Source organism: Delphinapterus leucas, chromosome 8 (genome assembly GCF_059928025.1).
Source record: "Delphinapterus leucas isolate spDelLeu-1000000601 "Yukka" chromosome 8, BTC_Dleu_Yukka2, whole genome shotgun sequence".
NCBI lineage: Eukaryota > Metazoa > Chordata > Mammalia > Artiodactyla > Monodontidae > Delphinapterus > Delphinapterus leucas.
The window spans coordinates 14,767,294-14,911,472 of record NC_143136.1 but is presented as its reverse complement, the minus strand read 5'-3'; the positions used below and the strand labels follow the sequence as shown (position 1 = coordinate 14,911,472).

The following is a 144,179-nucleotide window of genomic DNA, read 5'->3' as shown; positions in this document are numbered from 1 at the left end:
TGACTGGGAAATTCTACCTTGTATATTTAGCAATTACTTTGGTCTGGACACTGCAAAGCCACTTCGCACACATTGCTGATAAATCCTCACAATAACCTTGTAAGGTAAGTATTATCCCTTCCTCAGATCCAGCTAGATTAAGTGCCTGATCAAATAAATCACAAGGCCAGAATTTTACTCAGCTTTGTTTTGTTTTGTTTTGTTTCATTTATTAGATCCAAAGCCTCTTCTCCAAGTAAATGTTCCAATCTATCAGGTCAGAGGGACTTTCTGGAACTGAAGTCTGAATGCTCTTTGAGGTGTGATACAGGAATTGATATGCCAGCCAACATTAGAAAGGCTACTATTATGTGGTCCAAACTCACCCTGTAAAACGTGTGTGAAAACTTAATTGTTTAAAATAGCAAACTTGTGTTTCTAGACCTCAGGATTAGAAAACTGCCAGTTAAAAAGGGATACCAGTGTGGGGAGCTACAGTCGGGTTCAAACTCAAACTAAGGTAAATATTAAATTTGATACTGTTTGAAGCATAAACCATGGTACTATTCTGGGATTTCAGATGTTCTGAAAACACCAAGGCTAAAGAGCCCTTCAGATGACCATGTGGGATGCACAGTAGGCACATTTTTCTTTTCTATTAAATTGAGCTGAGGTTACAGAGGTCCATGCACAGACTCCAAAAAACACAAGACAGCAAAGAGGAAGGTATGCTAGATAACATCTTCTCATTCATTCAACACATGTATACTGAGCAGCTCACATGAAAGAGCCATGGGTTGGGCATCGTAGAGGATATAGAGAGGGGATTCAGAGCAAGCCTCTGACTTCAGAGAGCTTGTAATTTAACAGGTGAAACAGAGAGGTCAACATGACTAGCCATCGCTATGTAGCAAGACCAAGAGAAAAAGAAATATTGCAACAAAGGTAAAAGAAAATCACCGTGAGAGCTAAGAAAAAGGAGCAGTCAGTGCACTCTTAATGGAGGTGGCAGCATGTACACTAAGTCTTGAAAAATGACTAAAATGTTGGAAGACTCCAGCAGGCTGAGGAAGCAAAAGCATCAAGATATAAATATGTGCTGGAGCAATAGGAAGTACCAATGTGGCTCTTACATAATTTTGTCTTAGCATGAACCTTATAGCCCATCTTCACCAAGACCTTCTACCCTACCACCCACTGTTCCCCGATGACATTTAGAAGTCACAACAATGATAACGATTTAATAAAAGGTCATCAAGAAAAAAAAGGGAATCTGATAAAATAACAAACCTCAAGGCATAAACAATACATTTTTTTAACATCTTTATTGGAGTATAATTGCTTTACAATAGTGTGTCAGTTTCTGCTTTATAACAAAGTGAATCAGCTATACACATACATATATCCCCATTTCTCTTCCCTCTTGTGTCTCCCTCCCACCCTCCCTATCTCATCCCTCTAGGTGGTCACAAAGCACTGAGCTGATCTCCCTGTGCTATGTGGCTGCTTCTCACTAGCTATACATTTCTCCAAAGAAGATATACAGATTGCCAGCAAACATATGAAAGGATGCTCAACATCACTAATCATTAGAGAAATGCAAATCAAAACTACAATGAGGTATCACCTCACACCGGTCAGAATGGCCATCATCAAAAACTCTACAAACAGTAAATTCTGGATAGGGTGTGGAGAAAAGGGAACCCTCTTGCACTGTTGGTGGGAATGTAAAGTGATACAGCCACTATGGAGAACAGTATGAAGGTTCCTTAAAAAACTAAAACTAGTATTACCATACGACCCAGCAATCCCACTATTGGGCATATACCCTGAGAAAACCATAATTCAAAGAGTCATGTACCACAAGGTTCGTTGCATCTCTGTTTACAACAGCCAGGACATGGAAACAACCTAACTGTCCATCGACAGAGGAATGGGTAAAGAAGATGTGGCACATATATACAATAGAATATTACTCAGTCGTAAAAAGAAACAAATTGAGTTATTTGTAGTGAGTGGATGGGCCTAGAGACTGTCATACAGAGTGAAGTAAGTCAGAAAGAGAAAAACAAATACCGTGTGCTAACACATATATATGGAATCTAAAACAAAAAAAGAAATGGTTTTGAAGAACCTAGGGGCAGGACAGGAATAAAGACACAGACATAGAGAATGGACTTGAGGACACAGGGAGGGGGAAGGGTAAGCTGGGACAAAGTGAGAGAGTGGCATGGACATATATACACTGCCAAAACAATACATTCTTACTTGAAAAAGTCTTGAGAATGGAAAGTGGAGTGGATGTAGCCATATGTAAATGATATGGAAATTAACTATAAATACACATGTGGCTTTGGCCCTCCAGAAAAAGAAACTTGCTAATGATTGCTGTAATAAACCCCTTAGAAGGTAGACACTGTCTGAACACTTGCAGACAAATTGTCATCTTTGCTCCAAATCAAAAGGCTTAAATCTGCCGGGAAAACTCCACTGGCTTTTCAGTCCCTGGTTCTTTTCACCCTTCAGAAGTTCCCTCATCAAAGCCCATGGGGCTTCCTAGCCGTCCAACCGTCAGGAAGAATAGTTGCAGCATAAATATCACTAGCAGTAATAGCTACGTATTTGGGCTAGCATAACTTATATCAGCATGTGACCAATTTCCATAGCATTTATAACAGCAGTGATTTTTTTTCTTGTATGGGGTAAAATAACTATAATTCTCACCTATATTGATAAAAATACCAAAATAACTATAATTTTGTAATGGTAGAGAACTATGGCATTTTAGAGGATTGCCTCATCATGGCATCAGCCCTTCTGATAATGCATAAGTTAAACTGAAAAAGATATCTGGGGCCGGTTGTCACAAGCTGACAGCTCTTACCTATCCCCTTTCTGTGAATGCTAAGGTACAGAGGTAATTGAGTTCCAAAGCTGCTGCTACGTTTCCTTTAGGCAAAGGTAAAAGACTTGGCAAAGAAAGATATTGAAATCTGGATCAAAAAGTTTTATTTCATTAATTATATTCTGTAAAAATTTAATTACTTTACTGATGTTATTAATTTTCATTAATTTCACTCTGAAAAATTTAAAATGAGTCTAATCAAATTTGTATTGATATAATAAATTTGATATTTATTTTTTCAACAAAGATTTACCTTGTTTCACTGTTCTAAATTTTTTTAAAATTTTTTTTTATTCAAAGAGAAAGTCACAAAAATTATAATCATCCTCATCAGTTCACTCAGTCCCACGTAATTAATTTTTTTTCATCTTGATCTTTTGTTGGCACTTTAACGAATTCATCAGTCTTCCATTAGAGCTCTGAAAATGCTTATTCATTCAGTTCAGCAGTATAGTCAGTTACCAGAAACCTGTACTTGTCAGTCTTTTCCATGAATTCCTTGAGGATGAAACCCTTTTACAGGAACATTTTTGCAAAAGCATCAGAGTATACCCAAAATTGTCTGTAAATGACAAAAGACTTAAAAATGACCACAGCTAAAGATTTGATGAAAGTTCATAATAATGCAATTGACAAGGAAATTTAGTTATTTCTGAGATATACATTTTAAAATAATAACTAGAATTATGACTTTAACATTATACCAGAACATATAAGATTTTTAGGAATTTCATGTAATGTCTGAAATGATTATATTAACGTATTTCCATACAAATAACCCAAAGAAAGTTTAGTATTAGTTTTTTGTTCTTTTTAATTTTTATTTTATTTTATTTACTTTTTTATACAGTAGGTTCTTATTAGTCATCAATTTTATACACATCAGTGTATACATGTCAATCCCAATCTCCCAATTCATCACACAACCATCCCCAACCCGCCGCTTTCCCCCCTTGGTGTCTATACGTTTCTTCTCTACATCTGTGTCTCAAATTCTGCCCTGCAAACCGGTTCATCTGTACTATTTTTCTAGGTTCCACATACATGCATCAATATACGTTATTTGTTTTTCACTTTCTGACTTATGTCACTCTGTATGACAGTCTCTAGATCCATCCATGTCTCAACAAATGACCCAATTTCCTTCCTTTTACGGCTGAGTAATATTCCATTGTATATATGTACCACATCTTCTTTAACCATTCGTCTGCCGATGGGCATTTAGGTTGCTTCCATGACCTGGCTATTGTAAATAGTGCTGCAATGAAAATTGGGGTGCATGTGTCTTTTTGAATTATGGTTTTCTATGGATATATGCCCAGTAGTGTGATTGCTGGATCATATGGTAATTCTATTTTTAGTTTTCTAAGGAACCTCCATACTGTTCTCCATAGTGGCTGTATCAATTTACATTCCCACCAACAGTGCAAGAGGGTTCCCTTTTCTCCACAGCCTCTCCAGCATTTGTTGTTTGTAGATATTCTGATAATGCCCATTCTAGCTGCTGTGAGGTGATACCTCATTGTAGTTTTGATTTGCATTACTCTAATAATTAGTTATGTTAAGCACCTTTTCATGTGTTTCTTGGCCAACTGTATGTCTTCTTTGGAGAAATGTCTATTTAGGTCTTCTGTCCATTTTTGGACGGGGTTGTTTGTTTCTTTAATATTGAGCTGCATGAGCTGTTTATATATTTTGGAGATTAATCTCCTTTGTCCATTGATTCATTTGCAAATATTTTCTCCCATTCTAAGGGTTGTCTTTTCGTCTTGTTTATGGTTTCCTTTGCTGAGCAAAAGGTTTTAAGTTTCATTAGGTCCCATTTGTTATTTTTGTTTTTATTTCCATTACTCTAGGAAGTGGATCAAAAAAGATCTTGCTGTGACTTATGTCAAAGAGTGTTCTTCCTGTTTTCCTCTAAGTGTTTTATAGTGTCCAGGCTTACATTTAGGTCTTGAATCCATTTTGAGTTTATTTTTGTGTATGGTGTTAGGAAGTGTTCTAATTTCATTCTTTTACATGTAGCTGTCCAGTTTTCACAGCACCACTTATTGAAGAGACTCTCCTTTCTCCATTGTATATCCTTGCCTCCTTTGTTGTAGATTAGTTGACCATAGGTGCATGGGTTTATCTCTGGGTTTTCTATCTTGTTCCATTGATCTATAATTCTGTTTTTGTGCCACTACCATATTGTATTGATGACTGTAGCTTTGTAGTATAGTCTGAAGTCAGGGAGTCTGATTCCTCCAGCTCCACTTTTCTCCCTCAGTACTGCTTTGGCTATTCGGGGTCTCTTGTGTCTCCATACAAATTTTAAGATATTTTGTTCTAGTTCTGTAAAAAATCCCATTAGTAATTTGATAGGGATTGCATTGAATCTGTAGGTTGATTTGGGTAGTATAGTCATTTTCACAATATTGATTCTTGCAATCCAGGAACATGGTATATCTCTCAATCTGTTGGTATCATCTTTAATTTCTTTCATCAGTGTCTTATAGTTTTCTGCATACAGGTCTTTTGTCTCTCTAGGTAGGTTTATTCCTAGGTGTTTGATTGTTATTGTTACAATGGTAAATGGGAGTGTTTCCTTAATTTCTCTTTCAGATTTTTCATCATTAGTGTATAGAAATGCAAGAGATTTCTATACATTAATTTTGTATCCTGCCACTTTACCAAATTCATTGATTAGCTCTAGAAGTTTTCTGGTGGCATCTTAAGGGTTATCTATGTATAGTATCACGTCATCTGCAGACAGTGACAGTTTTACTTCTTCTTTTCCAATTTGTATTCCTTTTATTTCTTTTTCTTCTCTGATTGCCATGGCTAGGACTTCCAAAACTATGTTGAAAAATAGTGGTGAGAGTGGACATCCTTGTCTCATTCCTGATCTTAGAGAAATGCTTTCACTTTTTCACCATTGAGAATGATGTTTGCTGTGGGTTTGTCATATATGGTCTTTATTATGTTGAGGTAGGTTCCCTCTATGCCCACTTTCTGGAGAGTTTTTATCATAAATGGGTGTTGAATTTTGTCAAAAGCTTTTTCTGCATCTATTGAGATGATCATATGGTTTTTCTTCTTCAATTTGTTAATATGGTGTATCACATTAACTGATTTGCGTATATTGAAGAATCCTTGCATCCCTGGGATAAATCCCACTTGATCATGGTGTATGATTCCTTTAATGTGTTGCTGGATTCTGTTTGCTAGTATTTTGTTGAAGATTTTTACATCTATATTCATCAGTGATGTTGGTCTGTATGGTTTTTTTGTAGTATCTTTGTCTGGTTTTGGTATCAGGGTGATGGTGGACTCATAGAATGAGTTTGGGAAAGTCCCTTCCTCCACAATTTTTTAGAAGAGTTTGAGAAGGATGGGTGCTAGCTCTTTTCTAAATGTTTGATAGAATTCACCTGTGAAGCCATCTGGTCCTGGACTTCTGTTTGTTGGAAGATTTTTTAATCACAGTTTCAATTTCATTACTTGTGATTGTTCTGTTCATATTTTCTATTTCTTCCTGGTTCAGTCTTGGAAGGTTATACCTTTCTAAGAATTTGTCCATTTCTTCCAGGTTGTCCATTTTATTCGCATAAAGTTGCTTATAGTAGTCTCTTAGGATGTTTTGTATTTCTGCAGTGTCTGTTGTAACTTCTCCTTTTTCATTCCTAATTTATTGATTTGAGTCCTCTCCCTCTTTTTCTTGATGAGTCTGGCTAATCAATTTTGTTTATCTTCTCAAAGAACCAGCTTTTAGTTTTATTGATCTTTGCTATTGTTTTCTTTGTTTGTATTTCATTTATTTCTGCTCTGATTTTTATGATTTCTTTCCTTCTGCTAACTTTGGATTTTGTTTGTTCTTCTTTCTCTAGTTCCTTTAAGTGTAAGGTTAGATTTTTTATTTGAGATTTTTCTTGTTTCTTGAGGTAGGCTTGTATAGCTATAATCTTCCCTCTTAGAACTGCCTTTGCTGCATCCCATAGGTTTTTGATCATCGTGTTTTCATTGTCATTTGTATCCAGGTATATTTTGATTTCCTCTTTGATTTCTTCAGTGATCTCTTAGTTATTTAGTAACATATTGTTTAGCTTCCATGTGTTTGTGTTTTTTATGTTTTCTTCCCTATACTTCATTTCTTATTTTTTTTTTTTTTTTTGTGGTATGCGGGTCTCTCACTGTTGTGGCCTCTCCCGTTGCAGAGCACAGGCTCCGGATGCAGAGGCTCAGTGGCCATGGCTCACGGGCCCAGCCACTCCGTGGCATGTGGGATCTTCCTGGACCTGGGCACAAACCCGTGTCCCCTGCATCGACAGGCAGACTCTCAACCACTGTGCCACCAGGGAAGCCCTGGGTCTTGTTTTTGTATCCATTCAGCAAGCCTATGTCTTTTACTTGGAGCATTTAATCCATTCACATTTAAGGTAATTATCGATATGTATGTTCCTATGACCATTTTCTTAATTGTTTTGGGTGTGTTTCTGTAGGTCCTTTTCTTCTCTTGTGTTTCCCACTTAGAGAAGTTCCTTTAACATTTGTTATAGAGCTAATTTGTTGGTGCTGAATTCTCTTAGCTTTTACTTGTCTGTAAAGATTTTGATTTCTCCATCAAATCTGAATGAGATCCTTGCTGGGTAGAGTAATCTTGGTTGTAGTTTCTTCCCTTTCATCACTTTAAGTATATCATGCCACTCTCTTCTGGCTTGTAGCTTTTTTGCTGAGAAATCAGCTGTTAACTTATGGGAGTTCTCTTGCATGTTATTTGTCATTTTTTTCCTTGCTGCTTTCAATAATCTTTCTTTGTCTTTAATTTTTGCCAATTTGATTACTATGTGTCTCATTGTGTTTCTCCTTGGGTTTATCCTGTATGTGACTAACTGCACTTCCTGGACTTGGGTGGTGATTTCTTTTCCCATGCTAGGGAAATTTTCGAGTATAACCTCTTCAAATATTTTCTCTCGTCCTTTCTCTCCCTCTTCTCCTTCTGGGACCCCTACAATGTGAATGTTGTTCTGTTTCATGTTGTCCCAGAGGTCTCTTAGGCTGTCTTCATTTCTTTTCATTCTTTTTTCTTTATTCTGTTCTGCAGCAGTGAATTCCACCATTCTGTTTTCCAGGTCACTTATCTGTTATTCTGCCTCAGTTATTCTGCTATTGATTCCTTCTAGTGTAGTTTTCATTTCAGTTATTGTATTGCTCATCTCTGTTTGTTTGTTCTTTAATTCTTCTAGGTCTTTGTTAAACATTTCTTGCATCTTCTCAATCTTTGCCTCCATTCTTTTTCTGAGGTCCTGGATCATCTTCACTATCATTATTCTGAATTCTTTTTCTGGAAGGTTGCCTATCTCCACTTCATTTAGTTGTTTTTCTGGGGTTTTATCTTGTTCCTTCATCTGGTACATAGCCCTCTGCCTTTTCATCTTGTCTACCTTTCTGTGAATGTGTTTTTGTTCCACGGGCTGCAGGATTGTAGTTCTTCTTGCTTCTGTTGTCTGCCTTCTGGTGGATGAGGCTCTCTAAGAGGCTTGTGTAAGTTTCCTAATGGGAGGGACTGGTGGTGGGTAGAGCTGACTGTTGCTCTGTTGGGTTGTGCTCAGTAAAACTTTAATCCACTTGACTGCTGATGTGTGGGGCTGGGTTCCTTCCCTGTTGGTTGTTTGGCCTGAGGCAACCCAACACTGGAGTCTACTTGGGCTCTTTGTTGGGTCTAATGACAGACTCTGGGAGGGCTCATGCCAAGGAGTATTTCCCAGAACTTCTGCTGCCAGTGTCCTTGTCCCCACAATGAGTCACAGCCACCCCCCACCTCTGCAGGAGACCCTCCAACACTAGCAGGTAGGTCTGGTTCAGTCTCCCCTGTGGTCACTGCTCCTTCCGCTGGATCCCAATGTGCATACTACTATGTGTGTGCCCTCCAAGAGTGGAGTCTCTGTTTTCCCCAGTCCTGTTGAAGTCCTGCAATCAAATCCCACCAGGCTTCAAAGTCTGATTCTCTAGAAATTCTTCCTCCTGTTGCCAGACCTCCAGGTTGGGAAGCCTGTTGTGGGGCTCAGCACCTTCATTCCAGTGGGTGGACTTCTGTGGTATAAGTGTTCTCCCATCTGTGAGTCACCCACCCAGCAGTTATGAGGTTTGATTTTACTGTGATTGCGCCAATCCTACCGTCTCATTGTGGCTTCTCCTTTGTTTTTGGATGTGGGGTATCTTTTTTGGTGAGTTCCGGTGTCTTCCTGTCAATGATTGTCCAACAGCTAGTTGTGATTCTGGTGTTCTCACAAGATGGAGTGAGAGCAAGTCCTTCTACTCTGCCATCTTGGTTCCTAGTCCCACTATTCTAAATTTAAAGTCAAGTTCCATTCTTCCTTCTCCCCTATCTTTTCTCCCTTATTTCTTCATTCTCAATTCATTCATTTGGTCAATATCTATTTTCTGTACATTTTTTTATATTCCAGTAACTGTTCTAGGAAGCTAGAGATACCACAATGAATAAAACAAACAATACCTACCCTCAGGGAGATTACATGCTAGTGGTTGAGGAGTAGACAATAAAAAAAATAAAAGTGAAAATTAAGAATGTTAGATAAAAGTGCTAAGGATAAAAAATCAGGCAATGAATGGAGACAGGAAAAGTGTGTAGGAGTTGAAATTTTAGAAAGAGTGGCATCAAGAAGTCAATATTTGTACAGAAAACTTGAAGGAAGTAAGAGGGAAAACCATGTAGATATTTGGGGAAATAGCACTTCTGAAGGAGGAAACAGCAATTGCAAAACTCTTGGGGCATATTCAAGGAACAGTGAGAAAGACAGTGCAGGCAGAAAAGAGAGTAATGAAGAGAGTACTAGGAAACTCAGAGCCAGATCATGCAGTTGTAGGAGAGAAGGTAAGAGTGGGTGGAGAATTGGACTTTACTAGAATTCTTGTTTAGCAAAGAAGCTACAATGAAACACAAGAGACAGAAGGGAGTTAATGTTTACAAAGGGATGACTATAATGATGAACCATGAAATTTAAACTTGGCAACGTGGGTGGTGAAGAATAAAGGGGATAAGAGAGAGTGGAAAGATGGTAGGATCCATAGGTTACATTTTTGGTGGGTGTGGGGGATTACTGGTATTAAGGTACTAGAGGCAGTACCATGGAAATATAGAAGGTGGTTGTTAGAGTAAAATGTTTGGAACTCAGTTTTAGGATATGTTGCAGTTATTAGTAAGGAAAAGAGCAAGGGCATAACCATGCAAGTGAATAGCTGATGGAGGATGGAGCCTGGAAAATATTGGAAAGATCATCTTTATGAATATTGAAAACAACAAGTATGAACACAGTAGCAGTGCTAGAAAAAGTGACAGTGATCAGGACCTATATTTAATGCGTGAGGGTAAGTGACCTGGGGCAGTAGATGTCTGCAACAGTGGGGGGTAAAGGGTGGGTAGTAAGTGATGGCATGAGATTCAAAGTCAGATGTTTTTATGGAAGAGAGAAGATGTACTGTAAGCAGCAAAGAGGAGAAAGAGAGTTTCAGGGGAAACAGGAACCTCAGAGGAGAGGTAGGTTTTCCCCAGAGAAAGAAGGTTAAAAAAAACATTCACAGAAGAGTTTGAGGATGCAGGGGATTTTGCTGATGACTGACCTTGAGTATCAAAGACAAATGAAAAAAGATATAGGATATGGGACAGAGTGGGAATTGGGGTCCAAAGAAGTGATATACAAAGTTTGGAGGTGTCAGTATGGGAAATGGGGGATGACTTGGAAGTCTTGTTATAAAGGACACCATCAGCTTAGTCCTAACTGTCCCCAAAATAGGTAGGGTCAAGAGGCTGGGAGTGTTGAAGGAAGGGAAGGGTTGGTAGGTGGTGGTCTTGCCGAAAGCATACAGAGTGCTAGGCCATCTGACTCCTGTCAAGGCATGGACTCCTACAAAGGGGTACAGTCGTAGTGCACCCTTCCAATGGTGGCCTGTAGGGGGCATTTGTGAGGAGGGCTCAAGCTACTTCCTGACTTCTGCTGAAGGAGGCTTCTTGCCAGGGAAAAGGGCAGTGTTGCCCTAATCCCAACTAGTTTGTCATCCACATCCTTGAATGATACTTAGAGCTTAATTTCTTATGCTAGTAAGCAATGTACTAAAACACTTATGAAAAAATACCTTTAGATCAGAAATAAATAAATCTGATGACTCAATAACTGGGTATATGGTGATGCTGCAAAAAGGCAAAGATGCTCGCTGACTAGTGTCTGAGAGAAGTCAGGTAGAGAATATATATCCCAAATTAATATATTTCCCCAACTGCCAATCCTGATGCCAGAAATGTCACTGTTAGAGAATCAGGGAATTTCAACTGTAACTGAGACTCTGAGAAAAAGCAGCACGGTGTAGCAGAATGAGTGCAGGGTTTGCCAGCCCACTAATTGTGTAAATCCTCGCCTGGGGCCTCATCTGCTGTGTTGTGTCAATTAACTTGCTCTCATTTTCTAACCTCCCCGTAGAACATTCACACGTCACAGTGAAGGCAAGTGTCTGTTGGGTGGACATGTGCCAAGGTCTCATTTTGCTTAGGGCAAGCGTGGAGAGAGTCACGTGACTGATTTAGGGTACTAGGAGTGGCTGGCTGCATGAAACAGAAAATCAAAGAGAAAATGTAATGGGCAGGTGGTGTATGTGAACATCTGCAAAGCATGGCATATAAATATGTACTTAGACTTTAAGCTGCACAAATATCCTGGATCTCTCCATAATCTTGAATTCATAGTACTGCCCCATGAGGTATTTGAATAAAAACCACTTATTAGAAACACTGTAGAGACAATTCCCCTCTAAGGTCTTAGATTATAGATTCTAGAATTCCATGAAAGTGTATGATACTTGGACAGAAAAGAGTCTGGGCAAAATTACAAAATAGGAAACCCTACATTCAGTGTTTTCCCCAAGGTGTGCAGGGCCTTCTCATTGCCTTTTAATCATTCCAGGATTGTCCCTCCCGCCCACCTATGACACACACACACACACATACACACACACACAACTGGCCTCCCTTGGAAGTGACCCATACTGAGACTACATAAGCCTCCCACCACCCCACATCCAATGCCCCATCCCTCAGCTGAAACGGCCCTCCCCAGAGAGGCAGTGTTGTGAAGTGGTTAAGAACACAGGCTTTGGCAATTTATAATACTGGGTGACTTGGGAGAAGTTATTTAAACTTTCTGAGTTTTGCTTTTTCTGATGTAAAAGGGTGATAATAAGTGATGCTTGACAGTGATACAGTACAAACTGAATGAGATAAAGTGTTTAGTATCATGCCTGGTGCAAAATAAATATTCAGTAAATAGTAACTCTGATTTATTTCCTTGGCTTTTTACGACCACTGTTGCTTTGTTGCTCTGTATATTTTCTTGCTGCTGTTGTTGTCGATTCCCTGTTGATGTGTCAGGATGCTGACAGCATCTACCCCTGAAGCGACGCACATCATAACAATTATGTACCGCTTAACCCACTCAGGATTCTCTCTAACACGTGGACAAGAGAGAGGGCAGCTGAGGTATTCCCACTGTGCCTAAGCCATTCACTTACCTGACAGTCAGTTTGGGGATCCTTTGGCCCCTCTCAAACCATACAAAATAGTAGCAGCCTTGTCTTCTGGGGACCAGGGTGACGTGAGAATAGGTAGATTGCTTCCAATATAGTAGATTGCTATAACTGTTTCTGACTGCCCCGTACATATCTCTTCTTTTTCAGTGCTGGTTATGGAAGACTTAAATGTTTGCATTTATATAAATCAAGGGTAAAAGGTATAAATATGATACCAAAAGTCTTATTCCATAATCATAAATATGAGAAAAACTACAGGCAAGCATTAGGTAGTGGGCTGCTAGAGGATGTTGCGTTCTACAAATGTGTAGTATGGTCATATGTTTAAATTCCTTATTTCTTACCTGGATAGACTGTGGAAGGTGATGATTTTCTCTTTTAGCTCCATACTGCTTGCTCCATAGTCACCGTCTCTGGTTTTCCAGAATGAATAACCCACAGTTGTCCAGAAATAACATTTATTAATCAACAAGAAAACACACAATAGAAAAGGCCTTATAAATAAAACTATATATTTATAATGCTTTATTTTTTTTTGCTCCAATACTCCACAAAACACTACAGACAGTAACAAAATAATTCAGTAAGTATTAAAAACTTTCAAGAGAATTATAGGACACTCTTTGTCATATGTGAGCATCAACAATGCCGCAGCCATTAGATACACTATTAAACGCTATCCTAGATATCTTTCTTGAATAAGGGATATGATTAGTATTTTTACTCAGAAGTCATAACATTTACACATATCCATACACAAGAGAACAGCTCAGAGCTAGTGAAGTGGACACCCCAGTGAAATGGAATCACCCGCCTGTACATCATTTAAAGGTATGACAGTGTTAACAAGATAGAAGTCAACACGCTAAAGAGAAACGTTGGTGTTTGCTTGGGGTGGGAGGGATGAAAGTAGGGCAATTAATGAAAGCTGCTTACATATTTTCCATTGCTCTCTTAGCAATATGCTCCCTTCCCTTTTCTGCCTTTTCTTGGTTGAGGTATTCCAGCACTTTCATTAACAGATCTTCATCCAAGTACTGTCTGTTGGGGGTATCGTCACTCTTCGGGGACCCCACAGGGAGCCTTTTGCTTACCAAGGCCAGTTTGTCAGTCTCCTGAGAGCTGTGTTGATTCAAACGCTCTTTGAGGGCCTGCTCAATTTGGTTCTCTTCCTGTAGATCATCTTCAGATGAGCCTTGACTAGGAACTCGCTTCACTTGGTTTGAATTCATGATCTCAGGATATTTAACTAGCATCTTGGCCAAGTACTCTCCTAATTCTTGATCCTTGTCATTCAGCTTTTCATATGCCATTTGTCTATTTTCAACATCTGGCATCCAGACAGCTTTGGGAAGTTGGTTTGCTTTAGACCTTCCAGGACCATAGGGGAGTCTTGACAGAACCTTCTCTCGGTTATACTGATTGGGAAAATATGGAGGCTTTTGATTTGCTGTATTTTCCATCCCTAAAAGATTTAAAATGTCCTCAACACTGAGCCCATCTGGTAGAGCCTCTGCCACAGCACGACCAGGTGTTTTAGGGTAGCCATTCTTGGAGAGCATCTTATTTTGGAACAGATCTGGATGGTCTAAGTCAACCTCTGAGATGTCTTCAGGGTCAAGGGGAATTTCAAGCTCCTGCTCTGGTTCCACTGATACATTTGGCTTCTCTCCAGTTTTGAGCATGTCAATTAAGTCTTCAGGGGGAATTTGTAAATTCCTTGAGATTTCAATCAGCTGATAAATAGATTGAGAATCAAGTGGTTTCTCAAAAAGCCTGGTTGCTCTTTCCCCATTTTCCCCATTCTGTGACCTCCCACTTCCCGCAACATTCACTAACCTTTTCAGATAGGCAATTACTTTGGAGACATCATCTGAGAGTTGGTCTTTATTCTCTTTCTGTAAATCTTCATCCTGGAGGCCCAGCTGCCCTGAACGCTTCATTTCATCATTGATTTGTTCATTTTTTTCTATATTCTCTTTGCTGTCTCTTACCTCTTCCTGGGTTTGACTCTCTATTTTTTCCTCTACTGGGTTCCAATCTTCTCCCCCAACCACGTCTTCATAGGCAATGTTATTAGCCTTGTAGATATCATCTTCATCATCTGTGTAAAGTTTTTGCTCCTCATCAACCCTCTCACGCTTCTGGTTGTTTGGTCCTGTCAGTTTCCCCAGCTCTTGGAAGACAGATTCCAACGTAGCAAGGCTTTGAGGAGTATATTGTTCCTCTACTATTTCATTTGTGCGTTTAAAGGGGTTGTCCCTGGAATTCTCTTCATATGTAGGAGGGAATCTCATGTGCTTGAGCTTTCTCTCCGGCCACTGTTGAGTCTCATAATCAGGCATGTCCATTGGAAAGTTCTTTTCTGAATTCAAGGTATAGGGCTTGTTTTCTTTTGGTGCAGACTGGGGCTCATTTTCAGCCTGTCTCAAAGCTTCAAGTATTATCTTCATCCACTCATCTTCACTCAGGGAATCCCTTGAACTTTCTGGCAAGTCACCATTTTCTTTTTGCTGAAGGGGAACAGAGACACCTTGGTAGGGATTGTAGTCTAGGCTGCTTTCTTCTTTGTGAGCTTGTTGTCGGAGCTTTTCTATGTACTCCAAAGCCCTGATCATTTCAGGACTGGGAAACCTTTGGACATTTTCCAATCTGATATCTGGTTCCTTCTGAAGCAGCTTGTTCCTCTGAAATGAAGCTGCTTCAGCCTCAGAGAGGAGGAAAATTAAAGAGATGAGAGACAGGGCTGCTCCAAGCCAGTGAGTCTTAGCTTCTGCCATGTTTGAAAGATTTCCTTAAAGCACAGAAAACATGAGTTAACACAAATGAAACAGACTAATAGACGCTATAGCAAAAGAGGTTATTGACCATTGAGGGGAAAAAGAAACCATAGTAGAGATTATTCCACATTAATTTAGGATGATTCTTTTTAAAATCTATAAATATTTCCTACACAATCCTCGCAAGCTAACCACAGGAATCTTTAGCAAAATTGTTAGCCATTTGCATCAAATTTGTATGGCATTCTCTTGGTTAAAATAATAGCAAAAACACTGATAGGAAGTTTCTCAAATTTTATTTTTTAATTTATAAAACATGTTGTTTGTTTTGTAGTATGCATTGTTTCTGTTAAATAAAGACTTTCCAAGATGAGTCTTAGTTATCTTATACAGCATTCCTTCTGAAATCACTGGCAAAAAAATTAGCTGGCTTAATTTAAAACATGCATGTACACACACACACACACACACACACACACACAGAGTTATCTCCTTATCAAAAACCATGTGATTTAGTTCCTGAATTGTCCATCTAATTTGTTGTAGAAACACAGAAAGCAGCAGTGACATTACTATATATGATGAAGTGATACACCATGTTAATGTTAATCATACTGAATTATCTTGTGGATGAGTCCCATTCACATACATTTTCAGAAATAACTTGTTCTCACTCTGCCACTGAATCATACTATTAATTTTGGAAGGTCTATACCTTAATGACCTCCAGAATATGGGTCTTCTCAAGTCCCAGCTAGTAGGTAAACCTAATGAAGTTTTTCTTTAAATATCCCCAAAGCAGTATTTATTTACCCATTGAATTCCAAAATATTTAATTTAGAAGTCTGGTATTTTATAATTACTCATCTTGATTGACATGTAATAACACACAGGGTATTGTCAGGACACACAAGCACAATAGCCAGAGTTACAAAAAGTAATAAATCCATGATATCCAGTGAAGTTTATTTCAGTGTAAATGTACTAAAATATAAACTGTTTTAAAATATCTGCACTCCATATTTCTTCTAATAATTTTATCGTGACTGTCTTGTAAAATGCAATCATGGTTATATTTTTCCTCAGCCCTCAAGAGTGTATAGTAAATAATAACAGATGCTACAGAGAGAACATAAGCTTTCTTAACCAGTCTATTTCTGAACTTGTGAGTGTTCAGATTCAGCTTGACTTATGTCTGTGTCTATTTGGGTGTGGACCTATGAAATCTTAAATGACTCATACTGTTAGAAAATCTTAAAATAACCACTATGAAACTCCCAATTTAGATAAATACAGACAATGTGTTGAATTCTTCCTACTTAAAATTTTTCATTCATTTTTTTTCTCCAAGCCCTGATAGTCTCACGTATGAATTAGCAAAAGGATTAGTTTTTACATGTATTACATTTGGCATTGATAGCATTTCAACCTATTTTAATAGGTTTAGGTTGCAATTTTTGTTACAAATAAAGTAAATGTAAAAGAATTTTATGTTTGTTCATGATATTTTACCTGAATTATGGTTTTGTGATATATAAGCTAAGTTATGTAGGTACAATTATCTAATAGCTTAGACATCAATTGTAGAAAATATCATTGTTCACTAGATTATATTGGTATTTCAATAATGTTCTCAGTTTTTAGAACCTAAAAAAAGTTGTAATTACAGAAATTTCTTTAGCACATATTTATTTATTAAAATGATTATTAAAATTAGTTAGTAAATATATACATTTATTTAAAAGATACCCATTAACTTGACTACTTAATTTACTGAAAGGAAAATCTTTAAAGGCATGTCAGAGAAAACTTCTAAAATATTTGCTATGAATCAATGTTTACTAAGGGAAATTGTATTCATAAATTCTTAGGTTTGAGTAGAAGTACATTATGCATTCTTCTTTGTACTATTTCAGGATTAATTTAGATTTGGAAATCAATTTTCAACATTGGCATTTGGACTAGTAGTTTTAAGAATCTTAGTGAACTTATTTTCTTTGAGACCATTATCCTGAAGTATTTTTAACGGATGGGTTATGTGCTGGTCTTTAAAATCATTATCTTGTAGGTGGGCTTCGCTGTGGAGTTGGGGCAAAATACCCAATGCAGCTATTTAAACCACAGCCTAACAAGAGCTACTGTTTGGTCATTCATTCAGATTCAGTTTGGATGACATAGTTATTGCCTTTGAGTAAGACTCAAGGGATTTCTTTCCCAGGTAGCAGCTCATCTAAGTAGTGAAGGTGGTTTCAACAGCTCTAATATTTTATATAGAGTTTGAACTAAAGCCTTGTAAGTTAAACTGTCTTTTCTATTGAAATTAGACTAGAGCATTAACAAATGCAGTTGGATATATCAAATTTGAGCAATTCAACTAGTTAGGATGCAGAAAAATGAAACGCTTGTCCCATTCAGAATATTTAGCAAAATATTGCACAAACTCTTTCAACCAAAGCATAATAATAATAGTTTTTACAGTTATCAATTGTTTCCTCATACATTCCAAATTATGATCTCTCTGTAATCCATGGTCATATCCAACCTGTAACCCAAGATAATATTTCACCCTGAATAAACAAGGAAGCCCATTCTAATCTTACCTTCCTAGGACTAAAACTAGGAAATAATAATGTAAGCCTTTTCAGAGTATACCAATTGGGAAAATAATTTTATATAGTTAGTTAACTTTGAGCTCTTGCAAGGTAAATGTCAAAGGGAAAAAAAAACCTAATTCCAAAATTGGTTACTTCTATCACTAACGTGTTTAACAGCCTTTGAATCACTGGAAACCTACTGTTAAGAATATTAAGCATATAAATTATATCCTTGGCCTTGTATCTGGTTCTTAGGGGAAGAAACAATAAATTAAGGAAAGAAATAAAATATCAGGCTTGGTTAACTTTACATTAATAATGTGTATTGACACAAATATCCTAAACTTTTTCATGCTTCTTATATATGATTATGTAAATAGCACTATGGTTAGTAAATACCTAACAGCAAGTGGTATAAATCACAGATTCAATCATATATATGTACACATATATAGTGTCCTTACATTGCCTGATGAGCAGCAGGTTGCTGTTCAGCTATTCTATAGATACAAGCTTGCCAAATGGTCTTTTTCTTCTTAGCTAAGAATTAAGGAGAGAACACGCAATTTAGAACTTTCAAGTAAATCAAAGGGAAAAGCAGTCTTACCTCTTTTTTATATGGCAGAGAACGTCCACAGCACGTTCCTCCTGGCCCGCTGCGTGAGCTGCTCGGACCGTTTCAGCACCCGGACAGCTCCTCGGCTTATAGGGAGCCGCCGCGCCTGACACCGCACTGCCACACTGACGTCACCGGCTCAGCCACAAACCCGAGCATAGGCGAGCTTCTTCCGAGAGAAAATAAGCACTTTATATATCTTAAAAAAAAAAAAAAAAAAAATGTTGCATGCTTACGCCACCTGTCTTTTTGTGGCAAAAACTGCAGTTTCCTTTTTTTTCTTTTATCAAAATCTTTGAGGCTTGAAATAAAATGCTTTGCACAATTTCCCTTAGAAAGAAAAATCCATCAGGTAGACATGGCTAATTGCAATATAATCTCATCTATGTTCTAATAGCTTGTGATTCCTATTGCTGTTGCTGTTGTAATCGTCGTTATAAGAAAGTTTTACAGACAAGGACTATTTTGTTTTTTTCCTTCAGTGGTCACAAAGAAATTACATTACCATTCCTCAGTATGCTCCAAGAGGAACAGAAGACACATTATGAATATGAAACCATATTTTATATCATAACCACAAGGAGCATTGTTTTTAAAACCATATTTATTTGAATAAAAAAGTTTTCTCTTTTTTATGTGAGTTACCTTTAAGGCTCTAATGAGTTGGAATTTTGCTTTAGAGCTTCAATATAATTTTGAAGTGAGTATTTCTAAGGTCTCAGGTTTGGTAATTAATAATTTTATATGAATCTGTTGGCATCTTTTACAACATTTGATCTCAAAAAGGGGAGTTCAGAAGTTGAAAATACTTCCAATAAGAAAAAAAAACATATTCACTGTTTGAGGAAAGTGTGACACATATGTAACAGTAATTCATTTGTAACTAAAGTTATACTATGAATATTTTCCTTCTCCAGTTGAATCAGATGAATTGAATACCTTCCATAAATGGGACCAGTTTAGGGAATAATATAACTCCAACCTCTCAGACTTGCAGTTCATAATCATTCCTGTGCTTTACCAGGTAACCTGATTATATATTTTAATAATTTATATAAGTCTAAATTTTTAACTTCATTTCATTAAAGATATGATTCTCCTAATAACAGTATATTTTGAAATATACTTTAAGTATACAAAAGAATCTTGCTGTATAAGAGATCCCTTTTGTCTCTGTTAAATGAATAATCAGTCACTGATTTATCCATTCAGTAAGTTGTAATGCCTACTAACTGCCAGATATAAAGATGACGACATACATATTTGTATGTATATATATACGCTCTTTTCTTCTTTTGAGGATCCTTTGGCCTGGTGGGGATGAGAGACAAACAGATTATTTTGACTTTTATAAATTGGAAAGTACTAAGAAAGATGTCAGCCAGAACAGACAGCAGGGAGCATGGTTCAATCTAGAAATTCGGTGGGCGTCCTGGGAAAAGAAGCCTGTGCTGAGATTTCTCATTACCAGGTTTTACTTAATGATTTCTAACGATGCTAGGTAAACCACAATACTCTTGAACTCCTCAAGGAAATAGAGATAGTTTAAAACCTTAGGAAAAAAAATAATCTTGGGAAAAGTAGCCCTTCATTCTCTCTCTTTGATCTCCTGGTAAAGCTATTTGATTCCTAATGAGTGGTAGACCATCATTTGTGGATTGACATGGAACTCATACAGGCTTAAACTGGAGTCCTGTGGCCAATTTGTCTAATCTATTTATGCCTCATAATGGGATTTTCGAGCAAGGTTAAGCGCTAGGTTGAAGAGACCTGAGTTAACAAATCTCATTTCTCACCTCAATGAAATCAGCTCATTTGCAGACATCTTTGTTAGTTTACACACATGATAATATTTTTTTAAATCTTGACAAAGATAAGCCACTCTGAGTTTCACCTGATTTACTTTCCAGTAGTTCTGTGTGGCCAGTGGAACCAACCAGTATCAACACAGCCTCAGAAAATTCCACAAGGTTACTCTTAGAGGGTTGAGTATGTTCAGCAGAGGTCTCAACAACACTCAAGGAAGTCACTCTTTTTTTTTTTTTTTTTTTAACAAGATGAATAGATTCTGGGGATGTAATGCACAGTGTAATGACCAAAATTAACAATATTGTATACTTGAAAGTTGCTAAGAGAGTAGGTTTTTTTTTCAATTTTATTTTATTTATTTTTTTATACAGCAGGTTCTTATTAGTTCTCCATTTTATACACATCAATATATATATGTCAATCCCAATCGCCCAGTTCATCACACCCCCACCACCCAGCTTTCTCCCCTTGGTGTCCATACGTTTTTTCTCTACCTCTGTGTCTCAATTTCTGCCCTGCAAACTGGTTCATCTGCACCATTTTTCTAGATTCCACATATATGCGTTAATATACGATATTTGTTTTCTCTTTCTGACTTACTTCATGCTGTACGATGGTCTCTAGATCCATCCACGTCTCCACAAATGACCCAGATTCGTTCCTTTTTATGGCTGAGTAATATATCATTATATATATGTACCATATCTTCTTTATCCATTCGTCTGTCGATGTGCATTTAGGTTGCTTCCAAGACCTGGCTATTGTAAATAGTGCTACAATAAACATTGGGGTGCATGTGTCTTTTTGAATTATGGTTTTCTCTGGGTATATGCCAAGTAGTGGGATTGCTGGATCATATGGTAATTCTATTTTTAGTTTTTGAAGGAACCTCCATACTGTTCTCCACAGTGTCTATATCAATTTACATTGCCACCAACAGTACAAGAGGGTTCCCATTTCTCCACACACTCTCCAGGGGTTGTTTGTAGATTTGTTTGTTTGTAGATTTTTGTTGTTTGTAGATTTTCTGATGATGCCCATTCTAACTGGTGTGAGGTGATACCTCATTGTAGTCTTGATTTGCATTTCTCTAATAATTAGTGATTTTGAGCAGCTTTTCATGTGCCTCTTGGCCATCTGTCTGTCTTCTTTGGAGAAATGTCTATTTAGGTCTTCTGCCCATTTTTGGATTGGGTTTTTCTTTTTTATTAATATTGAGCTGCATGAGCTGTTAATATATTTTGGAGATTAATCCTTTATCTGTTGATTCATTTGCAAATATTTTCTCCCATTCTGATGGTTGTCTTTTTGTCTTGTTTATGATTTCCTTTGCTGTGCAAAAGCTTTTAAGTTTCATTAGGTCACATGTGTTTATTTTAGTTTTTATTTCTATTACTCTAGGAGGTGGATCAAAAAAGATCTTGCTGTGATTTATATCAAAGAGTGTTCTTCCTATGTTTTCCTCTAAGAGTTTTATAGTGTCCGGTCTTAACATTTAGGTCTCGAATCCATTTTGCATTTATTTTTGTGTATGGTTTTAGGGAGTGTTCTAATTTCATTCTTTTACATGTAGCTGTCCAGTTTTCCCAGCACCACTTATTGAAGAGATTGTCTTTTCTCCACTGTATATCCTTGCCTCCTTTGTTGTAGATTAGTTGACCATAGGTGCGTGGGTTTCTCTCTGGGCTTTCTATCTTGTTCCATTGATCTATAATTCTGTTTTTGTGCCAGAACCATATTGTCTTGATTAATGTAGCTTTGTAGTATAGTCTGAAGACAGGGAGTCTGATTCCTCCAGCTCCACTTTTTTCCCTCAATACTGCTTTGGCTATTCAGGGTCCTTTGTGTCTCTGTACAAATTTTAAGATTTTTTGTTCTGGTTCTGTAAAAAATGCCATTAGTAATTTGATAGGGGTTGCATTAAATCTGTAGATTGCTTTGGGTAGTATAGTCATTTTCACAATATTGATTCTTCCAATCCAAGAACATGGTATATCTCTCCATCGGTTGGTATCATCTTTAATTTCTTTCATCAGTGTCTTATAGTTTTCTGCATACAGGTCTTTTGTCTCTCTAGGTAAGTTTATTTCTAGGTATTTTATTCTTTTTGTTGCAGTGGTAAATGGGAGTGTTTCCTTAATTTATCTTTCAGATTATTCATCATTAGTATTTATGAATTCCAGAGATTTCTGTGCATTAATTTTGTATCCTGCCACTTTACCAAATTCATTGATTAGCTCTAGTACTTTTCTGGTGGCATCTTTAGGATTATCTATGTATAGTATCATGTCATCTGCCAACAGTGACAGTTTTACTTCTTCTTTGCCAATTTGTATTCCTTTTATTTCTTTTTCTTCTCTGATTGCCATGGCTAGGACTTCCAAAACTATGTTGAAAAATAGTGGTGAGAGTGGACATCCTTGTCTCGTTCCTGATCTTAGAGGAAATGCTTTCAGTTTTTCACCATTGAGAATGATGTTTGCTGTGGGTTTGTCATATATGGCCTTTATTATGTTGAGGTATGTTCCCTCTATGCCTACTCTCTGGAGAGTTTTTATCATAAATGGGTGTTGAATTTTGTCAAAAGCTTTTTCTGCATCTCTTGAGATGATCACATGGTTTTTATTCTTCAATTTGGTAATATGGTGTATCACATTGATTGATTTCAGCATATTGAAGAATCCCTGCATCCCTGGAATAAATCACACTTGATCATGGTGTATGATCCTTTTAATGTGTTGTTGGATTCTTTTTGCTAGTATTCTGTTGAGGATTTTTGCATCTATAGTCATCAGTGATATTGGTCTGTAATTTTCTTTTTTTGTAGTATCTTTGTCTGGTTTTGGTATCAGGGTGATGGTGGCCTCATAGAATGAGTTTGGGAATTTTCCTTCCTCTGCAATTTTTTGAAAGAGTTTGAGAAGGATAGGTGTTAGCTCTTCTCTAAATGTTTGATAGAATTCACCTGTGAAGCCATCTGGTCCTGGACTTTTGTTTGTGGGAAGATTTTTAATCACAGTTTCAATTTCATTACTTGTGATTGTTCTGTCCATATTTTCTATTTCTTCCTGGTTCAGTCTTGGAAGGTTATATCTTTCTAAGAATTTGTCCATTTCTTCCAGGTTGTCCATTTTATTGGCATAGAGTTGCTTGTAGTAGTCTCTTAGGATGCTTTGTATTTCTGTGGAGTGTGTGGTAACTTCTTCTTTTTCATTTCTAATTTTATTGATATGAGTCCTCTCCCTCTTTTTCTTGATGAGTCTGGCTAATGGTTTATCAATTTTGTTTAACTTCTCAAAGAACCAGCTTTTAGTTTTATTGATCTTTGCTATTGTTTTCTTTGTTTCTATTTCATTTATTTCTGCTCTGATCTTTATGATTTCTTTCCTTCTGCTAACTTTGGGTTTTGTTTGCTCTTTCTCTAATTGCTTTAGGTGTAACGTTAGATTGTTTGTTTGAAATTTTTCTTGTTTCTTGAGATAAGCTTGTATAGCTATAAACTTCCCTCTTAGAACTGCTTTTGCTGCATGCCATAGGCTTTGGATTGACGTGTTTTCATTGTCATTTGTTTCTAGGTATTTTTTGATTTCCTCTTTGATTTCTTCAATGATCTCTTGGTTATATAGTAACGTATTTTTTAGCCTCCATGTGTTTGTGGTTTTTTACATTTTATCCCCTGTAATTCATTTCTAATCTCATAGCGTTGTGGTCAGAAAAAATGCTTGATAGGATTTCAATTTTCTTAAATTTACTGAGGCTTGATTTGTGACCCAGGGTATGACCTATCCTGGAGAATGTTCCATGTGCACTTGAGAAGAAAGTGTAATAGGCTGTTTTTGGTTGGAAAGTCCTATAAATATCCATTAAATCTATCTGGTCTATTGTGTCATTTAAAGCTTCTCTTTCCTTATTTATTTTCATTTTGGATGATCTGTCCATTGGTGTAAGTGAGGTGTTAAAGTCCCCTACTATTATTGTGTTACTGTCGATTTCCTCTTTTATTGCTGTTTGCAGTTGCCTTATGTATTGAGGTGCTCCTATGGAGGGTGCATATATATTTGTAATTGTTTTATCTTCTTCTTGGATTGATCCCTTGATCATTCCATAGTGTCCTTCCTTGTTTCTTGTAACATTCTTTATTTTAAAGTCTATTTTATCTGATACGAGTATTGCTACTCTAGCTTTCTTTTCATTTCCATTTGCATGGAATATCTTTTTCCATCCCCTCACTTTCAGCCTGTATGTGTTCCTAGGGCGGAAGTGGGTCTCTTGGAAACAGCGTATACATGGGTCTTGTTTTTGTATCCATTCAGCAAGCCTGTGTCTTTTGGTTGGAACATTTAATCCATTCACGCTTAAGGTAATTATCGATATGTATGTTCCTATGACCATTTTCTGAATTGTTTTGGGTGTGTTTTTGTAGGTCCTTTTCTTGTCTCTGTTTCCCACTTAGAGAAGTTCCTTTAGCATTTGTTATAGAGCTAATTTGTTGGTGCTGAATTCTCTTAGCTTTTACTCGTCTGTAAAGCTTTTGATTTCTCCATTGAATCTGAATGAGATCCTTGCTGGGTAGAGTAATCTTGGTTGTACATTCTTCCCTTTCATCACTTTAAGTATATCATGCCACTCTCTTCTGGCTTGTAGAGTTTCTGTTGAGAAATCAGCTGTTAACGTTACGGGAGTTCCCTTGTATGTTATTTGTCGTTTTTCCCATGCTGCCCTCAATAATTTTTCTTTGTCTTAATTTTTTGCCAATTTGAATATTATATGTCTTGGCGCATTTCTCCTTGGGTTTTTCCTGTATGGGACTCTGCACTTCCTGGACTTGGATGGCTATTTCTTTTCCCATGCTAGGGAAGTTTTCGAGTATAACCTCTTCAAATATTTTCTCTCATCCTTTCTCTCCCTCTTCTCCTTCTGGGACCCCTACAATGCAAATGTTGTTCTGTTTAATGTTGTCCCAGAGGTCTCTTAGGCTGTCTTTATTTCTTTCAATTCTTTTTCCTTTATTCTGTTCAGCAACAGTGAATTCCACCCTTCTGTCTTCCAGGTCACTTATCCGTTCTTCTGCCTCAGTTATTCTGCTATTGATTCCTTCTAGTGTAGTTTTCATTTCAGTTATTGTATTGTTCATCTCTGTTTGTTTGTTCTTTAATTCTTCTAGGTCTTTGTTAAACATTTCTTGCATCTTCTCAATCTTTGCCTCCATTCTTTTTCTGAGGTCCTGGATCATCTTCACTATCATTATTCTGAATTCTTTTTCTGGAAGGATGCCTATCTCCACTTCATTTAGTTGTTTTTCTGGGGTTTTATCTTGTTCCTTCATCTGGTACATAGCCCTCTGCCTTTTCATCTTGTCTACCTTTCTGTGAATGTGCTTTTTGTTCCACTGGCTGCAGGATTGTAGTTCTTCTTGCTGTTGTCTGCCCTCTGGTGGATGAGGCTATCTAAGATGGCTTTGCAAGTTTCCTGATGGAGGGACTGGTGGTGGATAGAGCTGGCTCTAGTGGGCAGAGCTCAGTAAAACTTTAATCTGCTTGACTGCTGACGGATGGGGCTGGGTTCCCTCCCTGTTGGTTGTTTGGCTTGAGGCAACCGAACACTGGAGTCTACCGGGGCTCTTTGGTGGGGCAAATGGCAGACTCTGGGAGGGCTCATGCCAAGGAGCATTTCCCAGAACTTCTGCTGCCAGTGTCCTTGTCCTCATGGTGAGACACAGCTATCCCCCACCTCTGCAGGAGACCCTCCAACACTAGAAGGCAGGTCTGGTTCAGTCTCCTAGGGGGTCACTGCTCCTTCCCCTTGGTCCCAATGTGCACAGTGCTTTGTGTGTGCCCTCCAAGAGTGGAGTCTATGTTTCCTCCAGTCCTGTCAGAGTCCTGCATTGAAATCCCACTAGCCTTCAAAGTGATTCTCTAGGAATTCCTCCTCCTTTTGCCAGACCACCAGGTTCAGAAGCCTGATGTTTGGCTCAGAACCTTCACTCCAATGTGTGGACTTCTGTGGTATAAATGTTCTCCAGTTTGTGAGACACCCACCCAGCAGTTATGCAATTTGATTTTACTGTGATTGCGCCCCTCTTACCATCTCATTGAGGCTTCTTTGTCTTTGGATGTGGGGTATCTTTTTTGGTGAGTTCCAGTGTCTTCCTGTCAATGATTGTTCGGCAGTTAGTTGTGATTCTGGTGTTCTTGCAAGAGGGAGTGAGAGCACGTCCTTCTACTCTGCCATCTTTGTTCTGTAAGGAAGTCACTCTTGATCAGGCTAGTGCATATATGTGGAACTAAGCTTTTTGGCAAGGACTAGAAGCTATAGTTCTTCCAAGGTCCCATAGTCAACCTCTTTCCTGAGAATGTCTTTAATCACCCAAAATCCATATAAAACCTCATTCAAAAGCTCCAAGTAGAAGTGAGATGTCAGGAGGTAGCCACTGGGATGCACTGGCTCCATCAGCTAAAGGAGTTGGAGAGCTGTGAGCCATATGTGAGTAACTGAATTCTTGCCTACTATAGACTATGATAAACACCTATAATTTACTGAGTTCCATTACGTTCCAGGCACTGTACTTGGAGCTTCAGCAGCCTAATTTAGCCCTCATGTCAACTCTAATAGATAGTTATTTTTGTCTCCATTCTGCAGTTGAAGAAACTGAAACTCAGAAATAACTAAATTGGCTACTGTTTCCTCACTCATAATTGATAGAGGTAAGATTTGAACCTAGTTCTTTCCAAAGGTGTTTCCATAATAAAGACTATGATTTAGGCACTCTGCTAGGTGATAGGAATACAGAAATGACCACGGCATGGATCCAATAATTAAAGATCCAAGTCTAGAATATAGTCACTTTGACAAAATTCCTCAGGGGTTGTCCCAATTGTTTCTCCTGGTCACTGCTCAGATGGCACAGGCCCAGACTCCTATCTGCGGCAGCAAAAATGGAAAACAAGAGTCAACATCAGATCACTTCCTTGATGCTATGGGGCATATTATAACGTGTTCCAAATAAGAGAGTAGTTCTTGAATTTGGAAATTCTATTCAGTGGCCTGTGTTTTACAGATTTTTCAGTGAGTTATATTTAGCATATCTCTAGAAGTCATTAATTTTTTGCCAGTACTTATTTGTTCTAAAGGGAACTATTTTCTCTAATAGAAATTTATTTGGAGAAGAAGTTAAAGTGCAATATGCATAGAGAAAGCAAACTTCATGTTGATGTGAAATCTTTTAGAGTATGTATATTAAAGATAACATAAATCTTTTTATCACTAAGCTTGAGGTAAGATCTTTTTAAACGTTCTTCACAAAATTTTAATTTTCTGGTAGGTCTAAACTGGCAATTATCATTGCCTCCAAGAAGCAAAGCTCTATATCTTGGACATTTTCAAAGTAATTATGTCCTCTGTTATGATAATGGTTTTTACTAAATTAGCTTGCATCCTCACCATGGTGCTAAGATCAAGCTAATCATTCACAACTTAAATCTAAATAATTAGAATGGACTAAATTTCATTTTATGATCAGATTTTCTTAAATCTTAATCATTTTGTCCTTTGTTATTCAATTTCATATTTCATTTAGACCGGATTCTGATGTTCCTATCATTTGTACATGCAGTCTTCTGCCTTAGTAATCCTTCAGTTTGAAAATATCTCTCTTCCACTCCATTACACTTCTCATTTTGTTTCAATTTATATGAAAGCTATTAAGATCCAGAAGGCCAATACATCTGCCTTCTCCTCTTTCTCTCCCCTCTTCTCTGACTCTAACCTCCTCCCTCATCTTTCTCTCCCTTGGAAGACAAGACTTTCATGGAGGATCATGTCTGCAGCATATGTGACCTAAGGTCCTCCAGCACTTGCCAGGGGATAGGGGTGGTCTGCACTGGGATACTTTTCATTGCTCATTCCTCACCTGTTTTCCTCTCTTCCCTTATTTTTATTTTTCTTCGTTATACTCCTTGTTGACTCTTTACCACCCTCATGCGTTGCTTCCAAAATTAAACTCCTTTCTTTTAGAGTACAATTTTTTACTAATAAATGTTCTTTCCTAACATAGATGATTTTTTAAAAAAACTCACTATCAGGGCTTCCCTGGTGGCACAGTGGTTGAGAGTCTGCCTGCCAATGCAGGGGACACAGGTTCGTGCTCCGATCCGGGAAGATCCCACATGCCGCAGAGCGGCTGGACCCGTGAGCCATAGCCGCTGAGCCTGCGCGTCCGGAGCCTGTGCTCCACAACAGGAGAAGTCACAACAGTGAGAGGCCCGCGTACCGCAAAAAAACTCACTATCAAAGAAGAGTAAAATGTTTTTTCACTTCTCTTGCAAAAGCAGAGCCTGTCAGAGAACGTATAAATCAGTAACTGGTATACTTAATACTGTAACTACCTAGTTTTCCAGACAAAATCATTAGTTTCTAAGAGGCCTTGGACAATGGCTGACCGAAAACGTATTGTGTTCAATTGAGTTAACCTTTTATTATTTCTACTGTCAAAGCTTCACACACTCCATTTTGGAATTTTTTAATGCTTTCAAAGTGTCCTTATGCAAATGAACTGCCTTTATTTGTTTGAGCTTCAGGCACTGCCAGCAAATTATGTTTAAAATTTGTTTAAGAAAAATTTTCTTTCATTATAGGGGCACTCTATGTTTTTCTACTCTTTCTCTTATTTTGTGAAACATTTTCTAGTATTTGAATTAAAATTTTAAATTATACATAAAGAAAAGTAAGCTACTTATAATTCTAGTATTTGTTTATTCTTTGTAATTTTTTTGCTCTTCTTATCAAGATACCACATTACTGGTGGCCCTATATGGACTAGATAACATTTAAGGCCCTTCTAACCCTTGGACCCTGCGCCTCTTTTCTTTGTGAAATGAGGATCAGCTGTGAAATTATTTTTGCATTTGTCTGCTAGGTACTAAAGTATGATCTTTCTCATAAACTCTCAGTGAGAACCACTTAAACCAAATAAATTTAGGCTTTCTTCTCCATTGCCTTTGGATTCTGGAACCAGCTGGTGCTTGGAGGAAGAGAAAGTACCATTCTCTTAATCTAATACCACGCATGTTTGAGCATCTGCTCCTTTAGTGGGCTTTGGGAGAATGAAGTTTGTGCACTAGAAGTTAATTACTTTACCTAAAACAACATTGAATGTCTCAATCTTTCAAGTTCTCCTGGCATAATTGTTTTGTGAATCAACACTTTAAGGATTTACGTGCAAATGTTTTAATAGGGATATTTTCTGTTTGGAAACAACCCAACTACATACTCCTACCCTTCCTTTTAATAAGAAGCCCAGCAAGATGTAGGAGAGTCTTTAAGATCAAAGTTTAGCATTATTACAGTTAAGTTTAGCATTTTGTGTCCGGGGCTCCCACTGCCTTACCAGATGACTTTCACAGTTCATTTAGCCTTTGCATAGATTTTAGAGTGTTGTTTTGATAAAATGAATATATCAGTTCTAGAGATAGGGCACTTGCATATGTAATATAAGGTACAGAGCTGAAAATAATCTCCTAAAACCTAAAACCTTCTCCCCCAAATCCAGCCATTGTGTCTGTATTCCACATCACAGTCAATATTTTTCTAGGATTTTTTGGTCCAGAATTTAGTGCACAAGTCAAATCATCTAGCTACTTTGACACTGAAGCTGTTTGAACTATAAGTGGAGTGATGTAAAGTACATGTTAGAGCAGAGATCCTCAAAGTGTGGTCCCAGATCAGAATATCAGCATCATCTGGGAACCTCTTAGCAAAATATTCTCTCATGGACCACATATCTCTCCTGGTTAGTACTTATTACAGTTGAAATGCAACATTTGTTTGGGAAATTCTTAGATTACTCTCTTCCCAGCTGACAATAATCTCTTTGAGGACATGAAGCCAAGGATCCTTTTTTCTCTTACCCTATACCCAAAAGCCATCCAAACCAACCTTAAAAATAATAACATCTACAAATAAACATATCAAGCCAACCAAATTCTCTCCGATCTCTTGTCTCCTTCTCAATGGTATCACCTGATTAATTATCATCTCTGCCCCTTGGTTTCAACCATGGAATCATTATCTCCTCAGCTCATTCCTGCACTTTCTCCCTCTCCACTCCCTTGCCCCTCTCCTTTCCCCAACCATTGATAAGTCTTCCCAGTTGCTCCTTTCTTATTCATCCATCCATTTTCACATCCTCTTATATCTGGTATTTCTAAGAATCTCTCCCCAGCAGGAGATTAGGTTTATCACTAATCTCCTTCCACACATGTCCTTTTCCTCCAGGAACTTAGGTGTTTGCATCTTAAGAAAAATAATCTCTATTTCTAATCTGAGCCAGCGCTCAAGAAATACTGTTGACTGAATGACAGGTGTGTTTGATTTAAAACAAAATCAAACAGCCAGTTTATATTAATTGCCTACTAAGTACAAACCATGGGGCTTAATCCTTAAAAACACAGTAGCAAATTATCTTTCAACATTTTTCCATTATGAGTCTCCCCTGCTCAACTGATACCAAATAAGTTAACTTTCCATAGTCCAAGGTTTCTCACTGATTTTTCTTCTTAATGTTTTCCCAAATCTCTCCAGTCTCACATCCTTAGGTTTTCTGTTTCAGTTGTGTAAACCTTTCTACCAGAAGATATACTTAATCTCTTCAGACCCATTTTCATTCACATCACTCTCCTTGCTCGGAAAATGTTCTACCCCTCTTCTCTACTATTTTGGCTCTTTAAAAATAATGTTTGCAGTTACTTCATTTATTAGAGCATAGATTTTTAACTTGAGGTCCATTGAATCCCATGAAAGGGAATACAAATATTTATATGTATATTATAGTGTGTTTTTTAATCAGGCAGCTCCAGAGCCATATACAGATGCTCAAGTGAATATGCGACTTTAATTTTTTTTTTATTGTAGCTCTTAGTACTCTTCACAAAATATTTCTGATTCTTCCTTCTTCTGAGCATATTTAGAATTAAACTTCTTGGACTGTAATGATGGGGTGAGACCCTATGAAAGTCCTAGCCTGTGAGCCAGAACGGACATATGACAGAGTTCACTTTCCCTCACCACAGCAACAGGCAAAGTTTGAGACGGTGGCTGCTCACATAGCCTGGTCCCTGAGTGACAGTCAGCAATGTTCAGAGTTGCCTTCCAGACCTTCATGGCCATGCAGTGTGAGCAAGAAATAAAGTTGTTTTATTGGTTTTGGGAGTGTTGTTTGTTACCATCTATAACTTAGACTGTCCTGACTGATACAAATATTGAAATCAACTGGTTTGGGACATAATTGTAACTTGAATGTCTATAACCTTGCTGTCATAGACTTACCCAGAGAAGAATGATGAGATGAATTTGCAGTGAGGATCTTGTCCTTCTTTTTCCTGGGACTCCTGTTCTCAAAGGAGCCAATCAGATGCATCTATGTTTCCCAACGTATGGAAAGCACATCCACAGCACTATTGGAAGTGATTTTATGCCACGTGTAGGCATAGCATCAAGTAATGCTGAATGTCATAGCCTGAAATGTATTCGCTGCACAAATTTCTTGGTTATATAAAGAAGAAAATTTCAGTTGAGGACTAGTCTGTTTTTACCACGTTTCTAATACTTGGTAATCTTCCCTTTTTGGTCTTAGGCTCAGAGTTCTCTGTAGGTTGTAGGGTCTAACAAGACATTTATTAACAACTTTATATTTTTATTGACTTTATGGTTTGGGTTGCCTCCTATTTATGTAGGTGATAAAATTTTCAAATTGAAACAGTGATACCTCCTTATATTTAAGCTTAACAAAAGAAGAAATTATAGAACAAAATTTTCTATATTTTTTTCTTAAATATAGAAAATATAATATTAAGAAAATAATAGTACTGATAATGCTTAGAGATAAGAACAATTCTTCGATTGACAATTTTTTTTGGAAATTTTGTGTTACTCTGTAATTTAACCTTCAGTGAGATTTAGTCCTCATTTTGGGGTCCAGAACTTTTGGTGGTATCGTTGCATTGCCCTCCTCCACTTCCCATCTCTGAGAATGCTATACTCGGTGACCAAAATATTTGTTTTTAATTTTAAAAATATTTCAGTTCCACAGTAAAACTTGACTCAGAACAGATTCAACAGGCAGCAGTTACATATGGCAGGAGGTAGAATGCTGGGCTTCTGTCTAACTGTGTGGCTTCAGGCAAATCACTCAACCTCCCTGGGCCCCGGCTTCTTCATTTGTCAAATGAGGGTACTATGACCTAGGCTGAGGGCCTCAGACAGTTGCTGCAAGAATCCAGTTACGTAATAGTTGTAGAAATGCTCTGGAAAGTTTGAGGCATTCTGCGGTCAGGCTGCCTAATTATTATTCACCTCCCAATCCCTGGGAATTCACTGAAACCGAGCTTCCGATCCCTGAATTTTAAGATGGTAACCAAGCAAAGAAATCATTTCCTTTATACCAATGCGATTAGAATTGATTTTTGGACCCTGCTTCAAGGCAAGTCATTTTGCTACCTCGCCTCAATTAGAACGAAGAGAAGAAACGCAAGTGTTTTCGTAAATGCTGGCAGGAAGTTCCGCTCTCCAGCCGGCGGAGGTGGAGTTTCTTCTGGGAGACTACTGCTGGCACAGGCAGCCAAGCCCGGCGTGGCCTCGGACAGATGAATCGAAAGCCTAAACACACACGGCTATAGGGAATAAGACGTGAGTCATGCTTTGCTGGGGCTGAGAGGCAGACGTGAATGAAAGCGAACACTTCTTTTCAGGCCCAGGCTGACGCCGCCTCAGCCGAAGGCCAGGTTCACGGTTTAGTAATCAGCATCTCCGCACAGCCCAGCACGAAGGGGCACAGTGGAAGCAATTTTCCCATTATGCCTTCATAGAGGCGCGGCCGTTCATCACATTCATCCCCGGGCTCTGTCCTAATGAGACTCAGGAACGAGGCTGAAAGGTCATGACACTTCGGTGCCTTTTCCTGATGGGAGAACTGCATGATGCTGATGGGGCAGACAACGCAGCAGCTGCGTTTCAGAGGAACCAGGGATGGTGCTTCACCCACAAACCCCGAAATGACTGCTGTCCCGAAGGCTCCCGGCCATCTTGGTGGCTGAGGCAATTAGAGTGTTCTGAGGGAATGACAGCCTTCAGAGTCCCTTTTGGGCTTTTATTTCCTGACCTCAACTCTGAAATCTCTAAATTGCCTGTGTTTGTCTCGCTAGTATCCATCAACCGAAGTAGGACTTGGGGGGGTCTTTTGACAGCAGCAGTCGAAAGGCAAGTAGATAAAATCCTGCTTTTCTCCTACCACGGTGAATTCCTTCCTTCTGAACTATGCTTCATTACTCTTCATCTTAGCCAAAAGTCAAGAATCATTCATCTGTTAAAAGGAGGGAGAGGCAGTTAACGGGCAAGTTCTGGCGCCAGACCGCCTGGGTTTGAGCCCTGCTTCTGCCGCTTACCAGCTGTGGAGGCCTGATCAGGCTGTTCTCTTTGTGCCTCTGCTTCCTCCTTCATAAAACAGAAATCATGATATTAGGCACCTCGTAGGGTTTTGTGCAAATTCAACCAGAACAATAAGCATTTAATAAACATAGTACTATTAGTAGTAGTAGTACTATCATTACTAGCAAACATTCACTGTATATTTTCTTGCTGCCGAGCACTGCATTAGGTGTCGAGGATAGAACATGAATAAGATTCAGGGGCTGCCCACATGGAGTTTAGTGGGGGAAATGGCTTTTGGGGAAACATCTATACATAGCTAAATGTAATGGGCTGGGGTAAATGTACACACAAGAAGCAGTGGGTGGAGAGAGACCACAGTTAGCTCTGTATAGGAGGGCTGGAGAAGATTTCAGAGAGCAGGAAGTGTGAAGTTGTCTAAGATGGTTTGAAGCTGCCAGGAGAATCGAAGCATTTGCTTCGCCTCAGCCTCCCAAGCAGGCTGGGTCTTTACACAGAGCTTTCTTCAATTGTCTAAAGAGCAGGCTGGTCCTATACTCTGCACGTGACCCACAGGGTATGTGGCCATTCTGGAGCCTCGCCTCTGGGTCCAGGGTCTCTTTCCCCACACCTGTGCTTCTCCAGAAGACCCTGCAAGTTCCAGGGATTAGCTTTGTCTCCCAAACCCAAAGATAATAAACCCAGTACAAGAATGAATCTATTTTAAGAGTAAGAAAGGGATTGCCAGAAGCCAAGATTTCCTCTACTTATCAGAATATCCTCCTCTTTGGGCCTTGGAATTGTGATCTCGCAGTTTTTGTCAAGTAGCCACAACAGAACACTGAGGTAACCACTTTTCAGGTATTCTTGGACGAGAAAAGGTAAAGTACATACCATACACCAATATGGATGGCTCAGAATTTGATGGATACAATTATTGGTTGCAAATGACATCTACTCTGGAATTCATAGAATACAGCACAAGTTTTGTTTTGTTTTTCTTCACAAATTCGATCAAATCCAATCCAATAAGTATTTATTGAATTCCTACTATATGCCAAATACTAGGGATACTGCTATAACTGTGATAAAGGGGGCAGAAAGCCATAGAAACATACACAAAAAGATAAAGTAGGAAAATGAAGGGTATGGTGTAGTGAGAATAGCTAATGTTTACTAAGTTTACTATGTGCCACACACTTGACAATCACTGTATCTTTACAACTAACCTATAAGGTAGGGAATATTATATGTTGAACGCTCTGAAAATGTCATTTTTCGATAAAAAATTGTTGAATATAGACAATATTATGTGATTCAAACTAATGTCATCACTATTTTATTGATGAGGACAATGAGGCTCAGAGGGTGTCATGAAGAGACACAAGTGACCTGTGATCATTCTACCTGGGCTATATATCTGGCTTTACAACTTAATGTTTCCTATCCTTACAAGGACGCCGGGAGGATTAAGTGGAAAACTGTAATAAATGCAAAGTGTCTGGCATATTATGAGATCTTAATGCTTTTTTCTTCTATAACAACCAGCCCCTGCTTAAGGGAGAAAAAGATAAGAAATAGACTGACCCCATTTCCTAGGCAATCAGGGGACTGGGATTGGGGACTGGGCTTCCTGGTACCCTGGGCTGAACACCACGTCTGACCCTGCTTGCCCCAGGTCCCAGAATCTGGAAATACAGAAGCATGTGCAGGTAGCATTTCAGCACAAGGCTAGATTGGAGCCAAGAAAAATCATCCTACATCAACCATGAACACCAGGGAACTGGACGAGAGGAAGGGTTTGAGTTAGAAGTTAAAGGAGCAGACTCTGAAAGAGGGGATTCAGTGGTGAGTAGAACCTGGAGAAATCAGTGAGTTCAAGGTCAGGAAACTGGAGAGGGAGGCCTTTTGTTGAGTTTCTGGAGACTTGGGTTGAGCCTGCCAGGTCTGATTAAAGTGAATGCTGAGAAGTTGACAAAAACTACTGGAATGGAGCATGAAAAGAACATAGAGAGTAAAAGAGTTAAAATGTCAAGAGCATCCCATTGGTGGCGTCACTGATAGTGATTTCCCAGAAACCATGGTAATGGAAAAGCTCTCCAAAGATTCTCAAAAAACTTCCCCTACGACTAGCTTCTGTTTGCTGCCCTGGGGCTATAGCTGTAGATGAGAGCTGGCACCTTGCAATTATGCGACAGTGATAAGAACTCTCAACCCCCTATCAGAACTGAGATTACAGTTTTCACCCTCACAGTCTCACTATTTTATCCCACCCAAAAATGTGATTATTTAAGCGAAATAAATTTGCTTGCGAATTTGGTGACCATCTTTTAAATTAAAGTGGAATTCCCACTGAACAAATTTAAATCTAATTGGGGATTGCTGGAACCCAGTTTTGTATAACTGGATCTTACATAGCCTACATAGTGAATGTGTTCTCCCACATCCTCCCACTTCACCCCATGAATCTTTGATAGAAGCAATTCCCTCCTTCAAGAGCCACCATTACTCAGGGGTGCCAAATCCAGCTAGATGGATCAGATTTCCATCATGCTGTGCTTGTCGTCATTTCTCTTGGGATTACTTGTCACCATCAACACAAACCAAGGCCACAGAGCATATTTTTTTAAGTTAAAAAAAAATGAAGTAGTACTTGTTTGGGCACCCTATACTTTCCTTGGCCTGACACAGGCCTGTCCCTCCATGGCTGCTTTGCAAACCTCAGACCTTAGCTTCCCATGAGCACCAATCACTTTGAAACTTGAGTTTCTTGAAGCCCTGCTCCCTGATTAAACTAATCTGTGATAATGACAGAAAGTGTCATTTGAGTAACCTTCCACTCATGCATTCATTCAGTCATTTGCTCATTCATCAAATGTTTATTGAACTGATTGAATTATTCAGGAAGGAATGAGCTGTGTTCCCTGCCCTCTTATAGCTCACAGTCTAGTGGGTGGGAGAGAGGGTGGGTGCATGAAGGTGGATGACAAAGGCACATGCATAAATCATTGTCAGAAAAAAACAGAATAAAAATACATTCTCAAGAGAGTCACAAGGAAAGGGCCAAGAGGAGTAGGAGTTATTAATTCTCCCAAAATTCAAGAAAGGCTTCACGTATATGTTGGCATTTGAACAGGGCTTTGAAGAAAGACAGAAATATGAGCAAGATACAGAATGGGGAGAAAACAGGTCTGTAGGAAAAAATAGATTTGGTTTGTCACCACGAAAACTAACATTTATTAAATGTTTTCCTATTCCAACCACAGGAAGTTTTTAAAAATAAGTTATAATATTTAATCCTTATAATAAACTCATGAGATACGTATCCTTATTCTCACTTTACAGAGAAGCAACATAAAGGGGAATAAATCCAGCAGTGTTCCCAAGCTCAGGAATTTACTAAGGGGAGGAGCTGCCTGCCTCCTAACCACGTCCCTAAACTGCCTGGCATGCTATGCAAGTCTAGCATCTTGACAGAGACCTCCCACCCTTGGAATGCCAGGTGAAAGGGCTTGGGCTTCATTATTGTCACACTTTTTTTTTTTTTTTAATAAAGTGAATGGTGGTTTTTTAAATTAATTTATTTATTTATTTTATTTTTGGCTGCACTGGGTCTTTGTTTCTGCACCCGGGCTTTTCTCTAGTTGGGGCGAGCGGGGACTACTCTTTGCTGTGGTGCATGGGCTTCTCATTGCAGTGGCTTCTCTTGTTGTGAAGCACCCCCTTTAGGCACGCAGGCTTCAGTAGTTGTGGCACATGGGCTCAGTAGTTGTGGCTCGCGGGCTTTAGAGTAGAGGCTCAGTAGTTCTGGTGCACGGGCTTAGTTGCTCTGCAACATGTGGGATCTTCCCAGACTAGGGCTTGAACCCGTGTTCCCTGCATTGGCAGGCGGATTCTTAACCACTTCGCCACCAGGGAAGCCCTATTGTCACACTTTCTAAGGAGAGAAAGGAAATAAATGACAACACAGGAAAACAACTTGGGCAGCTGTGTAGAGAATTAATTTGCATTCTAATGAGAATATTTACTGCCTCCAGCTTTTAACTAAGGGAAGTTCAGACTCTGGAGTAGCCCAAGAGCTGAGAGACCTCCAGATGGAGCCAGGGCGGGGGCAAAGTCAGCAGAAAGAGATTCTCCACACATCCAGTGAAGGTAGCTCTCCACCGGAGAGGAACCCACCCCACCCTTCTCATTCTATAAGGACAGAGAAAATCTCTGTTGTTTTGACCAGAGTCACAGAGGTGGAATGTGGCAGAACAGAGATCCAAACATGGGTCTTCTCTCTCCAAGTCCTGTGTTCTTTCCATTGCATGACTCGCATTTAAGCTTCCCAATACTTTAACTAGGAAGAGCCCTCTAGTGGGAGCTGAGCTTCCAACCTCTGCCAGGTGTCTCCAGGCCAAGAGACACCACCAGCCCAGGTGATGTTGCTGTTCCAGCACAGGGGAGACTGTCAACTGCCCCTCTTGCCCCCCTGGGCTACTTCAGGGTGCACTCCTCCACTGCCTGGGTGCCTCCCACTCTCACCCACTCATGTGTTTTCTTCAAAGTTTAGACCAAAGCAAATAATCTAGAAGTACCCAGAGAAGAGTTAAAGCAAATCAGGTTGGGATGGCAGGTGAACCAGATACAGAAGATCAAGTTCCTTCTGTACTGTAGGCACAGGACTCTTAAGAATGAGAAACGAATCTCAAGACCACTGTGGGACTTACCCTTCTGCAATTTTACGATTGGACACATGGAGCTATTGGCCTTACACCTAACTGGTCCAAATTAGGTTTCACACCTAATTGCGTGAAAGCCTTGCTGATTTATTATTTATGCATTTTCAATGGGGAAAAGCCAGTCTGATTTCAGCTCTGTGCTCCCCTGCATACCAATCTCTCATTCATTAGCTGGGGTGTCTTAGGAGGAGAGAGTGCTTCCAGACAGAAGGGCTGCTTTTCATCAAGTCATTCAACATTTTGCAAATTTGACTAAAGTAACCCCACTAGAATGCCCCTCTGTTTGCTGGGATGGCAGCTACATGGACTAAGACAGGAAGACCAGAGCTGTGCAGAGGGAGCTGGGGCACTGGCTCAGGCTGTGCTGTAAAGCAGGGGGAAGAGGGCTGCACAGCAGGAGGTGAGCAGCAAGCAGGCAAAGCTTCATCTGTATTTACAGCCGCTCCCCATTGCCGTCATTACCTCCTGAGCTCCACCTCCTGTCAGCATTATGGCGAGTTGTATAATTATTTCATTTTGTATTACAGTGTAATAGAAATAAAGTGCACAATCAATGTAATGTGCTTGAATCATCCCAAAATCATTCCTCCCTTCCATGGAAAAATTGTCTTCTATGAAACCAGCCCCTGGTGCCGAAAATGTTGGGGGCTGCTGCTGTAAAGGTGGCCAGGAAGAGCAAACACAGGCATGGTTAGTCAGCTGTTTGTCTAAGGAATTTCCATCTGCTGGATGAGGTAGGGGTAAGTCAGTGATATTCCAAATCAGGAATGTGCCAGAGCTGATGGTGATCCTAGTATCTAGAGGGAGAGCAACAGGATCAACTTACACAGAGGAGGGCTCTGCTCATATCCAGGTGAAGTATGAGAGACCAACCAAGCAGGTGGAGTATGAATTCTTGACCATCGCCTACTGAAAATCCTTCAGTGGCTAGCCACTGCTCTCAAATTAATATCCTAATTCCTAACACTGCTCACCTGCAGGGCAAGCCTGCCCCTGCTTGTCTCCCAAGATCCATCTCTTTTCACTCCAGTCTTACCTTTCTGTTCCTCAATCATTCAGGGCTTTCTGCCACCCCAGGACCTTTGCACATGCCATTTCCTAAATATGGAGCATATCTCCTAAGCCCTCCTAATTAACTTCCATTCAGTATGTAGCTTTCCCTTTACTCATCATTTCTTATCAGAAGCCATCCCTGACACCCCAGGTTAAAATAGGTTGTTGTTTCACAGACTCTCAAAGAATCCAGTTTCCTATTGTATTGGCTATATTTTCTTATTTTCTGTATTATTGATGCTCTGACATTTTTGGTCCTAGAGAGACTGCCCCTTTCAGGGATAGCTAGCTCCTAGAGACAGTAAATGACTCCCCTTGGAAGTGTGCCTTTGATATAGAAACCAACCAATCCAGAGCCTATACCCTACTGTCTCCCTCATCAAACTTTCACATACCAAATCAGTATTCCCCCTGCACTGGGGTAATTTAATAATCACCCTATAACCAGGTACTGGGCAATTTGGGACCTACCATCCAAAGCTCACCAAAATTATTCAAATTGTTCAACCCTAAACTTGCTCAGAATATCTACCTTGCCTCACCCCATTCCTTCCAATCAAAACCCCAATAAAGTCTCTGGGCCATGCTCTGCCCTTTCCCCTTCTCTGCCTCCTGGCTGACCCTAATCCTTCCCCATGTGGCCCTTCCTGGTATGTGGTGTCTCTGGTTTTAGGGATCTGTGAGTATAAACTTCTTATACTTATGAAAAGATTTTTTCTGTTTTTTTTAATATTTGAGATGATGGATGTAATGAAACTTATTGTGATAATAATTTTGTGGTAGATGTAAGTCAAATCGTTATGCTGTACGCCTTACACATATACACTGCTATATGTCAGAAATATCTCAATAAAACTGGGGGAGAAAAAAACCTTCTTTCAAGACAATCTTTTCCAAGTCTGCTGTCTTACCATACCTGATGAAAACATATCCTTGGGTATACTTGAACACACTTACTGTCATAGGACTTTTCTTGGTCACTCCTGTGATTCCTCCACTAGATTGTAAGCTTCCTAAGAGAAGGTTCTATATCTGTCTGTGCTTCCTTTTGTTTCCCAGTGCCTAGCTTTTGAGAGATGCTCTAAGAAAAAGAACCAATATCCCAGTCCCAGGAAAAGAACTTGCAAAACTACACAGGAAGAATGAAGCAGAAAGCTACGCAGAGCTCCTCCAAGACAGAGAGGCTTCCAGGTGAGCGGCAGTAGGACCAGCCTCAAAGCCCATCAACTAGCCCATCAATTAGGCTTAGGTGAGATAAGCCTAATTCCAGTTAGGTTTGGCTCACTGGTCTGTAGGTTAAAGGCATCAATGACTTGTTGAGAGGGTCTGGGGGCTTGGAGAGGCATAGTCAAACTGACAGTTGAATCAACATTTTAGTATGCTCTACCCTGAGTGAGCCTCCATAGCCACTAACCTCACCTGAGGGTTTCTACCACTGGGGCAACATGAGGATGGTAAAATTATGCATGAATGAGGGGGCAGGACATGGGGGCTCCACTTTGCCAAGGAGAAAGTCATAAGTAGTCAGGAACTTCCTTTATGTGTGTATGTATGTGTGTTTATTATTTATTTAATTATTATTGCAATATAATTGAGATATAACATTGTATATGTTTAAGGTATACAAAGTGTTGATTTGATACATTTATCTATGGCAACATGATTACAACCATAACATTAACAAACACCTCTGTCACATCACGTAATTATCATTTCTTTTCTGTGGTGAGAACATTTAAGATCGGGTCTCTTAGCAACTTTCAAGTATGTAATACAGCACTGTTGATTATAATAGGAGCTTACTTTTAATATTTGTCTGAAAGAAGGCATCTGTGTTCTCAGCAAGCCCTTAGGACATTGCAGAGTGTTTTGGGAAATATGGCCATTCCGTTGATGCCCAAGGGCATTTAGGAACACAGTCTGAGTGATGGTTGACATAACTGTAACTATAAAATAACAGTGCTGATAGCCAACTCCCAGGGCTTAATCACAGGATGCAAGAGTGTCACGGTTGCTTCTTGCTTTCTCTTTAAAATGCGTCACAGAGGCTAAACATACATCCTGTGCATTTCTTTGGAAGCCCCTGCTCTGCTCTCTGACACAGCATGTCCAATTAGAAGCCCAACATCCAGCACCTCTGACCCCACCTGTGGGACGCAGGCTCCCAAGCTCCGGATTCTATTTCCAGCCTCAGAGATGATGAGCCCAGGGAGATGACGCATCCAAACACCTCTCTTGTTGTCTCCTAATTGACAGCCTGAGAGCATAACATCAAATGATCCTCTCTCCAAACCCAATTAAGTAGCTTGCCTCTCCTGGAAGGCAAGTTTTTTGTTGTTGTTTCTTTTAATTCCCTTTTATCCCCGTCCTCCATTCCCATTCCCCAACTCCTGCAACCTTCCCATTGGCAAGCATACTAATATGTTTAATGTTTCTCTTTTTGTTTGTTTGTATTCTTACAAAATGGACTTTATTGTTTTATATGCATGTATTTTTAATTTATGTGCATGTTATTGTGTTAGATGCCTCCTTGCATTTCTTGCACTTTTTTTTTCACTCATCACTGTACCTCTATGGTTTAGTTGCTACGCATGCATCTAATCCGTGCAGTATAAATGCCCACACCTTACCTGGCCACTGACTTAGTGATGGGTCCTCTGATTGCTTTCAACTCTCCATCATTTCAAACAATGCCGCAGAAGACATCCCTGTGCATAGCCCTTTATATCTGTGCATATTCTTATTTTTCTGACAGCCAGATTGCTCTCCAGAGGCTAAGAACTCCTCTATCTTCACATTCCCATCCTAGCCAAGACTTTGGCATCTTCCAGCTTCCCACTTTTTGCCAAACTAATATGTGTAAAGTGTTATCTCATTAAGTTAATTTGCATTTATCTGATTACTAATGAATTTGAACAATCTTCCATATGTTTGATGGCCTTTTGGATTTCCTCTTCTGGTTAAATTTTCTATTTATATCTTTTACCTCTTTTTCTTTTGTGGTTACTGCCTTGTAGAGTATGGATATTAATCCCTTGTCAGTGTTAAACATTGCAACTATCTTATCCCCTTCTGCCAACTATAAACTCTGTCTACTGTGTTCTTTGCTGAACATAAATCCTTAATTTGGATGTCATTGAATTTAACATTTTTTATCCTAAGGTAGTCATTCAAGGTTTTATTTTAAAAGATTTCCTTTACCCCTGTGTCACAAAGTTGGTTTGCTTTTTTTTTTTTTTTACTCTTAAGTTTATAGTTTTCCCACTTATGTTTAGGTCTTTAATCCCTTTAAGGTTCACCTTTAGTTGTGGTATTAGTAAAAATCCAGTTTTATTTTTCTCCATATAATGAGCCACTTTTCCCAATCTCACCTACTAAACCATCTGTCAATTCCCCTTTGGTTTATGGTACCACATTTATTGTAGTATATGAAGTTCTATACATTCATGGGACTCTTTCTCAGCTTTTCATTGTATTTCACTGCTCTATATATCTATTCTTGAATATATGCCATACATTTTAATTGTAACAGCACTGTAGGATATTCTGATTTCTGGAAAGGCTAGTATGCACTCAATGTTTTAAAGGTTAACTTAGGTATTCTTGGATTTTCCTTCTCCAAGATAAATTTTAGATGTTTATCAAGTTCTTTTTAACGTCCAAATGGAAAGTTGAATGGTATTCATTAAATTTAAAGATTAATTTGTGAGGATTTAAGTCATTACATCCAAATAAATGTCTCTTCATTTATTTATATAATTTTCAGTGTACTTAGTTTAAAAGTTTATGTCTTTTTGCAAAAGTTAATTCCTAAATACTTTATGGGTTTTGTTGCTATTATAAACAGTATTTAAATTTTCATTATATTATATTTGGTAGTAGTATAGAAGAAAACTGATTGCTATTTGGTGTTTAATTTACTTACTGAATCCCTTTGTTAGTTCAAAAAATTTGTATGTTGATGTGATTGCATTATTTTAGATTAGTGTATATCACCTGCAAATAACAACAATTTTATTTCTTTTCCTAAGACCTTATATCACTTTCACATGGGGAAGGACTTCCAGTGCTCTGAAAACACAAGTGCTGGTATAAGGATCTTTGTCTTTTTTCTGGTCTTAGATGTAATACATTATAGCTTCTCTATTATATATAATATCGCCATAGGCTTTTTCCAAAGTTAATCAAGTTAAGGAAATTTAATTCTCTTCTACTCTTTTTTTCAATGTCATAATGCTTGGCTCACTTATTTTTAAATCTTTCATTTCTCATATTATTGCATTATTATTATTGGAGTGCATAATCTGCTAGATATCTATCGTATAGAGTTTTCTCAAAGACACCATGGTAGCTACTTCGGTCATGCTTCCCCATTCATGGTATTTGGGAGGAAAGGTCAGGTTTTAACCAAAAAATGACTTCCAACTAAGGACCCATTGATGGTTGATTGTGTTCAATGCTAAGTTGAAATTGAGGGAAATTCAAGAGGTGGGTATAAAGCCATCTCCTTTCAGTTGAAGAGCTTATAAACTCTCTATGGTGTCATGACTGGAGCACTTGACAGATTTTAGTTCACAACACAGTTGAGATATTTGGAGGTTTAGAATGCCATTTGGATTTCAGTGGAAAAGTCCACCAACAATAACATAATGGGAAGAAGAAAGGCTGCATATACTTGAATGGGGCCTTAAGAGTATGGAAAGATTCTAACAGGGAAAGGGAAAGAATAGAGGCTGAAGAACTCAGCCAATGATTAGTGTTTGGTATAAGGAAGGCATCTGACTAGAGCAGAAAATAGTTGACAAATACGAAATAAGGTTGAATAGCCTTGGTGAAGCCAAAAAGTGAAGTCTTGAAAGTCAACAGAGCAGCTTAGTATTAAAATGGTGAAAACTAGAGGTGTTTGACTGGAGATTAACATAATAGAAGGAGTGTTTTAAAAATTATAATTTTCTAATTCTATTAGAAATATATATACGCAACCTTTTTAGCACAGATCCACTCAATAGGTATTAGTGAAGTCAGGCACTGATAGGGTAGAAGATCTAGAGTCTAAGATTCAGCTAGTGCTTCCCTGGTGGCGCAGTGGTTGAGAGTCTGTCTGCCAATGCAGGTGACACAGGTTTGAGCCCTGGTCTGGGAAGATCCCACATACCGCGGAGCAACTAGGCCCATGAGCCATAACTACTGAGCCTGTGCGTCTGGAGCTTGTGCTCCGCAACAAGAGAGGCCCCGACAGTGAGAGGCCTGTGCATCGCGATGAAGAGTGGCCCCCACTTGCCGCAACTAGAGAAAGCCCTCGCACAGAAACGAAGACCCAACACAGCCAAAAATAAATTAATTAATTAATTAATTTAAAAATAAAAAAGATTCAGCTAAAGTGTTCTGTTTAGACCATAGACCAGACCCTCCCAAGAGCTATTTAGGTTTATTACTTCTATTCACTTGCTTGCTTGTTTGCTTGCTTGTTGGTTGTTTTGTTTCAAGTTTTAATTTAGCATGTCCATGTACAATAAATCACTTAGATCTTACTCAAGGGTTTTTGATTTAGCCATGCTTTACACACCATAGAACTTTCCATTCTTGCTGACCAGACAATAGGCTTACTCATTAACTACATTTTTGACTAAACTCTGGCTAAATTTTTCTAAACAGAGCAGCTTATTTATTTGACTGGTAGATTAGATGGCTGGAGTTATGGGTAGAATTGTGTCCCTAAAAATGCATATGTTGAAGTCCTAACTTCCCATACCTCAGAATGAGAACTTATTTGGAAATAGGGTTATTGCAGATATAATTAGTTAAGATGAGGTCATACTGGAACACAGTCCACCCATAATCCATTATGACGAGTGTGCTTTAAAAGGGGGGAATTTGGAGAAAGACATGCACAGGAAAGAGGCTAAATGAACATGAGGGCAGAGATAAGGGTGATGCATTTATCAGCCAAGGAACACCAAAGACTGTCATGAAACCACAGGAAACTAGAAGCGAAGCATGGAAGAAGCTTCTCCTTCACAGTCCTCAGAAGGAACCAACCTTGCTGACATCTTGACCTTGGACTTCTAGCCTTCAGAACAGTGAGACAAATTTCTGTTGTTTATGCCACTCAGTTTTCAGTACTTTGTTACAGCAGCCCCAGCAAACTAATACAGTTGGTTCACAACTTTGCACTACCTTGGCTCTGTCGGAAGGGCAAGAGTGAATCAGAGCAGTAAAGCAGCAACACAAGGAAGGAGGAGTGACAGTCTGGCTCCTTTGCTGGTCCTTGTAGAATTAGCTCAGGTTAGGAGATTCATGTTAGAATTTTAGCTGAGAAGTTCAAAATGTCTGCATATGACAATGTTTCATGGAGGACATGTTTCTTCTCAACTCCTGGATATAATAGAAGCTTGTTCAGGAGAGAAAGAAGGTATCTCCCAAGAAGTAGGGTGCATACAAGTGTCCTATTGTCTGTTCAGCCAGCCTTAATATTCCATAGCTGAAGGACAAGACACTGGGCTGGAAGAGGATGCTGGTGAAAACGTTGGCCACCCAGGAATCAAACATCCTTAGCCTGTGAGAGAATTCCCAAATAGGTGGGAGGCAGGCTTGGAAAGGAGCCACACCAGTAAAACAAGGGGGATGAGACATTTTCAACTTTTCCCATGGCATCTGGGTTTGGGGCATTTGACTGAATTTAGCCAAGCAGCACTGAGCACTTTGAATCTTGGTGACAGTTTCAATGAAGCAGGAACAGTTAAAGGTTTTCAAGGATGCGGAGTGCAAGTCAGTGGCATGGTGACAAGCATCGTATTTGGGAAGAGACAGTGGTGGCTACCCACACTAACTAGTACGGTGAAGTGACTTCACCTTGACCTTATCTTCCAATATCCCCTGGTTTTGCCAGTTTGCCAAGCTTATCGCTACAATTCCCATTGTTTAAAGGAGCTGCCTTCCATTAATTGCTGCTTAAGTTAACCAGCATCGGTATGTGTTGCTGGAAACCAAGAACACTGACTGGTGTAGTCACTTATCTGTTCTATCCATGTGGGCCCCCAACACTGGTAACCTTGAGTTTCTTCAGACTCCGGGCCCTCAGACAGCTGTACCCCTCTGCTGTGCTTTCTCAGCACCTCGTGCATGCCTCTACTGCCCCACCCATGACCCTCCATCTGCTTTTCTGCCTGCCCAGCATGACTGTGAGCTCTTTAAGAAACAAGAAATAAGTAATATTTGGCTTTGGAGCTTCAGACTCAATCTTAGTAGCACATGATAAATTTTTTTTTGTTTTTGGTTTTTTTTTGATCATGCTTATTCATGGAGTTGTCTCCTATCTCCCCTAAACCTCTTCCTCACTTTGGAGGACTTCAGAATAATATGGTTCCCAAAGGAAACGGAGAAACAGCATATGAAATACAACAAGGGATCTTCAGGATTTCTCTAAGTGCTCAGATGCCACACTCTTGAGCTCTGGTCCCGTCCACCCTTAGCCTAGTTCTCCTGCCTGCGGGGTGGATGCTCCCTCTGCTACTTTTATTTTTGTATCAGCACCACCATTCCCGTCAGTCTTCCAGCAAGTAACTGAAAGTTGAATGAATTCTGTTCTAACTTTTGTTTGCTAATTAACTAGATTCTCCTAAGGCAGTAGTAGGCCTGCTAAGACTCCTGCTAATACCTCCTCAAGCATTCTAAACCATGAGATAACACAAAGGGCCCTTCCACCAACTCTTTTTCACCCTCTTGGACTTCCATTTCTCCAATTTCTCTTTGGTTCCTGGAAACTCCATCTCCAGCAGGCAATATTACTTAATTAACGATATTTGCCTACAAGCTTTAAGTAAGCTTTTCTAATTGCAACAGTTTCACATCACTTTTGTTCATGTTGATAAGTTATTTAAACACCATGAATAATTCAAATTCAGGTTTTGAATTGTTAATCAGAATAATGATAGCAGCAGTTCAACACTCTAACAATTTCACTTGCAGTGACTTTGAAAAAGGCCCGGAAACCATTTCCTTCAACAACCTGAGGCTCTGCTCTCAAAGCAAAACAAGAAATAGCTAAAATAGAAGCTTCTCTGCTCCTCAGACAGCCTTTCCCCAATAGTGACTATGTTTATGTTGACTTTAGACATAGTAATACAGTGCAGATTGATATCACTCGATGGGTACTTTTCACAACTACAAATATCTTTGCATTCTCCCTCATTTTGATTTGCAGTCTCTCTATAAGTGGCATGCCCTAAAAGACAATGGAAATGCTCCTTTCTGCTTACGGACTGTCAAGTAGGCAGAATTTAGCAAGTGTTCCATCTGAGCACAATTAAGGATTGCTAAATATACAGAATATTCCTTGCTTCACCTATACTACTTGGCAGATGACTCACTTCCCAATCTATTATTCCAGGTTTCTGTCTTCGAAACAAGCCCCAGCTTGCATGCCCAAGTGGCACCTGATAGTCCACCTGGATGTCCCATCATCTCAACACACCCACAATTTAACTGATTCCCCATAGCTCAGGTTTTTTCCCAAACACTGTGTCTTGGTTAATGCTGGGGAGGCAACAGGGTATAGTGGTTAAAAGCACAGCAGTTGTAATTCCCAGCTGCAAATTCTACCTTGCCACTTACAGCTACATAACCTGAACAGTCTTCTTAACCTCTCTGTGCTTCAGATACTCTCATCTGTAAGATGAACGTGATTATATTTCATAGGGTTATTATGAGGATTAAATGAGTTAGCATTTCTAGGGACTTCCCTGGTGGCGCAGTGGTTCAGAGTCCGCTTGCCAATGCAGGGGACTTGGGTTCGAGCCCTGGTCCAGAAAAATCCCACATGTCATGGATTAACTAAGCCCCTGAGCCACAACTACTGAGCCCGTGAGCCACAACTACTGAAGCCCACGCGCCTAGAGCCCGCGCTCCGCAACAAGAGAAGCCACCGCACTGCAACAAAGAGTAGCCCCAACTTTCCACAACTAGAGAAAGCCCACACGCAGCAAGGAAAACCCAATGCAGCCAAAAATAAAATAAAAGTTTTTTTTAAAATATGTTTTAAAAATGAGGTAGCATTTCTAAATCACTTAGACCAGATCCTGGAACATAATAGGCATTCTAAAAGTGTTAGTTAAATAAAATGCTGTCCCTTTTCCCCCGAATGGCTCTGATGACTATCTTCTCTCCACCTTTCTTTGCCTGTTTCATGTCCTACCTCCCCCATGAATCTCTTCTTTATCACATAAGCACACAGTGGTCCCTCTCTTTCTCAGCTGCAAATAGCACATGAAATTGATGGAGTTCTGTTCCTTCACTGGTACATATCTACTATATTCATTATGTCTTCTACTCATTTGTCCTTCCTCCTGGGGTAGGCACCCTTGGGTGTTGATGGACTTCGTTTCTATTCTATTAATCATCAAAGATCAGGGCATTCATAATTCTCAGCCGGCCCAGTGCTAAGTATGTAGTAGGCATTAGGTAACTAGTGATTAATCTGTTTCAGTAGTTGGGCGAAAGAAAAGAGAAAAAGAAAAAGATTATGACAGAACAATGTAAGAAGCACTGAGCCTGAGAGAACAGGTCATGCTCCCTAGCCCTCTGCACTCTCAGATCATAGCCTTCCTCACAATTTAATTACTTGTTTAATGATTATATCCTCTTCTAGAATGTAACCTCTGGAAAGTTGAAGATCATGTCTACAATTACTTGGGAATCAATATTATAGGGAATGCATTTCCACTGTACCTATGATTCTTAACTGTAAGTATGTGGCTATCACTCTGATAATGCTTCCAGTCGTGGGCAGTTATGATATATGTGATGACACAGAATAGCCTGAGTGTGAGAAGATTTAGTAATTTATTATTAATCACCAAGAGTCACTTCAGTTAGATTTGTGCAAAGAAAAGAGAACTATTTACACAGGATTAATAAATTACCCACAGCCTATTGTTCAACTCCAAAGACTTTTAATAACTTAGACCTGAAATTCAGCATTAAGGAATTGACTATTCTACCTTAACTTCATGAGTTTGTTTCTTTTCTAACCCATAGGAGAAATCTATAAATTCAGTTCGGTGTTGAAACAAGAATGAAAGAAAAAAAACTAAAATCATCATAATTTACCATGTCACCAAGCACTCTTTGTCTCTACAATTTACCCTGACAGGTATCTCATAGTTTGACTGGGGTAGAATAAGCTACCTTAAGAGTGATTGACATTTGATTTGTTTCCATTAATTTGTGAAACTAGAGAAATAACAAATTTAACAACCCCAAATTACTCTGGTGACATTTTATCTGTTTTAAACATATTGGCAGATTGGCAGTGAATAAAATGTCCTATTTCAGTACACTCAATTTAAAACACCTCATTTGCCCTGTAAAGAAAGATAACCATTAGTGGAAAGTTTATTTTTCAGAAGTCAAAAAGCAACTGAAGCACGTCATGGTCTGTCAGAAAGCAGACCTTAATGCCCCAGGTTTTCCTTGTATGCTACTAAAAAGATAATCTCTAGAATGGCTACCAAGGTACATGAAAGACACTAAACTATGAAATAGAAGGTTAGAGACCATTCAGGAAGGAATCGTGATTCTTACAAGTGCCCTTCTTATAATGAATATCAACGAGGCAACATATTTCAGCCAGAGATTTCTCTAAACACGAGTTCATTAATGTTCCTAATAAAGTATAATTTTCAAAAAAGTTAAAAACCTGATTCTCATATAAACACAAAATGAACACGTCAAATTTTCCATTCACTTATTAATAAATGAGTGAGCCAGTAAGATACTGACTCAGTAAAAAGAGGAGTAGAGGGACCTTCAAGATGGCAGAGGAGTAAGACATGGAGATCCCCTGTCTCCCTACAAATACATTAAAAATACATCTACATGTGGAATAACTCCTACAGAACAACTACTGAATGCTGGCAGAAGATCTCAGACTTCCCAAAACGCAAGAAACTCCCCACGTACGTGTGTAGGGCAGAAGAAAAAACAGAGACAAAAGAATAGGGATGGGACCTGCACCAGTGGGAGGGAGCTGTGAAGGAGGAAAGGTTTCCACACACTAGGAAGCCCCTTCGGGGCCAGAGACTTCGGATGGCGGAGGGGGAAAGCTTCGGAGCCGTGGAGGAGAGTGCAGCAACAGCGGTGCGGAGGGAAAAGCGGAGAGATTCCCGCACAGAGGATCGGTGCCGACTGGCACTCACCAGCCCAAGACGCTTGTCTGCTCACCCGCCGGGGCGGGCGGGGCTGCGAGCTGAGGCTCGGGCTTCGGTCGGAGCGCTGGGAGAGGACTGGGATTGGAGGCGTGAACACAGCCTGAAGGGGTCAAGAGACCATTGTTTCGTGGTGTGCGAGGAGAGGGGATTAAGAGCGCTGCTTAAAGGAGCTCCAGAGATGGGCGCGAGCCGTGGCTAACAGCGCGGACCCCAGAGACGGGCATGAGATGCTAAGGCTGCTGCTGCCGCCACCAAGAAGCCTGTGTGCGAGCACAGGTCACTATCCACACCCCACTTCCGGGGAACCGGTGCAGCCCGCCACTGCCAGGGTCCCAGGATCCAGGGACAACTTCCCCGGGAGAACACACCACGTGTCTCAGGCTGGTGCAACGTCACACTGGCCTCTACCGCCTCAGACTTGCCCCGCATCCGTACCCCTCCCTCCCCCCGGCCTGAGTGAGCCAGAGCCCCCCAATCAGCTGTTCCTTTAACCTCACCGTGCCTGGGCTAAGAACAGATGCCCTCAGGCAACCTACATGCAGAGCCGGGGCCAAATCCAAAGCTGAACCCCAGGAGCTGTGCAAACAAAGAAGAGAAAGGGAACTCTCCCCCAGCAGCCTCAGGAGCAGCTGACTGAATCTCCATAGTCAACTTGATGTACCCTGCTTCTGTGGAATAACTGAATAGACAATGAATCATCCCAAAATTGAGGCAGTGGACTTTGGGAGCAACTGTAGACGTGGGGTTTGCTTTCTGCATCTAATTTGTTTCTGGTTTTAAGTTTATCTTAGTTTAGTATTTAGAGCTTATTATCATTGGTAGATTGGTTTATTGATTAGGTTGCTCTCTTCCTTTTTTTAAATAAATATATATACATATTTTTTTTCCTTTTTCTCCCTTTGTGAGTGTGTATGTGTATGGTTCTTTGTCTGATTTGGACTGTATAGCTTTGCTTTTACCATTTATCCTAGGGATCTGTCTGTCAGTATTTTAATTATTTATTTATTTTGCATAGATTTTAGCACTTATCACTGGAGGATTTGTTTTTTGGTTTGCTTGCTCTTTTCTTTCTTTCTCTCTTTTTCTTAATTACTTTTTTTAAATAATATTTTTATTTTAATAATTTTTATTTTTATATATTTATTTTCTTTCTTTCTTTCTTTTTTTTTTTTTCCTCCCTTTCCTTCTGAGCCATGTGGCTGATAGAGTCTTCATGCTTGGCCAGGTGTCTGACCTGAGCCTCTGAGTTGGGAGAGCCAAGTTCAGGACATTGGCCCACCAGAGACTTCCCGGCCGCATGTAATATCAAATGGCGAAAGCTCTCCCAGATATCTCCATCTCAACGTTAAGACCCAGCTCCACTCAACAACCAGCAAGCTACAGTGCTGGACAACCTATGCCAAACAACTAGCAAGACAGGAACACAAACCCACCCATCAGCAGAGAGGCTGCCTAAAACCATAAGTTCACACACTCCTGAAAACACACCACCGGACGTGGTCCTGCCCATCAGAAAGACAAGATACAGCCTTATCCACCAGAACACAGGCACCAGTCCCATCCACCAGGAAGCCTACACAACTCACTGAACCAACATTACCCACTGGGGGCAGACACCAAAAACAATGGAAACTACGAACCTGCAGCCTGAAAAAGGAGACCCCAAACACAGTAAGTTAAGGAAAATGAGAAGACAGCGAAATAAGCAGCAGATGAAGCAGCAAGGTAAAACCAACCAGGCCAAACAAATGAAGAAGAAATAGGCAGTCTACCTGAAAAAGAATTCAGAGTGATGGTAGTAAAGATGACCCAAAATCTTAGAAATAGAATGAGGAAAATACAAGAAATGTTTAACAAGGACCTAGAAGAACTAAAGAGCAAACAAACAATGATGAACAACACAATAAATGAAATTTAAAATACTCTAGAAGGAATCAATAGCAGAATTACTGAGGCAGAAGAACAGATACGTAACCTGGAAGATAAAATAGTGGAAATAACTACTGCAGAGCAGAATGAAGAAAAAAGAATGAAAAGAACTGAGGACAGTCTCAGAGACTTCTAGGACAACATTAAACACACCAACATTCGAATTATAGGGGTTCCAGAAGAAGAAGAGAAAAAAAAGGACTTAGAAGATATTTTAAGAGATTATAGTTGAAAACGTACATAAAATGGGTAAGAAAATAGGCAATCAAGTGCAGGTAGTGCAGAGACTGCCATACAGGATAAATCCAAAGAGAAACACACCAAGACACATATTAATCAAACAATCAAAAATTAAACAAAAACAAAAAATATTAAAAGCAGCAAGGGAAAAGCAACAAATAACATACAAGCAAATCCCCCAAAGTTTAATGCTGTTCTTTCAGTAGAAATTCTGCAAACCAGAAAGGAGTGGCAGGACATATTTAAAGTAATGAAAGGGAAAAACCTAAAACCAAATTTACTCTACCCAGCAAGGATCTCATTCAGATTTGACTGAGAAGCCAAAACCTTTACAGACAAGCAAAAGCTAAGAGAATTCAGCACCACCAAACCAGCTTTACAACAAATGCTAAAAGATCTTCTCTAGGCAGGAAACACAAGAGAAGGAAAAGACCCTACAAAAACAAACCCAAAACAATTAAGAAAATGGTAATAGGAACATACATATCGATAACTACCTTAAATGTAAATGAATTAAACACTTCAACAAAAGACATAGACTGGCTGAATGGATACAAAAAAAAGACCTGTATATATGTCGTCTACAAGAGACCCACTTCAGACCTAGGGACACATACAGACTGAAAGTGAGGGGATGGAAAAAGATATTCCATGCAAATGGAAATCAAAGAAAAGCTGGAGTAGCAATTCTCATATCAGATAAAATAGACTTTAAAATAAAGACTATTATAAGAGACCAAGAAAGACACTACATAATGATAAAGGGATCGAGCCAAGAAGAAGATATAACAATTGTAAATATTTATGCACCCAACATAGGAGCACCTCAATGCATAAGGCAAATGCTAACAGCCATAAAAGGGGAAATCGACAGTAAAACAATCATAGTAGGGGACTTTAACACCCCACGTACACCAATGGACAGATCATCCAAAATGAAAATAAATAAGGAAACACAAGCTTTAAATGATGCATCAAACAAGATGGACTTAATTGATATTTATAGGACATTCCACCCAAAAACAACAGAATACACTTTCTTCTCAAGTGCTCATGGAACATTCTCCAGGATAGATCATAGCTTGGGTCACAAATCAAGCCTGGGAAATTTAAGAAAATTGAAATCGTATAAAGTATCTTTTCCAACCACAACGCTATGAGACTACAAATCAAGCACAGGAAAAAATCTGTAAAAAATACAAAAACATGGAGACTAAACAATACACTACTCTTTTTTTTTTTTTTTGCGGTACGCAGGCCTCTCACTGTTGTGACCTCTCCCATTGCGGAGCACAGGCTCTGGACGCGCAGGCTCAGCGGCCATGGCTCACGGGCCTAGCCGCTCCGCAGCATGTGGGATCTTCCCAGACCGGGGCATGAACCCGTGTCCCCTGCATCGGCAGGCGGACTCTCAACCACTGCGCCACCAGGGAAGCCCCAACAATACACTACTAATAATCAAGAAATCACTGAAGAAATCAAAGAGGAAATCAAAAAATGCCTAAAAACAAATGACAATGAAAACACGATGACCCAAAACCTCTGGAATGTAGCACAAGAAGTTCTAAGGGTCAAGTTTATCACCATACAATCCTACCTCAAGAAACAAGAAACATGTCAAATGAACAACCTAAACTTACACTTAAAGCAATTAGAGAAAGAAGAACAAAAAAACCCCAAAGTTAGCAGAAGGAAAGAAATCATAAAGATTAGATCAGAAATAAATGAAAAACAAATGACGGAAATGATAGCAAAGATCAATAAAACTTAAAGCTGGTTCTTTGAGAAGATAAACAAAATTTATAAAACATTAGCCAGACTAATCAAGAAAAAAAAGGGAGAGGACTCAAATCAACAGAATTAGAAATGAAAAATGTGAAGTAACAACTGACCCTGCAGAAATACAAAGGCTCATGAGAGATTACTACAAGCAACTTTATGACAATAAAATGGACAACCTGGAAGAAATGGACAAATTCTTAGAAAAGCACAACCTTCTGAGACTGAACCAGGAAGAAATATAAACAGACCAATCAGAAGCACTGAAATTGAAACTGTGGTTAAAAACTTTCCAACAAACAAAAGCCCAGGACCAGATTGCTTCACAGACGTATTCTATGAAACATTTAGAGAAGCACTAACACCTATCCTTCTCAAACTCTTCCAAAATACAGCAGAGGGAGGAATACCCCCAAACTCATTCTACGAGGCCACCATCACCCTAATGCCAAAACCAGACAAAGATGTCACAAAAAAAGAAAACTAGCAGCCAATATCACTGATGAACATAGATGCAAAAATCCTCAACAAAATACTAGCAAACAGAATCCAACAGCACATTAAAAGGATCATACACCATGATGAAGTGGAGTTTATCCAGGAATGCAAGGATTCTTCAATATACACAAATCAATCAGGGTGATAAACCATATGAACAAGTTGAAGGAGAAAAACCTTATGATCATCTCAGTAGATGCAGAAAAATCTTTTGATAAAATTCAACACCCATTTATGATAAAACCCTTCAGAGAGTAGGCATAGAGGGAACTTACCTCAGCAATAAAGGCCATATATGTCAGCATTCTCAATGGTGAAAAACAGAAACCTTTTCCTCAAAAATCAGGAACAGGACAAGGATGCCCACTCTCACCACTATTATTCAACATAGTATTGGAAGTTTTAGCTACAACAATCAGAGGAGAAAAAGAAATAAAAGGAATACAAATCAGAAAAGAAGAACTGTCAATGTAGATGACATGATACTATACATAGAGAATCCTAAAGATGCTACCAGAAAACTACTAGAGCTAATCAATTAATTTGGTAAAGTAACAGGATACAAAATTAATGCACAGAAATCTCTTGCATGCCCATACACAAATAATGAAAAATCTGACAGAGAAATTAAGGAAACACTCCCATTTACCACTGCAACAAAAATAATGAAATACCTAGGAATAAACCTACCTAAGGAGACAAAAGACCTATATGCAGAAAACAATAAGACACTGATGAAACAAATTAAAGATGATCCAAACAGATGGAGATATATACCTATGCTCTTGGATTGGAAGAATCAACATTGTGAAAATGACTATACTACCCAAAGCAATCTTCAGATTCAAAGCAATCCCTATCAAGCTACCAATGGCATTTTTCACAGAACTAGAACAAAAATTTTCACAATTTGTATGGAAACACAATAACCCCGGATAGCCAAAGCAATCTTGAGAAGATAAATGGAGAAGAGGAATCAGGCTCCCTGACTTTAGACTGTACTACAAAGCTACAGTAATCAAGACAGTATGGTACTGGCAGGAAAACAGAAATATAGATCAGTGGAACAGGATAGAAAGTCCAGAGATAAACCCAGGCACATTTGGTCACTCTATCTTTGATAAAGGAGGCAAGATATACAATGGAGAAAAGACAGCCTCTTCAATAAGTGGTGTTAGGAAACTGGACAGCTACATGTAAAAGAATGAAATTAGCACACTTCCTAACACCATACACAAAAATAAACTCAAAATGGATTAAAGACCTAAATGTAAGGCCAGACACTATCAAACTCTTAGAGGAAAACATAGGCAGAACACTCTATGACATAAATCACAGCAAGATCCTTTTTGACCCATCTCCTAGAGAAATGGAAATAAAAACAAAAATAAACAAATGGGACCTAATGAAACAAAAGCTTTTGCACAGCAAAGGAAACCATAAACAAGATGAAAAGACAACCCTCAGAATGGGAGTAAATATTTGCAAAGGAAGCAACTAACAACAGATTAATCTCCAAAATATACAAGGTGCTCATGCAGCTCAGTTTCAAAAAAACAAACAACCCAATCCAAAAATGGGCAGAAGACCTAAATAGACATTTCTCCAAAGAAGATATACAGATTTCCAACAAATACATGAAAGGATGCTCAACATCACTAATCATTAGAGAAATGCAAATCAAAACTACAATGAGGTATCACTTCACACTGGTCAGAATGGCCATCATCAAACAATGTACAAACAGTAAATGCTGGAGAGGGTGTGGAGAAAAGGAAACCCTCTTGCACTGTTAGTGGGAATGTAACTTGGCACAGCCACTATGGAGAACAGTATGGAGTTTCCTTAAAAAACTAAAAATAAAACTACTATATGAACCAGCAATCCCACTACTGGGCATATACCTTGAGAAAACCATAATTCAAAAAGAGTCATGTACCACAATGTTCATTGCAGCTCTATTTACAATAGCCAGGACATAGAAGCAACCTGAGTGTCCATCAACAGACGAATGTGTATAGAAGATGTAGCACTTATATACAATGGAATATTACTCAACCATAAAAAGAAACAAAGATGAGTTATTTGTAGTGAGGTGGATGGACTTAGAGACTGTCATACAGAGTGAAGTAAGTCAGAAAGAGAAAAACAAATATTGTATGCTAACCCATATACATGGAATCTAAAAAAAAAAAAAAAGGTTCAGAAGAACCTAGGGGCACAACAGGAATAAAGATGCCGACATAGAGAATGGATTTGAGGACACAGGGAGGGGGAAGGGTAAGCTGGGGCGAAGTGAGAGTAGCATTGACATATACACACTACCAAATGTAAAATAGATAGCTAGTGGGAAGCAGCCATATAGCACAGGGAGATCAGTTCAGTGCTTTGTGACCACCTAGAGGGTTGGGATAAGGAGGGTGGAAGGGAGAGGCAAGAGGGATGGGATATGGGGATATATGTATATGTATAGCTGATTCACTTTGTTATAAAGCAGAAACTAACACACCATTGTAAAGCAATTATACTCCAATAAAGATGTTAAATAAATAGGGAAGCAGAGTCAGACACTCCATAGAAAGCTAAAATAAATTTGCCAATAGTTTCAAAACTCTAAATGTCCTACTAGGCAATAAATTGTAACCCAATAGTTGCTCTACTTTATGGGTAGGAATTACTTCCTTTGCCCCAAACACTAATCTGCAATGCTATCAGCTAATATCTATTTTTACAAGGTTGTGAAAATCCCTAATTAATAGGAAATAGGAAGTTTAACAAAGATATACCCCCCTGTATAATTAGATAGTCCCCAGGAGAGGTGGGTCTGCTAGAAATATGCAATATTGCACTGAAAAAAACAGTAATGCTATCTTAGTTAGCTTCACAGCCATAACAAAATGCCATAGTCTGAGTAGTTTAAACTACAGAAATTTATTCCTTAGAGTTCTAGAGGCTAGAAGTCCAAGGTCAAAGTGCCAGCAAAGGTCGGTTTCATTCTGAAGCCTCTTCTCTTAACTTGATTTGACTTGCAGGCAGCCATCACTGAGCCCTTTCTGTGCACTCAGTGAGAGAAAGAGGGAGCAAGCTCCCAGTACCTCTTCTTATAAGGGCATTAATCCTATCATGAGGGCCCCACCTTCATAACCTCCTTTAACCCTAATTACCTCACAAAGGCCCTATCTCCAAATACCATCACATTGGGAGTTAAGGCTTCAACATACAAACTGGGGGTGGGGGATGAACATTCTGTTCATAACAAATGCCTTTTTTCTATTTCCACATTTTCACATAATTTTCTTAACTCTCTGAACACTTCAGCATGTTAAGTGGAAAATATGATTTGTTCTGCTTCAAAGGCAAGGAAATTAAGATACTGGAGACAGTTTTGAGGAAGGATGCTCTGAACAAATATGGGATAATTAAATACAATGTGAGAGATTCAAGGTCAGAGATGTTAAGAAAAAAAATAGCAAAGACAAGATAAAGATTTTTTGCACACGTACAAAAGCTGACATAATTTTTCATCAGCAAACCCTCACTATAAGAAATATTAAAGAAAGTCCTTCAGGCAGAAGAAAAATGATACCAGATGGAAATGTATAAATATGAATCTACACAAAAGAATGAAGAGTTCAGATATGGTAACTACATGGGTAAATATATAAGATATATTTTATTATTGTCTCCTTAAAAGATAATTGACTATAAAAACAAAAATAATAACAATGTAGTGTGGTTTATAATACATGTGAAAGTAACATATAATATTATAATAGCACAGAGGTTAGGAGGGGAAAAGAATTATACTATTTTGAGATCCTAATACTATATGTAAAGTGGTATAATATCACTTGAAGGTAAACTTTAATAGCTTAAAATATATACTATAAATGTTAATGAAACCTGGATCATAAGTTCATGTTCAGAATTTTGGGAGAAAATAAGGATTTCACTAAATAGAGGAAAATTGGTTAGCACATCCTGAGAAGGTACCAGTATAAATACAGAGCCTTAGCCCTATTTTATTCAACAAACATGTATTAAACACCAACTGCATGAAGGGCATTTTTCCAAGTACTAAAAAGGACAAAAAGACAGTCCTTGTTTGAGTTAAGGAAACTGTTTGCACTGACTGAAAACACACACACACACACAAGGCAGCATAAAATATGTGCTATAATATAGAGGGAAGAAAATGCTATTGAATAGGGTCAATACACCTAGAGGGGCCAGGTAGAAAACTTAAACCAGGGAAGCAGGTGAGCTTGGTGAAATACAAGTAATGGGATTCTTGCAACCTGCAGAGCACATATCTTTCTCAAAGCAGATTGTGCTATTCAACTTTAGCCGATGGTTGCTATGAAGCAGCAAACTCTGACTTGACATGATCCCGCCCCATCTACATTTCCTACAACATCTCCCACAATTGTTGCCTCCATTTCACACTGCTCCAGTGTGGAAGATTTTCTTTCTTTCTCCAATTATACTATCGAAGGTCTTGTTGTTCCCTCTTCCAAGAATGCTGTTCATCCTGACCTCTGATATCAATATGACTCACTCCCTCACTGCCTTCTTATCTCTGCCCAATGATGGCTGCTCTAATCACCCTATATAACATAGAACCACTCACTCTTATCCAGTAATGTGCTGGTAAATGTTTATTGGTTCTCTGGGAAAGAAAGTCCTGATTTCTACATTTGTTCATTTCCATGCTATAAATACCCCCATCGTGGCCAATTTCAGTCTGCCAACATGACATCACTGAGTGCTGACTTGGGAAGACATGCACACAATGGGCTCTTGAGAGCCCACGTGAGCGGCTCCAGCACATTTCTGTACTTGGCACTCCCTTCCCCTTTAACCTGCTTTATTTTACCCTCTAGCACTTATCTGACATATTAAATATTTGCTTCTTTATTTCTGGTCTGTTTGCTCACATACAGACCAGAATGCAAGCTCTATGAGGACAGGAATTTTGTTTTCTTCACTCACATATCTTCAGAGCCTAAAATTACTCATAGTATAAAATAGGCTTTTAATACATATTTATTAAATGAATAAATGTGAGAGCAACCATGGTTCTTAGAGGTGAGAATTAAAATATTCTTTTTGTTTTATTTTTGTTTTTATTGTAGTTGATTTCCAATGTTGTGTTAGTTTCAGGTGTATAGTACAGTGATTCAGCTATATATATATTATATAGATATAATATATATAGATATACACATATATATATTCTTTTTCAGATTCTTTTCCCTTATAGGTTATTACAGTATTTTGAGTATAGTTCCCTGTGCTATATGGTAGATCCTTGTTGGTTATCTATTTTATATATAGTAGTGTGTATATGTTAATCCCATCCTCCTAATTTATCTCTCCCACCCCTTCCCTTTTGGTAACCATAAGTTTGTTTTCTATGTCTGTGGGTCTATCTCTGTTTTGTAAATAAGTTCATTTGCATCTTTTTTTTTTCAGATTCCACATATAAGTCGTATCATATGATATTTACCTTTCTCTGTCTGGCTCACTTCACTTAGTATGATAATCTCTAGGTCCATCCATGTTGCTGCAAATGGCATTATTTCATTCTTTCTATGGCTGAGTAATATTCCATTGTACATATATACCACATCTTCTTTATCCAATAATGGAATATTCTGTGTCAATAAATGCCATAAATTTTTACATAAAAGGTAAAATAGTTGGCCAACAAAGATTGTCCTCTAAGCCATAGGTTTCCAAACATGGGTGGACACATCAAGGACTGTGCATAAGACAATCAATTAGGAACTAGAGGAAAACAGTAGAACCTCTATTTATATGTTATTTTTAAAATAGGAAATAATTAAGCTTTACTAATATTTAATATGAGAATCAACTATGAAATTCCATTTTGGTCAGACCAAATGTTGTTGCTATTAGCAAATATTTTTTTTCAAAAATAAAACATATATTATCTATCCTTCAAATTAAAGGTGCCAGTAAGTAGAAAAATGGCTGCTTAAAGCCAGCAAAAACAACAACAAAAAAAGCAACAAAATTTGCACCATGGGGGCTGTGGGGAGAGAATTTTGAAAAACAGATGTTTGGAAATAATCATCAAAGAAATCTGTTATCGCCAACAAATATCCCAGCTGTATATTCTTTCTCAAACCCATAGCTCAGTATGGAGGATGCTATTTAGTGCCTTCTGGTTCCACATCCAAACTTACTTGCAGATTACTGATTATGTGGAACATATTAATTAAGTCCAAGTTCAGTGCTTATTAAAGTTTGGTATGTGGATGACCTACAACAGAATATCCTGGGGGTAATTGTTAAAAATGTTAGCTATTATTATCACAGTGGTAATTACTTGCTCAAGGGGTCTTCCCACGGTCAAAGGCTGCTTTCTTGTTCAGTAATGCCTGTCTAACCCCTAGAATAACGTTAGACAAAGATTAAGAATTTAATAAGTATTTGTGTAGTGAATGAAATCAAGGATAAAGAGTACAAGTATCATCAGTTACAGACAGACAGATAGAAGGGCATTCTTAATGAATTACATACGCACCAGTTTTATACATTCTCCATGGCATTTTAAATGGCTGGGCAGATGATATTCATATAGGGATTCCAGGATAGGGATGACAAGTTAATTACACTGCATTGAATTGTACATAGGTTATGGACATGACTCACTGCTTGTTATAGTAAAGATTCAATGCAAAACACGTAAATTACTATAGGTAATAAGGAAGATTAAATACTTAAAAAATCAGTTTAAAGGCTGGAGAAGTTTGGTTCCAGGTTCCCATCATTGTAAATGTGATGCAGAGGTCAGATATTGCTACAGCCATCTCAACTGCTGCTAATTTCAAAGCTACTTGCATCCACAAAGCTAGTGACCAGGGTGAGATGTAGAATCCAGCCATTGCTAATATTGATTTAGCAATTATGTCCATCTATACTCTACTGCAAGATGACAAACCCCATATTTCTGCCTTTTAGAGCTCACAAAATTTTATCAAATAACTGAATCTATTCGGTGTTCGGGACCCTAGCTGCAAAAGAGTCAAGGTAATGTCACATTTTTAGCTTTCTTTTTGTTTTTTTAACATCTGTTAGAACATAATTGCTTTACAATGTTGTGTTAGTTTCTGCTGTATAACGAAGTGAATCAGCTATACATATACATATATCCTCATATCCTCTCCCTCTTGTGTCTCCCAACCACCCTCCTTCTAGGTGGTCACAGAGCACTGAGCTGATCTCCCTGTGCTATGCAGCTGCTTCCTACTAGCTATCAATTTAACATTTGGCAATGTGTATATGTCAATGGCATTCTCTCACTTTGTCCCAGCTTACACTTCCCCCTCCTCGTGTACTCAAGTCCACTCTCTATGTCAGCGTCTTTAATCCTGTCTTCTCCTTAGGTTCTTCAGAACCTTTTTTTGTTGTTCTTTAGATTCCATATGTATGTGTTAGCATACAGTATTTGTTTTTCTCTTTTGACTTACTTCACTCTGTATGACAGTCTCTAGGTCCATTCACCTCACTACAAATAACTCAATTTCGTTTCTTTTTCTGGTTAAATAATATTCAATTGTATAAGTGTGTCACATCTCCTTTATCCAATCATCTGTCCATGGACACTTAGGTTGCTTCCATGTCCTGCCTATTGTAAATAGAGCTGCAATGAACATTGTGGTACATGACTCCTTTTGAGTTATGGTTTTCTCAGGGTATATGCCCAGTAGTGGGATTGCTGAGTCATATGGTAGTTCTATTTTTAGTTTTTTAAGGAACCTCCATACTGCTCTCCATAGTGGCTGTATCAATTTACCTTCCCACCAACAGTGCAACAGGATTCCCTTTTCTCCACACCCACTCCAGCATTTATTGTTTGTAGATTTTTTGATGATGGCCATTCTGACCGGTGTGTGGAGATACCTCATTGTAGTTTTGACTTGCATTTCTCTAATGATTAGTGATGTTGAGCATCCTTTCATGTATTTGTTGGAAATCTGTATATCTTCTTTGGAGAAATGTCTATTTAGGTCTTCTGCCCATTTTTGGATTGGTTGTTTCTTTTTTGATATTAAGCTGCATGAACTGCTTGTATATTTTGGAGATTAATCTTTCGTCAGTTGCATTGTTTGCAAATATTTTCTCCCATTCTGAGGGATGTCTTTTCATCTTGTTTATGGTTTATTTTGCTGTGCAAAGCTTTTGGTTTCATTAGGTCCTATTTGTTTATTTTTACTTTTATTTACATTTCTCTAGGAGGTGGGTCAAAAAGGATCTTGCTGTGATTTATGTCATAGAGTGTTCTGCCTATGTTTTCCTCTAAGAGTTTGATAGTGTCTGGCCTTACATTTAGGTCTTTAACCCATTTTGAGTTTATTTTTGTGTATGGTGTTAGGGAGTACTCTAATTTCATTCTTTTACATGTAGGTGTCCAGTTTTCCCAGCACCACTTATTGAAGAGGCTGTCTTTTCTCCATTGTATATTTTGCCTCCTTTATCAAAGATAAAGTGACCAAATGTGCCTGAGTTTATCTCTGGGCTTTCTATCCTGTTCCATTGATCCATATTTCTCTTTTTCTGCCAGTACCATACTGTCTTGATTACTGTAGCTTTGTAGTATAGTCAGGGAGACTGATTCCTCCAGCTCCATTTTTCTTTCTCAAGATTGTTTTGGCTATTTGGGGTCTTTTGTGTTTCTGTATAAATTGTGAAATTTTTTGTTCTAGTTCTGTGAAAAATGACATTGTTAGTTTGCTAGGGATTGTATTGAATCTGTAGATTGCTTTGGGTAGTGTAATCATTTTCACAATGTTGATTCTTCCAATCCAAGAACATGGTATATCCCTCCATCTGTTTGTATCATCTTTAATTTCTGCATACAGGTCTTTTGTCTCCTTTGGTAGGTTTATTCCTAGGTATATTATTTTTATTGTTGCAGTGGTAAATGGGAGTGTCTCCTTAATTTCTCTTTCAGATTTTTCATCATTAGTGTATACAAATGCAAGAGATTTTTGTGTATTACTTTTCTATCCTGCTACTTTACCAAATTCATTGATTAGCTCTAGTAGTTTTCTGGTAGCATCTTTAGAATTCTCTATGCATAGTATCATGTCATCTGCAAACAGTAACAGTTTTACATCTTCTTTCCTGATTTGGATTTCTTTTATTTCTTTTTCTTCCCTGCTTGCTGTAGCTAAAACTTCCACAACTATGTTGAATAATAGTGGTGACAGTGGGCAACCTTGTCTTTATCCTGATCTTAGTGGAAATGGTTTCAGTTTTTCACCACTGAAAATGATGTTGGCTGTGGCTGTGTCATATATGGCCTTTATCATGTTGAAGTAAGTTCCCTCTATGCCTACTTTCTGAAGGGTTTAATCATAAATGGGTGTTGAAATTTGTCCAGAGCTTTTTCTGCATCTATTGAGACTATTGTATGTTTTTTATCCTTCAGTTTGTTAATATGGTGTATCACATTGATTGATTTGTGTATATTGAAGTACCCTTGCATTCCTGGGCTAGACCCCACTTGATTATGGTGTATGAACCTTTTATAGTGCTGTTGGATTCTGTTTGCTAGTATTTTGTTCAGGATTTTTTGATCTATGTTCATCATTGACACTGGCATGTAGTGTTCTTTTCTTGGAACATCTTTGTCTGGTTTTAGTATTAGGGTGATGGTGGCCTCATAGAATGAGTTTGGAACTGTTCCTCCCTCTGCTATATTTTGGAAGAGTTTGAGAAATATAAGTGTTAGCTCTTCTCTAAATGTTTGATAGAATTCCCCTGTGAAGCCATCTGGTCCTGGGCTTTTGTTTGTTGGAAGATTTTTAATCACAGTTTCAATATCAGCGCTTGTGATTGGCTAGTTTATATTTTCTATTTCTTCCTGGTTCAGTCTCGGACAGTTGTGCTTTTCTAAGAATTTGTCCATTTCTTCCTGGTTGTCTATTTTATTGGCATATAGTTGCTTGTAATAATCTCTCATGAGCCTTTTTTTATTTCTGCAGTGTCAGTTGTTTCTTCTTTTTCATTTCTAATTCTGTTGATTTGAGCCTTCTCCCTTTTTTTCTTGATGAGTCTGGCTAATGGTTTATCAATTTTGTTTATCTTCTCAAAGAACCAGCTTTTAGTTTTATTGATCTTTGCTATCATTTTTCCTTCATTTGTTTTTCATTTATTTCTGATCTGATCTTTATAATTTCTTTCCTTATGCTAATTTTGGGGTTTTTTGCTCTTTCTTAATTGCTTCTGGTGTAAGGTTAGGTTTTTTATTTGAGATGTTTCTTGTTTCTTGAGGTAGGAATGTATTGCAATAAACTTCTCTCTTAGAACTGCTTTTACTGCATCCCATAGGTTTTGGGTCGTCGTGTTTTCATTGTCATTTGTTTCTAGGTATTTTTTTATTTCCACCTTGATTTCTTCAGTGATCTCTTGGTTATTTAGTAGTGCATTGTTTAGCCTCCATGTGTTTGTACTTTTTACAGTATTTTTTTCCTGTAATTGATATCTAGTTTCATAGTGTTGTAGTCGGAAAAGGTACTTGATACAATTTCAATTTTCTTAAATTTACGAAGGCTTGATTTATGACCCAAGCCATGATCTATCCTGGAGAATGTTCCATGAGCACTTGAGAAGAAAATGTATTCTGCTGTTCGAGGATGGAATGTCCTATAAATATCAATTCAGTCCATCTTGTTTAATGTATCATTTAAAGCTTTTGTTTCCTTATTTATTTTTATTTTGGATGATCTCTCCATTGATGAAAGTGGGGTGTTAAAGTCACCTACTATGATTGTTTTACTGTCGATTTCCCCTTTTATGGCTGTTAGCATTTGCCTTATGTATTGAGGTGCTCCTATGTTGGGTGCATAAATATTTCCAATTGTTATATCTTCTTCTTGGATTGATCCCTTGATCATTATGTAGTGTCCTTCTTGGTCTCTTATAATAGTCTTTATTTTAAAGTCTATTTTATCTGATATGAGAATTGCTACTCCAGCTTTCCTTTGATTTCCATTTGCATGGAATATCTTTTTTCATCCCCAGACTTTCAGTCTCTAATGTCCCTAGGTCTGAAGTGGGTCTCTTGTAGACAGCATATATACGGGTCTTGTTTTTGTATCCATTCAGCCAGTCTATGTCTTTTGATTGGAGCCTTTAGTCCATTTACATTTAAAGTAATTATCAATATGTATGTTCCTATTACTAGTTTCTTAATGGTTTTGGGTTTGTTTTTGTAGGTCTTTTCCTTCTCTTGTGTTTCCTGCCTGGAGAAGTTCTTTAGCATTTGTTGTAAGGCTGGTTTGGTGGTGCTGAATTCTCTTAGCTTTTGCATGTCTTGTTTGTAAATGTTTTGATTTCTCCATCAAATCTGAATGAGATCTTTCCTGAGTAGAGTAATCTTGGTTGTAGGTTTTTCCCTTTCATCACTTTAAATATGTCCTGCCACTCCCTTCTGGCTTGCAGAGTTTCTTCTGAAAGATCAGCTGTTAACCTTATGGGGATTCCCTTTTATGTTATTTGTTGTTTTTCCCTTGCTGCTTTTAATATTTTTGCTTGTATTTAATTTTTGATAGTTTGATATGTGTCGTGGAGTGTTTCTCCTTGGATTTATTCTGTATGGGACTCTCTGTGCTTCCTGGATTTGACTATTTCCTTTCCCATATTAGAGAAGTTTTCATCTATAATCTCTTCAAATATATTCTCAGTCCCTTTCTTTTTCTTTTCTTCTGGGACCCCTATAATTTGAATGTTGGTGTGTTTAATGTTGTCCCAGAGGTCTCTGAGTCTGTCCTCAATTCTTTTCATTCTTTTTTCTTTATTCTCCTCTGCAGTAGTTATTTCCACTATTTTTTCTTCCAGGTCACTTATCTGTTTTTCTGTCTCTGTTATTCTGCTATTGATTCCTTCTAGAAAAATTTTAATTCCATTTATTGTGTTGTTCATCATTGTTTGCTCTTAATTCTTCTAGGTCCTTGTTAAACATTTTTTGAATTTTCTCCATTCTATTTCCAAGATTTTGGATCAACTTTATTATCATACTCTGAATTCTTTTTCAGGTAGACTGCCTATTTCCTCTTCATTTGTTTGATCTGGTGGGCCTTTACTTTGCTCCTTCATCTGCTGCATAGTTTTCTGTCTTCTCATTTTGCTTAACCTACTGTGTTTGGGGTCTCCTTTTCACAGGCTGCAGGTTTGTAGTTTCCATTGTTTTTGGTGTCTGCCCCCAGTGGGTAACGTTGCTTCAGTGAGTTGTGTAGGCTTCCTGGTGGAGGGGTCTGGTGCCTGTGTTCTGGTGGATGAGGCTGGATCTTATCTCTCTGGTGGGCAGAACCACATCCAATGGTGTGTTTTGGGGGTCTGTGAACTTATTATGATTTTAAGCAGCCTCTCTGCTAATGGGTGAGGTTGTGTCTCTGACTTGCTAGTTGTTTCGTATGGGGTGTCCAGCACTGGAGCTTGCTAGTTGTTGAGTGGAGATGGGTCTTAGCGTTGAGTTGGAGATCTCTGGGAGACCTCTCACTGATTGATTTTACTTGGGGCTGGGAGGTCTCTGGTGGTCCAGTGTCCTGAACTCGGCTCTCCCACCTCAGAGGCTCAGGCCTGACACCCTGCTGGAGCATCAAAACCCTGTCAGCCACATGGCTCAGAAGAAAAGGGAGAAAAAAAGAAAGAACAAAAAAAATAATTAATAAAATTATATAAATAACATTATTAAAATAAATATTAAAATAAAAAAATTAAAAGTAATAAAAAAAGAGAGCAACCAAACCAATAAACAAATCTACCAATGATATCAAGCACTAAAACTATACTAAGATAAACATAAAAATCAGAAACTAGTCTGTTGCATAGAGCAAACCCCAAGTGTACAGTTGCTCCCAAAGTCCACCGCCTCAATTTTGGGATGATTCATTGTCTATTCATGTATTTCTCAGATGCCGGGTACATCAGGTTGAGTGTACTGATTTTATCCACTGCTCCTGAGGCTGCACAGAGAAATTTCCCTTTCTCTTCTTTGTTCACATGGCTCCTGGGGTTCAGCTTTGGGTTTGGCCCTGCCTCTGCATGTAAGTCGCCCTCTGGAGTCTGTTCTTAGCCAAGACAGGAGGGGGCTAAAGGAGTGGCTGATTAGGGGACTCTGGCCCACTCAGGCTGGGGGGAGGGAGGGGTACAGAATGCAGAGCGAGCCTGCGGTGACAGAGGCTGGTGTGACTTTGTACCAGCCTGAGGCGCAGTGTGAGTTCTCCTGGGGAAGTTGTCCCTGGATCATGGGACCTTGGCAGTGGCAGGCTGCACAGTCTCCTGGGAGTGGAGGTGTGGATCGTGACCTGTGTTTGCACACAGGATTCTTAGTTGCTGCAGCAGCAGCCTTAGCATTTCATGCCCGTCTCTGGTGTCCATGGTGATAGCTGTGGCTCGTGCCCATCTCTGAAGCTCGTTTAGGCAGTGTTCTGAATCTCCTCTCCTCACGCATCCTAAAACAATGGTGTCTTGATTCTTAGACAGCTCCAGACCTTTTCCCAGACTCCCTCCCTGTTAGCTGTGATGTACTAGACCCCTTCAGGCTGTGTTCACACAGCCAACCACAGTCCTCTCCCTGGGATCTGACCTCCAAAGCCCAAGCCTCAGCTCCCAGCCCCGACCTTCCCCAGTGGGTGAGCAGACAAGCCCCTCAGGCTGGTGAGTGCTGGTCAGCACCGATCCTCTGTGCAGGAATCTCTCCACTTTGCCCTCTGCACCCCTGTTGCTGCACTCTCCTCCATGGCTCCAAAGCTTCCCCCTCACCCACCCCATGTTTCCACCAGTTAAGGGGCTTCCTAGTGTGTGGAAACTTTTCCTCCTTCACGGCTCCCTCCCAGAGGTGCAGGTCCCATCCCTATTCTTTTGTCTCTGTTTTTTCTTTTTTCTTTTGCCCTACTTAGGTACATGGGGAGTTTCTTGCCTTTTGGGAAGTCTGAGGTCTTCTGCCAGCTTTCAGTAGGTGTTTTGTAGGAGTTGTTCCACATGTAGATGTATTTTTGATGTATTTGTGGGGAGGAAGGTGATGTCCATGTCTTACTCCTCTGCCATATTGAAGCATAATCCTAGCTTTCTAACTTCTCTAAATAGAAGGAGGGTAAAATGAAGACAGAGAAAGTCAATCTAAGTAACCAGAAAAGCTAAAGCTAGTCAAATTAGCAAAGAGAATAATTGACTCAACATATGAAGTCATATATTAGCAATAAAACATTTTATCTATTTCCATTTTATTTGACAGTTTCTAAGTTTATAAACTGATAGCTCTTTTAACTATTAGTATGGATTGTAGAAGTCTAATACAAAAACCCAATTAAAAAGATATTTGCTTATTTCTGTGAACTTTATTAAAAAGGGTGCAATTCAGTATGCTGCACAAAAAGAAGTTGATCTTATTAGATACTTTTTAATACTATTGTACCTGTTGAATCTTGTTTACCTTACCTATAATATAGTAATGAAGCAACACTATTGAAAATAGTTTTAGGGGCTTCCCTGGTGGCACAGTGGTTAAGAATCTGCCTGCCAATGCAGGGAACATGGGTTCAAGCCCTGGTCTGGGAAGATCCCACAGGCCACGGAGTAACTAAGCCCGTGTGCCACAACTACTGAACCTGCACTCTAGAGCCCACAGGCCACAACTACTGAGCCCATGTGCCACAACTACTGAAGCCCGCGCACCTAGAGCCCATGCTCTGCAACAAGAGAAGCCACCGCAACGAGAAGCCCGTGCACTGCAACAAAGAGTAGCCCCGGCTCACCACAACTATAGAAAGCCTGCGCGCAGCAACCAAGACCAAATGCAGCCACAAACAAATAAATAAAAATAAATTTAAAAAAAAATAAAATAGCTTTAGGCTGTTTTTCTGGGTTATCAAAGGTTTGTTCCCTTTCAAAGGCTAAAACAAAGTGGGATTTGACATCCACAAGGGAAAGTGATGCAGGTAAAGATAAAGATAAGTGAACCTAACTATAAATGTCAAATGGCTTCAGGGATCTTGGAATGAATTGAAATGTCTCAAAACATGTTGAAAAGGTGCATATGGTAATGAAAACATCTACTTATTCCATGGTCACATGAGGCAGAATTAGCCAAAAAATTTTCTTTAGTACTTATTAAAATATTATTGTCAAACTCTTTTTGAGAAATGACTCTATTACTTTTGAGCCAACAGGTCACAAAGACTGGCCCAGGTGAAAATGACCACTGGCCTCAAGTGAATTTTTTTCATCATGTCTTAGTCATGAACCAGCAAGCAGACCTTGCAAAAGATGGGCCTAAGCTTCCAGAAATGTAGTAGTGTGAGTTGATTGGGCTCTTGAATCCATCACTGTTCATCATAGAAACCCAAAGTTCGGTGTCTCAATAGCCCAGGTAGTCTGAAGGAAGAATCAGAGTTGCATTGAACTTTGGGGTCACTGCTTTGTATTCTATTTCAGGCCAAATAGTGTCATGTTGGGGGGAAGATGTGTCAGTATTCATAGGTCTGGCTTATTACCTTATATATCTGTAATTAAAAAAAATTATATGGCATCTATATTTTGCAAATGTGGTTTGTAAAACCTCCTTTAAATAGGTGCTATTATTATCCTTTTTTACAGATGAGGAAACTGAGGCACAGAAAAATGAAATAACCTGTCCAAGATCTCACTACTAATAAGTGGCCAAACAGGATTCACGCCCAGGAGGTCTGTCTCCAGAGTCAATTATGCCAGTCCAAAATTGCCACAGCAAGTTGCTTCCATAAAAGAATGTCTTATAATGCCAGGTTGCATACTTTCAAGTTTAATTTCTTGCTGTACCTTCAGGAATTCTCAAGTTTTTGGTACAGTCGCCCTGAACATGGAACCTGTGTTCTTTATTCTCCTTATCTCAAGTCAAAGCCGATGGTTCAAATTACTCTCTGGATAGGGTAGAGTCCATCCAGCTGTATGCAAATAAGTCTGATTATTTACAAATGGACAGGTTTCTATTGATACATTCAGGCCACTATATGTTTACTTTTAAAACATTTGTTTGAAACTATTAAGTTCAGGGAGTCCGCCAAAGTTGCTTACAAAAACATCAAACCCAAGCCTAATAGGTTTACAGAGAGGGAATATATTGACTCACATAACAGAACAGTCCTGAGGTTTCAAGTGTGGCTTAATTCAGGACTCAGAGCATGTTAGTAGGATCCATCTGTTAGCTTTACAGTCCCAAGGCTCTCCTGATAATACAAACCACTTGCCAGGAATGAATCTCATTAGCCCTGATTGGCCTTCCTGGAGTCATGTGGCCTGCTTGGACCAAACAGGATGCTGGGTTTGAGAGCACACTGTCTGCTGTATGAAGTAACAGGGACCTCAGGCTCTAAGGTCTTGATAACCACTTCCCCTACTCCACCCCACATTTCCTAACTTAATAAGACAACCTGGAATTAAGAGGATTTCAGTTTGCATTAAAGAAGGGATATATCTTTGAAAAAAAAATACTGGGCACTCACTATCCTTCACATTTCCAACGTGAAATAGGCCATATCCCTAGAAACAGGAGCTTTATCAAGTCAGTATGTGCAGTTCTCAGGTGATTTTCTCAAAAGACTTCAATTTCAACTGTCTTATCAGACACACAGAAAAATGCTTTTCATTACTAAAACATGTTTGCCAATTTTACCTTTTTCTTTACAGTAGTTTTTTTTTAAAAGAAATGACACCTGATATGAAGAGATGAGGCTCCCATCTAATGTTGAAAGCTAGCCTTTGCATTAAGCTTTGGTAGTGTCAGAGCACCCACACTACTAGATCGTTAGCTCCTTGAAGAATGGCACTGTCTAGTCCACAGTTGAATATTCAGGACCTACTACAGTGCCTTGAACATAGAAAATGTTCTTTCAATGCTTAATAAATGAATGAATGATAATAATCAACACTCAGTACTTACTGAGTGCCATAAACTATTCTAAGAGTTTTATATTTATTAACTCAGTCAGTATTTGCAAAAAGCTTATGAGGCAGATACAGCTATTATTCCCATTTGTCAGATCAGGAAGCTCACACACATAGTAGGTAATGGGATGATGTTTTAATCTGGCACAAAAATCCATGTTCTTAACCACCATAATGTACTGCCTGTGCACCATGACACTGACACTTGTGTCCATGGAGTAATGACTATATGTATAGTCTTAGGAATGGAAGCTACATGGGGGGGGTAATGAGTCTCTTCCTTGTGAAACCCAAGTTTCCAAACAGCTCTGGGATTAATTTGCTTAATCCCTCTGGGTCTCGTTTCCCTTTTCACCAAATACCCCAACATACCCCATATCTCTGACAAGATCTCTTCCACCTCTAATATTCCACATGTTCTATATTTTAAGATGTGCCAGAAAACAGCTTATCCCTTACTGGGAAACAGAGGTCTCAGACTCAAGTGTCTCTGGGTTCTCACAGATAAAGGAGTTTTGACAAACGTGGTCAAATGTCGCTGGCCTTTCCTGCCTAAGGACATTCAACTGTAAAATATTTACTTTTCAGTGGTGGCCAAACAAAATTGTTGAGAGGGCTGCACTAGGGGCCAGCAGTTTTCAGCTTTTACACTGAGCCTGGAGGCTTGTTCTAAGAAAACCTCACTGAGAAAGACCAAATGGTCTCAGAGGACATCCCTAAAATAAAATGAGAAGACTACTGAAGATAAATCAAGTGAGGTTGCTCCAAGTTACTTGTGGTAGAAATCGAGGGTGCTCAGAGTTGACCTTTTTTATTTAATTTTACTTTTGTTTTCCAAACAAATTATACCTTAAATATCTCTTCTTATATATCTTTCATAGGCTATTTTACCTTTTATATGAGTTGTGTATTTAATTTAAAATGTTGGTTTCTTTGTTTTAAGAAATGCAAAGGATTTGAAGTTAAAAGGATAAAAGTTCCATTTTCATCACTTTGGAATCTATTCAATATTAATAGAGGCAGAGGTTCTCCTTGACAATGATAACATCTGTCATTTTCTTAGGTCTTGCTCTTTCTTTGAGAGAGCTCCACAGGCAACTCCCAAAGGAAAATTTCCTGACTATAAAACAATGGGAGCTCACCAAGGGGGGACACAACACTTTCTGTGTTGAAATTGAACAGCCCTGCATGTGTCCAGAGGAAATCAATAAAAGCCAATAAAAAAGAAAAGCAAGCCAATAATTAACCAGAGAAATGCACCAAAAGTTGTAGTTCTGTGAAAACAGGCTTATCAAACATCTTCAATTAAGAAGTTTAAAGTGATTCTGTACATTAAAAAAAAAAAAAAAAGGTGGAGGGGTACCCAGACCTTCAGTCAGCTCCATTTTAGGAGTGTTTTGGTTTATTTTTTCATTTTTATATCCCAACTCATCTAAAAACATGTAATGTATAAGGCTTTTAATCTGTTCAGTAAAACATCAATTGACTAGACTGTAACTAATACCTCAATACTTTTCATTAAGCAAATTTTGTTTTGTTTCTCAAATACTATCTTTAAAGAAAACTAATGGGACTTCCCCGATGGAGCAGTGGGTAAGAATCTGCCTGCCAATGCAGGCGACACGGGTTCGAGCTCTGGTCCGGGAAGATCCCACATGCTGCAGAGCAATTAAGCCCATGCACCACAACTACTGAGCCTGAGCTCTAGAGCCCGCGAGCCACAACAACTGAGCCCTCGTGCCACAGCTACTGAAGCCTGTGTGCCTAGAGCCTGTGCTTTGGCACAAGAGAAGCCACCGCAATGAGAAGACCGCGCACCGCAAAGAAGAGTAGTCCCCGCTCACCGCCACTAGAGAAAGCCCGCGTGCAGCAATGAAGACCCAACGCAGCCAAAAATAAATAAAATAAATAAATTTATTTAAAAAAAAAGAAAAGTAACAATGATATTACAGATTTCTTTACAATAGATTGCAGGGACTATCTAGCAGTTAGCACATATTCATCTCAATTTTCTATACCGTCTACATTTATAGGATTGTTCCATAAAAAAAGATTACTTTGAAATAAAACTCTGAATCATCAAAGAAAGATTTACTCTGAATCATTATGCTATATTAAAACTAAAGCAGAGGAGTGGGCTCATACTTTTATCCACATGTACTTGTGAAAGATTTTAGTAACAAATTAAAGTTGAGTAAACAGGATACTCCATGCTCTGGGTATTCTAGTTAACAGAAGTTTAAAAAAATCACTGTATTTTGGAACCAGGGAATCACCGCTTCCAGGGCCATAGTGATGAGATTTTTGAATCCAACATATTTTCTTCTGGAAAAACTCCTCAAATCAGAGAAAAGAAAAATAAGGTCAGTCCTGCTGGAGGGAGGATTCATTACTCTTAGCAATGCTTTCTGAATCACTTTTATGGGAAAAAAAAAAACAACAACCCACAATTAGAGGTGGGCAGGGGATACAAGACAGCAAAGAAGAGAGAAAGGCCAGTTTGCTGAGAGTGTAAAGAGCAGATAAAACCAGTTCCCTCAAAATGAACAGTGAGCAGGTGCCAGACACAGCCCAGTTCAACATGTTACCTTCATCAACTGTGCTCCATGTAGAAACAGCCTCAGCTGAAGGTTGAACATCACCCAGAGAGATCTGTGCTCTGCCTGGCACTCTGGTAGTATTTCCACACCTGTTTACATTTCTTGTCTGAGTTTCTTCTATCCAACTCTGGCTTTTGTCATAAAGCCATAGTGGAAAAAGTCTCAGCTTTGTGATTAGGCAGTTCGGGAAGGACTTTGGAACATTCACTTCACCTCCTTAAGCTCGATTTCCATACTAGGGTGTGAGAATCACATTAAAAAGAATAATCTTGCTCAGAACAAGGCACATGTTGGGCATTCATCACTTATGCTCATTACATTTTCTAAGTTCTAAATAGGAAATCTCTGGTATTGAAAGCCAATATCTAGTCTCCCCTTCAACTTTTCACAGGGGAATTGCCTTACATTGGGCTCCTTAGGACTAGACATTAAGGTGGAGAAATGTATGCAGAAGGTTTATTGAGAAGTGTTCTCAGAAGATAGACCTGTAAGAACATGGAGAAGGCAGGTTTGGACAGAGGGGGAAGCATGTCTGTAACCCGATTGCACCTCAACCTACGGGGAGTACATGTGTCATACGGTAAGTTTGACCCATTTGGGAACAGATTCTCAAAGATCCTGGGTGGCCTTGTTTCCTGGGGAACTTAAAAGAGTTAGGCAACTTATATCACCAGGTGACTATAATGGACAATACTATATTGTACACATGAAAGTTGCTATGTGATTAAATCTTTAATATTCTCATCATAACAGCAACAACAACAAAATGGTAGTTATGTAAGGTAAAGGATGTATTAACTAACCTTACTGTGGTAAACCTTTCTCTACATATACATGTATCAAATCATCACATTGTACACCTTAAACTTTTACAATGTTCTATGTAAATTACATCTCAATAAACATGGACAGGGAAATTATAGCTCGTGAGGCTACAGTTCACTTTGACATCATAACTGGAACTCTCATTCCCTCCTCCACCTCTCACTCTAGATTGCCCTCATCCTCAGCCAACACCTTTGTCATGTGGCTCATGGTTGGGGGGTGGGGAGGCGGGGGGGCATGACCCAAACCCTCGTATGTAAGGAATGAAGCAGCACAGTTTTCACTACAGGATTTCTGCTTTGCTTCCTAAAGGAAACATTATTTTAATACTTTCCTGCCCTTCTCTGTCACCTGCCCACTTTCCCTTGCCCACTTTGAGGAGTAAATAATAAAACTGGAGTCTGGGGAGAGCCTGACATTCACTGGACCGTGGTAGCCAGTGGGTTATCTGTGACTGCTGCATTGAACGTCACTCAGTGCTGGGCCATCTCTTATCTCTTTGACTCTCCCACCATCTTGGACTTGTCCACAGTTCGAGAAAGGTAAGTGTTAGCATGTCTAGTCTTATATCCATTTCAATTATGATCAGCTTTGTTGCGCTATGGTAAAAGACAGCACCAAAATTTCAGTGGCTCAATGAAAGTTGATTGCTCACCCACCCAAGTCTGCTGTGGGCCTGGGACACTCTCCAAGGTCACTGTTTTCCAAGTGGTGGCTCTGAATTCCAGGCTGCTTCAGTCTTGTGGCATCTCCACCCTGCACAAACTTCAAGGTTTATCACAACAGGGGCAGACAGTGCTAGAGAGCTGCGAGGCATCAAGATGGTCAGTGAAGACAATGAGTCAAACTGAAAGTATCAAGCCTTTATTCACTTGCTGTGATACTATAAGCAAGAGGACTAACAGGAAAGGGGGAAAGGGCGTCAGCTTCCATGCCTATGATGGTCCATTTCTCCCCAGGGCACAGCACCAGGCTAAGGACAAATGACATGCGTCACAGATTGGAGGGAAGGAGAAGATCCCAGAACAAAAGTGTCCTACTGTTTTTTGGACCCAGGGGCTGGGAGGAGGAAGAGAAGGAAGGGCTAGAAGAGAAAAAGTATTGAGTCAGAGTGGCTAAGATGTCCTGAAGCCCCGACTCTTTTTGGAGGCCTCCAAATGGAGGTGCCTTGGCTTGGAATGCAGATATGCATAAAGAGCAGACCAGCTGGGGGTTGAGAACCTTAGTTCCTTCAGACACTGCCATGCACCAAGTCTGATGTGAGGAGGGCAGCTTCCCCACATCCACAAGGCCTGCTGGGTAAAGCCTTTGCAGTTGTCTACATTTGTTCACCCTGCCCAAGGAGGTGCATTATGACTAAGGAAGAGCAGTTCAGATTTCTGAAAAGAAACTGAAACTACTTAATAGCAAACTATCATCTGTGTCCACTCATTCTGTCCCCATTATGCCTCCTGCACAGGAAGAACAGAAGTGTCGACACAGAACTCATCCAAACAGCCTCCAGATGTATGATCTTTTTACAGATTTTCTGGGGAAATAATCCATCTTCCAATCTAATTAGACATGAAGCAAGAAATAATGAAACACAGATACAGAGGGTATTGAGTTGATGAGAAGGCCCCTTTGCTTAGAAGAATACCTGCATAAATCAATCAAATGGAAATGATCTTACACTTGTTAACACTACACTGAGATCAACAGCGTCTTTTGAGGTTCTTATTTTCTCTCTCCACCCTTCTCTAAATTCTTTTGCTTTTAATTCTTCATTTCCCCCCCCCCTTTTTACAGCAGAAGATAGCCATATTTCTAAGGTTTAGGGGAGAAAAAAATCATTTCCCATTTCAGAAGAAAGTGCTGCGGGTGGGGAAAAAAATGTTTACTGCAGTAACTCAGTTATGTTGTTCAGCAATTTATGTTCCCTTTGCAGAAAATCTTAGCTTTCCATGACACAAAATATTAGGAGTGTAACTATGTTAAAAAAAGAACTACGTGTAGAAAAAATCCCTAGAGGCTATTTTACCAACATATTAACCAGCTTTTGTCTTTGGATGATGAGATTTCAAGTGACTTCCTATGCTAATTGTGCCAGGTTCCTTAGAATGATTTACACTGTATTCTATTGGGACCCACTTTATTCTGTTGGGACCCATCTGGTAAGATGTCTGAGAAATGAGTTTCTCTTCAAGCTTCCCCTTTGATCTCGAATTCTCTCTTCCTCTCTTTTTTTCTTTCAGCTTTATTGAGGTATAATGGACAAATAAGATTGTAATATATTTAAAGTGCACAATATAATGATTTGATATACATATAACTTGTGAAAGGATTCCCACTTTTGAGCTAATGAACACATCTGTCACTACACATATATATTCTTTTTTATTTAATTTATTTAAAGTAATAAAAATCAGTTTACCCATTTCTCCCACCTCTGGCAACCACCAATCTATTCTCTGTATCTATGAACTTGGTTTCATTTGTTGTTAGGTTCCACATATTAGAGAGATCATGCGGTATTTGTCTTACTCTGTCTGACTTAATTCACTTAGCATAGTGCCCCCGAGGTCTGGCCATGTGTTGCACACAAATGGCAAGACTTCATTCCTTTTTGTGGCTGGGTAATATTCCATTATTATCCATTACTATTTCTTTATCTACTTGTCCATTGATGGGCACTTAGGTTATTTCCGTATCTTAGCTATTTTAAATAATGCAGCAATGAACATGCAGATGCAGATATCTTATCAAGTTAGTGTTTTCATTTTCTTCAGATAAATACCCAGAAGTGGAATTGCTGGATCATACAGTAGTTCTACTTTTTATTTTTTGAAGACTCTCAATACTGTCTTTCATACTGGCTGAACCCATTTACATTCCCACCTAGAGTGCACAGGTGTTCCCTTTTCTTCATGTCCTTGCCAACACTTATCATTCTCAGAGGGAAATGCTCCATACATAGCTGTACATTTGGTACATCTACGGGAGGAAGACAATTCAGGAGCCTCCTATGTTACATCTTGGTCTGAGGTCAACCAAATTCTCTCTTAATATCTGAGGAGTCCTCATTCTTTCAAACCAAAATAAATGTGTTTATTATAGTCGGGCCAGAATTTCAGTTATTGGTAGAAAGAAGAGTTTCTACAACTATTTAGCCCTCCTCGTTACTAAAATTGCAACTACAATATTTTTATTATGAACTGAATGTGTCCCCCCAAGACTGCATATGTTAAAGCACTAACCTCCATGTGACTCTCTTTGGAGATAGGGTCTTTAAGAGGTAAGCCATTTTAAATGAGGTCATAAATGCAGGGCCCTAATTTGATAGGACTAATATCCTTATCAGAAGAAACCCAAGAGAACTGCCCCCCCTTCTTCACCTCACAGGCACACTAAAGAAAGACCATGCGAGAGCACATCAAGAAGGTGGCCATCTGCAAGCTGGGAACAGAGCTCTAGAGCCAGATCAGGCCATTTCTTGATCTCGGACTTCTCAGACTCCAGAATTGTAAGAAAATTAATTTCTGATATTTGAGCCACCCAGTATATGGTATTTTGTTATTGCAGCCTGAGCAGACTAAAACAAATTGTTTTTACTTTTTCTTTTGTCTTTTTAAATTTTTCTTCAAGGAGTATGCATTTCTTCTGTGGAGGTTATTAGTTCTGTTCATTGAATATTTCTGGCTGTCTGCTTTCTGAGCCATAGAGCATTGCTCTCTTTTATCTCCTTTGACATTAAGCACAGCCATGAGAGTTTATCTGGCCAACAAAAAGAGCCCGACCATGATATACTTCTTCATTCTCTTCCCCTAGCTGGGGTGATCCTGGAACCTGGAAGCACATGATGTTAACATAGTGTTTCTAACATCCAGGGTCTTTGAGTGACTATGATTAGTGGAGACTTTCTGTACAATGGTCATTGATTGAGAAATAAATCTATGATTTCTGGTTATTTGTTTCTGCTGCATAGCATAGCCTATCCTGACTGATACAGCTTCTAAATGACAAAAATAAATTAAAAAACCTTTTATAATGTAAATAATATCTACTTCTTCATGGAATTAGACTTTACTTAGAACAAATTAAGCCATGTCAGTTGTCATCGACCTTGTGGGGTCAATGAACACTAACCTATCTCCCCAGCCCAAATACTTGATATATTGCTCTGTTGTCAATTATTAGTAATTTTATTCTTTTGAAGCCAGGTATTTCTATCACTTTATATCCCCTTGCTAAATGATCATGCCCATAAGAATGATAACTCATTACGAAATTTTTTATCAGGAGTAGCTTAACATGAATACAAGCTGGGATCATTTATTGTAGATAACTAAATTCTTCAAGGACAGGAGACAGGTGAGGACATTAGGTAAGTTGCACAGTGGACAGTTTTGGACATTAAGGGCATGAATCTTCTGGAAATAAAAAGTGAAAGGTGATTTTAAAAGACAGCTAGAATGTCTTCACAATATTACTCAGAGAAGACTCCAAGACACTCCAAGAGTGTAGTGAGTGCTTTTATCTGTGGGAAATTATTTTCTTATAAATCAGAAAAGGCTGGAGGAAGAAATGGAGTATGAAATGCACCAATTAAAAGAAGAAAGATGGACAGCAGTGGGAAAATGGAAGTGCTTCTATATGTCACAAGGTATAGTTACAGGGCCCTCGTCAGAAACACAACTTCCCTCTGAATTCAGCATTCCTTGTTATACACACAGTATGAATAAAATATTGGGCACTATTTCCAGAAGAATAATCTGTTATAAAAATGGTAGCAGTGAAAGAAATGGGGACAGCAGGAGCAGTCAGGCAATTATACTATGAATGCCGTAACACATATTTTTCCATTAAAAGTAAATGCCCCACACAAATGCACTGCTTCACAGTAACTATTCTGTTTTGTAGTTTCTGTGAATCAAGCTTGGGCTATGAAGTGTGTAAGAGTGAACAATAGTGTGTCTTGCTAATTACCATCTTGTCCAGTTGGCTTGGAGTCTGGGTGGAAATATACAGTTCGTAGCTCCCTATTAAAAGCTCTTCTCCCCACAAATGTTTTCTAAAATATACCATTTTCTTCTTTATTTCCAAAACATATGAAAGGTGACAAGACACTCTTGCCTCTCTCACTTCTGCTGACAAGATTCCATACTAAATCTTTTGTGGGGATACTCACAGTCACTAAAATAAAGAACCAAATGGATCTTCAAATATGACAATGTTAGGAAAATCCCAAAGTATCTGAATAAGTTCAGTTGTTCTCCTCTCTCCAGTTTCTCCATCTTTCTCACTCCACTACTCCTAAGGCATTATCTCTTTGACTTCTTTGTGACTTCCAGACCAAGAGCCCTTACATTCTCTCAGCCCTCTCCTGTCATCATTTCCTTCCCTCTCCATCTTAGACTGCAGGGTCCATCACCTCAAGCAGGATCTAGCCAATATCCTCAATGTCTTTTGTACCACTACCTTTCCAATGTGCTCATCTTGTGTATCAGATTCAAATAGCAAAACTCCTATTCAAAATGACATAAGCGGTAAGGTAATTATCTCACATAACAAGAAGGCCACTAGTTCAATTATGTTAACAAGGACCCAGTTCTACCTTTGAACCCTGCATCCTTATATGTCACCTTGCCTTCAGGCTACTTCCAAGCAGCACCTGCAGGCAAGACAGCATCCCAAGGTAGAAAAGTGACCATCTCTTCCTTCTCTCTCTTTTTAGAAGTAAGAAAACATCTTCCTGTCTGTGGAATCCACCTCATTGCTTAGACTTCATCACATGCTCATGCCTTTGCCCAAATCAGTCATTGACAAGGACCACCATGGTTGGTTGAGACTAATCAGGACCAGCCTCCCTTGAAGAATATGCCTAAAGTGAAGAGAGTGGTCACCTAAACAAAAACAGGGCTCTGTTAGCAAGGAGGAAGGGAGAATAGTGAGTATTATAGAAGCAGTTAATCATGTCTGAATTTTAGGGCAGTCTCACCGTTCACCTCTCCTACAGCCTGACCACTAGGCTCTGCTGACAGAACCATGCAGCGCGTATGAGGAATGCTCATCCATGCCATTTTGACAGGTTGGGCACTAATACCTCCTGACAGTTCATTCAGTCATGTCTTCCCAGAGGGGATAGTCTAATCTTCCATGGCATTCCATACCCTAACGCTCACATCTCCCTCTCCCTCTCTGAAAATTACAGGGGAAATTGGTACCGTCAGACAAGAGCTCCATGAATTTTCTAAACCGATTCTGCAAACGTACTTACATCTGCCCCGAGCTGTTCTTCCTTCCTGTGATGATGGAAAAGTTGTTCCTGATCCTAAATACAGTAAACCCTTTTACCTCTATTACCGATCCTGTCCTTTCTCTCTTTATCCGTCTGCCAGTATGCCCCCTTGCTACCCTATTTTCAACCTCTCCTTCACTACCAACTCAATCCTAATAATATGTGATTCCATCAGCATGCTCAGCTCTAGCCATTTTCTTTAAAAGAAAAATTCTCCCTTTACCCTACATCCCTACCCACTTTCACGCTTTCTGTGTTCTCTCCGTCACAGACAAACTTCCTGAAAGAGCAGTCTCCACTTCCTGTCTCTTCTTCCTTGTCTCCAATCACACCCCAAACCATTAAGCCTGGCATCTACTCTCATCATGCCTCTAAAACAGCCTCACCATGCTTACTAACAACCCCCTCATCACTTAACCCAAGTCACCCTCCAGGCCATTTCCCACTTGACATCTTGGCAGCATTGGCCACACTATTGTTCACTCCACTGTCGTTTCCTTTCTGCTTCACAGGTTGTTCCTACATCCTCTGTCCATCCCTGTGGTACTGGGGGATCTCAGGCTTCTTGCAGAGTTCTCTTGTTATATTATAGATAAACTTCCTGGGAGATACCACTTATTCTAATGCTCTCAGTGATCATCTGGGTGGTATGTAGCTGAGTGCATTACGGAATAGACTATCTGGGCTTAATTCTAGATTTTACCATTATTTATGGTAAGCATTATTTATGTAACTTAGGCAAGTTACTTAACCTCTGTAAGCCTCAATTTCCGTATTTGTTTGAAAGGGATAATAGTATTTACCTTGTAGAGCTGTTATGAAAAAAGAGATGATGAATATAAAGCACTTAACAATGCTTGTATGTAGTAAGCCCTCCAATGGTAATTTTTATTATTAATTTAATTATGCTGATGACTTTCAAACTGCTTGTTTGATCCAAATGTCTTCTAAAATTCAGGACCATTTATTCAATAGCATATTCAGTAACTTGACAGTGTCTCATGGGCCACTCTAACTCAAGATATCAGAAACTAAAATGATCAGAATTTTCTTTAATAGATTTTTATTGGAGTATAATTGCTTCACAACACTGTGTTAGTTTCTGTTGTACACCAAAGTGAATCAGCCATACGCATACACATGTCCCCATATCCCCTCCCTCTTGAGCCTCCCTCCCATCCTCCCTATCCCACCCCTCTAGGTCATCGCAAAGCACCGAGTTGATCTCCCTGTGCTCTGCTGCTTCCCACTATTTTACATTGGTAGTGTATATATGTCGATGCTACTCTCACTTCACCACAGCCTCCCCCTTCCACCCCGTCTCCTCAAGTCCATTTTCTATGTCTATCTCTTTATTCCTGCCCTGCAACTAGGTTCATCGGTACCATTTTTTTTTTAAGATTCCATATATATGCATTAGCATACGGTATTTGTTTTTCTCTTTCTGCTTTACTTCACTCTGTATGATGACTCTAGGTCCACCCACCTCACTACAAATAACTCAACTTCATTTCTTTTTATGACTGAGTAATATTCCATTGTATATATGTGCCACATCTTCTTTATCCATTCATCCGTTGATGGACACTTAGGTTGCTTCCATGTCCTGGCTATTGTGAATAGAGCTGCAATGAACATTGTGATACGTCTCTTTTTCAATTATGGTTTTCTCAGGGTTTATGCCCAGTAGTGGGATTGAAATCATAAGTTTTTGTATTTTAAAAAATAAAAAATATATAAATAAAATAAAAATAATTTTTAAAAAGCCTTAAAAAATCATGTGGTTTAAAATAATCATCTTCCTTCCCATTGCCAAATGCGCACCTCTTCACGTTCCTTGAGAATGGCAGCCTCATCCTTGGGATTGTCCAAGTCAGAGGTGTGGGATGCACCCCTGAGTCCTCCTACTCTTTGACCTACTCCAAATCCTCTGCAATCCACCTCCTGAGTCCCTCTCCACCTTTCCCATCATCACTGCCACCGCCCTGGCTCAAACCATTCTCTCTCACTTGGGTGACTGCTGCAGAGCCTGGTAGAAATCCATTCTTCACTTTGAAGTCAGAATGTTCATCTTGTAACATCACGCTGATGTGAGTGTCTCACATCCCCTTCCTCCTTAGCCCTTCCCTGCTCTGCCCTCACCTTCCAGCCTTTATGAGGTTTTTTGTTTCTCAAGTATTCTGTGTTTGTTATGGCCTCCTCAACTCACATGACACTCTTTGTCTTCCTCAGCCCCTATCTTATGCCTACTCTTACTTCACATCTCCACTTAACTCCCATTTCCTCTGGATGTCCTCCCTCACCCCCACCCCCTGACTATACACACCCTGAGTCAGATGGTCCTGCCATTTGCCACAAAATTACCAAGTATTCTTCCTTTTCAAGGCATGGATCATTTAACTTCCTTACTAGGAAACATCAGTGAGAGCAAAGTCCTTGCTCACCATGACATCCCCGCCATCTACCACTGGGTTGGGCAATTCAGAGAACTTGTTCCATGAGTGAGTGTATTTTCCTTCACCTTTTCTTTAATTTTCATCCTGCCTCCTTTTCATTCCTCAAACCCAGAATACTCAGTTCTTTTATGTTATTCCTACCCACATACTTCCTAGAAATATTTCTTTCATCAAATTCTCTATCCTTTTAGTTCCCAAACCAGTCTAACACTAGAATCATCACAGAGCTGTTCACAAACAATCTTTCCTGGTCCTGCTCATAGACCTACCCAATCAGAACCTTCAGGATGTTAGAGTTTTAAAATATCCCAGGTGATTTTGATGACTACCCGGTATTGAGAACCCCTTCTGTATATAATTTCAATAAGGCCTGGCTTATAGATGAGTGTTTCTGGACATAGAATTGCTCAGTCAGACTAATCCAAAGTGAGATACTAAAGAATTAGTGTGATATCTTTCCCAGGGAATCTAAAACAACATAGTGCTTTATTCTAATTAAAGCCACTGTTTCTGAAAGCCCCTCAAAATCTAAATTTAATGGAGATATTTTGGGGCAGGTTGGTGGGTATTATTACACTCAACAATATTTATCTGAGCAACTCTGGTGTCTTTATTTCTGGGCCAGTCAGTCAGAAATAGAAATATACAAGGTGTGGAGTTTACATTGTAGGGGGAGGACAGTGACATGTACATGGGCAGGTATGCTCTATGATGAAAAGACCAGAAGAAGTATGAAACCGCCGTGGAACATAGAAGTGCTATTTAGGCTGAGCCTTGAAAGGTAGGTAGTACTTAATATGTGGATTTAGGATAAAGAGTATTCGAGGCAATAATAAGGACATGAACAAAGGTCAGGGCAGTAGAAGAGCATGTTCAGGAAATAGGGAACTTCTAGATCTAACTGGAACATGGAGGAAGGAGTGGGTGTGACGTGGAATGCAGTCTATAACAGATGGGAAATGAGATGAGATAGTTAGATTGGAGTTAGATTAGGGTGGGCCTTGAATGCTGAACCAAGGACTTAATTCTGTAAATGCAATGGGGAAACATTAAAATTTGGTGTTTTGAGGGGTAGGGGTAAATATGGGGCTATCGTAATCAGATATTTTTTTACTCAGCAAAACATGTTGAGTGCCAGCTATGTACGACATTACTCTAGGTGTTGAGCCAGTGGTGATGAACAAGACAAAATGCCTGTTACATTACAGAGTATATCAGGAACTCTAGCTTGGAGGAGGTAAACACTAGGATTACTGAGCAGATTGTTGCAATGGTTTACCTACTAGACAGTCAAGATCTGAACTAGGGTTGAGAAAACAGGTAAGAAAATGAAATAATGGATTGGTGTTTTAAGAATTCTTAGAGAAATTTGCAATCAGTCAAAACCAAACTGTTCAATGTTTCCCTAAAGAGGACATTGGAATTGATTACTATAGACCTTAACTGTTGACGCTCCGAGCCAGAGACTATTATTCTAGTGGTAACAGATATAATTACTGAAGTTATGAGTCAAACAAAACTTTTGTTTTCTCTGAACAAAGACAAAAATTAATAACACTTCGCTTTCTTTTTGGAAGTTATGGAACTTATCCCTCTTTTAGGCTGCTCTAGTAGATGTGCACTAAGACACCTAAGAGTAAAAATGCTCACTATAGCCTAGTTTTTTACACTAGGTAGGTGATTTTTTTTTTTTTTTTGCAATTAACAATGAAAGAATGTCTTTCATTATCATATACTCTAATCCTTAGAGTGAAAGTTCACACATGCTCACACACAAAATATGGAATATGGGTCATTTTTAAAGATCTAACTTTAGGTAGAGATGCTGATTACTTCAAACTGAATCATCTCAGTAGATCTGATTACAACTCTGCTACTAGTGTCTATTTAATCTCAGTAGAAAATTAGTAATGAACCTGAATAACTTGACCTGAGCATACTTTAAGTTTCCACTTTATTATTTATTTTATTTATTTATTTATTATTGGCCACGCCACGTGGCTTGAAGGATCTTAGTTCCCCAACCAGGGATCAAACCCACGCCCCCTGCAGTGGACATGAGGAGCTCTACCCACTGGACCACCAGGGAATTACCTTAAATTTCCACTTTAAAATGTTTAAGCCAACTCATAAAAAAGACGAGAGATAACAAATGCTGGCAAATATGTGGAGAAAAGGGAATCCTTGTGCACCATTGATGGGATTGTAAATTGGTGCAGCCACTATGGAAAATAGTATGGAGGATCCTCAAAAAATTAAAAACAGAACTATTGTATGATCCAGCAATTCCACTTCCAGGAACATAGCCAAAGGAAACAAAAACACTATGTTGAAGAGATATCCACGCCTCCATGTTCATAGCAGCATTATTTACAATAGCCAACACATGGAAATAAACTAAGAGTCCATGGACGAATAAATAGGTAAAGAAGTTGTGATATTTACACAATGGAGTATTACTCAACCATTAAAAAAGGACGCCCTGCCATTTGCCACTTGGGACAACATGGTTGGATCTTGAGAACATTATGCTAAATGAAACAAGTCAGACAGAGAAAGACAAATACTCTATGATCTTACCTACACATGAACTCCAAAAAACAAATAAGCAAACTCATAGAAAAAGAGAGCAGATTTGTGCTTACTGGAGGCAGGGGTGGGGTGGGGAAATTAAATGAAGGTGGTCAAAGGTACAAACTTCCAATTATAGCATAAATAATTGCTAGGGGTGTAATGTACAATGTGATAACTATAGTTAACATCATTGGATGGTACATTTGAAAGTTGTTAAGAGGCTCAATCCTAAGAGTTCTCATCACAAGGAAAAAAACTTTTTTTCTGTTTTTTGGCACCTAAATGAGATGATGGATGTTCACTAAACATATTGTGGCCATCATTTCATAATAAATGTTAGTCAAATCATTATACTGTACATCTTAAGCTTATACAGTGCTGTATGTTAATTATATCTCAATAAAACCAGAAAACTTAGATTGAGAAAAATAAAATAAAATGTTTGGGCCAAAATGTAAAAGGCGTAAGTGTATACAATTTGCTATATATGAATGATAAAGGTGAGAACTGTCTCAGAAACCCTATGCATGCTGATTTAATAACCAAATACATCAATATTCTGTAATAACTTAAATGGGAAAAGAACTTGAAAAAGAATAGATACATGTATATGTATAACTGAATCACTTTGCTGTACACCTGAAACTAACACAACATTGTTAATCAACTATATTCCAATATAAAATAAAAATTAAAAAATAAACAAATAACCAAATACAAATCCATCATATAATCAACCCTTGCTAAGTGGTCAGTAGGTACACAGCCCTGGGCTAGACTCTCATTCAGCAATGTCTCTGCAATGGGCAGAGAAGCCAATGACTCCATGAAGTCTCCACTTCAGCTCAGTATACATCTGTTGAGTGTCTCCTCTGCTCAAGTGCAAAAGCACACCTTCCTTTCCAACCATTTTAATAACAAAATCCATTCTGGCATTGATTAAAAGTTCCAGTCACTCTCTAGAAGAAGATTAGCATGACGCAACATTATTCCAAACATTTATCTAATTAACCTCTTTCCCAAGCAAGCTAGTTAAGAATATGGGGCACATTTGTTTGAACACAGGATTATCCAACATGTTCTAACAGGTCTTTGCAAAGCACTATAGCTTAATAAGATGGTCTTACAAGACAAATTTCCTAATAGTTTCAGAACAGTGTGAGCAAATCTCAGAGAATAATCTGGATTTTTCAGATAGATATAGCCATTTTAAGCTGAATGAACATCTGAGTTAGGTACTATTTTTATCCCCATGTTACTGATGAGGAAACAGATGCAAGGAGGGTTAAGTATCTTTCCCAAAGTCATAACTTGCTTACTTTACATAAGATGTGACACCTTGAGAAAATTGTGTAGCCCTCCTCACCTTTAGGTGCATTTGCTATAAAAAAAAATGTGATATAGTTGTAACTGAATAAAGGACCAAGAATGTAAAAGCCTTCAAGGGAAGTGAACAATCTTTCTCCCTCATTCAAGTAAGTGCAGATAATTCAGAGATCCATGGGAGAAAAGAGCACAACTTGGAAAACACATTCAGCTAAACTTTCTATGGTCTTTGAAAAACATCAGCAACACTTCACCCCTGTCACTGTACAGCTGGTTGAGACTGACTCAGAGTTCTTGGTTGCATTTATTGTGGGAATGGAATCACATTTCTTTAAAACAGAAAGTTGAGTGACTTTGAAGAAGAAATGCAATCTAACCTCTAATTAACAAAAGAAGATTTGCCTACAATGCCAGGGATCTGAAGAACAAACAAAATAAATTTGCATATTGATTGAATGAGCACAACTCTACCAAATGGGAGAAAATATTCCCCAAAAAGGCAAAAACCATTTTTTTAATCATCCAAGCTCAGTGCATGGCATTGGTAGACTCTAAAAAGTTCATGTGCCACAGGGATCACAGACAACATACTCAATATTGCAGGCACTGAGTGTGGTCAAACAACCAGAATAAGAACATGATAGTATTAGAAAAGAGGGAGCCTGAGACAATGAGAAGAGAGATGAAGAAAATGTCAGTCCTGGAGGCTGTAGATATAAAGTACCACCAATCTTTTCCTTTTCCAAGGACAGAAGACATCAGGGGACATTTTGCCTGTAAAGATTCACACAGCAAAAAATGAAATGCATGGGGAAAAACATTTTAAAGAGTTTTTGTGTAAAGTACTTGCTACCATAATGGGGGGGGGAGGGAAGGAAAATTAATGAAGAGGAGGAAATAATCTGATAAAAACAAACAGGGGCTTCCCTGGTGGCACAGTGGTTGAGAGTCCGCCTGCCGATGCAGGGGACACGGGTTCGTGCCCCAGTCTGGGAAGATCCCACATGCCGCGGAGCAGCTGGGCCCATGAGCCATGGCCGCTAAGCCTGCACGTCCGGAGCCTGTGCTCCGCAACGGGAGAGGCCACAACAGTGAAAGGCCAGTGAACTGCAAAACAAAAACAAACAAACAAAAAAAAACACAGGTAATGTTGAGAGATATACCCCTGGAATTCTTTGGCTTGCAAAATGCTTCTCAGTATTAGGCAAGACACCCCACAGAAATAATTAATTTGGTACACATGTAGTTCCCTTTGCTCTGTGTGTCCCTGGTCCCTTCTTTTGCTTGGCAAACTTCACTTTCTTCAAGACTCTGCTCAGACATTATTATTATTATATATTATAATATACATTATATATTATTATTATCAATTATTATTATTATTCTCTCAGCACACTGTAGGTTTGCACCCTCAAGAGTTCCCCAGGTGAAATTCAAAACTGGCCCCTGCACACAGAGGGCAAGGAGAGACCAAAGAAAGAGGCAGACAGCTCCCAACTGGTAGGTGGCAGATTTAATAAACAAGGGAACTTATATATGAATCTTGTCTTGGGCAGCGGCAACACAAGTAGAACTCTGCACCTGTTCTACAGAATCCTAGGACTTTATAGAGAGGCCTTAATGGGGTTCAGCCAGGTATTCAGTCCAGATGGTATTAACAGCAACTCTACTAATCTCCTGGTAGACTTGTATTTCAATATTTGTTTCTGTGATTATCTGGCTGTGAGCTCGTTAAAAGCCAAGACTTGCCTTAGAAATGTTTGCATTCTCATTGCATACATATCATATTTCTTCTCACACAGTATGAGTTCAACAACTGTTTGTGAATTATGGTGGCAATTCTTTTAAGAACACAACATTTATTATAAGAAATGAGAGTACGGATTAGGAACCAAGATGGCAGAGTAGAAGGACGTGCGCTCACTCCCTCTTGTGAAAACACCAGAATCACAACTAGCTGCTGGACGGTCATCGACAGGAAGACACTGGAACTCACCAGAAAAGACACCCCACATCCAAAGACAAAGGAGAAGCCACAATGAGACGGTAGGAGGGGCACAATCACAGTAAAATCAAATCCCATAAATGCTGGGTGGGTGACTCACAGACGGGAGAACACTTATACCACAGAAGTCCACCCACTGGAGTGAAGGTTCTAGGCCCCACGTCAGGTGCCCAACCTGGGGGTCCGGCAACGGGAGGAGGAATTCTAGAGAATCAGACTTTGAAGACTAGTGGGATTTGACTGCAGGACTTCGACAGGAATGGGGGAAACAGAGACTCCACTCTTGGAGGGCACACACAAAGTAGTGTGTGCATCGGGACCCAGGAGAAGGAGCAGTGACCCCAAGGGAGACTGAACCAGACCTACCTGCTAGTGTTGGAGGGTCTCCTGCAGAGGCGGGTGGTGGATGTTGCTCACCGTAGGGACAAGGACACTGGCAGCAGAAGTTCTGGGAAGTACTCCTTGGCATGAGCCCTCCCAGAGTCCGCCATTAGCCCCACCAAAGAGACCTGGTAGGCTCCAGTGTTGGGTTGCCTCAGGCCAAACAACCAACAGGGAGGAAAACCAGGCCCCCCCATCAACAGTCAAGTGGATTAAAGTTTTACTGAGCTCTGCCCACTAGAGCAACAGTCAGCTCTACCCACCACCAGTCCCTCCTATCAGGAAACTTGCACAAGCCTCTTAGATAGACTCATCCACCAGAGGTCAGATAACAGAAGCAAGAAGAATTACAATCCTGCAGCCTGTGGAACAAAGACCACATTCACAGAAAGATAGACAAGATGAAAAGGCAGAGGGCTATGTACCAGATGAAGGAACAAGATAAAACCCCAGAAAAACAACTAAATGAAGTGGAGATAGGCAACCTTCCAGAAAAAGAATTCAGAATAATGATAGTGAAGATGATCCAGGACCTCAGAAAAAGAATGGAGGCAAAGATTGAGAAGATGCAAGAAATGTTTAACAAAGACCTAGAAGAATTAAAGAACAAACAAACAGAGATGAGCAATACAATAACTGAAATGAAAACGACACTAGAAGGAATCAATAGCAGAATAACTGAGGCAGAAGAACGGATAAGTGACCTGGAAAACAGAATGGTGGAATTCACTGCTGCAGAACAGAATAAAGAAAAAGGAATGAAAAGAAATGAAGACAGCCTAAGAGACCACTGGGACAACATTAAACGCAACAACATTCACATTATAGGGGTCCCAGAAGGAGAAGAGAGAGAGAAAGGGCCTGAGAAAATACTTGGATAGATTAGAGTTGAAAATTTCCCTAACATGGGAAAGGAAATAGCCACCCAAGTCCAGGAAGTTCAGAGAGTCCCATACAGGATAAACCCAAAGAGAAACACACCAAGACACATAGTAATCAAACTGGCAAAAATTAAAGACAAAGAAAAATTATTGAAAGTAGCAAGGAAAAAATGACAAATAACATGCAAGAGGACTCCCATAATGTTAATTGCTGATTTCTCAGCAGAAAATCTACAAGCCAGAAGGGAGTGGCACGATATACTTAAAGTGATGAAAGGGAAGAACCTACAACCAAGATTACTCTACTCAGCAAGGATCTCATTCAGATTCGATGGAGAAATCAAAAGCTTTACATACAAGCAAAAGCTAAGAGAATACAGCACCACCAAACCAGCTCTACAACAAATGCTAAAGGAACTTCTCTAAGTGGGAAACACAAGAGAAGAAAAGGACCTACAAAGCAAACCCAAAACAATTAAGAAAATGGTCATAGAAACATATATATCGATAATTACCTTAAACACGAATGGATTAAATGCTCCAACCAAAAGACACAGGCTTGCTGAATGGATACAAAAACAAGCCCCATATATATGCTGTCTACAAGACACCCACTTCAGACCTAGGGACACATACAGACTGAAAGTGAGGGGATGGAAAAAGATATTCCATACAAATGGAAATCAAAAGAAAGCTAGAGTAGCAATATTCATATCAGATAAAATAGACTTTAAAATAAAGAATGTTACAAGAGACAAGGAAAGACACTACATAATGATCAAGGGATCAATCCAAGAAGATATAACAATTATAAATATATATGCACCCAACATAGGAGCACCTCAATACATAAGGCAACTGCAAACAGCTATAAAAGAGGAAATTGACAGTAACACAATAATAGTGGGGGACTTTAACACCTCTCTTACACCAATGGACAGATCATCCAAAATGAAAATAAATAAGGAAACAGAAGCCTTAAGTGACACAATAGACCAGACAGATTTAATTGATATTTATAGGACATTCCATCCAAAAACAGCAGATTACAATTTCTTCTCAAGTGCACACGGAACATTCTCTAGGATAGATCACATCTTGGGTCACAAATCAAGCCTCAGTAAATTTAAGAAAATTGAAATCATATCCAGCATCTTTACTAACCACAATGCTATGAGATTAGAGATGAATTACAGGGGAAAAAATGTAAAAAACACAAACACATGGAGGCTAAACAATACGTTACCAAATAACCAAGAGATCACTGAAGAAATCAAAGAGGAAATCAAAAAATACCTAGAGACAAATGACAATGAAAACACGACGATCCAAAACCTAAGGCATGCAGCAAAAGCAGTTCTAAGAGGGAAGTTTATAGCTATACAAGCCTACCTCAAGAAACAAGAAAAATCTCAAATAAACAATCTAACCTTACACCTAAAGCAGTTAGAGAAAGAAGAGCAAACAAAACCCAAAGTTAGCAGAATAAAAGAAATCATAAAGATCAGAGCAGAAATAAATGAAATAGAAACAAAACAATAGCAAAGATCACTAAAAGTAAAAGCTGGTTCTTTGAGAAGATAAACAAAATTGATAAACCATTAGCCAGACTCATCAAGAAAAAGAGGGAGAGGACTCATGTCAATAAAATTAGAAATGAAAAAGGAGAAGTTAAAACAAACACCGCAGAAATACAAACCATCTTAATAGACTACTACAAGCAACTCTATGCCAGTAAAATGGAAAACCTGGAAAAAATGGACAAATTCTTAGAAAGGTATAACCTTCCAAGACTGAAACAGGAAGAAATAGAAAATATGAACAGACCAATCACAAGTAATGAAATTGAAACTGTGATTAAAAATCTTCCAACAAACAAAAGTCCAGGATCAGGTGGCTTCACAGGTGAATTCTATCAAACATTTAGAGAAGAGCTGACACCCATCCTTCTCAAATGCTTCCAAAAAATTGCAGAGGAAGGAACACTCCTAAATTCATTCTATGAGGCCACAATGACCCTGATACCAAAACCAGACAAAGATACTACAAAAAAAGAAAATTACAGACCAATATCACTGATGAATATGGATGAAAAAATTCTCAACAAAATACTAGCAAACAGAAACCAGCAACACATTAAAAGGATCATACACCATGATCAAGTGGGATTTATCCCAGGGACACAAAGATTCTTCAATATATGCAAATCAACCAATGTGACACACCATATTAACAAATCAAAGAAGAAAAACCATATGATCATCTCAATAGATGCAGAAAAAGCTTTTGACAAAATTCAACACCCATTTATGATAAAAACTCTCCAGAACGTGGGCATAGAGGGGACCTACCTCAACATAATAAAGGCTGTATATGACAAACCCACAGCAAACATCATTCTCAATGGTGAAAAACTGAAAGCATTTACACTAGAATCAGGAAAAGGCAAGGATGTCCACTCCCACCACTCTTATTCAACATAGTTTTGGACATCCTAGACGCAGCTATCAGAGAAGAAAAAGAAATAAAAGGAATACGAATTGCAAAAGAAGAAGTAAAACTGTCACTATTTGGCAATGACATGATACTATACGTACAGAATCCTAAAGATGCCACCAGAAAACTACTAGAACTAATCAGTGTATTTTGTAAGGTTGCAGGATGCAAAATTAATGCACAGAAATCCCTGGCATTCCTATACACCAACAATGAAAATTCAGAAAGAGAAATTAAAGAAACACTCCCATTCACCATTGCAACAAAAAGAATAAAATACCCAGGAATAAACCTGCCTAAGGAGGTGAAAGACTTCTACTCAGAAAACTATAAAACACTGATGAAAGAAATCAAAGATGACATAAATAGATGGAGAAATATACCACATTCTTGGATTGGAAGAATCAATATTGCGAAAATGTCTATACTACCTACAGCAACCTACAGATTCAATGCAATCCCTATCAAACTACCAATGGCATTCTTCACAGAATTAGAACAGAAAATCTTACAATTCATATGGAAACACAAAAGACCCCAAAGGGCCAAAGCAACCTTTAGAAAGAAAAACAAAGCTGGAGGAATCAGGCTCCCCGACTTCAAAGTATACCACAAAGCTACAGTAACCAAGACAGTATGGTACTAGAACAAAAACAGAAATATAGATCAATGATACAGGATAGAATTCCCAGAGATAAACTCATGCACATATGGGCACGTAATTTATGACAAAGGAGGCAAGAATATACAATGGAGAAAAGACAGCAGTAAGTGGTGCTGGGAAAACTGCACAGCTACATGTAAAAGAATGAAATTTGAACACTCCCTAACACAATACACAAAAATAAACTCAAAATGGATTAGAGACCTAAATGTAAGACCAGACACTATAAAACTCTTAGAGGAAAACATAGGCAGAACACTCTATGATATACATCATCACAGCAAGATCCTTTTTGACCCACCTCTTAGAGAAATGGAAATCAAAACAAAAATAAACAAATAGGACCTAACAAAACCTAAAACCTTTTGTACAGCAAAGGAAACCATAAACAAGACAAAAAGACAACCCTCAGAATGGGAGAAAATATTTGCAAATGAAGCAACTGACAAAGGATTAATCTCCAATATTTATAAGCCACTCATGCAGCTCAATATCAAAAAAAAACAAACAACCCAATCCAAAAATGGGCAGAAGACTTAAATAGACATTTCTCCAAAGAAGATATACAGATTGCCAACAAACACATGAAAGGATGCTCAACATCACTAATCATTAGAGAAATGCAAATCAAAACTACAGTGAGGTATCACCTCACTCCAGTCAGAATGGCTACCCTCAAAAAATCTACAAACAATAAATGCTGGAGAGGGTGTGGAGAAAAGGGAACCCTCTTACACTGTTGGTGGGAATGTAAAGTGATACAGCCACTATAGAGAACAGTATGAAGGTTCTGTAAAAAAATTAAAAATAGAGCTACCATATGACCCAGAAATCCCACTACTGGGCATACACCCTGAGAAAACCATAATTAAAAAGAGTCATGTACCACAATGTTCATTGCAGCTCTTTTTACAATAGCCAGGACATGGAAGCAACCTAAGTGTCCATCGACAGATGAATGGATAAAGAAGATGTGGCACATATAAACAATGGAATATTTCTCAGCCATAAAAAGAAATGAAATTGAATTTTTTGTAGTGAGGTGGATGGACCTAGAGTCTGTCATACAGAGTGAAGTAAGTCAGAAAGAGAAAAATAAATGCCGTGTGCTAATGCATATATATGGAATCTAAAAAAAAAAAAGAAAAAAAATGGTACTGATGAACCTAGTTGCAGGGCAGGAATAAAGAGGCAGACATAGAGAGTGGACTTGATGACATGGGGTGGGAGGGCAAAGCTGGGGCGAAGTGAGAGTAGCATCAACATATATACACTACCGAATGTAAAATAGTTTGCTGGTAGGAAGCAGCAGCATAGCACAGGGAGATCGGCTTGGTGCTTTGCGATGACCTAGAGGGGTGGGATAGGGAGGATGGGAGGGAGACTCAAGAGGGAGGGGATATGGGGACATGTGTATGCATATGGCTGATTCACTTTGTTGTGCAACAGAAACTAACATGGCATTGTGAAGCGATTATACTCCAATAAAGAACTATTTTTTTAAAATGACCCAGATTTTAGATTAAAATACAAATTCCTTGAGTCCACCAGGGAATCTACATATTTTAAAAGTGCCCCAGCTTTTAAAAATTAATGGAAAGTCAATTTGGAAACACTGACTTAGGAAGTAAAAATGTCACAAATCAACTTTTGGTAAACTAATCTGTAACTATTTAATGACTTTTCAGCAAAAAAAATCAAAGTACGTAATCTTTACTTTTAAGCAATCTTGCCACAGTGCTGAAACACTCATATTTGAAATAGGAAAGATTTAAATAATCCATGAGAAATTTTTGTCTTTGAATCACCAGTTCAACATTTTTTTCAGTCGCTTGCCTACCTAACTGAGTTGTTTTGAGTTATACACACAACACTTCCATCTTAATTTCAAATGATGTAAAACTGAGGGACAGAAGTAAACTGGACTGTGGACTCCATAATGACATATAAGGGTTAACGCTCTTCAATACGAACTAATTAGGCTAATTGCCTTCTCAGAAATCTATATTTGAATATACTATAACCAGTTACAGTTTATTCCCACATGACTAATGCTACAGTTGGAGTTTAATCAGCAATTCCATTATGCTCTCAAATTCAACCTTCAAGTTCAGGCAATCTTTCTGGGCAAAAGCATTAGCAAAGTTGCAGATTGTAATCATGTCCTGCCCAAGAGTTTCTCAACTTTCAGTGACAACATGACCTAGTGCCAACAGTACTGGGAGAATTGAAGACATAGGTCAGTGATTCCCACTGGGCCCTTCTTTTTCTCCAGAATGGGAATCACCCAGGACCACCAGGGACAGCTTTGAAATCTGCATTTCCACAAACTACACAAGGTAATTCTGATGTGAGAACACTGCTCAAGATTCTATTTTCAACCTTGTCACTAAATGTATTGGCCAGCATATACAAAATACATAATCTCTCATGTCTTGATTTGCCAATCTATATATCAGAATAATGACATTTGAACCTTTCTGCTAGGAATACTGGAGAGATAACATTAGTGAATTACACTTAAAAATTGAAACTGAAGATTATGTTTAAAAGAGTAGCATAACCGGTTTAGCATTAGAAGAATCTGGATCCAAAACTCAGTCTACTGCTTACTCACTGAACTTGCATCTCAAATTCATATCTGCAAAAAGGAGATAATAATGCCAACCTCATAGAATTATATGAGATTAAAGAAGATATTATATGCAAAGTGCTAGTCTCATGATTGTCACATTGTGGATACTAAAAAAAAAATGTTGATGTTACTAAGGAGGAGAAGAGCTACAAATCTGGTGGGTTTTTGTCAAGTAAGAGTAAGAAATAAAATTATGTTGTCATAGCCACTAATATTTTGGGAATGTTTGTTATCCACTGCATATAACTAGCCCCTCCTGATTGATACAAAAGTCAATTGATGGTAGAGTGTTTTGCTTTTAAACAAAGGAACCACAAAGTAGGTACAGCTTTCTTTATGAACTTTGGTCACTCTGTATATAAAACTCTTTAAGCAATGAACCATCTGCAAGGAAGTTACACACTGACCTTCTGCTTATAAATATCACTTGCCGAGGCAAACATGAAGAGCCCCGGCAGGAATACACCTCTTGCCAGATGTTAAGTTTCACATTTAACCAGACGCCCTGTTGTTTTTATTTTCCAGCTGCAATTTGTTTCTCACGCTCATGAGGATGAGATCTTGAGACACCATAGAAGCAAGCCTCTCTCAGTGGAGAGTTTGCCTCTACCCAGGGATCCCAGACTCTCTAGAAAGCATTCTATTTGCCCAGATCCATCAATGCTTCTACTGCGTGAGACACCAGCAGCCCACTCTCCACTTGTTTACCGCCCTGACAGCTCTCAACCATTCCTCCCTGAGGTGGGGAGGACCCCTTGAGTCTTGTCAACATCTGTCACGGATGAGGAGTTTGCATGGGAAGACACTACCTGACGTGTGTCAGGAGAGAAAAGTAGTGATAAGAAACCACCAGGAGTGTAGCATAAAGCCTATCATTGTTACAGAAGAACACCAGTTAGGAAAACAGAGCAGAGGGGTTGAAAGAACACAGAATTTGGAGTAAAAAAACCAGGATTTGAAACCCAGCTCCTCCAGTCCTACCAGTAATATACTTAACATTTGTTGAGCACTCTCTAAGCACATTACATGCATCATCTCACTTAACCTTCACAATTACACATGAGATGGATTCTATTGTATCATTACCCTGGTTTTCTAGACTGGGGAACTGAGAAAAAATGAGGTGTACTGAAAACAAAAGTGTTGCTTTCAGTTCATCAAACAATTCCTCTTTTTTTAAACTCCTATAATGGTCAATTCTTCTGTACATCTGCCAACTATATTCAGGGAGACAGGATTCTGAAATGTCTGTGTAATTAATTTCTGGTACAATCAAGGGACAGTGGGTCGGTTAGGAAATATCTCCTGCCAAGCAGAGCAGTGACATTTACTAAAGGTGAGATGTAAGACAGCAGTGTGTGAGTATTAGATAGAATTCGGCAGAACTGGACTACAGTTAATAAGGCTACATCATTTACAGGCTAAAGTGAGTTGGTCAGTTTCTTCACACTGGGTTAAATGAGCATCTCCTCAGATCTTTTCCTCCAAAAATGTTCCATGTAGATTTAAAATAATTTAAATAGCTCTAGACATCTTACCCTACCCATTTGAAACCTTCAACAGCTCAGTACCCAAAGGAAAATGTCCATAACCCTAAACAAGGAACCACAGGTCTTCACAATCTTTCCCAAACATACCCTTCAGCCACCCTTTATCTTCCCCCCAAACACACACACTGACCCTAGGTCACAGGACCTCGTACCTCTGTTACCAGGCCATGCCTTTCCCTCCATGTCTTTGTTCATGCTGTTCCCTCTACCAATTATACCTTTTTCCTAACCATTGTCTGTCAAAACAATATCCATGTGCATTAGTGTGCTAGGACTGCTGTAACAAAGTGTCACAAACTGGGCGGCTAAAAGACCAGAAATTTATTGTCTCATGATTCTGGAAGCTAGAAGTCCAAGATCAAAGTGTTGGCTGGGTTTGTTCCTCCTGATGACTACGAGGGAGAATCTGGTCCATGCCTCTCCCCAGCTTCTGGTGGTGGTCTGGTCATTTTTGGCACTCCTTGCCTTGTAGATGAATCATTCCAATCCCTGCCTTCATGCTCCCATTACATTCTCCGGGTGCGTCAGTGTCCAAATCTCCCCTTTTTATCAGGACACCAATCAAAGTGGTTTCGAGACCAACCCCACTCTAGTTTGACTTCATCTTAACTAATTACATCTGCAACCACCCTATTTCCAAATAAGTTTACATTTTGAGGTACCAAGGCTAAGGGCTTTAACATAGGAATTTGGGGGAATACAATTCAACCCATAACACAATGGTTCAATTCTTACATCAAAAACTACCACTTCATTTAAAAATGCTCCCCCTCAAAAAAAAAAATTCTGAAGTTCCAAGGCAAGATGTAAGTTCCTCTCCTCTGAATTTACAAGGTTGATTCACACTGAACGACTTTCAAATGTCTTATGGTACATCATACACTTCTGTGTTTCCTAGTTGTTCACCATGTATGTTTTTCTCCTGAAGGTAAGATTGATGTCTTGTTGATCTTCATATTCTCTTCATGAATAATACCTCATCCGTGTTTGCAGTATAGAATTTTAATCTCCTCTTCATTCTTGTGTAGTCACTTTTTCATTCCTGTTTTTCTACCAAGAAGCCACACCCCAGGGGGGGTTCATTCCCTGGCAACATACATCACCACAGAGCTGAGCTGGTGACATACATGAAGTAACCACATTCCTTAACATTTTAGCTGATGTTTGAGAAGCCTTACCATAGCAGCACAGACATTTCCCACAAATAAAGCCACTTGGTCCAGAACACCAGGCTAGTGTCTTACACAGGTAATTATACACGTGTTTAAATTCTTGCTCTACTAGCAGAATGCCACTAGACTTATCATAAAGAATTTGACATATTTAACCTGCTAAACCTGCAGCTGAAGACAAGAGCCTCTTCAGATTCCAAGGAGCCTGTGTTGTGTGGCTTTATCTAGTTGACACTAGTAGCATCTCAGACAACTACGGGGTTTATAGGTAAGGATTGCAGAGGATTCCAGAGACTATTACTTCTAACGTTATTTCCGTTCCCTGAAAAAAATACACATTTAATCACAGCATCTACATAAATATTAATAAGTTTATGCTCATGCAAATGATGTAATACCTTAAAAGCAGCATTTAAATGCCTATATAAAAGACAAGAAAGACTGATCTATTTGAGATTCCTCACCTTTTACTCTTTATTTCTTGCATATCTGTTGTTATTTATCTTATCTAAGGTTGCCAGCCTGTTTTACTCTCTCCTCTCTACCCATTCCTTTCACAGATTTCCAAGAGCCAGCATGGAGAGGATGGGATGTCTTTCTGCTACCCCATCTGTCTCTGGCTTCACTCTTTGTACAAGAAGCTTGTTAATCAGGAGAATCTTAAATATAAGTCAGTGATTCTCATCCCTGACTGCATATTAGAGTCACCTTGGGAGATTTAAATGATTCTGATCTCTCAACCCCAAATTTTCTGATTTAATTAGTTGTGAAAAGGGTCCATGCACAAGCATTGCTTGGATATTTCTGAAGAGCTTCCCAGTGATTCTAACATTCAGCCAGTTTAAGAATTGCTGAATTAACTTTAGCCTGTCTCTCAAAACCATTGTTTCTGAATGTGTGATCCATAGACTTCCTGCATCAGAGTCATCTGGGAAGATTACTAAAAAGGTAAATTTCTAGGTCTTATCTCAAACCTACTGAATCAGAATCCGTGGGACTGAGGCCCAGAAATCTGCTTTCAACAAGTTTTAAATGATTTGGAAAACTCAAAAATGACTGTTCTAAAACAGTAGTTTCCCAATTCCTTTTTCTGGGGCTTGTTTTTGGTCAATTTTTGTCACTCAAAGGTAAGACCTATGACATGCCATGATACACACTGTTGGCTGGCTGACCCAGTAGCCAATTCTAGCCTGGTTCTCCCACTTGCCTTCCAATGTAGATGCCAGAAAAGCTGAATATTCACTATTGTAGGATCTCTCTCAGCTACTAGAAATATGATGTCACTATGACCCAGTATGGCAAATAACTCATAAGGGGAGACCTGCTAGTGTGACTGGGAAACTCTTGTTTCTTTATAAGAAGGACTTGTATAAGCTACATACTCCTGGCTTCACCTCTTCCCTGTTCTTTCTGCACCTTTGAAACTGGATGTGACGCCATCTTCTGACCACGGAGGAGCAAGAGAAAAGACAAAAGACCAGCACACTATGGCTGAAGAAGTAAAACAATGGAACGACGCTGGCTTGTTGATATCATTAAGAAGTCCACAAATGATTCCAGCATTCCTAACTGATAAAGGACTTTCCTCCATAATCCATTCCACAGACGAACCACATTCAAAGAAGCATGATGCATTAGAAGTCTCAATTTTTATTCCTTTTCAAGCATTTAATATTGTCCAAGAATTAGTCTACAAAACCTAATATATAAACCCTTGTACCACAGTCTCCACCTCCACTTCCAGCCTGTCTAATCTTGGAGGTCTTTCATTCTACTGCCTCCCATCTCAAAAACAGAACTATCTTACCCAAGTCATCTTGCTTCACCTTGAGGTCCCTTGAGTCCTTCTTTCCTCCTCATAATGCTCTGTCCTCTCTCGGAGGACAGAGTACATTCACTGGTTATTTTCTTACTCCCCTAAGAGAATGGGAGGAGCAAGAAGAATTCAAGAAGAGTACGGAGGGCTTCCCTGGTGGCGCAGTGGTTGAGAGTCCGCCTGCCGTTGCAGGGGACGCAGGTTCGTGCCCCGGTCCGGGAAGATCCCACATGCCATGGAGCAGCTGGGCCTGTGAGCCATGGCCACTGAGCCTGCTCGTCCGGAGCCTGTGCTCCGCAATGGGAGAGGCCACAATAGTGAGAGGCCCGCGTACCGCAGAAAAAAAAAAAAAAAAAAGAAGGATGAAGGATACAGAGAGTGGAGAAGCTATGGACACTTCATTTTAATGATTTTTAACCCCTCACACAAAGAAACCTAAAATGTAAAAACGGCATAGGCTTAGAATTTTTAAGACTGAAGACACACACCAGTCAGAATGGCCATCATCAAAAACTCTACAAACAATTAAGACCCAGCTCCACTCAATGACTAGCAAGCGGCAGTGCTGGACACCCTATGCCAAACAACTACCAAGACAGGAACACAACCCCACCCATTAGCATAGAGGCTGCCTAAAATAATAATAGGGTCACAAACACCCCAAAACACACCACTGGACATGATCCTGTGCACCACAAAGACAAGAGCCAGCCTCATCCACCAGAACACAGGCACCAGTCCCCTCCACCAGGAAGCCTACAAAACCCACTGAACCAACCTTACCGACTGGGAGCAGACACCAAAAACATTGGGAACTACAAACCTGCAGCCTACAAAAAGCAGACCCCAAACAGAGTAAGTTAAGCAAAATGAGAAGACAGAGAAACACACAGTAGAGGAAGGAGCAAGGCAAAAACCCGCCAGACCTAACAAATGAAGAGGAAATAGGCAGTCTACCTGAAAAAGAATTCAGAGTAATGATAGTAAAGATGATCCAAAATCTTGGAAATAGAATAGACAAAATGCAAGAAATGTTTAACAAGGACCTACAAGAACTAAAGAGCAAACAAACAATGATGAACAACACAATAAATGAAATTTAAAATTCTCTACAAGGGGCTTCCCTGGAGGCACGGTGGTTGAGAGCCCGCCTGCCGATGCCGGGGACATGGGTTCATGCCCTGGTCCAGGAAGACCCCACATGCCGTGAAGCGGCTGGGCCCATGAGCCACGGCTGCTAAGCCTGCGCGTCCAGAGCCTGTGCTCCACAACGGGAGAGACCACAACAGTGAGAGGCCCATGTACCACAAAAAAAAAAAAAAAATTCTCCAGAAGGAATCAATAGCAGAATCACTGAGGCAGAAGAACGGATAAGTGACCTGGAAGATAAAATAGTGGAAATAACTACCACAGAGCACAATAAACAAAAAAGAATGAAAAGAATTGAGGACAATCTCAGAAACCTCTGGGACAACATTAAACGCACCAACATTTGAATCATAGGGGTCCCAGAAGAAGAAGAGAAAAAAAACGGGCTGAGAAGATACTTGAAGAGATTATAGTTGAAAGCTTACATAATATGGGTAAGGAAATAGTCAATCAAGTCCATGAAGCACAGAAAGTCCCATAGAGGATAAATCCAAAGAGAAACACACCAAGACATATATAAATCAAACTATCAAAAATTAAGTATGAAGAAAAAATATTAAAAGCAGCCAGGGAAAAACAACATACAAGGGAATCCCCATAAAGTTAACAGCTGATCTTTCAGCAGAAATTCTGCAAACCAGAAGGGAGTGGTAGGACGTATTTAAAGTGATGAAAGGGAAAAAACTAAAACCAAGATTACTCTACCCAGCAAGGATCGCATTCAGATTTGACCGAGAAATTAAAAGCTTTACAGACAAGCAAAAGCTAAGAGAATTCAGCACCACCAAACCAGCTTTAAAACAAATGCTAAAGGACTTTCTCTAGGCAGGAAACACGAGAGAAGGAAAAGAATTATAATAACAAACCCAAAACAATTCAGAAAATGGTAATAAGAACATACATATCAATAATTACCTTAAGTAAGAATGGATTAAATGATTCAACCAAAAGACATAGACTGGCTGAATGGATACAAAAACAAGACCTGTATATATGCTGTCTACAAGAGACCCACTTCAGACCTAGGAACACATACAGACTGAAAGTGAGGGGCTGGAAAAAGATATTCCATGCAAATGGAAGTCAAAGAAAAGCTGTAGTAGCAATTCTCATATCAGACAAAATAGACTTTAAAATAACGACTATTACAAGAGACAAAGAAGGACACTACATAATGATCAAGGGATCAATCTGAGAAGAACATATAACAATTGTAAATATTTATGAACCCAACATAGGAGCACCTCAATACATAAGGCAAATGCTAGCAGCCATAAAAGGGGAAACTAACAGTAACACAATCATAGTAGGGGACTTTAACACCCCACTTTCACCAATGGACAGATCATCCAAAATGAAAACAAATAAGAAAAAACAACCTTTAAATGATACATTAAACAAGATGGACTTAATTGATATTTATAGGACATTCTATCCAAACACAACAGAGTGCACTTTCTTCTCAAGTGCTCATAGAACATTCTCCAGGATAGATCATATCTTGGGTCACAAATCAAGCCTTGGTAAATTTAAGAAAATTGAAATCATATCAAGTATCTTTTCTGACCACAATGCTGTGAGACTAGATATCAATTACAGGAAAAGATCTGTAAAAAATACAAATACATGGAGGCTAAACAATACACTACTAAATAACCAAGAGATCACTGAAGAAATCAAAGAGGAAATCAAAAAATTCCTAGAAACAAATAACAATGAAAACACAACAACCCAAAACCTATGGGATGCAGCAAAAGCAGTTCTAAGAGGGAAGTTTATAGCAACAAAATCCTACCTAGAAACAAGAAACATCTCAAATAAACAACTTAATTTTACACCTAAAGCAATTACAGAAAGACGAACAAAAAACCCCAAAGTTGGCAGAAGGAAAGAAATCATAAAGATAGGATAAGAAATAAATGAAAAAGAAATGAAGGAAATGATAGCAAAAATCAGGAAAACAAAACCTGGCTCCTTGAGAAATTAAACAAAATTGATAAACAATTAGTCAGACTCATCAAGAAAAAAAGGAAGAAGACTAAAATCAATAGAAATAGAAATAAAAAAGGAGAAGTAACAACTGACACTGCAGAAATACAAAGGATCATGAGAGATTACTACAAGAAACTATATGCCAATAAAATGGACAACCTGGAAGAAATGGACACATTTTTAGAAAAACACAACCCTCCGAGACTGAACCAGGAAGAAATAGAAAATATAAACAGACCAATCACAAGCACTGAAATTGAAACTGTGATTAAAAATCCTCCAACAGGGCTTCACTGGTGGCGCAGTGGTTGAGAGTCTGCCTGCCGATGCAGGGGACACGGGTTCGTGCCCCAGTCCGGGAGAATCCCACATGCTGCGGAGCAGCTGGGCCCGTGAGCCTGGCCGCTGAGCCTGCGCGTCCGGAGCAAAATCTTCCAACAAACAAAAATCCAGGACAAGATGGCTTCAAAGGAGAATTATATCAAACATTTAGAGAAGAGCTAACACCTATACTTCTCAAACTCTTCCAAAATACAGCTGATGGAGGAACACTCCAAAACTCATTCTACAAGGCCACCATCACCCTGATACCAAAACCAGACAAAGTTGTCACAAAAAAAGAAAACTAGAGACCAATATCACTGATGAACATAGATGCAAATATCCTCAACAAAATACTAGCAAACAGAATCCAACAGTCCTTTCAAAGGATCATACACCATGATGAAGTGGGGTTTATCCCAGGAATGCAAGGATTCTTCAATATACACAAATGAATCAACATGATAAATCATATTAACGAACTGAAGGACAAAAACCATATGATCATCTTAATAGATGCAGAAAAAGCTTTCAACAAATTTCAACACCGATTTATAATACAAACCCTCCAGAAAGTAGGCATAGATGGAACTTACCTCAACATAGTAAAGGTCATATATGACAAACCCACAGCCAACATCGTTCTCAATGGTGGAAAACTGAAACCATTTCCACTAAGATCAGGAGCACGACAAGGTTGCCCACTCTCACTACTATTATTCAACATAGTTCTGGGAGCTTTAGCCACAACAATCAGAGAAGAAAAAGAAATAAAAGGAATCCAAATTGGAAAAGAAGAAGTAAAGCTGCCACTGTTTGCAGATGACATGATACTATACATAGAGAATCCTAAAGATGCTACCAGAAAACTACTAGAGCTAATCAATTAATTTGGTAAAGTGGCAGGATACAAAATTAATGTATAGAAATCTCTTGCATTTCTATACACTAATGATGAAAAATCTGAAAGAGAAATTAAGGAAACACTCCCATTTACCATTGTAACAATAACAATCAAACACCTAGGAATAAACCTACCTAGAGAGACAAAAGACCTGTATGCAGAAAATTATAAGACACTGATGAAAGAAATTAAAGATGATACAAACAGATGGAGAGATATGCCATGTTCTTGTATTGGAAGAATCAACATTGTGAAAATGACTATACTACCCAAAGCAATCTACAGATTCAATGCAATCGATAGCAAACTACCACTGGCATTTTTTGTGAACAAAAAAATTCACAATTTGTATGGAAACACAAAAAACCCTGAATAGCCAAAGCAATCTTGAGAACGAAAAATGGAGCTGGAGGAATCAGTCTCCCTGACTTCAGACTATACTACAAAGCTACAGTAATCAAGACCGTATGGTACTGGCACAAAAAACGAAGTATAGATCAATGGAGCAGGATAGAAAGCCCAGAGATAAACCCACACACATATGGTCACCTTATTTTTGATGAAGGAGGCAAGAATATACAATGGAGAAAAGACTGCCTCTTCAATAAGTGGTGCTGGGAAAACTGGACACCTACATGTAAAAGAATGAAATTAGAACACTCCCTAACACCGTACACAAAAATAAACTCAAAATGGATTAAAGACCTAAATGTAAGGCCAGACAGTATAAAACTCTTAGAGGAAAACATAGGCCGAACCCTCTATGACATAAATCACAGCAAGATCCTTTTTGACCCACTTACTAGAGAAATGGATATAAAAACAAAAATAAACAAATGGGACCTAATGAAACTTAAAATATTTTGCACAGCAAAGGAAACCATAAACAAGATGAAAAGACAACCCTCAGAATGGGAGAAAATATTTGCAAACAAAGCAACTGACAGAGTATTAATCTCCAAAATTTACAAGCAGCTCATGCAGCTTAACATCAAAAAAACAAACAACCCAATCCAAAAATGGGCAGAAGACCTAAATAGACATTTCTGCAAAGAAGATAGACTGATTTCCAAGAAACACATGAAAGGATGCTCAACATCACTAATCATTAGAGAAATGCAAATCAAAACTACAATGAGGTATCACCTCACACAAGTCGGAATGGCCATCATCAAAAAAATCTACAAATGATAAATGCTGGAGAGGGTGTGGAGAAAAGGGAACCCTCTTGCACTGTTGGTGGGAATGTAAATTGACACAGCCACTATGGAGAACAGTATGAAGACTCCTTAAAAAAACTAAAAATAGAACTACCATACGACCCAGCAATCCCACTACTGGGCATATACCCTGAGAAAACCATAATTCAAAAGGACTCATGTACCACAATGTTCATTGCAGCTCTCTTTGTAATAGCTAGGACATGGAAACAACCTAAGTGTCCATCAACAAATGAATGGATAAAGAAGATGTGGCACATATATAAAATGGAATATTACTCAGCCATGAAACGAAATGAAATTGAGTTATTTGTAGTGAGGTGAATGGACCTAGAGACTGTCATACAGAGTGAAGTAAGTCATAAAGAGAAAAACAAATACCGTATGCTAACAAATATATATGGAATGTAAAAAAAAAAATTTGTTCTGAAGAACCTAGGGGCAGGACAGGACTAAAGACGCAGACATCGAGAATGGACTTGAGGACATGGGGAGGGGGAAGGGTAAACTGGGACGAAGTGAGAGAATGGCATGGACATATATACACTACCAAATGTAAAATAGATAGCTAGTGGGAAGCAGCTGCATAGCACACGGAGATCAGCTCGGTGATTTGTGTCCACCTAGAGTGGTGGAATAGGGAGGGTGGGAGGAAGACGCAAGAGGGAGGAGATATGGGGATATATGTATATGTACAGCTGATTTACTTGGTTATACAGCAGAAACTAACACACCATTTTAAAGCAATTATACTCCAATAAAGATGTTAAAAATAAATAAATAAAATTCAAAGTACTAAATGCAGAGTATAATTTCCATAGCTAAAAAATGTCATTAGTACCAGTTATTAGTTCATCTATTTTAGTAAAATGATTCTCCTTAGAAACTGATTTTCCTTCGTTAAACATGCTGAACCCAAATAAAATTGAGGGCTTATAATTACCAAGAGAAGGAAAGATCAACTGCATTGATACTGTTCCATAGGCTGTCCTTTTCATTTCTTCCTTGTGAATCATATGAACTTTAGTGAGATCTCACACCCATGTTTTTCATTAAGGAACAGGTAATGCATTTAGCTTTCTTTTTATGACTCAGTCTAGAGAACACTATGATCTGGCCCCTGGGGTTTTGAAACAAACAAACTACTCCCTCATCAATATTGAGATAACCTCAGAGAAGCTGAGAGATAGGTTTTACTCAGCATAGGAAAAAACCAGTACATTTCACAAATACATATATATATATAAATATATACATACATATACAGCACCGTGATAGAAGTTGTCTGCCAAGGTGTGTGACACAACACCCACCTGGGCTTGCAGGTCAGGAGGGTAATTCTCTCTGACACAGCAGCTTCCAGGGTCAGCTCTGAGAGGGAGGCTAAGGACTGATTTATCACCTGCATTGGGAGTACTGATTCCCACTGCTCTCCCGATTCAGGCAGTAAATCACCTATACGTTTTGTACCCACATTATCATTTGAGGCACAATTTGATTCTAACTACAAAGGGAGCAATACTTGGTACTCGGTGGGGGTGAGGGGCCAGGATCTGTCTCCTTCATTGGTGGGGCAACATATGTATAGCCCCCCATCCCCATAACCAACTATATACCTTCCTTTTATTTCACAGTCTTGCTTTTCCTAAAATATTCTCAGCATAGGCTTCCCTGTTAACACATTACTCTTTTTTTTTAATAGCTTTATTGAGGTGCAATTGATATACAAAAAACTGCATATGTTTAATGTATACAACTCGATGAGTTTAAACATATGCATACACCTGTGAGACCATCACTCCGATTAAGGTAATAAACATATCCCTCAACTTCAAAAGACTCCTCCTGCCCCTCTGTGGTTTTTTTCTTTGTTATTTTCTGTGTGTGTGGTAAATACACTTAACATGAGATCTACCCTCTTAACAAAAGTTTTAAGTGCACAATACAGTGTTGTTAACTTTAGGCAACATATTATTATAAAAATATTGTTGAAAAGGAGCTACATTTGCACAGTGTGCTCAAGGAGAAAGACTGTTTATCCTGCTCTTCCCCTAGCAGTGCTTCTTCTTGTCATTAACAGATTTTAAATGGTCACTAAATAATGTCATCACTGTCCTAAAGAAAGAGAAACTATAGGATGTATTCTTTAAAATGACTTTGTATGGACTCTTGGAACAAACTGAGATCTAAGCTATATGGACCCAAAGTCTTATCCTTTCGCAGATGTTATTTCTTACCTCCAAATGACATTCATTCAGATGAAGAAGGCAGGGTTTTTTGTTCATTACAAACAAGTACAAATACTGTTAGAAAACATGTCCCAATCTATTCTTAGCACTTTTGAAGTCTCTCAATTTCATAAAATCTAGCACACATTGTTTCTACTCTTTCCTGGTCATTCAACCAAATTTTCTCTAAGGTCTCTTCCTCTCCAACACAGGAAATGGAGACTGACTCAGTCTGCACACACATACAAAGCTAATGTCTTTATCATCCTGACTACAATACAAGAACCAATTTAAGTCACCTATGTCTCAGACTCCTGCCTCTGTGTTTTGAAGCCAGCCACCTTGTCCTCTTAGGAGTGGCTTTATTATCCAACCTCAGCAACTAGCCCTTCTCCCTGGTAGAGGGGCATTAAGATATGACAGGGGAGGAAATTATTGTTTTGGTGCAGAAGCTAAATCCAGGAAAGAGTGGGGTAATTGTCAGGTAACTTGAGGTGGGTAACAATTGAAAGGGAGTGGATTTTTGACTCAGTTGTAAAACTTGACCTCAATTATGGGAAAATTTCAAATCAGTTCCAAGGACAAAGTTAGTTTACTTGGATTGTGTTAGAGGCAGAAAAGGGGATGTGAAAGTTAGAGAAAGTTTAAAGGAGGACAAGTATGTAAGAAAGGAAAATGAGGAGAAAGAGGCTGAACCACCCAATTAATGTTTAATGATAACTCATGGTGCTGCCCATGAGTCACTTAATATATTGTTGACCGAAAATGAAGATGTATTTAGATACCTCCCTACCTATTTAAAAAGAACATAAGGTACTTTGGATTCATCATGAGACGTTTTGCGTGGATATGATGAACAAAGATGAGTTATGACTCAGTGACTAACTAGAGGAAATGAGTCATAGGATGGAGTATGTAGCTGTTTGAGCTTCTGCACCAAAATCAGCCAATATGACGTTCAGTTTGTAAACTTACTGAACACTATTACTATTGTTAATATATTCATTTATCAACATAACATGCATTTCTTGATCCTGTAACTTGAGATCCAACTTTATAATTGTTTTCTCTCAAGAGCCAAGAGATTTTTACTTTCTTTTTTTTCCAAGTAAACATCTGCATTGATCATGGAATTTATTCAAATTACAGGAAACTCATAAATACAATGAAATAATCTATGCTCTCTTCCTGTGGGGCGTAACAATTCATATGTATTAAAAAGAAGCCAATCATGGCAGCTGTGTCACAGCCGCATCATAAAATATACCACCTCAGGGTCTAGAAAATGATTCATAATTTATCCAATGAAATACAAAATACCAAATTTTTCATGTTGAAGGAAAAGATGGTCTTAAATTTCTGTTGCATTTGGTTCTCTTATATTCATCCAAACACTTGGATTCATATTCATAATGAATAAACATCTCTTTTTAAAGCAAAGTGAGACCCTGAAGATAGAACATATTTTCTTTTTTTCCAGCGTTACTGAAGTATAATTCACAAATAGAATTGTACATAAAGTGTACAACTTGAGGAATTGATAAATGTGTATTATGTATCGATAGCCATAATCAAGTTAACACAACCACCCCTGCACAAAGCTATGCTGTGTGTGCGTGTGTGTGTATGTGTGTGTGTGTATGTGTATGGTAAGAATGTTTAAGATCTACTCTCTTAGCAAATTTCAAGTATACAGTACAGCATTATTAACAACAGTAACCATGCTGTACATTAGATCTCCAGAACTTATTCATAACTGGAAGTCTGTACCCTTTGACCAACATCTCCCCACTTCCCCTCCCCCACCTCTGACAACCACCATTCTACTCTGATTTATGAGCTTGCCCTATTTTAAGATTCCATATAGGAATATGATCATATAGTATTTTTCTTTCTCCATCTGGTTGATTTCACTTATAATGTCCTCCAGGTTTATACATGTTGTCACAAATGGCAGATTTGCTTTTTTTCTGGCTAAATAATATTTCATTGTATATAATTATACCATATTTTCTTTATCCATTCATCTGTCAAGACAATGAGGTTATTTCCATATCTTGGCTATGTGAATAATGCTGCAACGAGCACAGAAGTGCATGTTTTCTTCAGATATAAACTCAGAAGTGAGTTTGCTGGATCTTATGGTTGTTATATTTTTTATCTTTTGAGGAACCTCTGTACTGTTTTCCATTATTGTTGCACCAGTTTACATTCCCACCAACAGTGCACAAGTGTTCCCTTTTCTCTACGTCCTCGACAACACTTGCTTATTTCTTGGTTTTTTGATAACAGCCATCCTAGCAGGTGTGAGGTGATGTCTCATTGTGGTTTTGATTTGTACTTCCCTAACGATTAGTGATGTTGAGCACATTGTTATGTATGTGTTGGCCATTTTTATGTCTTCTTTTGAGCAATGTCTATTCAGGTTATTTGCTAATTTGGATTACTTGGGGGTTTTGTTTGTGTGTTTGTTTTGCTATTGAGTTTGAGTGCCTTATACATTTTGGATATTAACCCCTTAACAGATGTATGGTTTGCAAATATTTTCTGCTATTCTATAGGTTGTCTTTAAATTTTGTTGATTGTTTCCTTTGCTGTGCAGAAGATTTTAAGTTTGATATAGCCTCACTTTATTTTTGCTTTTGCTGCATATGCCAAGGAGATTTATCCCTATGTTTTCTTCTGGGATTTTTATGGTTTCAGTCTTACATTTAAGTCTTTAATTCATTTTGAGTTAATTTTTGTAAGTGGTATAAGATAGGGGTCCAGTTTCATTCTTCAGCATATGGCTGTCCAGTTTTCCTAACACCATTTATTGCAGAGACTGTCCTTTTCCCATTGTGTGTTCTTGGAGCTCTTGTCAAAGATTAGTTGACCATGTATGGGGTTTTATTTCCGGGCTCTCTATTCTGTTCCATTGACCTATGTGTCTGTTTTTAATCCTGGTACCATACTATTTTAATTACTATAGCTTTGTAATATAGTTTGAAATCAGGAAGTGTGATGCCTCCAGCTTTGTTCCTCTTTCTCAAGATTGCTTTGGCTATCCAGGGTCTTTGTGGTTCCATATGAGTTTTAGAACTATTTTTTCTATTTCTATGAAATATGCCATTGGGATTTTGATAGGGATTTCATGAAATCTCTAGATTGCTTTGGGTAGTATGGATATTTTAACAATATTAATTCTTCCAACCATGAACGCAGGAAATTTTTCCCCTTATTTTTGTCTTTTCCAATTTCTTTTATCCATGTTATACTTTCCAGTGTACAGGTTTTTCACTTCCTTTGTTAAATTTATTCCTAAGTATTTCATTCTTTTTGATGATATTAAAGAGGTTGTTTTCTTAATTTCTCTTTCAGATAACTCATTGTTAGTATATAGAAACACAACTGGTTTTATATATTTACTTTGTATCCTGCAACTTTACTGAATTTGTTTATTAGTTCTAACAGTTTTTTGGTGGACTCTTTGGGGTTTTCTATATATAAGATCATGTCATCTGCAAACAGAGACAGTTTCACTTCTTCCTTTCCTATTTGGATGCTTTTTATTTCTTTGCCTTGCCTAATTGCTCTAGCCAGGACTTACAACACTGTGTGAGTAAATGTGGTGAGAGTGGGCACCTTTGTCTTGTTCCTGATCTTAGAGGAAATGTTTTCAACTTTTCACTGTTGAGTGAGCTTTTCATATGTGGACTTTATTATGTTGAGGTACATTCCTTCTATACCTAATTTGTTGAATTTCTATCATGAAAAGATGTTGAATTTTGTCAAATGCTTTTTCTGCATCTATTGAAATGATCATATGATTTTTGCCTTTTATACTGTTAATATGATATATTATCAAATTTATTGATTTGTTTATATAGAATCATCCCTGTATCCCAAGCCCAAATCCCACTTGATTATGGTGTTGAATCCTTTCAACATGCTATTGAATCTGTTTTCTAATATTTTGTAAAGTGTTTTGAATTTATGTTCATCAAAGATATTGCCTGTAATTTTCTCTGCTTGTAACATCCTTATCTGGCTTTGTTATGATGTTAATGCCAGCCTCATAAAATGAGTTAGGAAGTTTTCCCTCCCCTTCAGTTTTGGGAAGTTCAAGAAGGATTGGTGTTACTTCTTCTTTAAATTTTTAGCAAAATTCACCCAGGAAGCCATCTGATCCTGGGCTTTTCTTTGTTTGGAGACCTTTAATTACTGATTCGATCTTACTAGTAATTGGTCTTTTCAGATTTTCTATTTCTTATGGTTCACTCTTGGTAGGTTGTATGTTTCTAGGAATTTTTCCATTTCTTCTAGGTTATCCAATTTGTTGGTGTGTAATTGTTCATAGCAGTCTCTTATGATCCTTTGTATTTCTGTGATATCAGTTGTAATATCTCCTCTTTCACTTCTAATTTTATTTATTTGGGTCATCTCTCCTTTTTTCTTAGTTTAGCTACAGGTTTGTCAATTTTATTTTTAAAAAAAAACAGCACTTAGTTTCACTGATCTTTTCTGCTGTTTCTCTAGTCTGTATTTCATTTATTTCTGCTCTGATCTTTATTATTTCCTTCCTTCTGCTAATTTTGGGCTTAGTGTATTCTTCTTTTTCTAGTTCCTCAAGATGTAAATGTAGGTTGTTTATCTGAGATCTTTATTTTCTCTTAATGTAAGACTTTTTCACTATAAACTTCCCTCTTATAACTGCTTTTGCTGTGTTTCATAAGTTTTGGTATGTTGTGTTTCCATTTTTCTTTTTTTAAGATACTTTTTGATTTTCCTTTTGATTTCTTCTTGACTCTTTGTTCAGAAGGGTGCTATTTTATTCCACATATCTGTGAATTTTCCAGTTTTCCTCCTGATTTCTAGTTTTATGCAATTGTGATCAGAAAACATACTTGATATTTCAATCTTCCTAAATTTGTTAAATCTTGTTTTGTGACCTAAAATATGGTCTATCCTGGAGAATGTTCTCTGTGTGTTCAAGAAGAATGTATATCAATGTTACTGTTGAATGGAATGTTCTTTAATGTCTGCTAGGTCCATTTGGTCTAAGTGTCATTTAAGACCAGTGTTTCCTTACTAAATGTCTGTCTAGATGATCTATCCATTGTTGACAGTAGGGTATTTAAGCTCCCTACTATTATTGCATCACTATTTTTATCTTCAGATTTGTTAGCATTTGCTTAATACATTTGGGTACTCTAATGTTTGGTGCATATGTATTTACAATTTTTGTATCCTGTTGTGGAATTGACACCTGTCATTATGTAATAACCTGTTTTGTCTTTTGTTACAACTTTTTATTTAAAGGCTCTTTTTCCAATGTAAGTATAGCTACCCCTACTCTCTTTTAGTTTCCATTTACATGGAATATATTTTTCCATCCATTCACTTTCACCCAATGTCTGTTCTTAAAGGTGAAGTGAGTCTTGTAGGAAACATATAGTTGGGTCCTTTTTAAATCCATTCAGCCATTCTCTGTGTTTTGACTGGATAAATAATTTATTTACATTTAAAGTAATTATTGATAGGTAAGGACTTACTATAGTCATCTTGTTATTATCCTTGTCTTGTTATTTGTCTTCTTGGCTTCAATACGCAACATCATATATTGAATATATACACATTTATTTAAAATATTTGGTCAATCATCATTACCTAAAGGTGTTGGTAGGATGTACAAATTACTTTTGATAGGTAGAAAATCAAATAGCTGCTCAAGATTTTTATTTTCCATTCCTGATCTCCATGGCTTGACATCTCCTGAGAAATGTAACCTCATCTGGTGTAGAAAAAAAAAATGATAATGACCCAAAGATTCACTAATTGAAATCAGGAACTGGCAAATTGGCATTTTCTATAAGTGATCAGATAGTAAATATCTTAAGTTTAGTGGGTTTTACATCCTCTGTCACAGCCTCTGTCACAACTTCTCTGCTGTTGTAACACAAAAGTAGCCATAGGCTGTATTTAAAAGAATGGAGCTTGCTGTGTTCCAATAAAACTTTATCTACAAAAACATGTGGTAAGTCAAATATGGCCCATAGACATAGTTTTTCTGACCCTTATCTAAATTATCACAGGTGATTTTACATGTCCTACTCTTCATTAATCAGGTAGTAATGAGAAAATGAAAAAGATAAAACAGTAAAATTTAGTCATGAGAATAATCCATAGGACTTTAGTTGTCAGAGAATAACATGACAAACATCTTTTCCTCCATATTTAACTGATAGTAATGTCTTGAACTAGTGGATGGTTCAAAGTATACTTTGGCAAGATAACCAACAGCAAATAGGACTCGCTAATGTAAGAGAGGAATCAATGATGACTCCAAACTTCTCAGCATAAGTAAATGGTGATGCCATTTATTAAAATAAGAAAGACTAGGTAGGAATATACTTGTGGCTGGGGTTAGAATTAAAATTCTAGATTGGAATGTTGATTTTGAAATGTCTATAAAACATCAAAGTAGAACTGCCAGGTAGGCTGCTGAATGTACTCAGAGAAGAGGTTTTTGACTAAAAAGATAAATTTGGGAGTCATCAACTCATAGATGGCATTTAAAGCCATAGAAATGGATGAAATTAGGCAGAGGATGTAAAAAGAGAAAGCAAGACAAGGAAAGATCCTGATGTACTTTCTGAATCATCCAAGAAAGAACTAATCACATCAGCATAGTTAACTAGTGCTAAGAGGATTTTACTGTACTCCCAATCTTGGTGAATCTATAATATGTGAGTGGCAAAAAACCCACTTTTCTATTCCCCAAATAATTTTTTTTTCAAATGTATCGGATCACATAACCTTTCTCCAAGAACTGTCTTGGCGTACATGTCCATCTAAACAAAATTTGGGAAATGCTTATAATTGTGATTAGTGTAATATATTTAATATAGCTTTTTTTTTTTGTTTTTTAGTCACACGGTGCAGTATGCAGGATCTTAGTTCCCCGACCAGGGAGTGAACCCATGCCCCCTGCAGTATAAATGCAGAGCCCTAACCACTGGATCACCAGGGAATTCCCATAATATAACACTTTTTAATAAATTGATTTTCTTATACACATCACCTATTTTTTTCTAGTCAAAGGGATAATACTAGCCTTCACAGCATGAAGAAAAGCTGCTGATTTCAAATAATCTCTGCAATTCAGACTTGCACTGCATTTTTATTTCTATCTATATAACATACTCAATGCACTCCCTCTTGTGGTGTTACCTGCCCAGAGATATAGGTAAATTCCCTGCAGTTTAATAATGTGAAGAGAACAAAAAAGAGTGGATACTTTCTGTCATCTGCTCAAACATTTTATCCTTCACATGTACAAGACCACTCCCTATTTTTAGGAAGGTAATAGGAAAAGGAAAAGGGAATAATAGGTGAGAGAAGAACAAGAGTGCTCAAGACAATGAATTTATTGCAAACAGCCATTCCATTTTCTGGAGAATGGGGAAAGAGGTGGAGTAGTTCTACTTTCAGTATGGTTGAGTGGCTCCTATCAGACCAACCCTCCAGTAAATAACAGCTACAAACTCTGGACAAGGTATAAAACAATTAACTGAAGGTACTGAAGGGTGAACAGAAGCAGGCAGAAAATGGAGTGGAGTCAATATTTATAAAAAGAGAATGGCACTAGGTAAAATTTTAGTTTTATAACTTTCTGACGGATGGGAGTCTTTTTTTTTTTTTTTTTTTGATGGATGGGAGTCTTAAGGATAAAAGAACTAAATTGAAATTTGAGCTGCCACCTACTGCAGGAGAGACAAAAATTTTCTATTTCAGTACAGCCAAGTGACCAGCCTGATTTTTTTTTTTAAAAAATCAATATTCTTCAAAGGAACATAATAGAATCAAGAGTTTCTATAACACATTCTTCACAATGTCCAGGATATAATACAAAATTTCTCAACATATAAATAAATAGAAAAACATGGCCCATTCTCAAGAGAAAAGACAATATAATATAGACCAGTCCTGAGATGACTCTGATGTTGACATTAGCAGATTAGGATTTTAAAGCAGCTACTATAATTATGCCCAAGGATGTAAAGGAAAATATTCTCATAGTGTGTGAAAATTAGGACATCTCAGCAGAAAAATAAAAACTATAAAGGAATCAAATATAATTTCTTCACCTAGAACATGCTATATATGAAATTAAAGTGTTACCAGATGGGCTTAACATCAGAGTGGAGACGATAGAGGAAAGATCAGCCAACTGGAAACTAGATCAGTGGACGTGATCCCATCTAAAGACAAGTAGAGGGACTTCCCTGATGGTCCAGTGTAAGGAATCTGCCTTCCAATGCAGGGGACGCGGGTTCAATCCCTGGTCAGGGAACTAAGATCCCACATGCTGTGGGGCAACTACTGAGTTTGCACACCTCAATGAGAGAGCCCACTTGCCACAAACTACAGAGCCCACTCACACTGTAGCCTGCGTGCCACAACAAAGAGACCATGTGCCACAACTAAGACCCAACACAGCCAAAAAAATAAATTAAATAAGTAAATAAAATAAATAAATATTTTTAAACAATAAAGACAAGTAGAAAAGAAGATTGAAAATATGAAAGGAACAGAGCCTCAGGGACTTGTGGGACAATATCAAAAGGCCTACTATATGTGTAATTGGAGTCCCAGAATGAGTGAAGAGAAAGTATGGGGTAGAAAAAATTTTTGAAAAAATTTTCAATTTCAATAGGTGAATTGTTTTCAAATTTGGTTAAAGTAATAAATTTACAGTGAACACCAAGCAGAATTAATGCAAAAAGAACTACTCCTATACCCATCATAGTCAATCTGGTGAAAACCAAAGAGAAAATCTTAACAGTAGACAAAGAAAAATAACACATTACACACAAAGGAAAAAGAATCACTGACTTCTCATCAGAAACAATGATTTTTAAAGTGCTGAAATGTTTTTTTAAATAGGGAATGCAAAATTGTATCTCCAGCAAAATTATCCCTCAAAAATCAAGATCAAATATGGACATTTTCAAATAAGAGAAAACTAAGATTTCATGGCCTGCAGACCTACACTGCCAAAAACGGTAAAGTTCTTCAGGCTGAAGGGAATGGAAACCTAAATCTTCAGGAAGAAATGAAGAGTATTAAAATTGAAAAATATATGCAAATATGTAAGAGATTATTTTTCTCTTAAATTTAAAAATACATATTGACTATTTAAAGACCCACATTGATCCAAATATTTGAAGATAGACAGGATTTTTCACTTTTCATCTAAATGTTATCAAGCTTAGATCTTACAAGGTCATCAAATTTGTCCTGGCATGAAACTGACATCTGAATATAATAGTTATTATTCTCTGAAATTAAATATATGTTTTCTATCAACATTTACTTGTCACATTCATTCTATTTGCATTTTTTTCTCCCCTTTATAGAGAAATGTGTCTGGAGTTAATAAGCTTAGCAAGCTTCTAGCCTAATAGGATTATTCTCAGAACATCTCTTTTGAAAGGGAGACATTTCCTAACGGACTTTCTTTTAAAGAGATTTCTGAGTTGTGAATCAATGATAAATAATGAACACACTCCTGTGTAGTTAGAACTCCTAGGTCCCAGAATATGTACTTTATACATTGACTCTGCTGACATTAAAGTTAAAATAAAGATCGAAACATGTTCAGATAAGGGTAAAATTCTTAGAGGAAAACAATAAAATTTATACCCCCGGAAAAGAATTATAATGTAAAATTCCTCCAAAAAGCAAAGTGTAATTTAAAAATTAACTTAAAAATGCATTCAAATGCTGGTGGACAGAAGAAGGAAATTATGTACTATTTAAAATCTTGAGCAAAACTATCCAAAATAAAGTCATCAAAATCATATTATATTCAGAATCTTTTCCTAGTTTCTAGAGGTAAACAAAACAAAAAAATGTTTTCCCGGTTCTTGCATTTGCCTGCTGGACATTTGTTCTGGGTGCGCTGACAATGCCTCAGTATCTATGTATCAGCAGTTAAAGTCATCTTCTGTCTTGAAACATTTTCTCTCCTAACTTCTCACTCCCTAGTATCACCATTGTCATTGTCTCTGAAGTTCCAAACTTAAAAATGAGGCTTGGTTTCCTCTTACCTCTCATAAAGGACTGACCATGCCCTGACTATTTTTTAATTGCTAAGTTTCTCTAAACTAGCCTTTTATTTCCCTTGCCCCTGCCTCCAATCTAATTCAGGCTACCGAATATGTCACTTTTCACCAAGAAACCTGGATTTGGGGATAAAGAATACAGAGGTAAAAAAGATATTGTCCGGGCCTTAAATTAACTGGTATGTATTGAGCATTTAAATTAATTCATCTAATCTTACTACAACTCTATGAGGGAAACATTATTATTATCCTAACTTTAGAGAAGACTAATATAGAGAGAAATTAAGTAACTTGTCCAGGTTAACGCATCTATGTACAGTAGGCCTAGACTGAGGTCAAGTCAAAGTATAAGTCTTAACCAATACAAGTGTTGCCTTCCAGGGTCAGGTACTCAGGTCATAAGGTAACCTGACGGCATCACCATGCCTTTACTCCAGGACAAGTCCTCTCCAATCAATTAAGTTCAATGTGCCAAAACACGGTAGTCATAGAAATTTGTTCCGTGGATCAATACCTGTTTTTTTCTGTTATACTCTCCTTCACCCTCAGCTTTAGAGGAAAGATAAAGATGGAATCTATCTAGCTAATTGGCAATATTTTCTTGTGTAGGGGGACCAATCTATCCTATATCCCAGTGGGTTCATCTTCTGCTGGGTTGGCCTTAATTATTTATCGCTTCCCTGCTCTCAGTCGCTAAGGTCACTCCTATCCAGAGGAAGAAGCATAAGATGCAAACAAATTTTTTAAACTTTTTATGTTATACTGGAGTATAGTTGATTAACAATGTTGTGATAGTTTCAGGTGTACAGCAAAGTGATTCAGTTATACGTATACATGGATCTATTCTTTTTCCATTTAGGTTGTCACATAATATTGAGCAGAGCACAGTATAGGTCCTTGTTGGTTACCCATTTTAAATAAGATGCAAAAATTTTAAAGCAGCTGGAGTTTAAAAGTGTCCCTGCCAGACCTGGAAGAAGATAAAAGAACCGTTGCTACTGAAAACGCCAGTACCACCAATAGAAAGCTATTCTTCCATGATCCTGAAGATACAGAAAGAGAAGAGCTGGAGAGGGAGAGGAGAATTTATGGAGCTGCCGAGGCTGCCTCCATAACTGGAAATTTTTCCATTGCCTTTTGGGATGAACTTTCTTAGTATGAAATCCATCTTCAATTGTGCATGAGGCCTCTGGTGGAGGAACTCTCTTCCCCTCTAAATCTGTTTATCCTATTAGCACAGATTAGGAAGAGGGTCCCAGAGACTGGGCTAGGATAGCCTGGAGGCCAAGGAGGACCTGCTCCATATGGGAGCCCAGGAGCCGAACGTTTTGTCCAACCATCTATTCATCATCTCCACAACCAGTGTCTGCAAGCAGCTTTCAGCCAGAGCCACGGCTTAAGGGGCCATACTCTTGGGAGAAACTGGCAGGATCTGAGCTTTTAGCCTGTCAAAATCCATACTGGCTGGCACAAGAACAGAGATTCCTTTTAAAATTGAACATGTCAGCCAAATTAATCCTATTAAACTCTAAATGACCCTTCATTGAGGAAAGCACGTTAAGAAGATTGTTGCTATATTACAATTCCTTCTCTACCATAGAAATCTTCTTAGGAAAAGAGAATTTTTTGAAATGTCATAGGATGTCAGAGGTAGAGGTAATCTTGAAAGACTACAGACTGCTCATCCCATGCAACCATTTTATTTTACAAACGCTTGGCATAAGGAGAAAGAAAATTCATCAAAGTACGTGAATCACCTAAGGTTTTTACCTTAATTGAAACATAAAATATATATATTATATCTATAATTTGGTTTATGAAATAAAATAATAAATTCTGATGACTTTTAGTCCCTTAAAATAAATCTCAGTATACTCTAATCCAAAGCCTCTTCTAAGGATAACTTGAAATACCACTCCTGTGTTGATGCAAATGTCTACTCTGGCCAGGCTGATCTTCTCTCCACCATTAGAATAAGCCTTACAAAGCATTTCTTTCTGAGCTCTAACCCACTCGATATATTTTCACAGGTTGAGTCCACTGTCTTCGCCCCTGTATTACTATACATATCTTGACTTCTTTCTTCCCTGTGGACTTAATTCTAGGTTGAACTTTTAACATGGTAGAAAGTTCTCAAACTGCAAGTTTGGGGCTTCCAGTGTCAATCAGACTTTAGGAAAAACAAGCAAAGTCCAGCATGAGATACACTATTGCCAAGTATCGCTAACAGTAACGTTACAGCTAATAGGTAGAGAGTGCTTAGCAAGTGTGAGACGACTTAGTAAGCGAATTACCTCATTATCATGGCACCTGATTTTATCTGGAGGTTGGTGATATTAAACCCTCCATATTTCCTACAAAGAAAGAGGCTCAGGGACTTCCCTGGTGGCGCAGTGGTTAAGAATCTGCCTGCCAACGCAGGGGACAAGGGTTCGAGCCCTGGTCTGGGAAGATCCCACATGCCGCGGAGCAACTTAGTGCGCGTGCCACAACTACTGAGCCTGTGCTCTAGAGCCCACGAGCCACAACTACTGAGCCCACATGCCACAACTACTGAAGCCCGCACACCTAGAGCCTGTGCTCCGCAATAAGAGAAGTCACCGCAATGAGAAGCCTGGGCACCGCAACGAAGAGTAGCCCCTGCTCGTCGCAACTAGAGAAAGCCTACGTGCAGCAACAAAGACCCAATACAGTCAAAAATTAATAATTAATTATTAATTAATTAATTTTTAAAAAAGAAAGAGACTCAGAATTAGGAAATTCTCCCAAGGTCACATAATTAGAAATAGTAGAACCAAAATTTTAATCCTAGCAGTCTGATATCAGAGTCCTCTCTCTTAACCACTATGCAAATAAACCTGCCTATAAACCTATGATGGACCATAGTGAGAGACAAAGCTGGAAAATAATTTGTGATTAGATTTATTGGGAGGCCTCAAATTTTGTGCTACAGGGCACAAAAGAGGGGCACCTAACCCAGCCTGGGGGGAGTTCCAGGAAAATTTCATAAATGAGTTTCCTTCAGAGCTGAGTTTTGAACAAAAAGTAGGAGTCACACACTATGACAGAGGTGTTCTCTAATCAGTGGGAAGCCCATTGAGGAAAGAATGGAGGTATAAAAGGGTGTGGGGCACTTTTTTTAAACAATTTATTATGATTTATGTGTCATTTAAAAAATGTCAGTCCATTAAACTATGTAGAAATAAGTATGAAAAAGTTGACAAGACAAAGTATAATTTAGATATGTTTAAGTAGATAGATTGTCTGAAATTCTGGATTTTTCAGTCACTTTATTATTATGCTAGGGCAGCTAAGTAATCCTTAACTTCAGCTGGAGTAAGAAGTGTAAACCTGGCTTCACTGAAGATTCCAACTTCTATGTAATCTTCTGTCCTTTGCCCTTCCAAACTTTCCTTTAAGATTAAATTTGACTGTATAAGTGGCATCTTCAAGTTCCAGATCTTGGTTATGTCTTTTCTCAAGGAAAGATTTCCCATTCACATAGTTCTTTCCCATTGATGTGACTTTCCAGGCAAAGTAAGGTCAGATGGATCTGACTGAAATAAATATGGTCATCCCTCATTCCAACCACAAATAGTTAAAAAAAAAAACCTCCAAGTGGAGGCACACCACCTGACTGGGTGTATTCTTGCATCACAGAAGTTAAGCTCTGTACTAGCAGAGTTGTGAGAATGGTTTCTCAGTAAACAAGATAGATTGCTGAAGTAGTTTTCCAGCTCTGTGCACTGGCACTCTGAGATCTGGACTTATGCCACCGTACACCAAACCTCTATGCTTGGTCATCATGTCCACTTTGTGCACACTTCACTCATCTTACAGAATGGAGTTCTGTTTCTTCTCAGTTGCTGATACCACACCATTTGCATCTGTAATTCCCAGTGAAGCGGCTCCTCCAGCTACAGCAGACAAAGCATATTCAATCTGGACAAGTTTTAGATACAGGCTGAATGCGGTCAGCGAAAAGCTATAAATGTGCCTCACCATCTTTACCTGGAGATCCCTTTTTTGTCGTTTATAGCAGCTTTACTCATAATTGCCAAAAACTAGAAACAACTCACATGCCCACTCATCAGTGAGGAAAGCAGAGCGAGTTCACTGACTGTTGAGTAGGCAGTTGGTGGGTATCAAAGGATAACATTAAAAACTCCCAAACCAGATAGTGAAGAGTAAATAATAAAACAGAGGAATGGAGGCCTTTCAAAAAGATAACAGTGCAAAAGTAACTACTAGAAAAGTAAAACCTTCCTAAATATCAAAAGGAAAATAAAATTAAAGAAAAAAAACACATCACGTAAAGAAACATGGAAAACAGTACAGTACATAGAAAATAATTTGAAAAAGACCAAACACAAAAACCCATCAATAAGTGGACTTAACTCACCTATTAAAAGAAATAAATCTCAATTATATTCACAGAGCAAGATCTAACTTTATGCTGTATTCAAGGGACACATGTAAAACAAAGCGATTCAGAGGTTTAAATGAAATGAGCAAAAATATACTAGGAAAATATAAATAATAAGAAAGCAAGTTTTCAGATTCTGATGTCTCAAATAAATAGAATTCAAGCCAAAATTCATTAAAGATAACCAAGGTCCATATAAATACTGTTTTAAAATTCACAAAAAAGATCAAATATCTCTGAGCATCAAAGCACTAAATAAGGTCGAAGCTAGTTTTATTAAGCAAAACCATAGGAGATGCAAAGAGAAAAGGAAACATACTAATAATAGGAGATTTCCACTCTCAGTACAAGATAAATCAATAGACAATAAATAAATATATAGAAGACCTAAATAACATATTTAATAAGATAGCTCTTACAGACCTATACTGAACTTTAACCCTGATAATAGAAAGCATATTTTCTTCTCAGGAACACATAGTCTATTTACAAAAGTGATCAAATATTAGGTCACAGGGAGAACAATAGTAAGTTGCATAAGACAGAAAAATAACTCTCTGATGACAATGCAATAAAACCAGTAATTATGAATAAAGTATTTTTTAAAAAGCTGAAAGACCCTTCCTCCTGGAAATTTGAAAGCTGCTATTTAACTGGCACAGGCCAGAGGAGACTAAGGAGATATGACAACTAAATGTAATGTGATTCCCTGGATTGGATCTTGGAACAGAAAGAACATTAATGGAAAACTGAAAAATCCAAATACAGTCTGAAGTATAGTTCACAGTATAGTGTACCAATGTTGGTTCTCGGTTTTGACAAATGTACCATGATAACCTAAGATATTAACAACAGGGGAAATCGGTTGAAGACTATATGGGAACTCTGTATTATCTTTGCAACAGTTCTGTAAATATGAAATCATTCCAAAACAAAAAGTTTGTTTTAAAATTTTTCAATTGAAAAACACTGCTATCAAATAGCTATTAAGTACAAAGAGCTTTATAACCGAAATAACAGAACTTCTAAAAATTATTATATTATTTTTGACTCAGATATTTATTATTCTCTAAGACATGACCAATGGGCCTACTTATCATTCATAAAACCTCCAAAAATCTATTAAACTTTCTAATGTCTGTACACTGAAATCAGTATTACAAGCCATATTATTAAAGAATTACGATAGCAAAACTGAGTGCTTGAGAGATTTTGACATAGAGCCTATTATATAGGTAAGAGAAGCCAAAAGACTCACCGTTCCTCATTAATCTTTATAAATGGTTGAAACACTACAATTCAGAATCTGTGGGATAAATTTAAATCTGTTAAGAGAGGAAAATTCGAAGACTTAAATACTTTATCAATACAAGAAAATATTTTTTTAAAGCTAAACTCCCAACTCATAAAAGCCAAAACAATATAAAAATCCCACCACCACTACAACAAAAAATAAACCATGGGCTTCCCTGGTGGTGCAGTGGTTAAGAATCCGCCTGCCAATGCAGGGGATACAGGTTCAAGCCCTGCTCTGGGAAGATCCCACATGCCACAGAGTGACTAAGCCCATGCACCACAACTACTGAGCCCGTGAGCCACAACTACTGAAGCCTGCACATCTAGAGCCTGTGCTCCGCAACAAGAGAAGCCACTGCAATGAGAAGCCTGCGCACCGCAACAAAGAGTAGCCCTTGCTTGCCACAACTAGAGAAAACCTACGCACTGCAACAAAGTTCCAACACAGCCAAAAATAAATAAAATAATAAATAAATGTTTTAAAAGCTTTAAAATAAATAAATAAACCAAAATATAAGCGAAGGAAATAAATAATAACTATAAAAACAGAAATTAATGAGGGAGATGACAGAAAAGCAGCATATCTAATTAGTAAGACAAAATATTAATTTTTAAACAGTAACAAAATGAATAGAACACTAACTTAATTGTAGGAGAAGGCACAAATACACAAAATTAATGCATTGGGGGAAATCATCATTGACATAGAAGACTTTTAAAATAAGATTAATTTGCAGACCTCTATACAAATACATTTGAAAAATTAGATGAAATGGATAATTATGCAGGAAAATAGTTTTCCAAAACTGACTCATTAGGTAGAGAGTTCAAAGAGATATATTGCTGTAGAAGAAATATAGAAAGTTTATAAATTGCTTGTATAAATTAAAATAAAAAGAACAAAAAAAACTTTTGAAAAATTAAAAAGGTGAATTCTAGACTCCCCACCTATTCTGAAGTTCTTCATTTTGATTCATTTTATTTTTTTCCTGGTACTCTCTTCTGCCATTTCCCTCCATATTTTTCAGCTTGAACACTGGTTCAGAAAGAATTTTCTCATCTAAATTTCTCTTTTTTGGCTTCAATTCATATTAGAAGATCTTCCAGTAACTTCATCAATAATGTAATTTCAGTTGATTGGTCTTACATCTAATCCCAAATGGCAAATATAACTTTCATATGCCCTTCTGAAAATCTTATTGTTGCTTAAAATATTAATTTGTTAAAGGCTAGAAAAAATTCAAATTCCAAACAAGAGACTTGGCTTTACATTTGAAATAGGTCTCTTCCCAATTGGACTTGATCAATGTCTTACGAACTGTCTTTGAATTCAAACCTGTCATGTTTCCCTCTGAACTCCTCCTAGAGGTACCATCTGATCTCTCCCCTCAGAAGCATTTCTCCTTCTCATAAACTGTCACTTGAGTGAGTAAACAAGTTTCTTTTTGGCATTTCCTCACTTTTGCCATCATTGTGATATTGGGTGTTTTTCTCTGAATTCCATCAGCCCTAGTGGAAATCACTGGCATGAACGATCAAAACCATTTATGTGGTTCACAATGAATTAAAGTAATTCTTATTTTAATGGGAATAATAAAGTACTGAATGACCTTTGTTATCAAATGATAAAAAATATTGTTATTGATTATTCTTTGATTATTCTTTGATTATTCTTTCTTTTGAGTTTGATTATTTTTTTGTTGAGCCAGACTCTTAAGAAATAATGTTGGGGCTTCCCTGGTGGTGCAGTGGTTGAGAGTCTGCCTGCCGATGCAGGGGACACAGGTTCGTGCCCCGGTCCGGGGAGATCCCACATGCCGCGGAGCGGCTGGGCCCGTGAGCCATGGCCGCTAAGCCTGCGCATCCGGAGCCTGTGCTCCGCAACGGGAGAGGCCACAACAGTGAGAGGCCCGCATACCGTAAACAAAACGAAACAAAACAAAACAAAACAAGAAATAATGTTAATTGGACGGGTGCTATTTTTTCATTTATATGTTTCATGCTGTCAGCAGAACTTAAAATTTTAAAGAAAATCAAGCTTTTCTTCTAGAGGAGTTATAATGAATGTACAGATAACTCTGTATAAGATTCAGTTGAGACTGTGTCTTTTTAGTTGCAAAGAGGAAAATACAATTATTTATCATTTTTTCTTAAATATTCTCAATAGAATAAAAATTTAAAGATGCTAGAAAGTGTCCTGGTTTTATCTTTCACTCCCCTCTGCTATCTCTCTTCAATTTCCTTCTTTCTGTGACTTCTCTTTTCTTTTAGAGCTTAAGACAAATTTTGTTTTTCATCGTTATCTTGGGTTAAGTTCTGTTGGGAAAGAAATGAGAAGCATAGGAGTTGATAAGCATAAAAATTCAATTCAAATAAAACTGGCTTTTGCATTTTTCAGTCTTCAAATAAGAGTCACAGTTAGGTTTGAGAGGGGCGTTCATTCTGCTGCAGTATTGATACCCACTTCTTATTCAGTAAGTATATCCTGTGTGCCAACCACTGGGAAGGGGTGTTGCTGGACTCTGGGGATAAAATGGTGAGAAAAACAAGACAGAAACCTGACCTCACAAAGTATAGAATCAAGTCAGAAGGTTAATTAAATAATCATGTAAATTAATGTAAGTTTGGAGCATGCTAGAAAGGAAAGGTAGGTGTCATGATGAGCACATATTACAGGGAGATCTGGAGCCTTCCATCAGGGTCACATGAGGCTTCCCTGAGGAAATGGCATTGTGGCTGAGAGTTGAAGATGGGTGGTAACCAGGCATGGGGTAGAGGATGAGCAGAGTATTCGGGTAGGGGAATGGACTGTACGAACCTTCTGTTTTCTGCAGAAGGTTGGTATAATAGGAGCCAGAAGAAGTGCTTCATAATATAACGTCACAGTAATGCATCAGTCATTTTGAGGGAAAAAATAGAAAAATGGGTCACAGTACTTAGCACAGAATAAGTACTAAATAAACTTGGGCTTCTATTATTATCATTTTCCATTTCAACATGCCAACTCCCACCTCTCTCCACAGCTGCAGCTCTCCCAGCCTGCTTCCAAACAGCTTCCGAGGATGACAGAACTGTACTCTCAGCCCCCAGGCGAGAACCCCTTGCGATGCGTATTCTAAATTCTGTGACATAGCAGAAGTCTTCCTTGAATACATAAAGTTAATGTATTGTTCATTTAGCAAATACGTGTTAAGCAAGTATGTGATGAACAATAAAGACAGCTAACATTTGCTGAGGATGTACTCTTGTGCCAGGGATATCTTATGAGTTGTGAGCTCTTCAGAACAATTTTATGAGGCAGGAACTTTTGTGGCCATCATTTAGCAATGGAGGACAGAGAGGTTAAACAATTTCTCCAGGGCCACATACCTAGAAAGTGGCAAGGCTGGACTTGGAATGCAAGAAATCTGTCTCCAGGATGTGAGAGCTCCAAACTGCCTCTTTGAAGACAGACAAGTCATTTGCTCACCTAGAGCTTACAACCTACTTGGAAAGAGGCAGGGAGGTGGTGGAAATTCAATAAACAAGTAACTGAATAAACTGGCTAATTGCCATTTGTCATTAGTCTTACAAAGCAATTAAACTGAGTGATGTGATGAATAGGGATTAAGGGTGGGCAGGGGAGCACTGATTTAGAAAGAGTATCCAGAGATGACTTCTTGAGGAAGGGGCCTTAGAACTGATACTTAAAAGATGGAAAAGAGACAGCTCTGTGAAAAGGGGAAAGATTCCCAGCAGAGGAAATAGCAGGTGCAAAGATCTTAAGGTAGGTCAAGATTGGTGCATGGGAGGACTAAAGGAAGCCAGAGCAAGAAGATGAAAGAGGAGGGAGATAAACCAGATCATGTAAGACCCTGCTGCCATGATGGGAGGTTTGAATGTCACCTGAAAAACAATGGGAAGCCAGTGGACATTTTAAAACAAGAACCAGGGTAAAAAGATCTGGTTAATATTTTTAGAGTTTCACATTAACTTTTGCAGTGGAGAATAGATTATAGGAGTCAAGAATGAAAGAAGAGGGCTTCCCTGGTGGTGCAGTCGTTAAGAATCTGCCTGCCAATGCAGGGGACATGGGTTTGAGCCCTGGTCTGGGAAGATCCCACATGCCACGGAGCAACTAAGCCCGTGCACCACAACTACTAAGCTTGAGCTCTAGAGCCCATGAGCCACAACTACTGAGCCCACGTGACACAACTACTGAAGCCCGCGTGCCTAGAGCCCGTGCTCTGCAACAAAAGAAGACACCACAATGAAAAGCCCGCGCACCGCAATGAAGAGTAGCCCCCGCTCACAGCAAGTAGAGAAGCCTGCATGCAGCAATGAAGACCCAACGTAGCCAAAAATAAATAATAAATAAATTTTTTTTAAAAAATGAAAGAAGAGAGACCAATTCAGAGCTACTGCTGTCAACCCATTGAGAAGTGGTGATGGTTTACATTAGAGTATTGACATTGGACATGGAGAGATGGAAATAAAGATATAAATTTAAAGTCTTACTCATGAATTGGATGTAGAGAATGAGGCCAGGGAAACCAAAGATGACTCTTAGACATTTTGGCTTAAATAACTACAAATGGTGGTCCCTCCTAAGGGAGACAAGCAAAGAGCAATATGGGAGCAAAAGTCATGAGTTCCACTTTGAATATGAAGACTCAAATACCAATCAGATCTTCAAGTAAAGGTGTAAAGCACAAAGTTGTATATGCAGTTGGACCCTAGGGCTAGAGAAAGAAATGTAAGAGTCATCGACATGTATGGTCTACAAAGCCATAGAGATCCCCCAAGAGGGTAAAGAAGAGAAGAAGGCTTAGACCATAGTTCCTCGGTATCACTGGCTAGTTCACCATCCCTTTCTGGGTCTCAGATTCCTTACCAGTTCAATGGAAGCAAAGCAATAATGATACATCCTGTCTCAGGCTGAAGGAATTCCTTTTATTCATTCTTGATCATTCCTCTACATTGCTGGCGAGTAAGGAGATATTTTTATTCTTTTCCCTAACAGGTTCTCACATAGGTTGAAAGATTGATGAGGGCTTTGGAGCAAAACAAAGAATTATTCTTAGAACACAGTTCAATTTTCCTTCCACTGAACGTGGCCTGCAGATAAAGCTCCAGAAAAGTCCTTATTCATTTTCCTTTCAGAATGTTTATGACAATGGAGCCAGGGATGTTATTAACTTCTTTATGTAAACCTGATGAACCTGAGTGACATTCCATGGCTCTAAGGAGTAAAGAGGCACAAACCTCTGTATTTAAACCACATAATCACACCTGAAAACTCAGTTTCAGCACCAAGATTTACAAGGACCAAGCAGATGCTTTTGTCAGTCAATCAACAAGTATTTACTGTGTGCCCTTAGGGTGCCTGGTAGTGGATGAGACTGTTTTTGTGAGCGAGCAAGTGGGTTCTCTGCTTTGAAAACAGAAATTGAATCTCTTTTTCATCCAAGCATTTCCCTTCAGCTTTTCCAATATGCCCTTTTTTGTGAATGACTAACAGAATAGCTCCTGCAAAGGCAGCCTGCAAATCCCAGGCAGAGGCCCCGAGAGGAAAGATGACTCATCTGCACCTGACATCAAAGCCTCTGCTCCTTTCAGAGGAGTAGGAAGGGAATGGTAATGGCCTGGGTAGAATGACCCAGATGCCCTCATGAGTCTGTGTGGGTCCTGACGGCTTACTCCTCCCCCGCCTGATGATGATTTCAACCCAAAGAAAGTTTAAGCTGTGAAAGCACCAACTTCATTGTCAAGTTGACTGGAAAATTAAAAACAGGAGTTTTTCTTCCTGTCAAGTAATAGCCAATCTTTGTTGTGAGCTTTTCTCTCTTTGGAAAATGCTGAAGGAATGTAGTCCCTTTTCATGGTGTGTTTTGTATTGATTTGTGTCTTAGCTCAGGCTACTATATCAAATACCACCAACTGGATGGCTTAAACAACAGACGTTTATTTCTGGGATACCCAAGGTCAAAGTGCCAGGAGATTCGGTGTCTGACCAAGACCACCTTTCTGGTTTGCAGATGGCTGCCTTCTTGCTATATCCTCATGTGATGGAAAGAGAGAGAGCTCTGGTCTCTTCCTCGTTTTATAAGGACACTAATCCCACCTGGGGGTTCACCATCATGACTTCATCTAAGCCTGATGAAGGTCCAAAGGCCCCACCTCCGAACACCATCACACTGGGGGTTAGGGCATCAACGTATGAATTTGGGAGGGACACAAACATGCAGTAAATAATAATTTACTTACAACATATTAAAAGTGATCATTTCCAGTTTGCCTTTTACTTCCTGATTTCCAAGGACTTTACCAGGTTATGCACAGAGCCATTCCACTATTTAATCACACTTATTCAAACAGAGGTTCAAGTGCACCAAGTAACTCCTGGGTCACAGTTCAACAAAGCTCTGACAATAGTCAAAAAAAGTCAAACAAATGTGCCCCTGGAAACTTTCTGGCCATGTCACAGTTCAGCCCCCTTTGATATTGGTCCTGGGGACTCCCACCCAGGCTGTGTCATTGTTTAGTCCCCTGGGTCATCTGATCTATTCTAAATCCTTCTCTTCTTTCCAGGGAAACTAGATATCTAATTAACAGATCAAGCCTAAACTCATGATGGTTAATGGGTTACTTGGTCTTCCTCTGAAATCTCCATTCAAGTAACCGTCCACTCCAGCACCCACAGATCACTTGATTCTCTGAATTTCTATTCCATAAAGGTCTTTGCCACGCCTTTCAGCATTTTTTGATACACTACTAAGTTTTCATTGTACCTTATAGTTTGTTTTGTGGCTCTTGAGAGAGGTAAACTTACTTTATCGTCATCCTAATTTTTCTTTTGTTCTTTTACTCAGAGCACCCATCACAATGCTTTGCACTAAAAGTTCACCCAATAAGAGTTTTTGAGGTTAAATATAATTTACATGATGGTGACCTCTGGAACTATAGTCTAATGGAATAAATCTAATAGCAGCATTTCAGATATTATAGTAAGTGGGTAAGAAAGATAATTCAGGGTAAGAAGGACTTTTGGGACCTCTTAACATATCCACATATACACTATTGATGTGGGAAACGAATTAATTTGATGCTAGTCCTGCCCCAGCTTAGGCCTCAGTGTAACATCGTCACCCAAATTCACACAGGACTGATAAGTAACAGAAAACCAGTTGTTAACATCATGAGAGAAGGACCTAGCCTATGCACGACAACACTAGCAGAGGACACTTCCTAGAGTACAAGTTTGCTAAGGAAAGCAAATTACAACAAAAAGTAGATGCCTGATGAATATCGGAAAAGAGTTAAACAGAGATACTCTCAACAAGCTTTGGAAAGCTGATGAAGTGCCCTGTCCTTCTCTAGACAGATAAAATTTTGGTCTCTTGAAATTGGAACCCCAATCTTTGGGAAATGCCTAGAGTCACCAAGACCAATTCTTGTTCTCTGACTCCTTTTTCTAAAGTTTATGTAAATCTGTATCTTCTGAACTCTATATCTGCATTTTATTTCAAAACTCTCTTCCTTTCCCCCTGTCTTTAGGGGGGTCATTGCTGCGCTGGTTGTTACTATTATCACTCTCATGGAGACTCTGACTAATAGACCCCTGAGGAACATCTGCCTGGTAGCCTCTAACCCTTTGTATTCAATATTCAATCTGAAATGTCCCAAGTTTGGGTGTGTGTCTAGAAAGCGAATCAATTACAGGAGTTCATCCTAAAGAGATCCAAACTCTCGGCATCTACTGGGGAAAAAAGGGAGAATCATAAATAATTACTAGAGTATATACATAACTGATTCACTTTGCTGTACAGTAGAAACTAACAACGTTGTAAAGCAACTACACTCTAATAAAAATTTTAAAAAATAATAATAAAACCACATATCATAAGATAATATCATTAAAAATACTGCAATTTTTCAATTCACATTCAAAAAACAATAGTATTCTAGCTATATTCATATATCATCCACGTAAGTATCTTCATCATAAAAAAAATTATTATTAGAGATCAGAAAAAGACAGGTGGTTCATGGTTATTATACGGTTACTATATCTTTAGGGAAAGAGCAGGCTCAGAATGAAGCATGTGATAAGTGCAGGAGGAATAAAGGCACTTATATTTTAACTCTATACAATCAATGTGTGATGATGTAATAATAATCTCAAGGTTTAATAATGTGAGTAATGTCACAGCTTGTGATAAAGCTGAGATTTGAACTAAGTTCTTGTCTGGCTCAGATGCTTCTCTATACTTCCCACCATGTGCTGGGCCCGTGGGTTGCTGCCTCTCACCTCCAGGAATCAGTCACTATATTTCTATTGACTTTCTACTTGTTTTCTGTAGGCATTTCATCTCTGCCAACATCGATGCTAAAGTGGAATAAAAATGAGCTATATCTGCATGAAATATATCCTACATTTTCTTGAATATTACCTCATCTTATATATTTATTTCTTCATCCCATTCCTGAAATACATCAAGTTGAATAAATTTCCCAATATGGTAAGTATAAACTGATGTTCCAACAGCCTTGAATGAACCTTCATTTTCTGTCCAACAATAGTTCCTACTGTTATTTCTCTCGTTCTTCCATTGGTGGAAGATCTGAATGTCAGTAACTCCGCAGGGCCACCGCTTCCCCAACCCCCAAGTTCTGAAACCCATCAGAGGCTCAGGTCCAGCTCTGGAATATTCCTCCTCCAAGATTCTAGGTTCCAATAACTCCAACCTCTTTCCTCTTTTCCATAAGACTGTGAACTACCTCTGTGACACATGATGATTCCCTTTTAGCCTTTTCAACCTTCCATCCTGTCCAACAAATTCTTTATATTAAATTCTTTCTGCTAAAATGATGGATATCTGTTTTCATGACTGAATCCTAACTGATACAGTTATTGATACCAGAAATTGAAGTTCTTTCCCACTCACTGACTCACATTTGCTTTAGTAAGGTACCTAAAGTAACTGGTATTTCCTGTTCACCTAAGTCCAATGGGCACAATGTCATTGATGTTGTAGACTAGTGTATTATTTTTTGGAATATCAAGATGATCAACATCTCTGCATACTACATTGTGGCAGACAGTAAGAGAGTGAACACAACCCTGAGCCTATACTAAGAAGATATACTTTTGGCCCTGTCAGGTAAAAGCAAACTACGTCTAGTAGTCCTTGCAAATTGGCATAGGGACAAAAGCAGTCTTGAGGTCAGTCACTGCATACCAAGCGCCCGGGGCTTTCTGATTTGCTTCAGTAAAGATACTACATCTGGAACAGAGGCTACAATTGGAGTCACCATCTGATTAAGTTTATAATAATCCACAGGCATTCTCTCACACCTCTCTTCCTTCTGCATAAGCCAAATAGGCAAGAAAAATGTGGATATAATAGATTTTACCACCCCTGTGTTTTACAAGTCTTTGAGGTCATTTTGTGAAAGGCTTAGGGAAAGACTTAGAGTATATAGCTGTGATTCTGTGTGTGTGTGTGTGTGTGTGTGTGTAAACCAATCAGTAATGATATTTTCTCAGCACTACTATGTATCAGGCACTGAGCAAAGGATGAAAAGATAATGAGACAAGAGGGCTGCCCTCAAGGAGTGTTTTTTTCTGGAAGAGGCAGTCCAGTAGAAGTACATGTACACAGATAAACTGTAATACAATCATTAAGAAGGTATGATGATGTACAAAATTAAGTGATGCGGGACTACTTTATATAAGAAGAAAGCTACCATTTATAGAAAAGATCCTTGAGAAGCCTGTAAATACATTATTTTGGAATTGGCTTGAAGCCAGTGTTAGTAGTATAATCCAGGTCTTCTTGATACAGTAGGATAGTAAGCAGGATTCATTTTCTTTTTTTAAATTAATTTTTTTTAAAATTTTCTAAACTCTCTCTAATGAACTTACACTTGTTTCATAATTTGAATAAATCTTGTTTAAAAATCCTCTCAGGGAAATTCCCTGGTGGTCCAGTGGTTAGGACTCCACACTTCCATTGCAGGGGGCATGGGTTTTGATCCCAGGTCAGGGAGCTAAGGTCCCACAGACTGCGCAGCATGTCCAAAAAATAAAATAAGATTTAAAAAATAAATAAATAAGATCCTCTCAAAAGAAGGCCCTATCCTATTTAACAGCTACACAATAATCTTCCTTCATATGTAGTCCCCAAAGCCAGATATAAATAATGGTGGTAATTATGATACTTGTGATGATGATAATCCCGTTTCACTACTTACTTACCAGCTGTGTGATCCTGTACTCTCTGATTGTTTCCTCACATGTTAAATGGAAATGATAAGAATATCTACTTAATAAGATTGTTGTAAGAATTAAATGCACAAAGAAATACAAAGCCCCTGGAAAAGTGTGTCCCACATAGTAAGAGCTCAGTAAATAGTAGCAATAATAACAACAGCAACAAAATCATTGCAACTAGCATCTATTGATCATTCACTGTGTGCCAGGCATTGTGCTAACCATCTCAGTGGATAATGTCATTTGCTCTCCCAGCCAGACGTAAATAATGAAGATGAGATTTTAATTTCAACTGCCTTAGTTACCCACATTCACAGTCTTGCATTAGAAAACTGTGCACAGGTATGAATAATTCATTACTCCATTAGCTACTCATGTCTATAATTCTTTTCAGTCTTTCTACTTAGAAAACAATAGGACAGATCACACCGTCACACCATGACCTTGGACTTTTTCCCAAAACTGAACAAAAGCTTTGGACTCTTTCAAGGCAACACAGACTTGCTTTTACAACTTGCCCTTTGGAATAGGGACTGACTTCAGCATGGACCTTGGTTAGCAATCTCACTGCCAAGTGATCTAATTACTGTTGTGGTTGTATTTCCACTCGTTTAATGAGGCTTCAGTGGCCCAAGAAGGAGGAGGAGGAGGGAGAGAAAGGGGGGAAAGGGAGGAAAAGAGAAAAGAGAGGGAGGAAGGAAGGAAGGAAAGAAGGGAGGGAAGGAGGGAGGGAGGAAATAAAAAAGAAGGAAGGAGGGAAGAAGGAAGGGAGAAAGGAAGAATGAAAGAAAGAAAAAGAAGAGAAAGAGAGAAGGAAGGGAGAAAGGAAGAAAGGGAGGGAGAAAAATGACAAAAACAAACAAACGAAATCAGCTTTGAATATGTTCTGCACTGCAAGTCACAGGTGGAGGTATTTTTTAACCTTAAATAAGGATATCTTTAATAAAATCCTTCTTGCTCCCAGTTTATCCAGATAAAACCAGATTAAAAGGGACAGGCTCAAATGGGAGCTAGATGGAAACCCTGAGGTAAACTTTTGGCAATCTCTCTTAAAAAATTGCCTGGGGCTTTTGAAGCTATATTTAGTCTTCTGAATTCAAGTCCACATCATAAATACAGTAACTAAGAGGAGCCTGATGTACCTGATATGCAGGCTGCTGAGTGTCTTTGAGGGGTATAATTCACATGTCAACACCAGTTATTCTTATTTTTCTGTGTCATTCCCTCTTCAGGGACAATTTTAAGTCATCTGTGGGTAGACAGTTTAGCCAACTACAAGTAACTTTTTCAATTTTTATAAAATAGATCCTATACAATAAAACAAATGAACATAAGGGCACCTTATTCTCCTTTTTTGGGGTATTTTTCTCTCTATTTGCATCCTCCCTTAGCATAATAGACAAACTCATTCATCCCGGAAAAGACTGTGTGCTGAGTATATACTCATACCTTCAGAAAATATTTAGCATCCATTGCCATATACGAAGCCTTGGTGCTAAACTCTAGGGGTAAAAGGACAACCAACACAGAGCCCATGGTCTCCAGGAACTTATTGTCTAGAGATGAATACAGATAAATAGACAAGCAGCATGAAAGTGCTAAGCCAGGGATGTACTAGAGAGTAAAGAAGTACCAAGCCTGAGTATATGAGTACATTACTACTGAGTACGGGGAATCAGAGGAGGCCTCCTGAGGGTAACGTACAGGCTGAGGTAGAAGGAATTTAATATCAGTCCTTTATTCAACAAATATTTATTGAGCCACTTATCTGCACAGCCTTAGGGATATAGTAATGAATAAGACAGAACCCCTGCCCTCAGGTAGTTTATTGAGAGAGACTGACAATAAATAAGTAGATAATAAATATATACTATCACTTTAGGTACTGATAACTGCTAAAAGAAACTAAAGCAAGGTAAGGAAATAGAAAGAATTTCTGAAGAAATATAAGTAAGGTAATAATATAAATAAATAGATTTATTTTATTAAAAATAATAATTAAAATAATAAAGAAATAGAAAATGATGGGTCAGGAACAACCACTTTGAGCAGGAGACATTCAAATATAAATGAGTAAAGTGAGGAAGTCAGACAGTTGGCTTTTTTTTTTAACATTCTTTTTTGTGTGTTTTTTTTTGCGTTACTCGGGCCTCTCACTGTTGTGGCCTCTCCCGTTGCGGAGCACAGGCTCCGGACGCGCAGGCTCAGCAGCCATGGCTCACGGGCCCAGCCGCTCCGCAGCATGTGGGATCCTCCCGGACCGGGGCACGAACCCGTGTCCCCTGCATCGGCAGGCGGAGTCTCAACCACTGCGCCACCAGGGAGGCCCCTTTTTTTTAAATTGAAGTACAGATGATGTACAATATTATATAAGTTACAGGTAAACAACATAGTGATTCACAATTTTTAAAAGTTATACTCCATTTATAGTTATTATAAAATATTGGCTATATTCCCTGTGTTGTACAATAACAGATAATTGGCTCTTTATTGACAAATGGTGCCTATAACAAACAAGCATGGAACCTCTGTGGAATATAGCATGGAGCTTGTGTTGCCCACATGTCCAGGGGGCTTAGCTAGGTGTCTGCTGATCTTGGCTGGGCTCCATCACAAATCAGGGGTGAAAGCCAATATGGCCACAGTAAACCAAAGGGAAGAGCGACCTGAAGGTAGAGATGTTGGGTTGGGCCAGGTTCACACAGATGATGATAAAGAACTTGAACTTGATATATGTGTGATGGGAAGCTTTTGGAGGCTTTTGAAAAAAGAAGGGCCATGATGTGATTATTATTTCAAAAAGATCACTCTTATTGTTACAGGATGAACTGTAGTAAAGCAAGAATGGAAATGGCCAGCTAAAGGACCTTTATGATATCCAGGCAATAAATTTTGGTGGCTTGACAGACTCAGATATAGAGAACAAACTAGTGGTTACCAGTGGGGAGGGGAGGGAAGGGCTATATAGGGGTGGGGGAGGGGGTACAAAATATTGGGTGTAAGATGGGCTCAAGGATGTATTGTACAACCCAGGGAATATAGCCAATATTTTGTAATAATTTGTAAATGGAAAGTAACCTTTAAACGTTGTACAAAAATTTTTTTAAAAATTTGGTGGCTTGAACTAGGGTAGTAAAGGCAGAGGTGACAAAAATAATCTGAATTTTTAAAAGCTTCTGAAGAGACATTTGACAGGTCTCAGAGGTAAGCTGGAGGTGAGGGAGAGGGATAAGCAAAGTCTAGAAGAAGATTCTGCAGGCTGGACTCACCAGTCAGCCCCACAGCAACATAGATTGGGTTCCCTTCTTAGCCCCTCTGACAGCTGTCCAGAGAGGTGACACTGCCCCTCTCCTCCACTCTGACAGGGGGCGCCAGCAGATTAGACATAAAGCAGAGTGTCCCTCACCCCTGGCTACCAGTGGGAACACTGAATCCACACCCAGCAGGCTCAGGGTCAGCAGTCTTGGGATTAAACCCTGTCTCTACAGTCTCTGCAAAACTACTTCACTTCTTGAGTCTCAACTTCCTCTTTACAATGGAAGTAATGACTGACAGCAGCAAGTGCTGGCAAAGATGTGGAGCAACAGGAACTCTCATCCATTGCTGGTGGGAACGCAAAATGGTGCAGACAGTTTGGAAGACAATCTGGCAGTTTCATAAAAAACTAACATACTCTTACCATACAATCTAGCAATCACACTCCTTGGTGTTTACCCAAAGGAGTTGAAAATATAAGTCCACATAAAAACCTGCACATGGATGTTTATAGCAGCTTTACTCATAATTGCCAAAACTTGGAAGCAACCAAAATGTCCTTCAGTCAATAAATGGATAAATAAATTCCAGACAATGGAATATTATTCAGCATTAAAAAGAAATGAGCTATCAAGCCATGAAGTCATGGAGGAAACTTAAATACAAATTACTAAGTGAAAGGAGCCAATCTGAAAAAGCTACATACTGTATGAGTATGTAGACAAAACTACAGAGAAAGTAAAAAGATCAGCGGTTGCCAGGATTGGGGTAGAAGCAGAGCACAGAGGACTTTCACGGCAATGAAAATATTCTGCATGGTATTATAATGATGGATGGATGTCTTTATAAACTTGTCCAGGACCATAGAATGTATAACACCAAGAGTGAAGCCTTAAGTAAATCATGGACTTTGAGTAATTATGATGTGTTGATGTAGGTTCATCCTTGGTTAAGAAAAGAAAAATGTACCATTCTGGTGAGTGATGTTAATAATGGGGGAGGCCATGCATGTGCTGGGGTAGGGAGTATATGGAAAACATCCATACCTCCTTTGATATTTTGTTGTAAACCTAAAAATGCCTAAAAAATAAGAAAACTAAATGGGGGTAATAATGTCCACTTTGTAGTGTTCTTGAGCACTAAGTGGGAAGACTGTGTGGACAAGCACCTACCATGGTGTGACCCTCTCCCCATTGGAGCATCAACTTTACATGAAGCAAAGGCAGCATCCTCCATGAAGCATTAGTTCTCTGGGTTGTGAATAAGTACTTTCTGGAAAAAATGTTTCTATCACTCAAATACAATTAGGAAACACCAAATTAAAATGTCTCTTTGCAGTAGGAGTTTCCCAAGCCTGCAATGGGCTCAGATGTACTGTAACTCTCCACGAGGGAGGAGAGACTGCAAAATTTCTGAATGTTTCTAAAGCATTTTTCATCACAGGACCTTATTTTCTTGAGTATCTCCTGCAAAGACTTGGATGTTTCACACCTAGAGGAGGAGCGGGGTAAAAGCAGAGTAGTCCAAGGACCCCCTAGTAAATACTCAGGAGAAAAAACCATTAACCCACTCACCTTCTCTGCAGGGAAGTGGGTATGATGAGGTCCAGTCTCAGACTTCAAGCTGCTGGGAAGGGTGGTTCGGAGGAGTGGACTCTGAGGCCAATTCCAAGAGATCAAATACCAGGGAAGGTTCTGGAGCCATACGGAACTGGGAGGTGAATGCAAGCAAGGAACCTGAGGTCAGAGGTCAGAGATAAGAGTTGGAAAACCCCATCTCTATGGGCCCCAAAGCTGGGGGCAACAAAAGAAAAGAGGGAATACAGAGCCAGGGATGAGCACAGCTCGACAGAGAGGGAGCGATGTTCAGTCTTGGCTCAAGGTAAACCTTGTGACTATGGAATTGTGACCCTGTGTCCCTCCCCTGATCTCTGGCTTAGCATGTTCTATTTGAGCTGGGGTAGGGCCTCTCAGAGGCAAGGGCTGCTTAGATGATTGGGATGTTTGCATGGATTTGCCAACGGGACAGAAATGGGTCACTTTGCACCAAGGTGGGGTACCTCTGCTGGAGCAGCAAACATGGAGAGGCCCCTTGGAGAAGGTTGCAGGCAGGGAGGGACTCCAAGCAGGAGTCTGCAGGGAAGAGCCAGGGATGGGCCGCATGGTGAATGGCTTGTTTCTCAGTGTTGCACAGGCTTAGCTTGAGCCCACAGTGATTTCTCTCACTCTAGGTCAGAAGTCCACGGAGGACCCTGTGCAGGATCCTGTGTATCTCCAAGGACATCCAGAAGTTGGAAGCACCTGAAAGACACAACCACATTCCTCATTCCTCTCTTGCCCTCCTCCTTCTGGTCAAACTTCCATTCTTCCATTTTGAGCACATTCTTGGCCAATCTAGGAATAGGCAGGAGTCCATTTGTAAAAACACTGTGAGCCAGGAATTTGACCTTTCACTCAGCTGTTTCTTTGGCAAAGTTCCTCAACACATTTATCATCTACTCACTCACCAGCATCCTGGACCAATTTACTTTCTGACTGCAGTGTGGCTGTCTCAGAAGAATGTCTGTCACTGCAACAGCTGAATTCCACTCATTCAAGTACCCATAACTGGGTTTAGCTGACATTTATTGAGGACTTTCTGATTGTTAGGCATTGAACCAAGATCTTACAAGCTTTACTTCATTTAATTCCCACAACAACCTTAAACAAAAAGGGGATTTTTTTTCCCCTCAGTTTCACTGATGAAAAAATTGAGAAGTTAGGCAAAACACAAGGTCCCACAGAGAATAAGTGGCAGAGCTGGGATTCAAACCCAGCTCCAGCTTCAATATTAAATATGTTAACTATGACATCGAATAAGGAATTCTAGTCTAAACATGGCATTGAATAAGGAATTCTGGTCTAACTTCAGCACTAAACAAAAAATCTGGAGATGTGGGTTCCAGCTCCAACTCTGCAATCTGCTATCCAATAGGAAAGTCACTTGCTGAAAATAAATTTATTTTAAACTTATTCAAAAGCTTTTCAATTATAATAAAGACATGGGGTACGGGAAAGTGTTATGGGTGAGAGAGCTAGATTGCAACTTAACTGGAGTGATCAACAAAGAACTCTCTGAGGAGGTAACATGTAGGTAGTAAGTTCCAAACATGCAACATTTCAGAAGAAAGCAAGAGCTTATCACATGTTGGAGGTGCAGTTACATGGGGCGTACTGTGATCACTGAGGTAGAGAGACTGGGACAAGACCTCGTTCCACTCCAAGGAGTTTGGACATTATCTTGCTGGCACCAGGGGACCACGGCAGGGTTTAGAGTAACAAAGGGAAAAGTATCTTAGCTGTGCTTTGCTCAGTCCCAAAGAAATCACTGGCACAGGACCTGAGTTAGAAAATTCCTCTCAAATTCTTCATTGGAAAGACTAAAACAATGTCTCTTTCCCTGAAAAAGGGCAAACATTGTGAACTACATCTGATGTTTTTCAACAGAACAAAAATGTGACCATGATTATATTCCTGGTCAAGGCTGTGAAGACAGACTTTTACAGAAATAACCACAAAAGCCACAAGAAATGAGATATATGTAACAAGCCTTACAGTATCTCGTTTCAGAAAGACATAAGTCAATTAAAGAGCATAAGAATCCCACGCACCCACAGCATACTCTGTGGACACGTGGAGGAAGGAAGGGGTCCTGAGAGATGCTGGGAAAAGGAGAAGCTTCTTTAAGAGACAATGAAGAATAGAGTGTCCTGAGCTTGAACACCTCTCCAAGTAAATTGTGCAACCCTGGTCACCTCCTTGCTACAAAGGTCCTAAAAGCCAGAGCACAGGTATCAGGAGCTGTCAGGTCTATTCCTTAAGTTCAAGGCAGAACATCCTCAAATTTTTAAATGTGCAGTTTATCGAACATCTGCGTTGAGCACTTAGGAGTGAGAAGACGTGGGTGAGCCATGGCAATCCATCAAGCCTTCCTAAGACAAACAAAATTCACAATCACAGACCCGTGGCCCTCACTAGCCATCACTTAATTGGTGGTAAAACACCCTCACATGAATTACTTAATAGTTACATAACTATCCCTCTATCCTAGGACCAATAGATCTAAATCTATCCATTTAGATTGGTCCTAATCTCTTGAACTATTGCAAAACTATTGCAAAGATCATCCTTGTTCAAGTAGATGCTCCATATTTTGGATTATTCCTTAAGTAAGATCTGGAATAGGCAAATTTATGGTGGAAAGGGCCAGACAGCAAAAATTTTAGGCTTTGTGGGGCATGCAGTCTTCCTCCTCCTCTTTTTCCTCTTTCCTCTTTTAATATTTCTTTAAAACTGCACATCCATCCTTACGTGACTGATCATACAAAAAGAGTCCTTGGGTTGGATTTGGCCCATGGACCAGTTTGCCAACCCCTGCATTACATTCTCAAAATTCCTGGGTTAAAAGATATGATCAGGGCTTCCCTGGTGGCACAGTGGTTGAGAGTCCGCCTGCCGATGCAGGGGACGCAGGTTCGTGCCCCGATCCGGGAAGATCCCACATGCCGCGGAGCGGCTGGGCCCGTGAGCCATGGCCACTGAGCCTGCGCGTCTGGAGCCTGTGCTCCACAACGGGAGAGGCCACAACAGTGAGAGGCCCACGTACTGCAAAAAAAAAAAGATATGATCATTAAAATGTTATTTACATGCACTAACATTGCTTCTTCAGCAACGTATGCTGTTCACCTGTGGCATCCAACATTGGGTGTCATGTTTAGTTTTCATTCTTTTTTTGCTAAATATCATTTGAATTTTCATTAAAGAAATTTTGCGAGAAATTCTTATTATTTCAATTTTACTAAAACCTTTTTAAGAGTTTGGAAATGGAGCCCATGGCCCCAGAAAAATAAAATGCCTCCTTATACCTTTCTTTTAACTGTACCGTGGGGAGGCAGCCTAACCATATCATAGAAGGTACCGTTTCACATCAGGCCCTCAGCACACTGAGGATATTATGCTCCAAGGCTAGCCTGTGGCCTTTCCAAGCTATGTAAAAATTAGCTTTTCATTTGGGAATTATCCTGAATATGTCAAAGGAAGAGACTATTTTAAACCTAGAGTTTGCCTATGATTAAAGCTCGTCTTGTGTCAAATTTGTCCTCTTGGCCTCAGGGGTGATATTAGTCTCACACTTGCTTTGTCCAGTGAAACAAGAAATTCATCCTGGCCCCCATCACAGCTGCAGACAGGAGCCCAGGAAGGACCCCACGGAGAGAGGGGGAGAAGGAAGACCACCATGTTTGCCTTAAAGGAATCCTCTT

The 144,179-nt window shown here is 38.7% G+C and overlaps 1 protein-coding gene, 1 long non-coding RNA gene and 1 pseudogene across 3 annotated transcripts; all 3 read right to left on the bottom strand.

Annotated features, from left to right (window-relative positions):
- Nucleotides 1–12,750: 12,750 nt before the first annotated feature.
- Nucleotides 12,751–16,791, bottom strand: SCG2 (secretogranin II). Its single transcript, XM_022568320.3, has one exon. It carries the CDS (start codon nucleotides 15,238–15,240, stop codon nucleotides 13,393–13,395), a length of 1,848 nt encoding a protein of 615 aa, XP_022424028.2. The 5' UTR covers nucleotides 15,241–16,791; the 3' UTR covers nucleotides 12,751–13,392.
- Nucleotides 16,792–36,446: 19,655 nt separating this feature from the next.
- On the bottom strand, nucleotides 36,447–117,215 carry LOC149748514 (uncharacterized). Of its 2 annotated transcripts, XR_016394018.1 has the most exons (5): nucleotides 90,497–117,215; nucleotides 76,152–89,232; nucleotides 74,656–74,902; nucleotides 69,066–69,224; nucleotides 36,473–68,598 (listed from the first exon to the last, which is right to left on the bottom strand). It is a non-coding gene; the product is annotated as an uncharacterized LOC149748514 (long non-coding RNA). The 2 variants fall into 2 exon arrangements; XR_016394017.1 differs by having other exon boundaries at nucleotides 36,447–68,598; nucleotides 76,152–102,739.
- Nucleotides 117,216–117,217: 2 nt separating this feature from the next.
- On the bottom strand, nucleotides 117,218–124,458 carry LOC149748513 (proteasome subunit alpha type-2 pseudogene; annotated as a pseudogene).
- Between the last annotated feature and the right edge of the window lie 19,721 nt (nucleotides 124,459–144,179).

Bases quoted from the DNA above. Each gene is read 5' to 3' on its own strand.
- SCG2 (XM_022568320.3), bottom strand. From the start codon at position 15,240: ATGGCAGAAGCTAAGACTCACTGGCTTGGAGCAGCCCTGTCTCTCATC.